The following is a 144,179-nucleotide window of genomic DNA, read 5'->3' as shown; positions in this document are numbered from 1 at the left end:
AGAGAGAGAGTGAGAGTACAAGTAGGGGGAGGGCGGAGGGAAAGGATCTAAAGCAGACTCCATGCTCAGCAGGGCTTGATCCCACAACACTGAGATCATAATCTGAGTCGGATGCTTAACTGACTGTGCCACACAGGCACCCCTAAACTTCACAAGGTTTTACCACATAACAAAGTTACCAATAAGTTACCAATAACCAAAACATAGTTTTTCTGGTGTGGGTGACTGGTTCTGAGATAATTTATTTGGTTAGGTGCTCAAGAATTCCTTCATTCCCTTCCCACCAAGCAAAACAAACACTTTCAGCTTTAAAGTAAATTGATATAATCTCTCCCTTTTATAAGCTGCTAATTCCTCAGTGTATTCAATGAACAATTTGAGGATTTTTACTAAGAGAAAAATGTTCGGAGCACCAATTTCTATTGGTTTCATTCAATTAGTTCTTAAGAGACAAAGAAGATATTGTACTATGTTGACTGGAAAGCTCAACCAGTAAGGAATTTATTTTTACAACTTAGGGCCTCATGATTATCTCAGAAATCCCAAGGAATACATCACAGCCTCAACAACTTGGACAATGTACAGTCAGGGATGCTGAGAAAAATTACTGTGAATGCTTCCTCTTGACTAATTTATCTAAATGATACAAAGAGGTATAAACTTCATTTTTCACTCATAGCCATGGACAGGCACTCTTCTAAATACTGAACTACTTAGGACTCTTACCCTAGCATCTAGGGCCTACATCAGTGGTCCTCAAGACTGGCTTGTCCCAAACCCAGATCTATCCCACATTTTTAAATCAGTGTCTGGGGCAGGTGGAGGGGTAAGACATCAGCATTTGATTCTAATGTGAGGCCAGGTTGAGACCCATAGTGTTAGGCCACCTGAATGTGATATTGTTTTGTGAGTACCACTGAGTATATGCAAAGTATATATGGGTGATGCTAAGACTTTTTTGGTCTTCTTAATGATAGCTTTTCAATAGTCTATTCTCTTACAGTGTTCCTTTCTTTAGAAGAAGGCTTTGTCCTCTTGAATCTGTAGACAGACCTTCACATACTGAGATGCAGTGAGTGTATAAACTGATCTGCAGGTGCTGTAAAGCAGAAGCTCCCTGGCACTGTTGACTGCTGGGTCAACAGAGTATTCTGCCTACATTTTTATGACTGGCTTTGGTGATAAAAGGATGTTCTCCCACAACCTAAGACCTTTCTTTTGGCCAAAACATTGATAAAAGTTACATCATTCATCAACATTTATTATATGTTTAATTATGTCTTGCAAAAAAAGATGTGTTGGAATTCTAACCCCTGGTACCTTAGAATGTGCCCTTATTTGGAAGTAGGGTCTTTAGAGAGGTTATCAAATTAAAATGAGGTCATTAGGGTGGGCCCTAACCCAATAGGACTGGTGTCTTTAGAAAAAGGGAGATATGTGCACAAAGAGATAGACACACTATGAATGCCATGTAAAGATTGGAGTTATGTTGCCACAAGGAAACAAATCACCAGAAGCTAGAAGAGAAGCCTGGAACTGATCCTTCCCTAATGCCTTCAGACACAGAATGGCCTTGCTAGACTAGGGCTTCTAGCTTTTAGAACTGTGAGACAATAAATATCTGTTGTTTAAGTCCTCTGATTGTGGTACTGTGTTAAGACACCCCTTGCAAATGAATACGACTTCCCAGGTTAGAGTATTTGTAAATAATGTTTTGCATTCTTACAGCTATACACTTTTAAATTGTTTACAAAGGGCATAACATACATTATCATATTTCTAGCCCTCAGGAAATGGTATTCTTGAGATTGGTCTTGAAGGATCAATGGGAGTTCAAATTGCAGAGAATTTGGAGTGATGGTGAGACCAAGGAAGGAAGAGAAGCACAGATAAACAGGCAAATGTAGCATGTACTACAGAAATAAAATAATAAAGTTTATTTGGAGTGTACCTGTAAGTGAAGGGGAGCAATGAGGGCAAACACTGTAGACTTATGCTACTGTCACATTGACAAGGACCTTGAATATCAATCAGAGAAGGTTTTGTGCACAAACTGGTACCTACTACGTCACTAGAAGATGAAGGTTCCACACTTGATCTTAGCCAAAAGCCCGAGAAGCGATAGAAGATGATGGTCCTTAAGCAAGAGTGTTACATACCAGAAATGTGTTTGAAGAGGTGCCTCTAACAGCATGTTCTGGAATAGATTAGTCCGGGGGAAAGACTGGAAGCAGAGACTGAGCTGAGAAGGGATTGCGATAGCCCAGGGAAGTGGTAGTGGGGACAGAAAGGATGAGGTTCCAGAAACATTACCACAAGGGAAGAGAGATAAGCAGGAACTTTAGGCATGTGATGGACAATGTAGAAATGTTTTTAGGCCTGTGGGATTTTCTTACCTGTTACATCAGACTTCTGTGTGCCTGGTCATAAAGCTAGCTTGCAGAGGCTCTGCATTTAGAAAGAGAATCACATTCTGACCCACAGGATCTAGGGGAAAGCCCCCCAATGGTATTTATAACCCAAGGCATTCAGGAAATGTGACAAGGGACAAGGGACATGGCACTGTATGACACCAGTCAAGTCAACACCTGTATCACAGGGCATATACACACGAACAAGAGTATCTAGAATTTTTCAATTCTACCCAAAGGCATCTGCTTCATTGACTATCTAGTCAAGAGTCACCAGACACATAGCTGAAATACAACCTAAGTTACTTCCCTTCTGCACAAAACAGCCATTTGTTAGTTTCCACACTTCAGTCATCTTTTTATCATTTTCTCCCCCAGCCAAAATAAACCCCCAGCAAAGCAAGAGAACTCCCTTTGGAAGCACAGAAAAGTCATAGGTCTCACGGATGACTGGAACTTTCCTCATCTACAGTGCATGACAGCTACCTAATCTGCTTAGGCAGCTCAGTGCTCACAGGTATGTTAGATGTGACAGTGCCAACTGGATGGCTTACAGTGTTCAACATCGGGTCACTCTTTCACTCAAAATTCTTTGTGAATATGGACAAGTCTGGAGCCACAGAAGCAATGTAATCCTTCGCCCTGGGCTCCGCAAGCTGCCAGCTCTGTGGCTGCCTGGCTCCTTCCTCCAGGCATTAGATATCACTCATCTGGCTTCTTAGTCCTGTCCTGAGGACATAGTAGCTTTTTGTCTACTGTGTGGGAAGCCCTGTATTAGGGGATGCTGGGGGCTGCTGTTCTGAGGATCTACCATCACTGTCGGGAGGAGAGCAGCTCCCTCAGCTACCCTGCAAGGCGATCTGGAATCCTAAATACTCTCAGAGCTGAAATCTGCCTCTGGTTCATACCTTCCTAACAAATGCATAAGGAAAAGACCTTAGCCTATTCCTGTTGCCACTGTCATAACCTAAAACATGCATAACTGAAGCATTTTTAATAAAAGCAATTTGCATAAAGGATCAAGGATTTGATGATAATGAAGCAAATGATATACACTCCATTGTTTCTCAGGGGTCCAATGGAAGGCAGTCCCAAAATAGAGTTCAGAAAATTATTGAGAATATAAGTGTAGTGAACCAGGCATACATTTACCCTTGCAGCAAACAAAAGATCCTATCTCTGATAGCCTTGGGAGTTGTGAAATTCACAATATACTACTGCTTTGTGAATGTAGTGTGTGTGTGTGTGTGTGTGTGTGTGTGCACATGCACATGTTGAGGGGGGAGACAGAGTGTGTGTCAGAGGGAGAGGGAGGGAAGAATGATACAAGCAGAGGAACGGTGGTTAACAGATGGAGAGAGATTCCTCCTGGCTTTGCAGTTTTTGGCTGAAGAAATTTGTAAATCTTTATTTCATCCCTGCCCTTGTATCCCAAAAGGTACACTTATATCCTTCTAGTAATTTCCCCATTTTGTCTTTCAACTAGCTTGAGTAGATTTCGATTTTTTACAGTCTAAGGGTCTTGAAAAATTCTGGGAGTTTCTCATGGTGGACCAATCTAATTCTCACTAAAACATAATTGCAGCAGTCTTTTTCCCATTCTTAGATAAATGTAAATTAATGAAGGATCTCCTTGATTTTACACTTTTCTCTCACAAATTATTTCTCACACCACTGGCACTTGTGACGTCTTGCCTGGTTGTGAACACTAGCAGATGACAAAATGAACAAGCCGAGATACGTTAATAGGAAAACAGAGAAATAGTTCTCGTGCTTTGTGGACAACTTGTTTTGCCAGGCAGATGGCAATAATCATTTTGCACTGTGTATATGTATTTATATACATGTATATTTATAGGTACACAAAAAATGTATTTCTAATACATAGTCATATTTTCTGCTGGTAAAGCAGACCCTAGCTTTACATGTTACAGTTAAACAGACCAAGAGAGGTTTGGGCATCTGACCAAGTTTGGGAATCACTGCCCTAGATTAACCTAAATTTCCCGTTTCCTTCATTCTCACCTCCCCAAGGCACTGCAGGGTCATATGGAATCCAGTCTGTCTCTCCCACCACTATTTTATCCCCTACCAGTCCAATTTTGAAGCATTCAAAATGGGAGCATCCTCCTAACATAAACAGATCAACACAGGTTATCTGTTGTGTATGGCACAGAGGGCCAGAGCCTAGACCCATGTTTAATTGGGAGAGGAGCTGTTCCTCACAATGACCTTGGGGGTGGGAGGCCAGACTGTGAGAGCTCTAGTGTGGATTTCTTAGAGGTTTGCTCAACCCTGGGTCAGTCCCTACAGAGAACACCTACTCATTAGATTGCTTCTTTGTCTGGCTTAGAGATTTTGTTATTTTTTTGTTAGGTCTGTGGATGACGTTTACAGTGTCTTATTAAATATAATAAAGCTTTTCATATCAGTTAAACATAGAGTTCAATTATTAGATGCTTTTCATAAAATGTCCATTGAACTTCCCATAAATGGTATACTGATAATAAAAGATAATTTTTATGTTTGTGGAATTCAAGACTATGTTGATATTTTTCTTGCTATTCATATGTTTTAATGAAGAGTTAAATGCTAATTATTGAATCTCCCTTTTCATGAAGATCTCTGTTGCTCATGTAGATAACTGGCAAGTTCAATATTAATGAAGCTTAGTTTTCCATAAATAAGGAAATCTGGCAATTATAACTCTATTTGCTAAAATTTCAAAGGAGCCAGTTTTCCCTTGGGAAGGTCATTTATTTATTCATTCTAATTTGACACTCAAAATGCTGTTGTTTATTGGATCTTCCTCATAGTTCTTGTGGTTTAAAAAATCACACTGTTCTAAACAGAGCCCTTTCTTTCATTTGGTATTTTTAGATGGCATTCAGAGAAACAAAATCTTTGTCTTTAAAACTATTTTCCCCCACAGGTTCTCTGCTACATTAATATATTTGAGAATTTTGCTTTTGTAGAGCTAATAATGTGTTAGGATAAGCATGAAATACTTTTATAAAATCTTTCTATTAAATGTTAATTTCCGGACATAAATTTAGTATATGCTATTTTGCCTGGTAGTTTTAATTTTTCCCTCTTTGACTCCCTACTCTTTTACCTCTAGTTCTTCTAGGCCTTTCTTCTAGTGAACCTGCTCTTTTCCCTAGGGGTTCCCTCATGTCTAAAACTTCTCTGTGCTGATGGAAGGATAACAGATAAGCATGGAGTGGACAAGCACCATTCACAACGTCATTTCAAAGGAGTCATGCCTGGACCCAGCCTTGGATATTTGATTCAATTGATCTGGAGTGATACCTACCCAACCTGTGTATTCTTTAAAAACTCCCCGAGTAGTTCTTACATACTCCCCTTGGAAGCATTGCTCTCGTGGCTCCTTCTGTCCTTGGTGTAGCCATCCAGTATCTTTTTCTCTTTAATTTCTACAATTACAACTTACAGAACTATTTATATAGAGAGCTTATATAAGGTCTATCCAATATTTCCTAATTTCAATTCACTTTATTTTAGTTTTATTTAAATTGTGTTAAGCTACCATACAGTGTCAATTTACTTTATACACTGCATTCATGTTAATTTTTAAAAAATTTCACCTTATTCTTTTTTTTTTTTAATTTTTTATTTATTTTCAGCGTAACAGTATTCATTGTTTTTTCACCACACCCAGTGCTCCATGCAATCTGTGCCCTCCCTAATACCCACCACCTGGTTCCCCCACCCTCCCACCCCGCCCCTTCAAAACCCTCAGGTTGTTTTTCAGAGTCCATAGTCTCTCATGGTTCACCTCCCCTTCCAATTTCCCTCAACTCCCTTCTCCTCTCCATCTACCCTTGTCCTCTATATTATTTGTTATGCTCCACCAATTCACTTATTGGTGGAGCATAACAAATAATTTCACCTTATTCTTACTGCAAAGTAATACATAAAATTTCCAAAACTCTGAAGTATAAATATGATACATAAAGCAGAAGTTACTTATAATCATATCCCTAGATCTAACCATATCCAATCAGGAAAACAAACCACTATGGCTATATTAAAATAGAAAAGGGGTGATTGGCTGGCTTAGTCAGTGGAGCATGTGACTCTTGATCTCGGGATTGTGAATTTGAACCCCACATTGTGTGTAGAGACTACTTTAAAAAAGTAAAATCTTAGAAAAAGTAAAATAGAAGGAACTTAATGCAGGTACTTCATTATAGCAGCAATGGAAGAAGATGAGAAGTTTACTAAGGCTCAGTGAAGTAACTCAGTAAATGGTGGTATCAGGAAGCTACTAAGGTCCCAAACTGAGAGAAAAAGGGAGGCAGTGCTATTACAACTCAGAGGCCAGGTCACCTAGGGGGAGGTAAGAAGAGATGCCAAGGAAGTGATCCAGCTGTTGTGGAAGAAGTCTAAGAAAAAGAGAAAGGGAAAAAAATTCTGGCTTTCTTTTACACCCATTCTCCAATCTTACATATCAAATCCAGCCTGTGGGATTAGCCCACTATAATAGAGAGCAGGGAAACGGCAAAAAAAGAAAAAAGAAAAAAGAAAAAGGGGTATGTGTGTGTGAGGGCAAATAGGCATCGCCAATATTCAGTGTTTTCTGTAACAGTGATTTTTTCAAAGAATGGTCATGATTATATGGCTATCACATTAATAATTGGTCTTTAGCTTTGTATTAATGCCTATGTAAAACCAAATTCCTAGATTCTCCAGAATATGACATTTTCCAAACTTTATAATCTTCTCTCCTCTTCCTAAATATGCACCATGTTTTGTCTACGGTATCCTCTCTCTCAAAATGGTCTCCCTGACCCTGCCTCAATTACCCTTTATTTTCTTTTAGATCGATTTAAAGTCCTATTTCCCACATGAAGTCTCCTCTAATCACTAGAGCTCTTTGTGAATATTTCTTTCACAGAGATACATTTATTGCTGGTCTCATCATTAGGCATATTGAAAAATCTATTTTTACCACATTATCTGAGCTTTTAGGTATCTGGCCTATTTCTACAACTAAATTTTAATGCCCTTTAAGGCAAAGAATGTCCATATAGCTTTTTGCATTTCCAGAACATAATTCAATGTCTATAACATGGTACATAGTCTATATATACACATATATATATAGAATTTTTCAGCTGAAGAATTTGTGTGTGTGTGTGCGTGCATGCATGTGTGTATATAAAATAAAGAAATTCACTGAGTATGTTAACAGAAGCTTGGATATTATCTAAGAAAGAATTAATAAACTTCAAGATAGGTCAACAGAAAATTTTCAAGCTGAAACAGAGTAAGATTTAAAAAAAGAACTAACCATCAATAATCTGTGAGAAAATATCAAGAGGTCTAATATACATATAATTGGAGTCCTGAACGTGGGGAAAGACAGAATTATAGTTGAATAAATATTTGCTTATATTTTTCTAAATAACAAAATACCATAGACTGGGTGACATAAACTACAGAAATGTATTTGCTACAGTTTGGGAGGCTGGGAAGTCCAAAATCAAGGTTCTGACCAATTAAGTCCTAGCTTATAAACAGCTGTGTTCTCACTTTATCCTCACATGGCCTTTCGTTGGTGCTTGCACTCAGAAAGAGAGACAGAAAGAGAGCAATCTCTTTCTTCCTCTTCTTATAAGGACACCAGTCCCATTAGATGAGAACTCTACCCTTATGACCTCACTTAACCTGAATTACTTCCTAACAACCCTATCTCCAAATATTATCACATTGGGTATTAGCATTTCAACATTGAGAGACACAATTCAGTCCATAGGAGGTATAGTCATCCAACAGAATACTACTAACAATAAAAAGGAAAGAATTACTGATTTTCAAAGACATTATGAATGAAAAAAAAAAGCCATATATTAAGGAATATATACATTTAATTCCATTTACATGGTGACAGAAATCAAAGAGTGTTTGACTGTGAGTGTTGGGGGTGGGATGGGGTAGTTTACTGGGAAGGAGACAGAAGGGAAATTTCCGGGGTAATGGTGATGCTATGTCTGGACTGGACTGATAATTATATGGGTGCATGTATTTGTTAAAATATACTGACTGAACATAAATTCTGTGTATTTTATTGTATGTAAGGTCTGTCTTAAAGAAAAGGTAACTTAAAACAAAGAGCTGTGTTAATTTATACCTTAACAAAGAAAGACAATCTTCCCTGGTGATTCTGATGTATTCCCAGGTTAGAGAGCACTATCTGTAGAGATTTTTCCATTTTAAATGTTTTTGTAATAACAAAGGAGTTAGGGGATTTCATATCAACACATTTATTGTGTGACTTCATATAACAGATTCTCCAATTCACAGATACAAATGAGAAGAAGGGACTTGTTCCAGGTCACATTACTAACCAATTAATTATGGGATGGGAACCATATTTCTAGCTTCCAAGTATAGACTATTTGGTATTAAAGAAAAAAAAATAGTATAGCACACTAAGTAGGTATAAAGGGATTCAGGGTGCTAGAACTTGCTGTCTCTCAGGATATGATCCTAAACTGACATTTGAGTTGTGAGGAGCAAGTTAGAAATAGGCAGATTTTCTGGGGCACTGAAAAAGGCTTGCGCTGACCACACAGAGGCAAGGAATGTGATCTCAGCAGAAAGTGTCTCCAACCTTTAGCACCCCTTTCAGTCCTGTAATTCTACCCCACTACTTCTCAGACTTTCAAGTCTTTCCTTCTAGGGAAGGGCTTTTTCAAGCTTAACCTCTGAAGCACCAGGTCTACCATTAGCATATTCCTTTCTAAGGTATTTTCAACGGATGTTTCACCACACATCTTTGAATTCTTTTGGGGCAGGGATCACAGCTCACACATCTAACACAACAGTGGGGGCGGAATGTTTGTGGCATCACTGTAGGTATTTAACAACAAAGAAGAACCCGCCCTCATTTCCATCAGTGGCAGCTTGCACTGTTACGCAAGCACTTTGACGCAGCTTCATGAACTGCAGAATTAAATCTGCAACCACAAAAGAAAGAAGCTGATTTCTCATGGCCCTTTTGTAACTTCAGGAAGGTTTTGGGAAGTCTCTAAATTAAATTTAACTGTTGAGCACAGGCTGAGCTTAAAACCCTCATCTGTTTTAAGTCATTCCCTCTCTCCCATATGCTGTACACTCATACAGGGTCTGAATCCTAAGTGCTTTGGCTGAATGCATATGCTCTGTGTGAAAGGCCAAGGAACCCGAGGGGCTGAAATTACTTTACTGCCTGCATCACCACATTCCTTTTCTTTGAATTCACTCCGATGAAAACCACTGAGTAGATGTAGAATGTCCTACACAGAGCAGTGGGGTCCCATCAGGCCACAGAGGTAGGCGGAAAGAGCACAGCCCCACAAGGAATGTTTGGCATTATTATTCAAGAAGAAAAACAGGAAGATGGTAAGAAAAACATATTTCTCAAAAACAATATGCTAAAAAATCTACTTCAAATTGAGGGTGTAATTGCCATCTACCTTGAAGCCAAACAAATCCCATGGTGATTAATTTTTTAAATTTGTGCTCTGGCATTGACTGCACCAATTATCTCATTGGTACTAACTAAACCTTCCTGAACACAAGGGAAGTACATTTGTTAAACAGGATAACTATTGTAACAACCCACTGATATCTGGGGGGATGTCGGAGATAAAGAGAGTTCATTTCTTGCTCATATCACAGTCCAATGAGGGAAAGGGGTGGTATACCCAGGAGGTTTAGGGGCTAGGTCTAGCAGTTACCTTACCTCATTTCTGCTCACATTCTACTGGCCATAACTCAGTCATATGGCTTCAACCAACCTCAGAGGAGGCTGGAAAATGTGGTTTAGTTTTAGGCCTAGAAGAAAAAAGAAAAGAGTTTCATGGATATATAGCACTGTTTCCACCATATTATACAATAGGTAGGTGGAAACAATATAAATAATACCCTTACTAAGATACTTTAATATCTACTAACAAGTAGGAAAGAAAATGTTTCACTCTAATCTTCTAAAGTGGTAGTGGTGTGGATTCTGAGGGTATTAATTACAGACAGTGGCCCAGTCACTCTTATACCACTTCATGACCAGTGCCTATTCCCAAACCTACAATCTGACAACTGGCATTGATTATATAATGGTTGCACAGAACAGACATCTCCTGCAGTACTAAAGTTATACATATTTTATAATTGCTATGCAAAGCCTTTAGCTGATCAGGAGAAAGGAGAGAGGACTCCATTACAGGATTTCTAAACTACTGTTGTATTTTTCTACTTTCTAATGTTATACCACTAAGCAGAATTATTAGTCAATTTATACCATTGTAATTAAAATAGAAGATAGCAAAGGGAACCTGGGTGGCTCAGTGGGTTAAGGCCTCTGCTTTCGGCTCGGGTCGTGATCCCAGGGTCCTGGGATTGAGTCCCGCATCGGGCTCTCTGCTCAGCAGGGAGCCTGCTTCCTCCTCTCTCTCTGCCTGCCTCTCTGCCTACTTGTGATCTCTGTCTGTCAAATAAATAAATAAAATCTTTAAAAAATAAAAAAATAAAAAAAATAAAATAGAAGATAGCAAAGATCAGTAAGAAAATAATCAAATTTCTGTTTCACTAGTTAATTAGTAGCAGTTCCAAAACTAAGCCAGAAGTACATGTTAGGAATGAAGTCCTCAACAGATGCAGGTGGTAGGAGACAGAGAGGAAAGTAGGTCCAGATCTGGAACTCTTGGCAGGGAAGAAAGACATGGCTAGGAGCCCTTAGCAACATGGGAAGAGCCTGAGGGGTCAGGGGGCCTCTTGAAAAGTTTGAAGCAGGGAGAAAGTTCTAGAAGCATAGTTCTTAGGTGCTATTTTAGATGTTTTGAGGCAGGTACCATAGACAATTCTAATTTGACCTACCTCCCTTGATCTCAATGCAATGTCTCGGTTAAGGACTAATGAATTCCTTATATTCATTTCTCAACTGGATTCTCATGGCTGATCAGGCATCCAAAATACACAGGCACTGTTTTACACCATGCTTCAGTCAAACCATATTGAAGTTTCCTTGAAGGTTCTTTATCAAAGACCTAAACATAGAGCTGCAGGATTATAGTAGTTAACTGGTGATAACTAGAAATCTGGGCCATCATCTCTTCCTGTGAGAACTGTCACTCCCAGGAAAGTTGCAATTTCATTTCCTAATGAGATGTAGCATTCTGTTCCAAGGGCATTTTTAGTTCTCACTGCTCTGTATGTTGTACTATAGCACTGATTGAAAAATTGTGAGGGGTCCTGGCCTGCACATTCCCATGTGGTTAATTGCATCAGCATGTGGCAGAAGTCCTTACTGAATATGTAATCTGATGCCACTAATGTGATGGTGTCAGGTGCATAAAATGCTCCAGATAGTTGGATTTTTTTTTTCCTTGTGAAATACATTACTTCATTGGGAGTTTGGAAACTTGCCCAATAGTTTCTGAGAGCAAGAAAAAGTCCTTTCTTTGCCATTAAAGCCCTTAGGATTTCTTGCAAATAAAAGCCCCTCTAGGGGCACCTGGCTGGCTCAATGGGTAGAGCACGCAACTCTTGATCTTGAGGTCATGAGTTTGAATCCCACATTGGGGGTAGAGTTTACTTAAAAAAAAATTCAATGAAATTGAAAACAGAGAAAAATAGAGAAAATCAATAAAAGCCACTCTAATATGGGCCTATATGAGAGAGGGCTCCACTGCACCCACGTCATGTGTTCTCCACTTTGTATAAGCAGGAAGAAGAGAAGCATAGAAGAAAGATGTCTAAAAACCTCACACGGGGCGATGAGGATAAAATGATTGAGAGAAGAGAGCAAGAGGAGAGGAAAGGTTAGTAGGCCTTAAAAACAGGGAGGAGAAAGTAACATAGAGGAAGACACTTTGAGAGAAAGGGCTAAGGCCATTTCATTCACTTGAAATGAATATAAGAAATGTAAAAATCATCCCACAAATATGAAGCCCCAAGTCAAAAAAGGAATCCTTTATCAGATGCCATTCATTAGACCAAAAAAACAGATACCATCACTACTGGTGAGCAAGGCACATAGCCTCCCTCAGTTTCAGTTTCCTCATATACAAGATGGGGATGCTAACAGTATCTACCTACGAGAGTTACTGTGAGATTTCTAAGAGATGATATATGTAAAGTACTTAGCACAGAACTCATCATAGAGGGAGAACTCAATCCAGGTTAGTGATAATAATTGGTGATGATGATGAAGATGATAGAAGACACTGAAGAAGATGTCAAAAGAATCAAGCCAATGAATTCTACTTCCAACCAGTAAAATGCATTTAAATGAAGCATGAATTAATCGGATTTAATAATTACTGGGACATTTCCAGCCCCCCCAAAAGTTATATAGTAGCTATAGTTTATTTGCAGATTTTCCACCCTCCTTGCAATCCCATGATCCCAAACACATGGACAAAGAAGGAAGTAAAAGGAGAGATGTCAGCACCTGTAAGTCTGGAATATATAGTTACATTGTTGGAGGAAACATCAAGAAATTATCTTTTATGGAGAATTGTATTTAAACATCCAAGACAGATGAATGTCTATGTTGTTCTTAAGGACTTCTAAAGGTGTCTTTTCTTTTTAATAGATGGGTTCAGGGTCTAATTATCTAGATGTTCAACATAAACACTATTTAAATCTGGTTCTGATCTCCCTAGCAATATACAACAGCTGGAGTTCTAGAAAATAATCCATGACCCATAGGGTTAGAAGATAGGAATAACATCCATACTATAACCTAGCTGTACTAAACCAGGCTTAGCACAGTTTCCTAAAGGTGAGCTTAAGGTCAGGTGTCATCTGCCTTCAATCACGGATGTTTGTGGGGGAAATGAGAAGTGTGTCATGCCACAATGCAGTCCAGATGTCTGAAGAACCTCCAGGGAAGAGAATCAAGAAGCAATAATGCAAAGCAGGTGGAGTTTAAGGTGACTCATGTGGGCAGCTCTGGATTGGTCCACAATGACATCAAAATAGCCAGAAAAGAGTAGAAGTCCCATAGTGGATGCTCAGTATGGACCATCCCTTTGGGACTCTTTTTAGGAACACTCTTTGATCCATGGTAGAGCTGAACATGAATTCAGCTATGAGGGGCCTATTTTTGCTTCCATGACTCCAGAGTTCTCTTACAGGCCTCTGACACCTCTGTGGACCTCCACTAGATCCTCCTTAGGGTCTCCACCCACCTCGGAAAACGAGAAGGACAAATCTGAACTCTGGGCTATAATTAGTCTGACTCATGGTGCATGGACTCCAAAGATGTCTCTTCAGATGTTACATGCCAAATATTCTGATAATCTACCAGGTAATCCTCCCCCAAAACAAACAAACAAACAAACAAACAAACAAGAGCATTTCCCTGACACCTGTGCATTATGCTCTCCAACATGTGGATCTTTCCTAATTACTTGAATCTCTCATTGTTTACGTTTTAGTTGTATAGTTTTCTGGGGGTTTTTAGGCATATAATTTGCATCTGACTAGGGAAACAAAAGCCACATATCTTTTATTTTTATTTCTCTTTATTACGGTATTTCTGAACCATACTAACACCGTAAGTGAACGGCAAATGCTTGTTGAGCCCATGAATGAACAAGGCATTAAAAAAAAAGCTTCCACCTTTTTGCTTACACTGATTTTTATTTCAGATCCTAGACCAGGGGCTTTAATTCACCAATATACTTTCACACAGCTGGATGCAATACCCTTGGTTTCCTGGTACCATCTGCTGGCTAAGTTGTACCCTAAAGGCCAAAAAACACAAAACAAAGGAGCATTGGAAAAAGGGGGAAGGAGGTGTGGAAAGTGGACAGGAAGAGGTGTTTAAGGGAAATGGTGTACATTAGCAGATGTCACAGAGATTTATTTCTTTTTCTATGGGGGTTTACTCTAGTAACCAAACTCTGCTTTCAGGATTTTTTCAAAAAAGCGGCAGGAGCATTTATCATTTGCTATGGTGACTGCTTAACTTGCAAAACTTTCCTTCTTCTGAGATTTAGATTCAGATTTTAGACTTGAAATTAAGAGAAACAACACCTGACATTGCACGGAGAGTGAATTATAAAGCTTAGGGTGGAGGAGGGAGTTGTCAAAGTAATCTGTCTGGATACCTTTCTCAAAAGCATTGTTTTTCCCACTTCTCACCCCTGGAGCAACCACATCAAGGACGTGTAAGAAGTGAAGGACTCAGACCCTCTGTGTGGTGGGTAAATGCAAGAGATCTGAGCTCTTGGCATGTGTTTTAGGCCACATTTTGGGACCAGTGCCCAGACAACAGGTCCTGTGTGTTCCTGAGGGACTATCCTCAGTATTAAGGCTCTGCGGGTTGCCAACCAGTAGGGAAGCCCTTGTGTGAGCTATACTCTTAGGAGACAATAAATCGTCTCTGATTAATTCCAGACCACCACTCCTTTCCCAGTCAGAGATGTAAATTTTTCTCAAAAATATTTTTGAAGATGGAGAGTGCCTCGAAGAGTTTAAAAGAGGGAAGTCATTAAAAAATTTTTTGCTAGGTATCTATTTATTCTGCAAATAAGTATACCATAAAAGTGATTTTATGATACTTTTGTTTGGATACCATCAATAAAAATACAGGATAGTACTTATCATAACCTTACAGTAGAGGAAAATCAAGGGACACAAAGGAGGTTACTGGGAAATGTAGCAAAATACAAGTTTGTGAGTTAGTGAGCAAGTATTTATAGAGATTTCACAGGGAATAACAGAAATCTGAATTCTATTCTCTAATAAAAAAAAATTCATTTTAGTTATGGGACTGGTAGCTACTGTAACAGAAGAACCCCACAACTTCACTGGCTTTCGTAAAAAGCACTTTTTTTGCTCAGGTAATAGTCCAATAAGGTGGATATTACCAGTTAACAGAGCAGAGGGTGGAAGGGACAGTTGTTATTCAGGGACCCAGGCTCAGCAGCTCTGTTATCTTTACATGTGCCTTTCAAGGATGTCCTAGATACCAACATAAGCCAGTGCATGGGGAAAGAGAGATCACAGAAGGTGCCTCTGACACATAACATTTCTGCTCTGATTCCACTGATGAGTTCTCATCACAGGCCCCCACCCAAATGGGTGTGGGGCTGAGAATGCAGTCCCTGGCCAGGCAGCCACCACTTTGCCAAAACTGTCTACTCTAAAAGCAGGAGCCTGAACCCACTGGGAGTCAGGCAACTCTTCCTTGAGAAGAATGAGGAAATGTGTTGAAATGGAAGAAGCAAGGAAGTCAAGCTCATAAAGCCACTTTAGAGTTCTGGTTGTACCATATTGCCCCAACCCCACCACTGGGTGATTTAGTCTCTTTGGTTAATGGTTTCCTCATTTACAAATTCAAGATCACAGTAACAGCTCACAGTGGAGCCGAAATATAAGACTAAATGTAAAGGTCTTCGTAAACAAGAAAGAGCTACCTGGTGCTCCTGCAGCTGCGGATAAGCAGAGCTGATTTTTAAAAATTAGATTTACGATGTATTCTTGAAGGGTTCCTACTCAAGTCACTGGCTAATTGATGACTGAAGAAAAATATGTTCCTGCAGCTTATATGATATTTCTTAATTATTACATGAGAAAAGACATTACGTTTTAAAAAGTACAATATGGAAATCTGGGGTTGGGATAATGGAAAGAAAGTCTGGTTTCTAATTGCAGCCCTGACACTGGCCAGCTGACTGACTGCAAGCTGGCCACTTCATCTGTCTGGACTCGAATTTCCTGAGCGGCAAAAAAGAGTGGTTAGCTAAATGGTCCTTTCCCGATCATGAATGAGATATTCTGAGGAGGAAACTCATCTAAATGACTCATTCACATTATCAGATTACAATCATGAGGAGGTCAGTGGAGAAAAAACAACTAACTTACATAAATTCAGGGGTAGTACTTTCACAATTTGAGGGAAAAAAACCAATTCATTTTCTAACCTCTTAATTTTCTTAGTGTTAAGAAAAGAACATTCACACATGTTTAATTTCTTCTCTAGACACTGATGCAAAGCCTTCAGTTCAGAGGTTAAGTAACACTCAAGGCAGCACCATGATCCTAGTAGACACTGAACAGTTGATGATGATACAGAAATACATCAGCAATTAACAACTACTAGTGATATTTTATTTTAGCTCTTGCTTTTCTAAACTGTTTATCATGGCCATCTAATTACTTAAGACATTTTATTCATTATATGTATAATCATTCTTATTAAACTAGCAGTATAGCCTTGACTTAAGTCTCATAGCCTCTCCAAACTTCAATTTCTTGATCTGTAAAATGGGGACTTTTTTTTCTTTTGGAGCTATTGTACAACTGTATGAATTAGAGACAGTCTATTAAAATGCCTGGTACAGGGTCTGATACATGGAAGAGGATCAGCTAATGGCAATTATTAACTGCTTTTATTAAATAAATAATCAATGATCAGCCACCTTGCACTCACTGTACTGTGCTAAGTAATAAAAATTAAAGGAGAACTAAGAAATGGTTCATATTTGGAAGGGTGTACAGACCAGATGGAGAGACAAGGCAGGCTAATAAACATATAAGCAGGCATTTTCCAAGTGTCAAACCACTGTTAGTAATGATGCCCTTGTTACGGAGACAGCTAGTGTGACTGGCAGGTATTTCATTATGTAGACATCAAGTAACAGTCATTACCCAAATTTGTATTTCTGAATGGTCCTTTTATTTGCAAAAAGTTTTATTGGTGCTTTGTAATATGCACTATGGTAACAATGGGGGACCAGTCAATTTTATTCCATTTTACACAGTGAGAACTGAGATGAAAAAAAATCCCAACATTTTTGTAAGGTTATGCATGAGGGGCTTTGCAGATGGAGGATTAGAAATCAAATGTGTTGATACCTATGCTTGTATTCATCTCTTTATGTCCCACTGGAGTTCAGAGTAGTAAGATTCACTTAAGAACTAAGTCTTATTTTTCGGCTCTTAAAATTCATTCTGTTTATTCTAAAAACACTGATGGTTCAAATGAACACTGGAAACTGCCTGTACGTTTTATCTCCTTGAAATCATGCCAGAGAAAGCCTCCAGCATGCTCAACTCTAGTTTACATTTTCTAAAGTTTCTTCCTCCCTGGATGATGATAGTGAGAATCATCACTTGTTAACACACAGATGACTCCAGAAATTTCTGCACTTCAAAGTGAATCCTTTATTCACCTGAGTGTTTAACTGTGTCAATGTGCTCTCATTATCAGATTTAATTGAATAATTCAACAAGGAAATGTGCCCAGTGCACATATTATACAGATATGTTTGCCAAAGTTATCTTGGCTTGTGGGAGAGAACAACCCTCTGATGCCCTGAGTTATTTAGTAAGGCCATCACAGATGTCAACTTATGATGGAGGAGATAGATACTCATGGCAATATATGAATATCAGAATCATCCCTAGTTTATTTTCCCATCACATTGATGGGATGTTGTCTCATATTGGAGTTATATAAGTGAATAGCTGGTCATGAGGAAGTTGTACTTATCCTCCCACTGGATGGTATGTTATTCTTGGTCAACATAAAGCCTGTCAAGAGTAGCTATACACTAACATGTACACTAAGTCTTGAGTGTGTAAAAACATTGCTAGGTTCCTGACTTGCGAGCAGAAACCAACTGAAACATTTCTAACCTAATGGGAAGATGCAGATATATTTCCACCACCTTTACCCAAGTGTGGATATAAACACTATACAGCGCAAACTGTTCTTCTTTGTTAATTCATATGGAGTCTTCATTAAACTGGATAACGAGATAAATAAGTTGAACTAAATTTACTATGTACCACATAAAATATGGAACATGCAAAAATAATTTACTATAAGTCCATTGTATTAGTCAGCTTATTAACTGCAATAATGCTATGTAACAAAGAAATCTCCCCTCCAAATTTCAGTTGACTTATAACAACAAACATTGATTTCTTGCTCATAGGTCTGTGGATAGGGTGTGACTCAGTTGGACTTGGTTGGGTGGGGTTTGAATGGATTTGGTACTAGGATATGGGCTGGACTTAGGTCTATTCCATACATCTTCTCATTCTGGAACTCTGAAGAAACTGGCTCCCTGAGACAACACGTTTTCATCATGGATGGCAAGAACACAAGAGGGAAAACCAAACAACATATACACACTGGAAGTATGGTTGAATATAGTTGCCATTAGGTCCTCTTACATTTTGTTGGCCAAAACAAGTCACCTGGCCAAACTCCAAGCTAGTGACATTGGGAAGTGTCTCTGCTAAAAATATGTCTGGGCTGAGGAGGGAATAAAGAATGGTGAAGAAATAATGTAATTTACCACAGCTGGTTACTGTAAGCTGCTGAATGAAGTTTAGGCCAACTGAACCACAAGGAAATTCAACCAATCAGAATCAATTGTGTATTTTTAAAAATATTAAGTAAAAGAATTTTTAATTCCCTTTAAATCATTATGGCACATGATTTCCCTTTTATTGACTCAACAGGGTGATTCAGGGTTTTGGAGCCAGAATATATGCATTCTAGGACAATAAAGTCACTGCTCAGCCTCAAATTAGGCTTTTTTGAGATTCTCATAAAAACAGTAATTTTAAAGGTCAGAATTTTGTGGAAGAGAAAACAGATTTCCAAATTCCAAAATCCTCTTTCACATATCAAAATCAGAGTTTGGAAATCTGAATGTCAATTTTTATTATAAGATATAGGTAGAAAGAGCTTATGATAAAACAAAAAGATAGTTCCTAACTGCCTTGGAGGAAGTGGCCACTTCAGAGTCTTAGAGATGGGAGATCGAAGAAGGGCAAGCCATCATACAGGTAGGGCCTAGCAACGTCTCCTGGATTAGAGGCAGAGTTAGTATTTTCAGGTCGATGGGGAAATTTTGAAAATAGCGAAGTTTATCCCTGGGTGCACAACAGTATTATTTCAAGCCCTTCTTGAGAAGTTTCATGTTCAGTCTAATGCTAAAGCAACTTGTTTCAGGAAACAGGTCAGTGAGTCAGTCAAGGTTTTCCAGAGAAACAAACCAGTAAGACGTGTGTGTGTTTGTGTGTATGTGTATGTGTGTGTAAAGAGATTTATTTCAAGGAATTGGGTTCTGATTTTGGGGCCTGGGAAGTTCAACTGAAAGGCAGACTGGAATGCTGAATATTTCTCAGGTAGGAGCTGATGTTGCAGTTCTTGAGGCAGAATTTCTTCTTCCTCAATGAAACCTTAATATTGCTTTAAAGGCCCTTCAATTTATTGGATGAGGCCCATTCACATTATTGAAGATAATTTCCTTTACTTAAAGTCAACAGATTGTTTGGGCGCCTGGGTGGCTCAATGGGTTAAAGCCTCTGCCTTCAGCTCAGGTCATGATCTCAGGGTCCTGGGATCAAGCCCCACATCGAGCTCTCTGCTCAGCGGGGAGCCTGCTTGCTCCTCTCTCTCTGCCTGCCTCTCTGCCTACTTGTGATCTCTGTCTGTCAAATAAATAAATAAAATCTTAAAAAAAAAAGTCAACAGATTGTAGTTGTGGTTAAAATAGCGACAAGAATAGTGTTTGAGGTGCATAAACAATGAATTCCGGTACACTGAAAAGAAATTTAAAAAATAAAAAATAAAAAAAAATGAGGCCATTTGGGAACGTCAATAACTAACACCCCTTGAAAGAATTCTTAAGCAACTTTTTTCATGTGCTAAAGTAGCAAAATAAAAGTCATAAACACACACACATACACACACACACACAAAATAGTGTTTGAATAACAGGGTACAACTGCTTAGTCAAGCTGACATATAGAACTAACCATCACAGCAATAGCTGAGGGAAATCTTTGATGTCTCAGCAAGAATTCCAAGCACTCCTGCTTTGACGTGGTCTGTATTTGGTATATAAGGAATCCAGAAATCCCCAACTAAACTGTTCTAAGAGATAAAAGATGAAGGTATAATGTCCCATTTAAATTCTCTGAGCATTGTTTCTAAGGCTTTACTCATATTTCTTAGGGCTAGTGTGGATAACAGGAGGAGAGAGCCTTGAGTTTCCCTAGAGGTTCAAGTGTGTGATCAAGACCACACTAATTCCATCTCTAAACTATCAGGTTTCTGCAGGATCAGACTGTTATAGATAAGTTTTGTTGGCTGATGAATCTATTTTTTATGCAGCATTTAGAATTGAAATGTCAATTTTGGACTTCTCTGTTTAAGAGTAGTTGAAAAATCATATGCTTTAATATAGAGTGTGTTTTTTGGTACTTGGACTTTATAGTTAATGAGATGCAATTAATAAGGAATGCTGTCTATAATTTTATTTATTAGCACTGATAAGTACAGATACCATAATTACATAAGTTTTGTATCTGACACATTTTGAAGTAACTACACCATTTGATATTAGCATAGATGATATTTAATTATGATCATACAAGTTTGTGAGTATAATTTTAAAATAAATGGGTACTATTTCCATCAGCCTTCATTGATGGAACTGTCATCAGTATCTTTTTTAATGTGAAAATGTACATATATACAGAGTCAAATATCACTATACATAGAATTAATGAAAATAGGCTTCTAAAGGATAAAAATGAACATTTCAAGTTGATTTTTAAAGAGCAAATGATTAATAAAATATAACAGCCATGGGCATTTTTTGCTTAATAAAATTTTTCAAATATAAAGCAAAAATTAGTAGAACTATGAATTTTGGAACACTGAAAAAATAAAATTATATAGAATTTTAAAAAAAATAGTAGAACTAAGTAGACTGGACCTTATCAAAATAAAAAAAAAAATGTGTTTTAAAGGACACTATCAAGAAAGTGAAAAGATAACTTACAGAATGGGAGAAAATATTTGTAAATCATATACCTGATAAGGGATTGGTATTTAGAATGTACAAATACTTCTAAAAACTCAACAATAAAAACACAAATCATTTAGAATTAAGCAAATATTTAAATAGCCATTTACCCAAAGACAAACAAATGGCCAACAAGCACATTAAAAGATGATCAATATTATTAGTCATTAGAGAAATGTAAATTAAAACCACAATGAGGTACCAGTACATACCCACTAGAATGGCTATAATAAGGAAGACAGAAAATAACAAGTATTAGTGAAGATGTAGAGAAATCAGAACCCTCATTTACTGATGATGGGAATGTGAAATGGTGTAGTCACTTTGGAACAGTTTGGCATTTACTCAAAATGTTACACGTATAACTGCCATGCGGCCAAGCAATTCCCCTCCTACATATATATCCAAGAGAAATGAAAACATATGTTCATAGAGTTATCAAAGCCTATTCATTACAGCTAAAAAGTAGAAACAACACAAGTATCCATCAACTGATGAATATGGTATATCCATACAATGAAATATTATCTGGGAATAAAAAGAATGAAGTACGGATATATGCTACAACACAGATGGCCCTTGGAAACATGAAGCTAAGTGAAAGAAGCCAGACACAACAGTCCAAATACAGGGGCTCCTGGATGGCTCAGTCAGTTAAGTGTCCAACTCTTGATTTCGGCTCAGGTCGTGATCTCAGGGTCCTCAGATCAAGCCCTGAGTGGGGCTCTGTGCTCAGTGAGGAGTCTGCTTGTCTCTCTCTCTCCCTCAGTCCCTCCCCTTGCTTGTTATATCTCAAAAAAAAAAAAGATCTTTTTAAAAATCCTATAAAAAATACCCTATTCTCCATTTATAGAAACAGAGTAACTAAACTGCACCAAAAACATTTTACATCAAATCTTAGGGGGTGTATCCAAAGAGATAATTAAGAAAAACTTTAAAGTCCTAATTATAACTTTATTTTAGGATACAAGAAGTTATGAAAAGAAATTGACTAAGTTTTAAACTTAAAGAAAGGGAAGGAAGGAATTATTAAAGATAAGAGAAGATGTTAAGAAAACCAAAAATAATGGGCAAATAGATAATCACAAAATTAAATCTCATTATTTGAAAATACTCATAGTCAAGCAACAAAAGCCAGACATTGACAGGACTCAAAGAAAAAAGAGATACCCAAATAACAAGATTAGGAATAAAAATGGAATGCACACAGAGTAATAAAATATCATAGGAAGGAATACCAAAAATGGGAATATCAATGAAAGAGACATTTTAAGAAATTATAGTAGAATACTTGAATAGACCAAGACCCTAAGAGAAATCAAAATGATAGTTATTGATACATCTTTACAAAAGGCACTAGGGTGACTTCTGTCCACTCTTCAAACAATGCATACAGTCAATTATTATTTGGGTAGTTATGCTCTATCAAGTTACTACTAACTGAATTAGTGAATTGTGAATCACTGCTCCAAGGGGAAATACAGGACTAGGTTTCTGTGAGTCTCTGGCCACAACATTTTCATCAACTGATCAATATATAATTTTATTTCGTGTATTTTTCTTTTAAAGACACTTTATTTACTACTTATCATTAATTCATTAACATTGAACTCATGGCCAACAGCACAAAAACTTAGACCTGAACAAAACTTATTTAACACACAGATTTCCCTCAGAGGCACACCACAACAGTCTTATGCTAAGAACACTAGACAGCATGCCATCATTATGATTGGGGGCCATTTTAAACTGTAAAATCACCAACATGAAAAAGCACAAAAATGCAAAAAACATGGCACTAAGTAGGCTACAAAAAAGATACTTGATCTCATTATTAGAACTAAAACAAGAAGGTAGAACATTGCCTTGTTCAACTTCTGCTACAAACATGCATATTGGGTGACTCAAATTCTTCACCTCTCTTTCTGTTTACAAATGACTATTAAAACACTGCAAGTATTTTGGGGTTACAGATCAATTTTAGTCTGCAAGTAAATTCACAAATACAGAATACACAAGTAATGAGGATCAACTGTAAATGCTAATGTATCAAATTGCTCCGAGAACTAGAAAAATATGAAGAATTATGCCACTCAACTTAATTCTGATGTCAAATTAAGCTGAGAACCATACAAGAAAGGAAAATTATAGGCCCATTCTGTTATAAACAAAGAATCCAAAATGTTACATAAAATATTAGCAAATTGAATTCAGTAGAAGATTGGAACAACAAAATATAAATTAAATGTTTTGCTGAAGAATTCAAGGATGGCTCAAAACCAAAAAATACTTTGGTATATTAATCAACACTTTAAAGAAATAAAACAGTATTAACTCAATAGGTGTAGAAAAAGCATTTGGTAATATTTAACATTCAATCATGATGAAAAATTTTCTACAAATTTCTTAGCAAACCAGGACTTGCTGTAATACCTGGGCGTCAGCTTGAGGAAAAAGTCAACAGAGGAGGGTAATTAAAGCAAAGGGACTTTCATAAAAGCAGAGCTGGAACTTGACATGCTGTACCTGCTCCTACTCTATCTTGGAATTTCTTGGCATGTAAAATAATATAGTCTTATATTATTCAAGCTAATTTTAGTCATGTGTTTTGATTACATCCTGACTAATATGAAAGGCAAGACCTAAAACATTTAATAATTTCAGATGATATGATTATCTACCTACCTAAAAAAAAAAAAAAAAAAAAGACTCTCATAACTATTGGGACCAATAAGAAGGTCTAATAGAGTGGCCAGATATAGGAATGGCATCTAATAATCAGTAGCTTGAGCATCATCATAAACTTGGAGTACACAAAGTTTTCTTTTTAATTTATCAAAAAAAGCAATAACCATAAAGAAAAATGATAAATTAGACTATATCAAAAGATATCATTAAGAGAGTCCTCAGTGAGAGAAAATATTAGCAATACATATATCTGACAAAGGACTCATATCCAAGGTATATAAATAAGTCCTATAAAGATATAAAAGTAAAATAATATAAATAATATAATATAATATAATATAATACATAATATTAAATAATATATTATATAATATATTATATATTATATAAATAATATAATAACATAAAAAATATAAAAGTAAGAAAAATATAGACAACAAAGAAGAAAAATGAGCAAGAGGCTTCCACAGATACTTTACAAATGATATCCAAATGGTCAATACACAACTTGGAAACATGTCTGGCTTTGTTAGTCATCGGAGAAGAGCAGAATTAAAGCCATGGTGTGGTAGTACTATACACTAGTACACTAAATGGCTAAAATGAACAGAATACCAAGTAGTGGCAGGGATGCAGAACAACTGGAACTCTGGAATGTTGATGGGTTATGTACTAAATTAAACTGGAACTCTCATACACTGATGGTAGAAGTATAATTTGGTTTAACTACTATAAACGTCTGTTGGGCAGTACCTATTAAATTTATGACTAAGCCATTCTAGTCCTAGGTACGTAACCAACAAAAATGCATAAGCAACTTCAAATGTATGAGACATGTTTATAGAATGTTTATATAAGTACTATTTGTAATAGCCCCGAACTACCCAGTGATCATAAAAATAGGGTAGATAGATAAATGGTGGTATGTTAGCAAAAAAAAAAATTACTCAGCAATAAGAATGTACAAATGTCAACAATACATAATAAGGATGAATCTTGCAAACATAATGTGGGATGAAAAAAGCCAGACATGAAAGAGTTAATAATGTCTGAGTCTGTTTAAATGAAATTCAAAAACATGTAAAATTATTCCATGGTATTAGAAGTTAGGATATTGGTTACCTTTGGGTAGAGGCAGTGGTGGGAAGGGAGCAGAAAGGAAGCATCTTTTCTTTACCTAGGTGCTGTACTGAATTTGTGAAACTACAATAAACTATATACTTTCCTGTAAATAAACTTTTCTTCAATAAATCATCCCCCAAAGACTACTGCAATAAAACAAAATAAAAACCAAGAAATTTCCTATTCATAATCAATAACCAATTATTAAATGTTTTAGAAGAAAATATCTCTCTTGAAATAGGAATAAAAATTATATTTTTTATTTGCCCACTAAGTAGCATCTTACATTACAGAAAATAATGAAAAGAGTGATGTCAGTTCCCCTGTTCTCTGTTCTGTGACAGGACAGTCATAAGCTTAATTCTTTCATAAGATGATTCATATTTGGTACAAAGGTCGGAAATAAAAAGACAAAAGAAGCCTCTTCTTTCTTTTCCATTGCTAGTTAAGTTCGTATTTTAGGGTTTGATTTACATTTCATGACTTGAGTTCTTCCTTACCACATTTACAGATGACTTTGTGATAATAAAAGTTTCCTTATATTAAAATAAAGACAAGCCTCCAGAAAGAAAATGTATTTGGATCTTTCATTCCCATAACACTTCTATCCTTGAAATTAATCTAATGCAAAACTGGATTTCCAACAATGTAAAACAAAGCAAGCGCTGCCGAGAGCCCTAAAGAGCACCAGATTGTCAGAGAGGAAATTCCTTTCTTTTCCACAGGGGATCAATCATTCTGAAATGCCTGCTCCAAATACTAGTAGCAGTGAAATAATCACTCACCTGATACAGTGTTTCTTAATACTAGGGTATGTTTACTTTTTTCTTGAAGTCTAAGTTATCCAACTATAAATCACATCAAAGAGAAATCAAGACAGTAGTTAAATGTTCTGATTGAAAATTCTTGGGGTGCCTGGGTGGCTTAGTGGTTAAAGCCTCTGCCTTTGGCTCAGGTCATGATCTTGGGGTCCTGGGATCAAGCCCTGCATCAGGCTTTCTGCTCAGCAGGGAGCCTGCTTCCCCCTCTCTTTCTCTGCCTGCCTCTCTGCCTACTTGTGATCTTTGTCTGTCAAATAATAAATAAAATCTTTAAAAAAAATAAAATTCTTCAAAAGTCTGTATTATATAGCAATTTTGTTGAAGTTGGCCTATTATACATACAATATTTGGCAAGTTTTAAATAATCCCTATTTCCCTTTCTCCATCTGTTTTGATGACTTCAGATTTTAAAAAGTAGTAACAGAAGAAATAATTCTATCCAAAACCATATGTCCAAATATTTTCTCATGACAGCACTTATTTTTCATTAAATTTCACTTAAAATTCAATCAAGTAATATATATTCATCAGGGAAAATTAGAAAACACATATAAACAGAAAGAAAAACATAGTATCAAAAGTAATCACCTAAAGATAATTGATGTTTTGCTATGATGGTCAGATGCTTTTCTATTTGTGTGAATGTGTGTTTATGGGGTATTTTAATGGGCTTCCTCTGTACACAGCTACATTTTTTCAGCTGGCCTTTTTCTTTTTAAACTGGATAAAATATAAACATTTTTCCATGTCAATACATACACTTTTGCATCAGTTTTAATGGCTTTATTTAATCCTTCAGAGTCCTTGAATTCATTTTTATTGAACTAAGTATTTTATTTTATTTCCATGTAGTTTTTTCTTTGACCCATTGGTTGTTTAAGACTGTACTGTTTAATTTCCAGAATGCCTGGGTTGCTTAGTCAGTAAGTGATCTACTCTTGATTTTGGCTCAACTCATGATCTTAGGGTCATGAGTTTGAGCCCCAGACCAGGGGCTCTGCACTGGGCATGGAGCCTGCTTGGGATTCTCTCTCTCCCTCTCCCTCTGCTCCTCCTCCTACTTGCTTGCACATGTATGTGCTCTCTCAAAAAAAATGTGTTGTTTAATTTCCATTTATTTGTAAATTACAGTTTTCCTTAAGTTATTATTTCTACTTTCATTCCATTGTCATTTGAGAAGATACTTTGTATCATTTCAGTCATTTAAATTTGTTGAAGTTCATTTTGTGGACTAATATATATTCAATTTGGAGAATGTTCCAAGTGCACCTGAGAAGAATATTATGTTCTACTGTTGTTGAATGCAATGTTCTGTATATGTATGTTAGCTCTAGTTGATCTATAATATTGTCCCAGTCTTCTATTTCCTTATTAATCATCAGTCTATTTGTTTTATCCACTACTGTAAGAGGCATATGTAAGTCTCCAAATATTAATATAGAACTGATTATTTCTCTTTTCAGTTCTGTCAATTTTTGCTTCATCTATGTTAGGGTTCTATTAGGTTTGTGTATAATTGTTATGTCTTCTTGATGTATTGGTCTTTTGTCAATATATAATGTCCTTGTAACAATTTTTGACCTAAATATAATAATTTTTGACCTAAAATCTATTTTATCTGATACTAGTATAGCAATCCTAGCTTTCTTTTGCTTATTATTCCCATGGAGTATATTTTTCCATCCCTTTACTTCCAATCTACTTGTGGCTTTGTATCTAAAGTATGTCTCTTGCAGACAGCATATAGTTGGATCACTTTTAGCCCATAATCCATTTACATACAAAGTGACTTAGACTCTGGGAATAAAGTTCTCTGTTTTTATCAGCACCAGGCATCCACACCAGGGAGGTGACTGTTGTTCTCAAGACTGCTGTGCCAGGGAAGGTGGGGTGGGGTCAAAGTAAGTTAAAAACACCACAAAACTTTCCCACTGGGTTTCAGTTGCCCCCTTATTGATTAAGCATTTAATTGGCTGCTGTAAATCTTTGATTATCTTCCATAGTTCTGACAAAGTTGATTCTGACAGTTTTAGCCAGGCTTTTCAAGGTTTCTGTTGAGGGATAGGCCCTTGGAATTTCCCATTCTGCCATTTTCACTGGCATTCTTTTCATTCTTTTAAAATATTCTTTCCTGGGGTACCTGGATGGCTCAGTTGGTTAAGCATTGGCCTTTGGCTCAGGTCATGATCTCAGGGTCCCGGGATCAACCCCCGAGCCAGGCTCCCTGCTCAGTGAGGAGTCTGCTTCCCCCTCTCCCTCTGCACCTCCCTACCCCTATCTTGCGTACTCTCTCTCTTTCTCAAATACATAAATAAATTTTTAAAAATAAAATATTCTTTCCCATTACATATTATTCTAACCTTAATTTATTTAACAAATATCATGTTTGTGGATATTTATGATGACTTAAAATTGGAGCTATTCAAAATAACATTATGGTGAACACTTTTATAGCCTGAATTTATATAGATCATTTCCTCATGATAATTCCTACATAGTAAGGAATGCTGCATTTTAGGAATAGAAAGATATAAATTTAGAGTTTTATTAGATAGAGGATAATCAACAAACATTAGTAGAGAGGAAAAAAATCTCAGAGCCCTGCTAACATATCGGGAGTCAAATCTTACACCTGTTAGGGTTTTATGATAAGGCATTTGAATAAATTAATATTTACTCAATTGAAACTTGTTTAACTGTTTCACTAAAATAACCAATTATCAAATGTGAGTTGTGTATGAGTCAGACCTCTAGTGCTCTAGTGTAGGCTGAAATTATACACTAACCACCAAAGGCCCTGCAGTACATTAAAGACAAGACAGGGAAGAGAACCCAATTCCTATGACCTGGGGGTCATTTTATTAATTCCTGACAATTTCTAATCTAATGATTACCAACCATTCAGAGAAAGTAGCCTGAATGACTAGATTACTTCATCTACAGAGCCACCAACATGATGATCCATTCAAAATACCACTTAAAAAACCAAAAGTGTACAAAGCTTAAGGTGAACTGTCTATAAACAATTATACCTCTGAATAAGTTGTGTTTAACCTACTGATACAGTACCTGTAGAAGACTTTTAGTAGGAATTCAGTATATCCTACTATCTCTCATGTTACCTCTCTGCTGAGTCTCTCCAACCTCTCCTTCCTACCAGCAATGACAAGTTCCATATCTAATTCTATCCGTAAAGCAAAATCACCTTGTCACTCACATGTTATTCTATAATGAGTAACTCTAGTCATATAGTTATCATATTGCAACTATTTATATTTATTCCTCTTTCTTTGTCCTTACTTGACAAAAACCAACCACAAACACAATTTGGATTGGAAGACTTATTCCTATGGCTGACCATGCTTGAGTTTTGACACTCAAGATTCATTAGATTCTTCTATTTTCTTACTTTAACATTAACATAATTTGTCTTTTGATTGCTTTTAACAACATAGAGAATATCTGTGAATAGGAAATTGAAGTGAAAGAAAAGCATATTCCTTTCTTCTATGTGTTGAGTGGGATCCGGATATTTACATCTAACTTTTGGTAAAAATCTCCTCAAAACCAATGGGATTCTGCATATGGGGAGAGTCAGATATGCTGGGCAAATATTACCTAAGATAGACCTTTGTTGGTGATGTAGAAATCTTTTACAAACCTACAAAAACCGTTCTACTTTTAGATGCAGCACAGTGCTGCTTCAACTCCTAAGTGCTATGGTCCAAAGTATTTCAAGACCAATTTTCAAATTCCAGAGATGGGTTACAGTGTAGGTTTTATGAACATGAGGTTAAAGCACTTGCCTTTTCTATTAATGTCCTGTTATTTTTTTTCCTTAATAATAGAGACAAATTCTGAAGTAGGAATAGGAAATGACCTCCAGTTTAATTAAATTCTGTCTAGCACTTGTTTGCATTCCTCACCTATTGCTTCAAACTTGCATTTGACCATTAGCATCAATATCAAATTATTTTTTCAAGAGTGCTCTGTATCAGAACGAATGGTCATGTCTCCAAAGAGAAGAAAGGTGTCATTTAACAAACAATCAAAACTCTATTCCTATTTATTCATCCATTCATTATTTATGAATTGTCCTGTATACATTAGGAACTGAGCAACATGGTGATGGAAGAGGTGTGTTCCATTTTCAAAGAATGAATGTACCAGAATTTCAGGGTCAGCAAGCTATTTCTGCCAGATATCATGGAAATATCTAAGGCTATGTTTAGCTTTTCAAACCATTACAATTAAATTCAATGAAAATAAAAATGTACAAATCTAAATTAATTCAGACTGTGCCCTGAATAACTGTTAAAACTTGTTTTGATATTCACTTTTTTTAAAAAAAGATCTTATTTATTTATTTGACAGAGATCACAAGTAGGCAGAGAGGCAGGCAGAAAGGCAGGGGAGGGGAAGCAGATTCCCTGCTGAGCAGAGAGCCAGATGCGGGGCTCGATCCCAGGACCCTGGGATCATGACCTGAGCGGAAGGCAGAGGCTTAACCCACTGAGCCACCCAGGTGCCCCAATATTCACTTTTAATTCAGTTATTTCAGGAACAGTTTTCCCTCAGCTTTAGACTGAAAAGTGGAAGCAAAGTGGCTCAGATGTACTGACTGAGAGTGGAAGATCTTATTCATGTTTAAAAATCTCTCTTTTATTGGGTCAGGTGTTACGACAAGTAATTGCTCAATGAAATATGTACTTACTGATAATTTTTATGGATAATAATTAAGAAAGGTTGATAGTCTCTTTCTCTTATTTCCCAACTTCTGGTAAAGATACCAAAATGTTCAAGGAGGGAAAATAAAAAACACAACTCAACCAGAAAAAGGAAGTACTGTGAGTCCTCCCAGCAAATGGGTATTCCTGCTGATCCAGGAAATTTCAAAATTTGGCTCTTCGAATTTGTACCACAACATTATAGAAGTTTTTAGAATCAAGTAGTTAAAACCTTGGGTGGCTCAGTCATCTTCAATAATAACATTAAAATTTACTGAATGAGCTAGCCAGAAGCAGTAGGAAGAAGTTGCCCACAGTTCTACAAATTTCTTTAATAGACAAAATGTCAAGTTAAAAAAATTGTTAGTTGAAGTTCCAGCATACTTTTCCTCCACCAATAAAGCCCAGAGTGACATTTTACATAAGTTGCATTTCAGAAATTAAGAAAATGACATCCTTTATCTCTAAGTAGGTTCCTTTTTTACTTGCATCAATATATTTGCCCTCCAATGGCATATGTTTCATCAGGGCAACCTTGTGAAAAACTCATGTACAAAGAAGTATTTGTCTCTTTCAAGACCAGTATGAACATGGCATTAATGTGATTTTGATGACAGATAAAGTACTTTGTTATAGCAGAGAGCATAATAATGAAGAGACTTATAGAGAACCTGAGTTTATTGGTCTTTGGATTTCTTCCATGGTAGAGTAGTAAAGCTGGCTCAACCATTTCAAATAGCTGAGTATGATACGAAAATTTCTTATTATTTCCCCTCTCTGAATGGATCAGCTTATAGAAATTTTAGAAAGTTTTAAAGATTTTATAAGGGATTTTGCCATGCAGACTTAGCCCAATAGGGTAACAATAATGATATGCAATTGTTTGTATCTTCAATGGTTTTTAAGTGTGGGAGAGATATCCTCCATAATGAACTTTATCAGCCTTTGGGACATAGAATAAATGTGCTGAATAATTTATAGCAACACTAAAGAAAAAATGATACCTAGAAATGGGGATTTATGTGGTGATTCAGTTCTCATGGAGATAATACAAGAAAATAAAGATGAAGATACTGAAAATATTTTAAGAGAAATTAATTAGGTTATAAGGGCTAATCCATACATGTTTCAGAGTTATAAGAAAGTAAAAGTGGCAGAGAGAGGCTCAGTAGATGAAAAATCAGAAGGCTGGGTTCCAATTCCAATTTAGCAGCTGAGCCACCTAGCGCAACTGACCAATAGTGGGGAAAATAATGCCTGTCCAAGTTAATGCATATGGCACTTATGAGATGAGCCATGTGTTAAGTAATAATAAAGTTCTTTGAAAATTAGAAATTACCTGTCAGTTGTTATTTCAAAGCAAGGTTAACAACCAGAGAGAGACAGATGAACAGACCTTGCCTTATGTAAAAACAAAGCAAAACAAAACCAAAAAAAGTGTATACCTTCAATAATACAAAAATCTAGCACTCCACCAAAATCTAAATTTTACCACCTATTTAAATCTAGATCTGTTTCCTGTGGTATCTTCAGTTTCCATTTTAAACTTCAGCTTTAATGTATCCTTTTACATGACGTATGACATCAAAACTTCAGTGGAGGTCCCTGGCAAGGATGATTGAGAATTATTGACAGGAGGCTCAAGATGTATACTAAAGGAAAATCTGCATCTTCTACTGTACTCTCTTTGTAAACTCAGCTTTAGGGAAATGTCAGGATATTTTAGTAAGATCTTTCCTATCAAGTGGGTTTCTCAGCTGACTGGCTGTGTGCTGGGTGGAATCAGACCCCTGGCTAACATAGTCCTAAATGGAAAGACATATAAATAGAATGAGTCAAATAGAATGATTTTCTAATACAGTATTATTACTTTCTGAGAAGATACTTCAATTCAAAACCTTTATGGGTTAAGACAGAATAATTATTAATCAACCAAAAATGGATTAATCAAAATGTTGCTAAGTCGAGACCCTGGTGGGTCTTTATTAGGAAATGATTAATTTATAATCAGCTTATTAATTTTCATTTCTTTGTGTTCAAAGAGAGTTTATGTCAGTTAAATATAATATCATGAAATCTTAGATTCATTATGAATTTTCTTAAACTTCTACGTAGCTTCTGCTGACTTATCCTAAGTCCAAATAGTGGAATTCAAAGCTCTTTTCATAAGCTATGAAAACTCAGAGTTTAGGAAATTTGACATATCACTGTTTTTTATTCCTCCAAAATTTGATTCCATGATTTTCTTTTCCCTTTCAATTTAGAAAGAGAATTACTTAAGAACCAAGGGAAAGATTGTTTTGACAGTAATTTAATCCAACAAGAAGCTCTGTAAATATCCAAAGAAACCTCACTCCTCAAATAATGCCAAGTTTTTTTGCAGACCCAAGATACTTTGATAGTCATAATCAGCTCAATTCCCCCTCTTTTGGCATTAGAGTTCCTACTGTCAAAAATAAAATTAAAGATTAAAAATAATTTTAAAAGGCAGGGAAAGAGCAATAATGAGCCATCAACTGGGGCTGGAAAAATCTTAGTTGTTTATCCTGCTGAAATCTCTGTAATTTTTTGTTTTCCTTGAATAGTTAGGTGGGGACAATAGATTGAAAGACAATTATGAGTCAAGATTCTGGGTTCTACTTTTATTTCTGTGTTCTTCCATCTAGTTGAATTCCCTATCAACCAAATACTGAGATTTTGAGTGTATTGCTGGGCAAATGTTTATATAGGCTTAAGATTCTTAGATTGAAGATGCTATAAAGGAAAAGAATATTATTGTTATTACTCATGAGAAATAGTTTTAGTGCTGATTTTGGCAGAGTCTGGCAGCCTTCATGTTGGCTAGCAAAGAAAAGTCAACACAAATTCTCCAAGCACATTTCTCTACACTAGGTACTAACAGCATAAGAGCTATAAGGCTGGGAATTAAGAATACTTCGGTTAGCAATGGATAACTGAAAAGAGCAGTCTTTCTCATGAAAATAACAGAAGTAATTTACCTACTCTTGATTAAATCCCTGGTAGAATGTTGGGCACTAGTAGATACCCAATAAAGACTTGTTGATTGAGTCCCACTCCCCCATAACTGGTTATTTTTATCCTTTATCCAACCCACCTGAAACAAACAGATTATCTAGGAAGAGTCTTTTACGACTATGGAGGACTTTTAGTAATAATAATTATTATTATTTCTCTGCTCTGAGATCCATATTGCCTTCCAGAGAAATTTACAAGGAATGGCTATGTATCAGCAAAACTACAGGTTTTGAAGCATTTTCACAGAGATGAAAGTGTAAGGATGGGCTAGCAATTATTATTTTTTTTAAGATTTATTTATCATGTTAGAGAGAGTAAGAGCATAAGCAGGAGGGGCACAGGGAAAGGGAGAGAGAATCTCAAGCAGGCTCTCTACTGAGTGTGGAGCTGACACAGGGCTCAACCTCATGATCCTAAGATCACAATCTGAGTTGAAACTAAGACTCTGATGCACAACTGACAACACCACCCAGGGGCCCCTGAGGGTGGGTTATCAATTATTAAGTTAAGAGTTTTTGTCATTCAAACTTTCATTTAGGATGTGTTCAGCTACAGGTTAAAGGGAAACCTCTGTTAAGCAGGTTTCTCAGGGCTTTAACTTCACCTCTCTGACACCTCCCCTGCAATGCTTGCATGTAAATTCTTTCTCAGATAGACATCAGGATGGCTGCAGTAGTTCTGGGCATCACATCTACACATAACTGTTCACAGAAAGAAAAGAAGCCATATCTTCTCTGTGAAATTTTGGGAGCAAGGAAATCCTTCCCAGAAACTCCAGTTCCTCCTAGCAGACATTTCCCCAGCAACCATTGGCTAGAATCAGGTCACTTGCCTTTCCTAAACTCTACTCTGGCAAGGTGAATGGGATTAGCATGATTGGTAGACTAACTGGATAGGGAAGAATTAATGCTTGGAGACTGCCACCATTATACTTTACCTGAGAAGTATTTAGTTCCAATTTCTAGAACATAAGTCTTCTTAAGTACATATTCCATAACTTATCAATCCAGAATACACTCTAATTTGAGTATGTTTGAGTATTTTGAAGTTGCCAATGTTTTTTAATAATCAAGGTATTAACATCATTTAGTATTGAGAGTTTCTCTTCATAGAATGTGTTTTTTCTATACTCTACAATGAAAAAACTGAAGCACAGAACCAAAAAGATGCCAGGTCCCTAGCTTTAATTATCTTCACTACAGGCTCTGGAACTTCTTAACAGATGTCACTTCTCAAATACCAAGGCAAAGAAGCATCTGGAAAGGACAGGGGAAAATGATTATCCCTACTTTAAGGGCCTTAAACCATTCTATGTCAAAAGCATTTTTACTGGTCAAATCAATTACACTAGAATAATAAAAACAGTACTGGACAGGGATCTGGGGGAACACCTAGCATTGCTATATGCAGATGTGTTCTCTTATAACCAAGGAACTTTTCTCTACTTGACCTTATGCTTAAGAATAACAGGAGGTGGGCGCCTGGGTGGCTTAGTGGGTTAGGCCACTGCCTTCAGCTCAGGTCATGATCTCAGTGTCCTGGGATCGAGTCCCACGTCGGGCTCTCTGCTCGGCAGGGAGCCTGCTTCCCTCTCTCTCTCTCTGCCTGCCTCTCTGTCTGCTTGTGATCTCTCTCTGTCAAATAAATAAATAAAATCTTAAAAAAAAAAAAAGAATAACAGGAGGTTCTGGACTGATGTCTCTAATGCCCTTTTCAACTCTAAGAAAACATGACACTGGGTCCTTTAATTTCTGCTCTCTCTCCTCGGAAGGAGCTGCTAACAAAGACAGAAATTGCTTCAAAGAAGATAACCCTAGAAAGGACAACCTCAAATAACAGGACTTGGCTTGATCATTTCTGAAGTAATTGAGTACAACTTCTCTAAATGACCCCATTACTGAAAACATTGTTATTCTTAAGGTCCAGAAGAAACACAGTGTCTGGATCTAATACATTTATCAGTATGTATATGGTAGAGGACAGAGGAAAATGAACCATCTTTTGTGGGAAAACAGAAATAAGATAATATGGAGAACACTGCATTTTTCAACTCCCTTTAGTTTATGAAGCATTGCTATTTGCTCATTTGATCTTCACCACAATCTGGTGATGTAGAAAGAAAATATGTTATGGTCCTCATGCTACCATTGAAGAAAGACATTCAGAGAGTCCGGCGGTATAAAGTTATACTGGTAGAGCAACAGAGTTGGATCTTTTCAATAGAGAACTATATTTAGAGGATTTTACCTGTTTTTTAAACCAATAAGGTGCTCATATTTGTAAGATACTTTTAAACTATAGGAACTGTTATACAAACAACTTCTGCGAAGTTTTGATTGGTTGGAATTCTCACTTATTCATTCAATAAATACTTATTGACTACTTACAATGTGTCACACAGGCTTATTTATATCTCCATACTGAAGTGTATTTATTCCTCTCTCCTGGATCTTCCCTCTAGTTTGAAGAGTCTTCTGCTTCTGAGATATTTTGATCTTGAATTTAAACCTCTTCTTTGGATTTGAGTTAAATGATTATTCTAATCTTTCTAATTCTATGCCTTTAAAACAGGAAACAGAATAACCTAAGAGCTAAGAGCAAGGCATTTGCCCCATTCTGTACTGTACTTCTTGGCAGGACAGCTAGTGGAGTTTTCACAAAACTACCTGCATAGTCAAAGACAGAAGTAATTTATGTTACTCCAATGACTTTCAAGTTGCTATACCTATTTAGCTATTAAATCTCCAGGACAGATGAATGCTTTTTAAAGGTACCTTAAATACCACTATTCTTAATCTTTTAACATGTTATCAAATTGGCTAAGTAAATTCACCAATTCGAATTATAATGAATCCATGCTTATGCCAGACACTTACGGAGCAAAGGAACTTTTAAAACGGCAATTTAACTTGTGTGTGTGGGGGGTGTGTGTGTGTGTGTGAGATATTTAACCCCTCTTGGTCCAAGAAAAAAAAAACGTCCTGATGGAAGATGGAAACGAGTCCTGGCAGGTAACAGTAAAACCAATGTTTTCTCTACAGACCATGATGATACTTGTAATTACTGTCACCTAAATCAAAATGATTAAAGTAAAAGCATGTCCTTCCAGATGCTCAGCATACACTTCCTCACAGTAAATTAAAGTCACCATTAAGGATCTGAAATGCCTATAATTTGAACCACAGCTGCAAGAAAAGTCACTCAATTGTGAATTTGGTAGACCATATGTTGTTGTACCAATGTGGGTTTTTTTCCCCAAGACCCTGATTGCCCCCACTGGGATAATTTTTAAAAAGAATGACATTGACTTGTACTCACAGCTACTCCATGACTAAGAGGTAGCAAATTAAATTTTAAAACACCTACTTTGGCAAATAACAGTTTTTAAAAATAAAATTAGTCCCATGTTTCAGGTTAGAACTGTTGAGTCTATTATTTATCATAAACATCTCTCTCCCCTCCCCCACCCCAACACACACACACATACACACACACACACACACACACACACACATCAATAGCATCAAGATATGGAGAGCTTCATAAATGATTTTAGGGTAATTCTAGAACTACTATTTAAAAAACCAGTTCCATTTCTTCCAACAAATGGAGCTATTTGCCAAGTAAACAGATTTGTTTAACTATGACCTGGTTTCCCTCAAGAGTCCATGCCTGTCTTCCAATGGAGAAATAGACAAACAGTAGTCAATCAAAAAATAAGGGAAACAGGGCATCTGGACAATCCACAAAGAGAATGATCACTCTCTGAATTACCAAATTGGATTACCTTTTGACTAGCTTCAAAATGTCAGAGAAACTCACGAGTCTTCTTGGGTGATTCACTGATAACTAGCACAGAAGATTCTTCTGTAGATGCCTCAATCATTTTAAGAGCCCAGAAATTAAAGAAAATTGTTTCCTGAACAGGCCATCAAGAAAGAGCTTCCTAACTAGTTAGGTCTATAAAATGGTATGTAAAAATGGAAATTTGAACTAGTACAAATTCAAAACTTGAAAATTCAAGTATATTCTGATTATTTTAATCTTTGAAGGTGCTTTTTTTTTTTAAAGATTTTATTTATTTATTTGGCAGACAGATCACAAGTAGGCAGAGAGGCAGGCAGAGAGAGAAGGGAAGAAGCAGGCTCCCTGCTGAGCAGAGAGCCCGATGTGGGGCTCGATCCCAGGACGCTGGGATCATGACCTGAGCCGAAGGCAGTGGCTTTAACCCACTGAGCCACCCAGGCGCCCCGAAGGTGCTTTTTATAAACCAGATAATATATCTTCTGTATCCATTTTTTCTGGGATAATGGTGGAGAAAGCTGGGATTGCTTACTGAATATTTGTTCTTCATAGAAAATGACTCTCCATCTGGTATTTTGGCAAAATATAAGTCATATATTATCTTTTTAGGCATCTTTTCCAACATTTTCACAATTTCTAAGCCATAGTCTAATAATCAATGATGTATTCTTAGAGAATGGAGGCCAATTTCCATGGAAACAAAATTGCTGACTTCTTCTGTAAACTTTCTACAGCTCTGATTCTCACACCAATGCATGTTAGAATCAGTTAAGAAGTTTCTGGAAAAAAAAATGCTAGTGCTCAAGCCCAACATCAAGGACAATTAAAATGACAATCTTGGGCATGTAACCCAATTATCAGCACTTTTAAAAAGTTTTCCAGGTGACACTAATGTGCAGTCAGGTTGAGAACCTCTGATTTGTTCAATACGTTACTTTACTGATGAGATTGTAGGAGTTCAGGGAAGTTAAGTGTTTTGTTCTAAGTAACATAGATTAATGTCAGAGTTAAGATAACACCTCTCTCTTTCTGCCTACGTGCAGCTAAGTTTTTATGTCAAGTACAATGTCATCTAGCATGTTTCACTTTATTATCAACTCTCTGTATAATTTATACACAATAAAACATACACATTTTAATATGCAGTTTGATGAGTTTTGTTTTACTGTACATAACCATGTAACTTACGGATATGGAACATTTCCAACACCCCCACAAAGTTTCCTCATGCCCCTCTATAGCAATTCTACTCCACCTCCTGCCCTAGGAATTCTAATTTCTATTGCTACAGATTAGTTTCATTTGTTCTGTATCTTTACATGAATGGGGTGAGGTGGGGAGAACGAGCATGTGTTCTTGTGTCTGGCTTCTTTTGCTCAGCTAAGTATTTTTGAGATTCATCCATGTTGTTGCTTATATTAGTAGTTCTCTCTTTTTATTGTTAAGTAATACTCCTTTGAATGAGTATACCAAAATGTATAAATAACCATTTATCTGTTGATGGATATTTAAGGTGTTCTTAGTTTGAGGTTATTATGAATAAAACTGCTATGAATATTCATACAAAAAACTTTCTGTGGACATGTTTTCTCTTCTGGGTAAATGCCTAAGAGCTGATTTTCTGAGTCACATGGTAAGTTTATATTTAACTATATAAAAAATTGTCACACTGTTTTCCAAAGTAGTTGTACCATTTTATACTCCTACTAGAATCTATGACACTTCTAGTTGTTACATATTCTTTCCAACATTTGGTATTAGTTTTCTATTGCTGCCATAACAAATTACCCCAAGTTTGGAGACTAAAGTAATGCAGATTTATTATCTTCTGATTCTGTAAGCCAGAACTCTGACACAGATCTCAATTAGCTAAAACCAAAGTGTTGGCAAGGCTCTGTTCCTTTCTGAAGGCTCTGGTGGCAATCCATTACCTACTCATTCAGGTTGTTGGCAGAATTCAGTAATGTTGTAGGATCAAGATTCTCATTTTCTCACTCACTGTAAACTGAGGATTGTTCTGTTCTAGAGGCTATTACATTGGCTTGTAGCCATCTTCCTCTATTTTCAAGGCCAGCAACCACCAATGAGTTGAGAACTTTCCCCATGACATCTCTCTGACCCATTCTGTCTCATTCTTCTACTTTTAAGAGTTTATATGATTAGATTGAGTCTATTCAAATAATCCAGGATGATCTCCCTATTTCAATCCCATCTGTGACCTTAATTCTTTTTTGTCATGCAATGTAACCTATTCACAAGTCCCAGAGATGAGGATATAGACATCTTTGTGGGACCATATTGAAGCTGCCGTACCCCCACACTAGATCTTTATGCTACTATTATCATTCCTTTAACTTCTTCATCTGTTATAAACTCCACTTCACAATGTTATTTATTTTCCTTTAAAATCAGCTGTCTTTCATAAAAGGCCACAAATTGCATAATTTTATTTGTATGAGATGTTAGAATAGGCAAAATGAAAGATAGAGAAAATAGTTTAATGCTTTCCAAGGGTCAGGTGGGCGAGTGGAGGATGGGGAGGACTCCTAGTGGGTACAGTGCTGCTTTTTGAGGTGATGAAATGTTCTGGGATTAGACAGTGGTGAATATATTTAAAACTATTTTACACTTTAAAAGGATGAAACTTATGGTATGCAAATTATATCTCAACTAGAAAAATAGAGGGAAAAAGCAGTTGTCTTAGTAGGAAATTAGGAGGAAAAAAAAATCAGATTTTTTTACCAATCTCTCTCTGTAAGGAATCAGCCCAGCTGCCCTGTTTCTGGCACTACCACATACTGTAGTACTGGAGGCTATAGTGAATAATCCTAAAAATAGGAAGTATTAATGCTTGACTGGACATTGAACAATAGATACAAGCTCAGTTCAAAAAGAATGATGAAGTTAACATTTGAAGATAACTCCATTGCCTCTGTTTAGTTTAGGGTTGTGTGTGTGTGTGTGTGTGTGTGTGTGTGTGTGTGTGTGAATATACACATATATATTTGATTTATATATTTGATAAAAATATATGTAGTGCATAAAGTACACCAATCTCCAACATATAGCTTAATGTATTTTTATATATATTATGATTACTTTTTCTTTCTCTGCTGCACTGAATAGGTCTCCAGTAAAATATTGAAGAGCAATGGTAATAGTCTACATCCTTGTCTTACTTCTTTTTTTTAAAAGATTTTATTTATTTATTTGACAGACAGAGATCACAAGTAGGCAGAGAGGCAGGCAGAGAGAGGGCGAAGCAGGCTCCCGAGAGCCTGATGTGGGGCTCGAGCCCAAGACCCTGAGATCATGACCTGAGCCGAGGGCAGAGGCTTTAACCCACTGAGCCACCCAGGTGCCCCCATCCTTGTCTTATTCTTGACCTCAGGGGGAAAGCCCTCACTATTTCACCAGTAAGCATAATGTTAGTTATAGACTTTTTTAGCTTTTAATCTATCAGGTTAAGAAAGCATCTTTCTATTCCTAGCTTGCTCTTTGTTTAGTTTTTAACTATCTTAATAACTTATTATCATGTATAAACAAGTCCATGGCGTCTCAGATATAGTAACAAATTTAATCACTCAATAAGTAGTAAATAACATCTACGTAGTGGTACTATTTTTACATACAAGGATCCAAAAATAAATAATAAGATATAGTGCTTGTCCTGTGCCACCTCACAGTCAAAATGCTATGGGATTACTGAGGAGACAGAAACTGACTTCAGTAGAGAGGCATCAAGGAAGGATTCAGAGAAAGTAATATCTGAGTCAAAACTTGGAGGCAGACAAGGTGAGCAAAGAACATTCTGGGTAGAAATCACAGCTTGGAGATGTGAAAGAACATGAAGTGTGAAATAACAGTGTTATCTCAAAAGGAGCACTGAGGAAAAGTGATGGGACATGGGGCCAGAAGGGAAGTAGTATAGTGCAGGCTATAAATTATGAAACTTGTTAATAAGTTTAGACTGGATCCTGTGGACAAAAAGGAGCCACTGAAATATTTTAGAAAGATCATTCTGCTGACACTGTAGGTGTAAAATGGACAATGAAGATTATAGTTGAGAAACTAGTTAGGAAGCCAGTGGTGAGGATGTAAAATAGGGGAATTGCTCAAGAGAAAAGGGTATTAGAAAGTGAGCTTTTGGGAGTAGTAACAACTGAACTAATGGCCTAGTTAGAGATGGAGAGTGAGGGAGAGAAGGAATCAGTGTTTCTTTCCTGGTTACCTAGGTGACTGATAACCTAAACAAAGCTGCAAGGGATTTGAAAGGGTTCAGTTCTGGATATGCTGAGTCTGAAAAAGGTCACCAAGTAGGACGTCTAAAAGGAAGGTGGAAATGTTGGCCTCACACTCCTGATTATGATTTAGGATCAGGCCTGGTGAAGTCTGATCCAGAAGATGGATTAGTGGAATAAATCTAGGATTGGTGCTAAAAATTTAAGGGATTTACAGCAAACTGTGGGTCTAGAAGGTCTGTTAGGCACCATACCTTCCACCATTTAGTAGTTAGAATCTTTGATTCACACGTGGTCTGGCCATTGGAGGGTTCCAAGCCCCCTTAAAATCACTCTTTTCTGGGCTTTGGTCCTGAATTATTTTCATCATTGTCCTTTGGCCCTTTATTATCTTGACCTCTGACCCAGCTACCCTGGCCTATACCTAACTTTAACACAAATATGGAATAACCCCCTTGAGATCTCATTCTACCATAATACAACCAGATAAAAACTCAAATACAATTTTAGGAGACTTAGAAGAGTTATGTGGATGACTTCTGAAGGTATTCTTTAATGAGTGGCATGGGGTTTAAAGAGTGTATCACACAGCAAAATAACTTCAAATTTCTCTTTATCCATCCATCACTTCAAAGACTCTGTATCAATGATAAATCACTTCTCTCTTACCTTCACTCCCATGTTCTTAATACTTACTACTGTAGTCCACTCCCTGCTACTTTGGTCTCTATTTTGACACGGATTGTGTGTATGTGTGTGTGTGTGTGTGTGTGTGTGTGCGTGTGCGCATGCCAGGGTACACACACATACAATTATTGATCCCCAAATCTCTCCCCAGGGGAAGGATGAGAAGAAACAGGAATATAATTCGTATGTGTGTATTTAGTTGAAATGTAATAACTAAATGCAGATTTATACTTGGCTAACAAGAAATGGAAAGGCAGGGATGTTGCATGGGAATGAGAAGAGTCACCAAGGTTTGGGATTAAAGAGGACAGGCTTCTGGAACTGTAAAGTAAAGGTAGGCAGGAGGAGGATAGCCATGCCAAACAGCATAGCTGGAATGTTATACTTTGTCAGAAAGAAAGGTTCACAAAACACATCAAGGGAGAACTCTCAATATGAAATCCTGGACTTGATAGAGCCCCATTATTTTCTCTCTCATGGTGGGTTGTGGAAGAAAATAGGGAAATTCTATCTTGCTTGGTGAAGTAGTCTCAGCCACAAGGGGCTCATCATCCCTCTGTGGAGAGCAACAACATGTGGGAACATGGATGTTTGGTAGGGTGGCCAGGAAACCCCTTCCAGGGTGATTGGGAAATAATGACCTTTCCTGTCTCAAAGATTCCTCAGCCAGCTAGTCTTCCTCAGACCAAACACAAACACCAAAATTCAAAGAAAGAACACACATTCCTTTTAGAAAAGGTCAGAAAAGTTCTCGCTGAGTAATATCACCTGGGAACACCAGATTTTGTTTCCCTGCTACCGTAAAAGGGTATGATGGGCACTTACAGATTCAGACCTTCAGAAGGAAGGTATACATGAAGTATCCCTCTTTTCTAACCCCTTTTCACTCTCCCCAACTTCTTCTCCTGTCATTTAATAGCTCCTTCTAGACACCCCCAGTCTGGTGTTCACATCCATCCTTCCGGAATCTCTACTGCTCTTCACTGGAGTTTCCTCCTCCATGTTCTTTCTGGTGTCATGAACTCAAGCTTTCCAGGCTTTGCAGACTCCAAAGGGGAATAAGCATGCTCTAAATTTACATACTGAAGAGAAAGAAAGTGCCTTGATTCAATTTCTCTACTAGCAAGAATTGTGGCGAACTTCCTCTGGCCCCAAGAAGCAAGCATATCCATCAAAGCAAGCATTCATTTTCACTCACTGCATGCTCCCTCCAGCCCCACTCCACAACCTCACCAACTAGTCTCATATGAAGAAAGCATATTTCATGGGAAACCATAATGCTGACATCATCATGCTAAGGAGCATTTGGCCCCCTCTATTATGAGAGTCACAACTTGAGTCTGAATGACTCCATTTATTATGAATGGCTCCATCTGCAGGTGGCTCTCACTCCAATTAGGCTCCTCTCTCATAAAGGAAATAGACCAGCATGCATTTGTTAGGTCTCAGTCCATTTTGCAACAATAGCTGTCATTTATTGATATGTAATTCACTTTGCACACTTAATCTTATGTGATCCTCACAGTGACCCAGCAAGGTTCACATTGTTAAATATTTCATGAAGAAACTGAGGCTCAGAGAATTAGAAAACTGTCCAAGGTCTCACAGAGGCTGAACAATGGAGCTAGTATTTGAGCCCAGATTTATCTGTCTCCAAAATCCATGATCATATCACTGTATTGTGCTACCTCTTAGCATGAGGTGAGCAGAGATGAAACCAAAGGAAATATCACAGGATTCTGGACTTTTAAACTGGATGCCTATGTGCTTGTTAGCTTTTTAGGGGGGAAAGTGAAGCAGAATCCTTTACTCTGCTCCCCTTCATTTCTTCTTTTCTCTCTTCCTTTCATTTTAAAACACCAATAATAAACACAGAAGAATCAGAAATGATAGTGTAAAACTGCCTCAAACCAATGTCTGGGTAAATAGCTATGAAAATATTCAATTGTTTTATGATCCCATTTAGAGTGAACATTATATTTATCGCTTTTCCCCTGAATACACATTAAGGTAATACTGAACTTTTGGTAAAAAATTATACCATACATCTGTGCTGACAGCTTGTTTCCTGAACACAAATCTTTATCTACTACTTTCAGCTTTCAATATTTTCTCCAAAGAAGTAAGTTAGGACATTAAAAGGTCCAGAAAGAAACGTAAAACAGATGGGATTAGATTTCTGTGGAGGAATGACAGCAATATTAAATTTAATGGAAACCTAGCTAGAAAGAAGTCTGAAAGGAAAACCCATGAAGCATGCATAGGAAGGGCCCTGGCTTGGGATGGAATCTCAAGAGTATACATCTGACTTATAACTTTAGGTTGTCCTTGAAGTTGGGTGTTCTTTAAGATGGAGTAAGCAATTGATAATGGGCCCTCACTGTGAAATAGGGCAAATATTTTCAGCCATTGAACTGATGAACAGACAAGCACTGATATTTTGTGAGTTTAGTATTTATTCCTTTCACTTCCCATCCTGAGCAAGTGAAAAGCCTAGAGCTGTAACACAGGAAGAGCTCCCAGAATATGTGGCTAAAGCCACTGGTTGTGGCTTTGGTCATGGAGCAAAAGAGAAGTAAATCTGGAGTGCTGGACTGAACTAAGCTCAGGGAACAAGAGCTCACTAAAGTTTGAAGGATCAGCAAGAGGCTTGGCCTTGCTAGTTCAGGAGGCTGAACTTGGAGGTGATGCTTTGCAGATAGAGGGACTCTTTTCTGTAGTCTTAGCCAATAGCCAAGAAGAAAGGTATAGGGGGAGTCTACAATTAGCTCAGGATGGTACCAGCAGCAGCATACGTCTTTAGACAATATAACAAGTGAATCCTTTTCTTTCCTGTTTATTCAATCCTTCCCTCTTAACTGTACTATTGTCACCAATATTTAAATACCGTCTGGCCTCTCCCGTTTAATAATAAGAAATCCTATTTAATGTTTTTCCTTTTATCCACCATTTCTCCCTTTCTCTGCACAATGAAATTTGTCAACACTCTATATCCTCACATTTCCTCACATTCCGTTAAGGACCCATTTCATTTTGGCCCTTGTTCCTCCAACAAAATGGCTCTTTCTAGAGTTACCTGTGACCATGATACTGCTAAATTCAGCAGAAAATTTTCAGTTCTCTCCTTATTTTGTGCTCAGCAGCATTAACACCCACCCCTTTGCCATTGATTACTCTTTCTTTCTTGAATCACCCTCTTTCTTTGCCTTCTATGTCCCTCCTCCCCTTCCCCACTCTTCAGGTTTTCCTTGTACCTCTCTGTCTGCTCTTTTTTTTTTTTAAAGATTTTATTTATTTATTTGACAGACAGAGATCACAAGTAGGCAGAGAGGGAGGCAGAGAGAGAGGAGGAAGCAGGCTCCCTGCTGAGCAGAGAGCCCGCGCCTCAATCCCAGGACCCTGGGATCATGACCTGAGCTGAAGGCAGAGGCTTTAACCCACTGAGCCACCCAGGCACCCCTCTCTGTCAGCTCTTAATCAGCCTCTTTGCCAGTTCTCCTCCTCCAACCACTACATGTTAGAGTTGGTTAGAGATCAGTGTCAAGACCTCTTTTTTCATTTTATGCTCTTTTACCAGGCCATCTCATCCTTCCCCATGACTTGAATTCCAGTGCTGATGACAGACATCTCCTCTGAGCCCTAAGTGGATATCTAACTCTTATGCAACATGTTCTCTTGGATCTAAGGGTCTCAAACTCATTATGTGTAAGCCTAAATTCATTATCTTTTCTTTCACATGTAGTTCTCTCCAGTGTGATATCTCTTGGTGAATGGTATTAATATTCACCTAGTTGCTGAAAAGCTCTGTGGAAGTCATTCTTGATACTTCCTCCTTCCTTGTACCTCATACCCAATTCATTAACAAATAATACAGATGTTTATTTCTTAAATGTATCCTCAATCCTTTCATACCCATTCTCCTTTATCTACATAGTCAATATCCTAATCCAGACATGATTTCTTACCATGGCACTGCAGTAGCATCTCAACTTCACTTTTACTAATCCCTCACATCCAATCTATGTATCTTGCCAAAAAACAAATCTGATCATATTCCTACCTTCCTTCCTTCATATGTGGTTAAAGCCATTCAAAAGTCCTTCCTTTGCTTTGCGGTTGAAGAGCCACATGCTTAACATACTCTATAAAGCCAAGCATAACCTGGCCTCTACCTACATTGGCCTTTTTCTAACTCCACTCTTCCCTCATATTCTTCAGCATGTGGTATTCTTTTTATTTCTTGATTCCTCCATGTTTTTTCTTCCTCAAGGCCTTGACACACATATTTTCCCCTTGTCCTAGAACATTCTCCAATCACCCTTCACATGTCCATAACAGACTCTTATGGAAGATCACTATGCCCTTGCAATTCATCCTTTGAAGAACTAAAATGCTGGCCTACTCTCTGAGCTAAGCCTGTTATGCTGAGTGAACCTCAAGTAGATCCATATGGTTTTAATAACACTCAGGCCATTTTCATTCCTCAGATAAATTACCAAACTTAAAAAAAAAAAAAAGGAACACTGGAGCATTTGGGTGGCTCAGTCAGTTAAGAAACTGACTCTTTTTTTTTTTTTTTAATTTATTTGACAGAGATTACAAGTAGGCAGAGAGGCAGGCAGAGAGAGAGAGGAGGAAGCAGGCTCCCTGCTGAGCAGAAAGCCCGATGTGGGGCTCGATCCCAGGACCCTGGGATCATGACCTGAGCCGAAGGCAGAGGCCTTAACCCACTGAGCCACCCAGGCGCCCCAAGCAACTGACTCTTGATCTGGGCTCAGGTCATGATTTCAGGGTCTTGGGATCAAGCCCCACTTCAGGCTCACTCACTGCAGGGCTCTGCTTGTCCCTACCCCTCTACCCTTCACCCCCCAAAATAAATAAATAAACCCTTTTTTTAAAAAGCCAAAATAAAACAATATGACTTCCTTGGAGTTTTACTAATTTCTTCATATTTTACACACTATTACAGATTAGCCAAGATTTTAACTGTCATTCTTAACTAGATTAAGTAGGAAGTTTTAAACAAAAATTAGTTACTCAGAGATATGAAACAATTCTGTATTTTATAGCAACATTTTCAATAAATGTTATTTACTTAGCATACACTTTAAAATGATATTGACCAGAAGCAGGTAAAACAAAACTCTTTTCTCTGGCCCTCTTGATACCAAGCAAGTTGAAATAATAGGTCTTGATCCTAAAGAAAAGGCTTGAAGCAGGCAAGGAGAACGAGTTAATGAGATCCTATAATCTGAACCCCAACAGTCATGGACAGCTGTTCTCAGAGCCTTAATGAACCCTACACCTTTATAGATCATGGACTGACAGAATCTGACTCCCGATAGAAGCAGGCAAGTCCTGACGCCGTGGAAATGGCTTTGCTGGTGTAAATAACAGAGATCTGTTATCATAAGATTACCTGTCTGTAAAATGCCCATTTATCTTCATTATGTTGTTTTTTGGAGGAGAAAGATGGTGGTGAGTGTTGGTGTGTAAGATGACAGAGTTAGGAAAGGAGAATGGCATCTCTGACCTTGAACGGAACCTACTTTAACTCAGTGGGTTTATTCAACAGCCAAATGGAGGCCATAATGCTGATTGCCAGTGTTTTGCTCTCTTTAATGCTATAAGCAAGTATTCAGCAAAGTAATACAAGAATGAATTCATACCTGGATTTAAAATATCACAGTTTGTCCAATAGAATAAGATGGTAGTTTTCATCTGGTAGTTTCAATCTGATAATTTTCATTGAGTCATTCATTCATCTATTCAACCATTCACCAAATACCCGAGTAGGCATTGGCTATAAAGCAGTGAATAAAATAGACTCTGTAGGGGTGCCTGGGTCGCTCAGGGGGTTAAAGCCTCTGCCTTCGGCTCAGGTCATGATCCCAGGGTCCTGGGATCGAGCCCCACATCGGGCTCTCTGCTCAGCGGGGAGCCTGCCTCCTCCTCTCTCTCTGCCTGCCTCTCTGCTTACTTGTGATCTCTGTCTGTCAAATAAATAAATAAAATCTTAAAAAAAAAAAGACTCTGTAGCTACTGTGACAGGGATTTGAGTCAATGGGGCAGACAACAAGGTAAACATTAAAATAAATATGATTAAGAATGTAATAAATGCTACACAATGGAAGAAAAAGTTACCACAAGGAAAATAATGGGAAGAACCTGTTTCAGAGACAAAGAGATAGCTTTTAAACTGACCCATGAAGACTACAATGGAGCCAGCCCTGCAAAGGAGGAGGTGCAATGGGGATAGCTTATCAATTTCATTTTTTAAATCTTGATTTTCATATGAAATTTAAATATGAAGGGAAATATAATTATGAAATACTCTTTTAATCAAAATCAAGTAATTCCAAAATATATAAGAAAAAAGTGACTGCTTTTTCCCTGTCTCCATACAAAAACTTCATTTTCTGTAAGGAAGTATGATTAATGGGTTGGGTGTGTTTGAAAAATTCTTACCTGATCATTTCCCATGTGGAAGGATACAAACCATAAGGCTCTTTCTTTGGAAAGAATGAGCAGACTGACCCTAAAGTAACAAAGGCAGCATATTACTAATATCAGAACATCTTTGCAATATATACCAGTATGCTTCCAACTGCATGATAATTTGCATCTGTGAATAATCAGGGGACATAAAGTTCTGTACAATCTGCATTTTGATAATCATGTTTCCAGATCTTCCAGAAACTTACTTGAAATAAAGTTTATAACTGTTATCTTTCTGAAAATTACTAAAGCTAGTAAAAATTTTTACTGCTTGTTTTGGCAGCTCAAATCTTGGTTTTGGGTCATTCAAGTTGCCTTTGCTTTTGCTCACATTTGATTGATTTTGCAATGGTGGTGAATACAGAAATTTTTTTAAAAGCCCCAAAGTGGACATACTAGGCATATCACATTACTAAATGATAACAAACAGATGACACTCAGAATATCTAAATGATATTACTCTGTATTTCACTAGATCAAAAATATACTTCAAAACATCCTGGATTCATTTTAGAAGTATAGTAAGGGAAAAAAAGTCAATTACAGACTCATGCTATATCCCATGAGGAGAAATAAATCCAAATTTCTAAAATAGAGAATGCTGAGTTAGCTCAGCTTCAAGTGAACTGGGAAGTATTCAGGACCAAGAGTTATTTATTTCCTAACAGGGAGTGCTATACGCAGTGAGCCTGAATTATGAGGAGTTCTGAGCCTCAGGGGAAGCATAGCCACAGGGAAAGAAAAGTCGTGGTCCAGAGACTTGTGCCCTTGACCCCCCAAGAAAAAGCACCCAAAATGTGTGACTTATTTTTTAACTATTTACAGAATTGTTAAATATCACACACATGTAGAAAAGTGATAAAATCTAAAATGTGTTTAATGTCACCAGTGTGACTATAAACCAGAGCAAGAGACCATGACCAATATCCCTATAGAGAACAAACTGGTGGTTACCAGAAGGGATAGGGGTGAGAGATGGGTAAAATGGGTGAAGGGGAGATACAAGCTTCCAGTTATAGGATGAATAAATCATGGGAATAAAAAGCACAGCATAAGGAAAATAATCAATGGTATTGTAAGAGTGTGTATGGGGACAGAGGATAGCTATACTTGTGATCAACTAAGCATAATGTATAAACTTGTACAGTCACTATGTTGTATACCCGGAACTAATGTAACATTGTATGTCAACTATGAAGGGAAGGGAAGGAAGGGGAAGGAAAGGGAAAGGAATGGGAAAGGGAAGGGAAGGGAAGGGAAAAAGGAAAAGGAAGAGAAGAAGGAAGGAGGAAGGGAAGGGGAAAGGAAAGGGGAAAACGAAGGAAAGGAAAGGATAAGAAAGGAAAGGAGAAACCATTATCAATTTCCCAGAAGCTCCCATGTATTCCTTCCCAATTCCAATCTCCTTCCTTTCCTCAAAGGTTACCCCTTTTCTGAATTTTCTGATTATCACCACTTCTCTTTTCTTAATACTTTTGCTACCTAATTATCTACCCCTAGAGTGTAGAGATAATGCCTGTTTTTGAGTTTCATATAAATAGATTCATACTGTAAGTGTTCTTTTGTGTCTAGCTTCTATCGCTTGATATCATGCAGCTGCATGTAGCTGAGAGTCATTTATTTTTATTGCTGTAAAATATTCCATTGTATGCTATAGAGTAATATTTTTATCCCTTCTGCTGTTGATGGGAATGAAAGTAGTTTGTATATTTTGGAAATAATGTTGCTGTAGACATTCTTCTACATTTTTCCTGGTACACCTATACACCTATTCCCACATTAGGGGTGGGACTGCCGGGTCATGGGTTATGCATATATTTAATGTAACTAGAAAATGTCAAAGTAATTGCATCAATTTACCCTTCCACAGGGAATGTAAGAAAGTTGTCATTGTTTCATATAATCACCTATATTTGCTGTTATCAGACTTGATTTTTGCCAGTGTCACAAGATAAATTTCTATCTTTCTTAGAAATCCTATGCACTATTAGTTAAATCTAATTTTTATAAATAAAAAATAGAAAAAAGTTGAATATAGAGAAAAGAAAAAATACATTTTTTTATTGATACCAGAGTGAATATTAAATAAGGCAGGGTGGCAATCAGTGTATTTCTCTTTCAACTGAACCCATTATTCTAACCCTATAATTTGGGGACGAAGCAAGAAGAGAAATAGAATGCCTGACACCTCATAATTTGTGCCTATCTTAGTAAATATACTTAGATTGATGATAAAATAAATAAATGAATGTTCTGCCAAGTGTTACATGTGATCTCATTTACATAGACATGTTTAACTCTATTGTTTTCCACTGATTTGTCTATTCTAGTGATGATTCCACACTGTTTTAACCACTAGAGTTTTATGATTGTTTTGCTATCTAGTAGGGCATGGCATGTGTCTTAGATTCTGCTAAAGTTAGAGCCATTTTTCCTCTTGGACAATACTGCACTTTGATTCTTTTTAAAAACATAACAAGCTAAAATTTTAAACATTAAGACACAGACGTTGATCAGGGAATTTTACTTTCCCTTTATGTCTCATCACGCAGAAAGCCAGGTAATAACCATATTTTACATTCTGCCTCTAATTCTTTTGAATGTGAGATTCTTCTGTAGTCTGAGTCTGACCTACTCTGAACCCTAGAGCTAGCGTTGCTCTCCCATGATGGGGTGGACCACAGATGGCTGGTTCACGCTTGCAGCCAAGTTTCTGCAGACATGACTGAGCTACTGAACTACAGAGAGTTTTCTATGAACATTGTATATAACTTCATTTACTTAAAAATTCTTGTTTTCACATATGTCTTGAAAATTTCTTATGGGTATGTTCTTAGGCTTTTGAACTATTTTAATATTATAAGCAAGATCTTTTCTTCTATTACCTATTATTTCTGCTGTTACTGATTTTTCTTCTGTCAATCTTTTGGGAGTGTGTTCATTGAAGAAAAACATACTGCTGCTATAGACTGAATGTTTGTATCCTCTCCAAACTCATATATTGAAACCTAATCCCCAATGTGATGATATTCGGAGGCAGGACCTTTGGGAGGTGATTAGCTCATGAGGGCAGAGCCCTCATGAATGGGATTTGTGACCTTATAAAAGAGACCCTAATGATAGAAAATGGTGCACATTACAAACACCTGTTCCTGTTAGTCTAGTTTGGGAGCAATGATGGGAACACTAACAGAGAACAGCTGGGGTTTCAGTGGTATTTTCCTCCTCTCATATCCCAGGAAGTTGGACAGCTCTCTGCTCACCTTCGAAGACACCAACATTTCCCTTAGTGATATATGTGGGGGAAAAGTAGTCAGTGACCCCTGGGGAACCATTCTGCTGTCAAAGTTTTTAAAAAACCGCCTGTCCTAATCATGTCTTTCTCCTGCATACTCCCCTTAAGCCTGTTTCAGTGCTTTGAACAAAAGATGGTCTGAATCCAAACACTATTATGGAAATCTTTACAAATCTAGCATAATTCAAGCAGGAATTCTTCCAAATCTCTAGCAATCACAGTAAGGCAACATGCCTATGATTCTTCAATTGATTTTCAGTCTTCTCTGTATCTTTCAAGTTAGTATTTAAAAGTCTTTCATTTAAAAAGTTAGTCTTTTTAAAGTAACAATATCTTTGTTAAGGAAAGCTTTCATTAAAGATACCAGAGAGAAAAAAAGAGATAGAGAGAGAAAAGGTACGAGAGTTATTAAAAACTTCTTAGGGAATAATGACTGACTGACTGAAGCTACCCATAAAAACCCTATAAATCATTTTATCTAAAGGATTTCTCTCTTCAGTTTCTAAACTAAGCAATCTACATTGTCTTTATGAAGAACTACCATTAAGTTGGTCTCTACCCGCAGTACCACCGAAAATAAACTGTTTTAGTGTTTCTACAGTGAAATCATTGGATTCCTACTCATTTCTAAGCCTTACATGATTTGTCACCTTTCCAAGCTACCAGACAGATACTCAAAATCCATTTTATGTGCACACACTCTATTACTCTCATCTTGTCATGAATATTTATTCCTTACTGTGAAGTTTCTTTTTCCTCTAAGGGAAACTCCGTGCAGAGAGCCCAAACATGTATGTCCTATTATAAACCACACTACCCAATTGCAACCATGATGCTTTTCTTTTCTTTTCTCTTATCTTTTCTTTTCTGTAAACTAAAAGAAAACAAAGCTAGCCATTTGTACCAAGAGATTTAAATATCTGTTCTATCATCTTGTGACCATGGATTTCCTCTTGACCAAGTTTCCAGGAAAAAGGCAGATAAGCCAATCAAACACAGAGTGAATATTAGAATCCAGAAGCTAAATGGTGATAAAGAGATGAGTTGCCCTGTTGGGCTCATATAGGGATGTCTCATGAATCAGGCAGATCCTAGAATAATAACTAGAAGTAATTACACAGAGAGATCATGGAATTGGACATTGTTCTGACATCATACTTTCTGGCCAAGGTTTACATGTAACATTTTTTATTTTTTAAATTAAAAAAAAAACCAAACTTCTTTAAATTCAACTTAATTAACATATCCTGTATTATTAGCTTCAGAGGTAGAATTCAATGATTGATCAGTTGCATTACTTCAAGTGCTCTCTTTAATGCCCATTACCCAGTTACCCCACCCCCCCACCAACTTCCCCTCCAGTAGCCCTCAGTCTGTTCCCTGTGGAATAGTTTGCTTCCTAGGGTTTGCATCCCTCTATGTTTTCATCTTATTTTATTTTCCTTCCCTTCCCCTATGTTCATCTGTTTTGTTTCTTAAATTAAACATGAGTGAAATAATATGATATTTGTCTTTCTCTGACTTACTTTGCTTATCATAATACACACTAACTCCATCCACATTGTTGCAAATGGCAAGATTTCATTTTTTATGGCTGTGTAATATTCGTGTGTGTGTGTGTGTGTGTGTGTGTGTGTGAGTATAAATATGGAAATATATATAGATATAAAAAGTCTTCTTTATCCATTCATCTGGTGATGGACATCTGGGCACTTTCCATAGTTTAGCTATAGAGAACACTGCTGCTATAAACACTAGGGTGCATGTGTCCCTTCAAATCACTACATTTGTACCCTTTGGGTAAATACCTAGGAGTCCAATTGCTGAGTTTTAGGGTAGCTCTATTTTTAACTTTTTGAGGAACCCCCATACTGTCTTCCAGAGTGGCTGCACCAGCTTGCATTCCCACCAACACTGTAAGAGGGTTCCCTTTTCTCTGCATCCTCACCAACATCCATTGTTTCCTGAGTTGCTCATTTTAGCCATTCTGACCAGCGTGAGGTGGTATCTCAGTGTGGTTTTGATTTGTATTTCCCTGATGCCGAGTGATGCTGGACATTTTTTCATGTGTCTGTTGGCCATTTGTATGTCTTCTTTAGAGAAATGTCTGTTCATGTCTTCTGCCCATTTCTTGACCAGATATTTGTTTTTGGGGTATTGAGTTTGATAAGTTCTTTATAGATTTTAGATACTAGCCCTTTATCTGATAAGACATTTGCAAATATATTCTCCCATTCTGTAGGTTGCCTTTTAGTTTTCTTGACTGTTTCCTTAGCTGTGCAAAAGCTCTTTTTCTTGGGGTTCCTGGGTGGCTCAGTGGGTTAAAGCCTCTGCCTTCAGCTCAGGTCATGATCTCAGGGTCCTGGGATTAAGCCCTGCATCAGGCTCTCTGCTCAGCGGGGAGCCTGCTTTCCCCTCTTTGTCTGCCTCTCTGCCTACTTGTGATCTCTCTCTCTGTGTCAAATAAATAACTAAAATCTTAAAAAACAAAACAAAACTCCTTTTCTTGGTAAAGTCCTAATAGCTCATTTTTGCTTGTTTCTCTTGTCTTTGGAGATGTGTCTAGCAAGAAGTTGCTGCGGCCAAGGTCAAAGAGATTGCTGCCTGTGTTCTCCTCTAGGATTTTGATGAATTCCTGTCTCACATTTAGGTCTTTCATTCTTTGAGTTTATTTTAGTGTATGGTGTAAGAAAGTGGTCCAGTTTCATTCTTCTGCATGTGGCTGTCCAATTTTCCCAACACCATTTATTGAAGAGACTGTTCTTTTTCCACTGGATATTCTTTCCTGCTTTGCGGAAAATTAGTTGACCTTAGAGTTGACAGTCCATTTCTGGGTTCTCTATTCTGTTCCATTGATCTATGTGTCTTTTTGTGTCAGTACCATACTGTCTTGATGATTACAGCTGTGTAATATATGTAACATTTTTTATAAGCAGTCTGTTGTTGTGAACTTTCTAAGCAACATACCGTTGGCATCTAGGTCATGACAATAATTAGGCACTTTGTTGGTGGGCCAAATAAAATTGCAACATTCCACAGTGATTTTATTCAAAGTCTGTCCATATGGGATAAGCATTTGGCATAAACTCTTGAGCAGCACAAACACATAGAACCTACCAGCAATTTAAGTCTAGTACAATGCCTGGCACACAGTGGGAACAACAAATGTTTACTGAACAAATGACTGCCTGAATGATACAGTGAGTTTAGTTCTCCCCCAAAGATCTTCTAGTCTTCAGTTTGCTTTTATAGGACTGACCTCTTGTGTGAGGAAGGGAAGTTGAAGTCAGTTCTCTGAGAGGTTTCCATTCTATTTCCCTAACTGTTCAGTATAGGCCAGAAAATCCCAATTCCCTTTCTAGCCAAATGGGATCAGAGCCAATAGGACCCCACAGGGCTGGTCTAATGGAGAGAGCTCTGTTCAGAACTGTGAGAATTCCAAAGTCAGGGGAGTTGATCAAGCTCAGAGTTGGTGGGGGGAGCCTTTGGATTGCTTTCTAATAATCCAGAAAGAGGAATCAGAATAGATGCTCCAAACCCAGAGTCAGGAGAGGATGTGGGAGACCAGGGAAAAGATCATGAAAAAACGGGGATTAGGAACCAAAGAGTCAAGAAAAGGGCAGACCTTGCTGGAGGTCATATACAGTTACCTAGGTTCTTTGTAGGTCTGTGTAGTGTGCTGTGGCAAGGGCTCCCAGGCCTAGTAGGCCAAGGACAGGTGACGGGGCAGATATGTCCTAGGACCTTATATACTCAGCACTGGTTTTTAGTAACTTGAGTGGTGATTCTGGACTCTGTCTATAGCTCAGTAGACATGGCCTTAGTGGGCCTTTAGGTCTAGGACCAAAACATGGAAAACAACCTGTTTCTCATTTCTTCACAAAGCCTTAGGGAAAAGGACATGGGTGAATGTTAGTGGAGAAAAGAACAGAGTGAACTACTGGTGCCTAAGATGACTTAGTAATAACAAAGCCAGACTTGCAGCCCCAGATTTTGCTCATTAAGCTTCAGAAATCAGTATTTTTTATTTCTCAAGAGGAAAAGACAATGAAAATGACCTATCTGTTAGTTTTCCTAAATTAATTCACTACTTGGACACTAGTAACTCTGTGATTAATTTTTCTGACTAAATCTCAATGGGCAAATCTGCCCATTAATTTACTATGATTCCCAACCAGTATATAATATGATATGATATGATATGGAATAATATTAGAATAATATTAGAATGGGGGTTCCAATTACAATTTAGTAGTATTCATTACTCAGAAAATAATCTTGATGCTCACAGACATCACCTTGTGGAAAAAGAAAAATACCTCAAGCATTAGCAATAAATAAGTTGTTCTTTCACCTTTTTGTGGGAAATCCTGGCTTGGGACATTCAAAGACTCAAATGAGGTGTCCCTCCCTCTTCTGTGCTTTGGACCCTCTTCCCTCCAGTCATTGGGGGCAGCACACCCAGCAATGACAATATCTCTCGAACTTCCGCATGGCATCCTCTTCTAGGACTCTGAGATTCTGTAAGCCAGATGGCACTAACTTAGCATTTGTCTACCAGATCTCTCTAGGGAAGGGTAGCTTCCAATTTCCAACCTCTTTTGCCTTGCTTCTTAGGGCACCAGAGCCCAGGAAGAAAATGAAACTTCCTTACTATCTTAGACTCTGAAATTCTCTAGATTTATTCAAATGTGTGAATAGAATGAGAAACTCCATTTGTTTAAGTGATTAATATCCCCAACTGCATTGTGCCTTCTTAATTTCCATGTTGATAAAGCTACATTTGGCAGACACATCTTTATTTATTTCCTTTTTCCTTAGACCTGTTCTTTTTCTTCTTTTCTTTGTGTAAAGGGTATGTACTGGCTTTGTGAAATCCCTGTAGCAAGTTGTGAATGATGTATGAAGTGAAAAGTCTTTACTCGGGGCACAGTAGGAAGACAGAAAGTGCTATGGATTCCACTGTTGGGCTGAGTTTTCGACTATGTGCTGGAGTCAGAAGATACCCCACATTCATCCTATACTGTCTCAAAATCCCAGGAGTTCTCAACCGGGTGGCAAGGGGCACAGTCCCACAGAAAGGCAGAGAGGTGAATTTATTGACCTCCAAAGGTCCTTCTTAGCACTGTGATTCTGCAGACACTACAGGTAGAGGTTTTTCCCAATATTTTTAACAAAAGAACAAGAATAGGAATCCATAGTCTGAGTCCAGAGTGCAGAAAAATTAACCCATTCCCTGGCCTGAGATACAGGAAGATGGAGGAAGGAGGTTGGTAATTATCAGCACTTTATAAGATAATATCACTTGGAGAGGATATGTTTCTGTACCCTGGCATGAGATAGAATATTTTTATGCCTTGAGGGGCCAAAAAGAGAGCTAGCCTTGTGTGCATGCAATATTTTCCTTCCAAGAACCAGAACTCTTTGAGAATTATCACAGTTTTCTTGTGAGCTGAGTGTCACATTAGTGCATGATCTAAAATTATCCCATGTTTCCAAACTAGATGGTTAATTATCCAACAAACATCTTATACAATTTGGCATTATCCACTATTGGTTTATGGATTCACGGATTAACTATGGTTTAGGTGTAGCAGGGATGTGGGGGCATATGGCCATGGGGGAGGGGAGGTGAATAATTAGGCACTGGCTAATTACTGCTAATTCTAACTTCCTTGAAGACAGACGGGGTGGATTGGAGATCAGCTCTGGCTGCAAGGAATGGAAGCCTAAGGGACAGAGTCCTCCCACTCAGTCTCTAACTCATTTCTTTCTCCCAACAGGAAGCCCAGAAATTTTAAACCTTGAGTCCTCTCTTTTGGGTGGGGGTAGGAGAAGAACTAAGCAACTCTTCTTTCAGTGTTAAGCAATTTTTGAAAGTAAACAAGTCGTAGATCACGCTGTTCTTTAACAACACTTATGACAATACTGAATAACTAAGCAATAACTCTAGTTTTGTTTCTATGCTTGATTTTTTGTTTTACATGACTACCCTTCCACTTCTCTACCAATCTCACTTACCTTGTCCGATGAGAGCTGACTACTTTACCTCTCTCAGCTCAGAAGATGGGCAATTACTATCCAAGCTGACAGAATCACTGACTTTCCAAATTTCACTTTTCCCAAACTCCTCAGGCATTAATGATTAGGTTTTAGACATTCCATTCAAAGTCAGACTATCTTTAGACCTATGACTGAGGAAAGAATAAATTGATGGTTTGCCATAGCCTCAACCTTGCACTTGAATGACCACATCCTATACCCTCATTCACAATGAATGTCGTGAACCTAGGAGAGACCCACAAAGAAGTGAGAGGCCTTAAATGAAGTGTGGTTAAAGAAACTATGGGTCCTTTAATCCTGAAAAGAAGAAAGCAGAGACATAGCAATAGTTTTCAAGGATAAGAAAAGAGATTCCAGAGAATATGGGAGAAATGGTGTTGAAATTATTCTGGAAAGAAGGAATGAGCTCAATGAACACTGGGAGATTTGTATAAGAGTCATTATAAATCATTTGCCTAACTCTTTTTTTTTTTAAAGATTTATTTATTTATTTGACAGACAGAGATCCCAAGTAGGCAGAGAGGCAGGCAGAGAGAGAGGAGGAAGCAGGCTCCCCACTGAGCAGAGAGCCTGATGCAGGGCTTGATCCCAGGACCCTGAGATCATGACCTGAGCCGAAGGCAGAGGCTTTAACCCACTGAGCCACCCAGGCGCCCCAATCATTTGCCTAACTCTTACCAGTTCTTCCCTTTAATATGAAGAAGTTTCATTTTAATTCTTTAGATCAGTTATTTCCAGGTACTTAAAATAACAGAAAATTCTTAAAAGGGGAATACTATGTAGAATAGTTGGGAGAAGAATATTCTGAGGACTTTGAGGTCAGAACAGGAAGCAGATATTACTTATAGCTCCAAACAGTTTATTGAGTCTGTTTTGGGAAAATGGATAGCCTGTATATATGTGTGATTTTCTTTGTTGTGGTAAAATTATCGGGGCATTTCAAGTTCCCATTTCCTAATTTTTCTTGTTCCATGTCATTTGTTCTTACTTCCTTTCCAAATGAAACTTGATGCCTACAAGCCTCTTCCACATGCCTCTGGAACTCTATTTCATATTTTCTCCTTCTATCCCTCTTGATGACTATTAGGTTTTCATTTATCCATCAATTGCCTGTCAACATTCTAGCCATCAAATGCATAAACCAAAATGGCAAAAAGGAAAAAGAGGTGTTAGTAGAGGGGACTGCCATTTAAGTTAAAACAATCCATTTTATCTCTAAGAGGAGATCTAATTTTAGGGCTCCCTGTGTGGCTAGAAATATATTTTCTTACTGAGACTTTTCCCTCATTTTAAGTAGCATGAAAATAACTGGTCCGAAGAATAAAATTAAATCTCTCTGTATCAAAAGCAAGTGCCTTAAGCAAAGGTGGTAACAAACCTTGAGACACTTAGGTTTGTCTGCACTCAAAATTCACAGGGTTCTATCACTCAGCACATCATGAAAACATGAATTAAATTTTACAAAAATGGGCTCTGGGTCCATTAGAAGCATATTAAACTGCTGAGATATAAAACACTTTTCTCTCTAGTAGTAAAGATCAAACAGAATCCTGAATGCAAATTTACCCTCTCTCTTCAGCAACAGATCATTTCCAACAACAGGACAAATGCATGAGGAAGCAGTTGAAAGTCTTGCAGCCTTAGGAAGAGTCATGTCTGGATGGCAGGGATAGGCCTGTCATAATGCCACTGCTCTGGTTCATCAATGGCAGCACAGGCAATGAATTTCACTGAATTTATTTCTAGCATCATTCTTAAAACATTTAACACAGACATCACATCCTCCAAACAGCGCTACTTGATGGAAGCACAACCTATTCACACCCTCAGCAGTGACAGATTGCACCAGTCCATGACTTGGGAGACTGTAGAGAGTTCCTCCAAGCTTTGCACCAGCGCTCCGTGATTTCTTACAGATATTTACTTTTGCACATGGCATATAGAACATTAAAAGGGTTTTGAAAAATCCCTCAGTTTTTTAACTTCTGAAGGATTATTAACTTCAAAGTCTGAAGAAATGTCGCCCTTCTATCTTTGGAAATGCCAGGAGCCTTTGCATATCCCTACCACAGGACCAAGCAACCCCCAGCAGAGAAGAACGATTACTGCCTCGGTGGCGAGAGGATGGCTTTTGATCTCTTAACATATTGGAAATTACTTAAAGGTAAGCCATCTGCTAGCTGAGGAACAAAAACAGATTACATCACACCCTGCTAGAAAGATTGTGTTAAATCCTGTATATCAAGGCTTTTAATAATTCTATATTAAGTCAGCTAATAGGATTAGGTACACATTTTCTTTAGGCTTATTTCCTCAACTATTAAAAAAAAACTTTTTGTGTGTGTTTGACGATCTGCAAAATTCAAGAGTATTCCACTGTGAATAAAAAGGGTTCTTTGAAGAGGAAGCATTTCTTCAGATCACCAGTGCTCTCCAAAGAGATGTACAGCAGAAGTGCCTTTCCAGAGCAGTTGAAGGTGTGGGAGGGTGGAGAAATCACTGCACTTCTGTTAATACTAATATAATTTATAGTCTGTGCATTAAAACCTTCATACCTCCATTGTTCTTCAACCGGTCAGGCGTAAGATCCAGGCTGGTGGGCAGGGTAAGAGTGCCTGGTCCCCTCAACACAAGCAGTTAATGGTAACCATGGTTGACAGTTCACAATAAATGAATTAATGCAGCACACACACACTGAGGGTGATAAAGCAATAAGCCTTGATTAATCAGAGCTTAAAGCATCTGCAAGCTGGACAGTTCCAGCTTTAAGAAAGCTTTCACTCTAAAATTATGCAATACAAGAAAGTTTGCGTTCTAAAATTATGCCATGCCCAAACCAAACACACCGTTCTCCCTGTCTGTGGTAAACTCCAGGTCATGGGACTATTAGAATATATTCACTTGACAATATGTGGAGAATAAAAAGAAAGGGCCTTCTTCATTCTTTGCCCCTTCTTTCACTAATTTGGCTAGTGTTACTGTACAGTTGCAGAGCAATAAATATGCACATGATATAAATTAACCTCCATTCATTCCTAAATCTTTTATATGAAGTTCATTTACTCCCACTGTGATACTGAGAATTGCATAAAGTTTTAGCAGTGACAGCAACAAATACCCTTCTCTCTCAATGGTTCTTAAAGTAGTTCTTTTTTTTTTTCCCTAGGCCACAATAAAATAATGTATTTTATTTACAAAAGATGATTACACTTTTTTTCCTGTTTTTCCTTTTCATTATGTACCTCAACTTTAAGAATCAAGAAACACCTTGATTTTTTTTCCCCCTCTGAGACAGAGTGTTTTGGTATATTTCTTAAGTTAGGTTTTATTGTAAAGCTATCAAAAATTTTTTTATTGAATTTTTTTATTGAATTACATTTTCAAATTTTTACTAGAAATAATTGTCAGGATTTTGTCTTAATTATTGAATGATACAGAATAAGATGAACATAATGAGAAAGGAAATAATAAAATCCAATAGCCCAAACATTAGTTGTTGTGTATTATATCTTGATGAAAATGGTCTAAACTTTTTTTGTGTGCTTTTAACAAACATGATAAACACAATTAATAATAAATCTAATACTATTATATACTGAAGTATTCTGTTTGTTAGCACATTGAAAACATTGCCTCTAAACTTTACAGTGTTTTTCAGAAGTGGGTGTTATAACTCTGTTTACTCATGAGAAAACTGAAATTCAAAGTGGTTTAAAAGCACCATAGCAAGTAAGAAGGAATCAAGCCAGGGTTTGATACCAAAATCCATGTCTTTTCTGTCAACACCTAGCTGCTCCTAACTGAGAGGGACCAAGAGGTCATGCATAGTCTTTTTTTTTTTTTTTTAAGATTTTATATATTTATTTGACAGAGAGAGAGATCACAAGTAGGCAGAGAGGCAGGCAGAGAGAGAAGGGGAAGCAGGCTCCCCACTGAGCAGAGAGCCCAATGTGGGGCTCAATCCCAGAACCCTGAGATCATGACCCGAGCCGAAGGCAGAGGCTAATAAACCCACTGAGCCACCCAGGCACCCTGGTGTCATGCATAGTTTTGCTTCTCACACGGTGATGTGGTTCAGCTTAGGGTCCAATATCTGAATGAATGGACAGAATGAAGCCATTTCCTTTGAGATGCTCAGGATTCAGTCAGGGGATCTCACATTATGCTCCTATAGGCCAGTCTCCACTATGTTTCTCCAGGATACTGATGTTCTTTTCATCAGTCTGAAGTAGTCAAATGAAATACTGCAACTTTCTTTTCAGGCCACAGAATTTCTCTGTCATTAGCTATCGACTTAGCATTTCTCTCTGGCATTAAAAGAAAACAACAACAACAAAAACCCAACTTTTGGGACACCTGGGTGGCTCGGCCAGTTAAGTGGCTGCCAATGGCTCAGGTCATAATCCAAAGGTCCCGGGATCAAGTCCTGTATCATCACATCATCAGGCTCTTTGCTCAGTGGGGAGCCTGCTTCTCCCTCTGCCTGCTACTCCCCCTGCTTGTGATCACCCTCTCTCTCTCTCTCTGATTAAAAAATTAAAAAACTTTCATCACCCTGTTTGCCAGCAAATCCTAGTGGAGGACAAAACAAATGTCCAAACAAAAGCTCAAAATAAAAGAAAAAGTTAGGAATATGATAAAAACAGATCTCATACATTACTGATTACTGAAATTGAGAAACATATATGTAATAATACAATCATATTATCTGCAAGTTGGAATATTCCTAGGTAAGAGGGAATTAAATATGTAATAGTACTCAAATATCTGTTGAATACATGTTAGCATTCATATTAGAGTAGTACTAACTGTAATAAACTCTCAAATTTTAGTGTTTTAACTTTATTTCTTGCTCATATACAAGTGCAATGTAGGATTCCTGAGAGGGTGGCCTTCCATGTATTCACCCAGGATTACAGGTTCTTTCTATGTTATGGCTCTGCTATCTTTAATACATGGCCTTACAGTCACTAGATCCATCTGCATTAAGATGGGAAAAAAGGAAGAAGCATGAAGAAAAGCTGTGGCTATGTCTTTGGGCCAGGAGGGGAATTGGTGTCCATCCCTCCACTCACTTTCCATTGGCTAAAACTCAGTCATATGGTCATATCCAACTGCAAGGGATGCTGGGAAATCTCGTCTAACTATGTAGTAACTAAGTACTCAGGAAGAAGAGAAAATAGGTTTGGTGATAAACTGTCTGTCTCTTCCATGGTCTTCTGAACTAAGAATTACCTTTAGAATCAAAATGTAGATCTACAAATTTCATTCAGTTGAAATTAGAGAAGTTACTACAAGCATAATGCCATTCTGATTTGATGAATACTACTAAGGCATGAGAACTCCTTCTAAAAATACCATTTATACTTTATAATTTTTTTCTTCTTTTTCACAACTCTAGCATCTAGTACAATTCAAGCACCTAGAACTCACTCAACACATGTGTTCAATGAATGAATGGCTTTCTAGGATTGACTGTGCATATTTCACATTACTTGATAAAGATTATGGACCAAATATAGTGAGTGAACTCTATTTCTGTTGCTGCTGTTATTGATTCATCCACGGCTGTATTTACTCATCACTCCAAAACTGCTTTAATTCTACTCTATAACACATCCTCTGGGAACATGAAGGATTTTATTAAAGTCCACCCTTGCTTATTTAGACTCCTGGAAATAAATCAGCAGCCATGTTGTATAATGGAAAAAGCAGAGAAGAGCCTCAGTTGATTTACAATCTCAGCCTTCATTTTAGGCAATTTACTTATTCCCTCTGAGCTTCAGTTTCCTCATGTAGAAAGTGAGAACAATAGCATCTATGTTCCAGGGCTCTAAGTAACAGCGATTTATTTTAAAAAGAACCAGAATGCGTGCAACCACTCTGGAAAACAGTGTGGAGGTTCCTCAAAAAACTGAAAATAGAGCTACCCTACGACCCAGCAATTGCACTCCTGGGTATATATCCTAAAGATACAAACGTGGTGCTCCGAAGGGGCACGTGCACCCAAATGTTTATAGAAGCAATGTCCACAATAGCCAAACTGTGGAAAGAGCCTAGATGTCCATCAACAGATGAATGGATAAAGAAGATGTGGTATATATACACAATGGAATACTATGCAGCCATCAAAAGACATGAAATCTTGCCATTTGCGACGACGTGGATGGAACTAGAGGGTATCATGCTTAGCGAAATAAGTCAATCGGAGAAAGACAACTATCATATGATCTCTTTGATATGAGGAAGTGGAGATGCAAGGCGGGGGGGGTTGGGGGGAGGTAGGAAAAGAAAAAATGAAAAAATGGGATTGGGAGGGAGACAAACCATAAAAGACTCAATCTCAAGAAACAGACTGAGGGTTGCTGGGGGGAGGGGGGACGGGAGAGGGTGGTGGGGAAATGGACATTGGGGAGGGTATGGGCTATGATGAGTGCTGTGAAATGTGTAAACCAGATGATTCACAGACCTGTACCCCTGGGGATAAAAATACATTATATGTTTATTAAAATAAAAAAATTAAAAAAAAAAAGAACCAGAATGCAGTAGGCACTGAATAAAGGGCAGTCACTGTCATCATCTCTAATAATAATGACTGACGGTTTATGATGTTAGCATTCATAATAAAAATTATAAACATCATGCAGTTTTGTTTCCTATTAGAAACAAAGCTATAAGAAAGCTTAACATTGAGTGGCAACATCAGAACAGAATCTAAGTAGAGCACAAATTTCTCCAGCCTCCTGCTGTTATCTAAGTCCCTATTGAACAGATATAACCCTGGGGATAGATGACCATCCATTAGAGGCCACGTCAGCTAAAAGCTCGAGCTGCCACTTTCACCTCTATCTGCACTGGATTAAGTCAATGTGCTTTTGGCTACCACAAGCATGAACAGCCAGCAAACCAATGAAACCAATGAAGCTCTTATAACTCAAAGTCCCACACAGCCTTATTAAAGTATCTTATCTATTTCAATACCTTCCAGCAGGTGTGGAATATTAGAATGTGTCAATCCACTGCTGTCTTGAATTAGTGACCTTGGCTCAGAAATGACATATTTTTATATCAAAATAGACTGGTGTATAACACTCTAAAAGACAGGAATGGCCTTCAGCTAATACAGATCAATTTCCATTCAGCTTCAGTCACTATTTAATTACTGCTGACTTCTTTAACCTTTCTCACTTCCTTTATGGATTTTATTTCTTTCCATTCTACCACCATTTACTTTATTTGGTGACATATCAAACTTAAAATTATATGATAAGGTTTCACATTTTTCTTTTTCATTCATGTTTTTTATTGTGCTGAATTTATTTAGAAACTAATTATTTCCTCAAGGAAAAGAAATTTTAATGAACTGACTTTTTACTTTATCTCTGTACTCACTTCCTATATGTTGTTTAAAAAGAGCGTTCTGGGGGCACCTGGGTGGCTCAGTGGGTTAAAGCCTCTGCCTTCAGCTCAGGTCATGATCCCAGGGTCCTGGGATCAAGCCCCACATCAGGCTCTCTGCTCAGCGGGGAGCCTGCTTCTCCCTCCCTCTCTGCCTGCCTCTCTGCCTACTTGTGATCTCTGTCTGTCAAATAAATAAATAAAATCTTAAAAAAAAAAAAAGCGTTCTGATTTCCTCCACCATATGTTTCAGAATGATGGAATCCTACCATTTTCTTTAACATTCCTATAATATTTGATTGTATAGAAGTACACTGTATAATAAATTGCATATTAAAAGGAAAAACTTTAAAGTGAAAACAAACCACTAATAGTGCAAAGGTGGTTAAAAAGGTGATAGAAAAATTGTCTTCTTTTTGAGTCCTCACTTTTATCATCACTGATCTAGGCACAAGATGTAGAGGAAAGAACTTGAACTTCAGAATTAGATACTTCCCTGGGGCCAATACCTGGCTCTGCTACTCATAAGCTGTATGTTCTTTGGCAAAATACTTAACTGATCTGAAACTGTCTCTTTACCTGGTAAACAGAAATAATTATCCAACTCTCAAGATCATCATGATGATTAAATAGAATGAACTATGTAACGTGCCTGGCATAAACATTCTTTCCCAGCAAGTGAGTACATTTGAACCTACCAGTGGGACAATGGCCTGAGCCTGGGTTCTCCTGAAAGTGGAGCCTGAGGCAAAGGCTTCTGTATTACTTATTTCCCCAGTTTGCTGGGAGCTGGAGTGGGGGCAAGAGGAGTGAGGCAGGGAATGAGTTATACATAATCAAGAAAGTTGCCACTAAGGCAGTTTCCCTGATAATGGACATATTCCTCTGTGGCCATATTCTGTGGCTATAGCTGTAACTCAGCATTGTCATCAGTGTTGACTACAATTGCCTATATGATAACTCCCTTCTTCGTTGCTCGCTCAGTTGCATGAAGAGTCCATAGTGGGCAGTTCAAGTTCAGTGGAAACTTTTCTGTGTACCTGATAGAAGTATCCCACTTCTCCACCACACAGTGGAAACCAGGACCTTAAGATTGCAGGGACAGAAAGTATAAATTTCACAAAGGAGTTGCTGTCCCTACAGTGTGACTGTAAGCGGCCTTTGATCTTTTTTCTTTATGGGCATTGAGAACAACACATTCACCAGATTCACTGTGTCCTACCTAGTACCAGAGACCCTTTTAATCTACTTGCAAGAAAAGATACAGGAGTGACCAGCTGGTTAAATTTATGATAGTTCTGTATCATTCATCATGATTCCTCAGGATTATTCAGGGCCAGACAGGTAAATTGAACCAGGGATATGACAGTGGTCCATCACATTTGTATCCTTCAAGTCTGATAATGCCATCAACCTCTGTAATTCTATCCAGGATGCAGTGTTGCTTTTGATTTACAATCTTGGGCAGGGATAGAGGCAGTTCCTACCATACTAAACCTTATACCACTGAGCCGGGATCTAGTGTGAGGGTTCAGTCAGCTGATAAATATATTTATGCCAATGATACAGTCAGAATAGGAGATAACCTCAAGATTGGTATGTGACTACTTTGTACCCACCGTGAATAACCTTAGACCAAAACTCCATTGTGATAGTGTAGCTCAGATGAGCTCTAACTGGACATCTAACTGGACATCCTTGACAGCACTTGAGGTCCCTTGGTATCATTTCAGCCATGATTCTTCATCTAATATGCTCTAAAGAGCCTGAGAATTACTCTTTCAACAGTATAAGAGTTACTCTAACAAATGACTGTAGGCCATTTGGAAGAAGAAATCAGAGAAGTATCCTGCATATGCTTATGGTTATACTGAAGAGTCCTTTCTCAAGGGATACTGAGCTTCCCACTACTTATTGAATTCTGGGTCCATGAATGGATTTAGATCTGGAAACTGGGTGGCGGGCTATGATTTTCTACCACATTGGTTGATATTAATATTCTCTTCAACCAAGCTTCACGACACATTTCAACAGACTACTAGGACTGCTTCCAGGGTTCTCTGTTGGATATTAAATCCCAATCATGGATGCATATCCCCTATCAGTAAATTCTCCTCTATCCTTAAATTCTGATCTCCTCACTCCAGTTGAAGACCCTCAAGCTACATTCCTACATGTGTAGTCTTTATTCTTACCAGATCATATTAGCAAATTTTTGCAACTGTTTTGGTATGTAAGCTATTCCCTCCAGGGGTAGAGGTTGGGCTAGGTTGAGACTTCAACTTGGCCAACACTTTAGAGGCTATGAAGGATGTTGGGGGCATATAGTTAGGAAAAAATTATCATTTTATGAGACACTTGCTTTATGGGAGGTCCTTGTACAGTCTCTAGGCAGACAGTCACTTCTGTCCTCTTGTAAGGGTCTCTGAGGGTTCAGTGGGAGCTCAAAATTCTCAGGTTGATTCATCTAAATATTTCCTTCCTCTCTTTTCCTGCCAGCGTCCTGACTTTGATACTGGAGATTTCTTGAGGCTGCATATTCACTCTCCTTTGTGGTTTTACCATCCTTACAGTTAGATCCTGGGCTTGATTTTCAGCATGGTCTTCTCTATGTTTCTGGGAGATGACCATTTCCCCTGAAGGTGCTATAGAGGATTTATGGCTTTCACAGCTTAGTTTGAGTTGACAGTTGGTTTCCCTGAGTTTATCTTTTATTTTCTAAGTCTTCCAGATCAGTTTACAGCAGGCATGTCTATTTCATTATCTCTATCATTATCATTTTACCCATGCTTTTAACTACTATGGTTCCCACATTTACCAACTGCATCTCAGACCAATTACCCAAAAGTGAAAATCTTAGTTATTATAATGCCACAACATGCCAGGAGTTACCTATCACTACATCTCCTGATGGCATTAGGGTCTTTCTAACCCAGATCCAAAATATCTTCCTAAAGGGCTGCTTTCTGGAGCTGCTCTGATATCAATTCTCTTAGCCCTGGCTCCCGAGAAAGCAAGCTTGAACAAAAGTCTTATACCACACAACTTTATTAAGGAGTATAATCCAGAATAAGGAATACGGAGTATGAAGCAGAGAAGGATGGAGGAAAATGCAAGAATGCTGATCAAACTGGCTACTGCTATGTTCAACTTAGAGCTTGATGTTGCAAGGCCATCCTCTAAGAAGCCATGTAAGTGCTTCTCAGGACAATCTCTAGGGGGAGAAAAGGGAAATAAATCAATTAATGGGATCCTGTTACCACTGGTCAAATTTTCATCCCATAGTGAGTGCTACCTCAATAGCATTTCCAGGTTGTATTTGCCTGGGTGCTGGCAGGGTCATGTGGCATTCTGAACTTCTGCATTAACCTTTGGAGGGATGCAAAAAGTAAGGGTATAGAACATATATCCCCATCAAGTTGAGCCTGAAACCAGGTAGAACCAGTCACACAGTAGTGGCTGGAGTTATAGACAGGAAAGACAGAAAGAACTGGAAGTAGTGCAGGCCAGGTGTCTGATACAAGAATGTTTCCAGCTTCCTTGGGTAAGAAATCATTTAGCATTACAGAAGCATACTCTCTATTTCCGTGCCATCTCAAACAAATAAATAAATAAAATCTAATTAAAGTAATTAAAGGTTAAAGGTTAAAGGTCTATGAGTTCAGTCAGTTCCCCCACCGCACAAAAAATCTGGCTATAGAGTATATTATAGCTATGTCTCCTTTTATTCCCCCATCAGGCCAGGTACTGTTAGTCCCATATAAAGAAAACTGAAGCTCAGAGATGCTGTGCTTCATAGAGGTAATGTAGCAAGTAACTGGGAGATATGGACACATAATCTAACTTATTTACCTAGAAAGTATTTGTTTGCTGGGGTTTTGAGCCAATTCATCTTTTCTCTCCTTTCTAGAAATTCTTTCTCATGACTTCTACCTTTGTAACCATGCTCCTGTACAACATGTTCATATATCAAAATGAGTATTGAAGCTAGGTCTCTGAAATAAGTTGGTCTTTAAAACTTTTTCTGTGGTGTTCTATCTTCAATTTTACCTTCCTCAGTTTGCTTGTTTGTTTTCAGCACGGAAGAGACCTGAGTGGAGGTAACAAATGAGGATGGGCCAGACAAACTGGTAGCCACACATCAACCATGTTTATACGACAGCAAGTCTTGTTCCACTATTTGTATATAGCTCATCACTTCTGATCACCGCACATATTACTCCAAAGTCTTTTTTCAAGAAAAGGACCATGCCATCTATCCCTGTATTTCCCTCAGCCTTTAGGTAGTTACCCAGACATAGCAGCTGCTCCATGTAACTTTGTTGAAAGAATACATAAAAAGTCTCTCCCCAAACATATGAGGGAGCATCCTCCCTTTCCCCCTTGGGGTAAGGCTAGCTTTGCAGGCCATATATTTTATAAAATGTCCTTCGCTAAATGAAGTAATTTCTGAATGAGTAGAGTAACCTCAGACATTAGGAAGACAATTAGGGAGGACTTTGTACAAAAGGATTATTGTATAATCCTCCCGGGGGTTTCATGACATCTCAAGCCTCTTTTCAAAATATCTAGTACACATATGATGGTACAAGGCAGCTAAGAAAATACAAAGATTCAACTGTCTTTTTTCTAACAGCCCTAATAGTTCTGTAGCAGCACTAAAAGAATCCTCTGAAGGGAACGTGTAAGTTACCTCTGGGCTTGGGAATGTGAGACTAGTGTCATTAGCCAGTTCTTCCCTGGGTGACTCGTAACCATTTCTGTGAAGTCTGCCTCCTTTGTGGTTAATGAGCCCCAGGAGTAGGAGCTGTTAAACACACTTACCCAAGAGTTAACCTCCACTGTGCCTCCTGCCTCTACTGTGGTAGTCAGTGCCAAGCAAGGGAAAACAGGAGTCTTGACTTGTTCCTAAGGATTGAGTCACATTGAGACACTGGTTTCACCAGAACCATTGATGCTATTGCTGTTTTCATTTTCTCCATCAATATTTTTCAAGACTTCCCATCAGCAACAGAGAATACTCAAAATCAGTGGGAATCAACTGACTTTTCCTAATTATTCTGAGTTTTTGAAACCTTCATCAGCCTCCATCAGAAAGGACGAATACCCAACTTTTGTAGCATTCCCAAACCAATGCAAGGTGTACTGGGATTAAAGTGATGGGATCTGGAGTCTGGCTGCCTGTGTTCAAATCTGCTTCTGCCACTTACTGGTTGTGTGACAGTGGACTTGTTACTTACCCTTTCCATACCTAGTTTCCTTATCTATAAAATATAGATAGAAATAGCATGCATCTAATAGGGTTATTGTAAGGAATAAATAGATAAATACAAGTAAAACACATAGCTCAGCACCTGGCACATAGTAAATGCTCAGTTAACAGGAGCTATTCTTATTCAACACTGAAAGCTGGAATCACTTCCCAATGTCTTCTGTGAGTGCTTCTGAGAAATAGTCCACAAGGAACAGATTCTCTGAAAAGATTTAGTTTTAAGAAGAGCACATTCCTAGAACTGCTTTGAATTTTTCAGGTCTCATATCTTTTCCCCTTGTGAAAAGGGAGGTCAGTATTCCTTTAAGAGTGGCAGGTGCTGTTCATCACAAATCACAGAGAGAACTTAAGTGAATATTCCTTTTCTCCTATTTCCTCAAAGAATCAGTTCTTCCTTTGGATAAGTACTAGACTCCAGCTCAGAAACCTTATTTACATGGGACCCCCCTCTCTCCACCTTGAATTGTCACTATGTGCAATACAGTCACTCTAGGCTCTCACTGCAGTTGTGAATTATTTTCTCAAAGAGGAAAGCAACAAGGGATAGGGTCAACTTTGCTCGGCAGAGTAGTCTTTAGTGATAGTCCTTACTAATAATGTTATTAAAGGGAATTCACCTCTTGAGCCAACCAAACCATTTCTTTCTCTGGGCAGCATCTCTCTTGCAGTCCAGGTATATTACCAATGAATCAAACCCAGCACAAGCTGGTGTATCTAAAAATATGCAAAAATAGTTTTATACATAAACACTCATATAAAATACTTCTAGATATGTAGGTACATGTATGACACATATGCATATGTTACACATCTTTTTATACAGAAAGAGGTTTGGTCTTTTATTTTGCTTGCAGCAAGTTCTTATCTACCCTTTGGTCTAATAATTAAACAATTAAGGGTCATTTATGATAATTAAACATTACAACAAAGTGGTAAGTAGGCATTAACTCACTTGAGAAATATGTTCTATTTTAGAGCCAGCACAACAATGCAGCAGCCAAAGTCAGGAAAGCATTCAAACTTGGCCATGGCTAAGTGTTAGCATCCTTGCAGACAGACGAGTCTCCATTTACTGCCCCAGAAATGGGAAAGGCAGCCCCACAATCAGTCTGAACCAGTAGGAATGTTATCACTACTCTGTTTAGCTTCACTTTTAAGTGGTTCAGGAGATGCCAATTCTTATGCAGGTCTTGAGGATTAGGGAAAGAGTATGCATTTGCCCAGCTCTTCTATAGCATTAAAAAGGATTCATTTATCTTAAACCCTGTTGGGTGGAATATTAAGACTGCTGGGCTTAATTTAGAGGAAGGAAAATCCTTGTCTTCTTATCTGCTCATCCTGCACTAAGCTCAAACATACGTTATGAATCTCAGCTTTGGAACCTGAGAAGTTCAGGGTTGCACTGCTCCTATGGCTCCTGAGAGGAGAGGAAGTAAGATACTCAAAAAGTGGCCATCTCTAACTCAAACTACCTGGCCAGTTATTTATTTCCTGTGTGCTGCCCCAGCCCTGCCTGCAACTATGACTGATCAGGGCTGGGTACTTTCAGTGCAGGACAGCAGAAGGATTAGGAGGTTTGATAATACTCAGCAAAAACATGTTCCCCCTCCTTGGCCAGCTAGATGACAAAGAAAATTTCACGTTCCTCATTTTATTGGGTAAACTCATTGAAGTCCTGTAGAAAAACTGTAATACCTGGGGACAGTGATGATCTTATCAATTATAAGCCATGGCTGCTGTTGATGATAATAACAATACAATACTAATAGTTTTGCTTGATTAAGCCATAATTATTTACAACATAATGTTTCGGGCATGAAATGTTTATACAGTTTGACTTTAAAGTACATACTCTAAAGGGCTGTACTAAATTGCCTAAGTAACCTTATCATTTTCTGATATATTATATCTCTTACTGGTTATCAATAAGATCTTAATAAGAAAAGGAACACAGAATATTAAGTTTTGCTCAGACAGATGATCTGGCAAGATCCAGAGTTTTACTGATGGAGGTAGGGTGATGTTAGTGAGAGGAACTGTTTATAGAGTTCACACAGTGATCAGAAGCTACCATGAGGGTTTTATTAGCCATTCAGAGACAAAAATGAGAAGGGGGTGCCTGAAAAATAAGCTATAAAAGGTGAAAGATCTCCATAGCCAGAAATCACCTGGGTTGTAGCTTCGCCTACAGGTACTGGGGCTCAATTTGAAGCCCTAGTCTGAGCTTGACTGGGAAGAAGATACTATTTTTCTATTAATTCTAATAGTTTTGGTAATAGTAGATAGGATTGTTTTATACAACAACTTCATATATAAATCAGGGCAAATATTCTAAGGGTATATAGTCATCGTCAGAGCCATACTAGAGAACTCATGTTACATCTCTTTGTTGTATTTAGGGTATGAGAAGGACTTATGGAAAGCTTGAGAGATATATATTGGAAATGCAGAATTCTCAAACATGGGTTTTGTTCTCTAAAAATCATCATGTTTTCTACACCATGATTCCTACTCAATACCAAAGAAGTTGTGGGTAATCACATTCCCATAACCCAAACTTTGTCAATGACTACCACCAACACCAGCTGACAGAAATTGGCGAAGAGTCAAATATGGCAGGCCACAGACTAGTTCCAATTAAATACTGCAAAACTCATAGTCTTTGCCCAGGTTCCCTATTGACAATAATAGAACCCAGAGCAGGAAGATGTCTTTCTCTAGACTGGAACTCTGGAGGAAGGATTTTTCTCATCTGCCTCCTCTAGGAAAAGATCTCAGAAATGGGGCTGTGGTGAAAAAAGTAAACAAAGTAGAGGTACTGGGGTTTACAGAATGCATGAAAGTTACTACATGACCTTTTGTCTGCAGACTGAGGCAATTTGGTTTGAGATAATCAGGATTTTTTAAATGCCTTTCTGAAGCCAAAACATACCACGTATCAAATGTGAAATCATAAGATTGGAACACACATGCACACTCTCTATTTAAAGCTTGCACCATATAATGAATATAGCTGGACCTTTTGTTCTTTAACAAATAATGCTCACCAACATTCAGATAGAATTTAAAGCTGACCAGTTGTAGAAGGGAAAAGGAGAAGGGGAAATGGATGGTTGTATAGAGAAGTGTGAAGGGAAACAAGCCCTGCTGTAAGCTCACAGTCGACAGCCTCAGGTTAATAGACCCTCCAGTGTTAAGAGAAGGTCCCACGTTTTTTAAATCGAGTCAGACCAAGAGACGACTCAGTCACTCTACTCTCGGTTCGAGGTCTTTGAAAATCCTTTTTTTTTTTTAAGCTCTGATTTTTAATGTCCAACTTACATTTTTATTGTATTTAACATTCCATTCTTCAAAATGTTTTCAGGAAATTAATGTTTGGCCTACTTGTTAGATTGCCAATTTGGGGCAGGTTTGAAAGGATGGTGGCCACTGGGTTTCCCTTTAATTCTATCCAACACCAAAGATGTCATGTGGAGACAGTTATTTAACATGATTCTAGTCCCAACCACAGTGTGAGATTTCTCTCAGCAGAATCAAGTGAGAGGCTATGGGGTAATTCTCCAGGAGCCTGGGCTCATAGCTTTTTTCCAGAGAGGCCTCTATTTCCTCATTTGTAAAAGGACAGGAATAGCTTCCTGTGATCCCTTTCCAACTCTGATTTTTATCCCAGTTAACATTTTAAAACCATGAAGTATTTAAAAAGGATTATAGTATATTTCCCTGAATGTCTATAGTACCTTACTTCTTTTATTTTTTTAAAGATTGTTATTTGGGTGCCTGGGTGGCTCAGTGGGTTGAGGCCTCCGACTTTGGCTCAGGTCATGATCTCAGGGTCTTGGGATCGAGCCCCACATCAGGCTCTCTGCTCAGCAGGGAGCCTGCTTCCTCCTCTCTTTGCCTGCCTGTCTGCCTACTTGTGATCTCTGTCAAATAAATAAATAAAATCTTTTTAAAAAAATAAAGATTGTTATTTATTTATTAGAGAGAGAGAGAGGGGAGAGAGGTAGAGAGAAGGGGAGAGAGGTAGAGGGACAGTGAGAAGCAGACTCCCCAGTGAGCAGGAAGCCCCGATGCAGGACTCGATCCCAGGACCATGAGACCATGACCCGAGCCGAAGGCAGCTGCTTAACTGACTGAGCCACCCAGGGGTCCCAGTACCTTACTTCTTGAGGTGCTCAAAACATAGTTTCTCATTCATTTCTGCCAGGGAAGACTAACCACATAACCTTAGTTCAAAGAGTTGAAAGTGACAGCCAGAATTTTTTTTTTTTTCACGTGACAATAAAAACTCAGTGTTAGTCCTAAGCAAAAGTGAATTCAGGAAAGTCCATCTTTGGCCTATACTCAAATCCCACTTCTAATTATTCCTTGTTCCCTATAGAAATGTTATTATTCTCTGTTATATTAGTGATTTTTGAAAATCCCTCTAAAGGACACTGTATTTGAATAGTCTAGAAAGTGAAAAAATCATTATGATCCAAGGTGGAATCTTAGGAAAGAAAGGTACTAAGAGCAGAGTCTGACCTAACAAATGCATAGGCTACCACACTCTACCTTCCTGTCTCCACTTGTCTTCATGAATAAAATTCAAATACAGTGATCGGAAATAAACAAAATATAAAACTCTTTCCTTCCTTTCCCTTCTATAGCAGCCACCCCAGGTTGGCAACTCCTTTTTCTCGGAAATCATCATGATAAAGATATCAGTGCCATAACTCATACCTTTCTATCTCCTCAGATGCTCTTTGCCTCTGTCCATCAAAATTCTTTCAAGGTTGGGGTACCTGAGTGGCTCAGTTGGTTAAGTATCCAATTCTTTTTTTTTTTTTAAAGATTTTATTTATTTCTTTGACAGACAGAGATCACAAGTAGGCAGAGAAGCAGGCAGACAGAGAGGAGGAAGCAGGCTCCCTGCTGAGCAGAGAGCCCGACGTGGGGCTCGATCCCAGGACCCCGGGATCATGACCCAAGCCGAAGGCAGAGGCTTTAACCCACTGAGCCACCCAGGTGCCCAAGCATCCAATTCTTGATATCAGTTCAGATCTTAGTCTTGGGGTCATAAACTCAAGCCCTGTGTTGGGTTCCATGCTGGGTATAGAGCCTACTTTAAAAAAAAAAAAAAAAATCTCTCAAGGTTTTCTGATTGTCTCTACTTGCTGCTTCTCCTAGGAGAAGTTATCCCAAAGAAACCTAAGATATATCTGATCAGTGCAAATGTTATTAATTTCATTAATCTACTTCTAACTGCCTTTTCTATTTATGAAAGGAAAATCAAAGCTCTGGGAAATAAACTACAAATAGCCCCACAATAGTAGCAGGATAGCATTTCAAAAGAAGGCATGAAAGAAAGCTCACCAACAGTGATACTTTTTCCTAATGGTTCTGGAAGGATAATTAAGTTGTTTATCACCTTTGATGCTTATAACCCTAACACAGGTGTTCCCTAGAAACCAATTAAAAATACTTACAGCTGATAAAGAGTGCCTCTTAGCTCAACAAATTTACTAATAATTCCAATCCCATTTGGAAAAAAAGTCTTGTCAGGTCTTCTGACACCAAAAGGCAACTTTCACACTCATTTACACTTCAGTGCCCATAGTGATAAGCACACATAGGGTATTTACTCAGCCTCCCTTGATCTCAATACTGAAGTCCTCCAGAAAGCTTCCCTTGGCTATTGAATGACAACTTTAGATTCAAAGTATGAATTGTGCTCAGTAGCTTGCAACTTCCTTTGAAAGGAAATAGACTAGGGATCTCCCAGATGATACCTGTGCATAACTGTCAGGAAATAGTGGTGCCTTGAATCTATTGCTCTCACTTGGTAACTTTTGTGGACACCAAATTGACTATTCTTCGTTTCTTTAAGGACTCACGGAAGAGGGAAAGGGTTCCTTGTGAAAATCCCAGGTGGTAACAGATGGCTTCTGTGGTCAACTCATAAAAGGTGGCTCTCAGTGGGTAGTATGGCCAGGATGTATGTGTTTCTTTATATTATGAGCAGTTGGTCTGCCAATCCCCCAACCCTGGTGTCATCTACATCCATTGACTATTATGCTGGAAACTATCTATAGTAGGCCTTTTATTTTTTTAATTTTTATTATTATTTTTTAGGCCTTTTAGACATAGTTGAAAAGTTCATTGAGAAAGTTCCTGATTCTTGTGTCTGAAAGCTCACTAGTTCTCATGTGGGCAGTTTGCTGGTTGACTGGTGGTCTAGTTTTAGCTCCCTTCATCTGCCTCAGTCTTTTTTTTTTTTTTTTAAGATTTATTTGAGAGAGAGAGAGAGAGCATGAGCAGAAGGGCAGAGGAAAGGAAAGAGAGAATCCCAAGCGGATTCCACATTAAGTGCGGAGACCGATGCAGGGCTCAATCCTACACCCTGAGATCACAACCTGAGCTGAAACCAAGGGCTGGATGCCCAAACAACTCTATCACCCAGGTGCCCCTGCCTCAGCCTCATTCCGACTGGCTCCTCCATCCTTTTGGAATTATGGTAATTCTCAGGTCACTTTCTTTCTCAGTTATTCTCTCTCCAGCTTAGCAAGAAGTGTGATTCTGGATGCAGGGACTCCTACCTCTGCCATTAAATAGCTGTGTGACTCTGGTAATTTCCTTCTTCTCTATGAACCCTCATTTTCTCATTCAGAGGGAGAGAATTAGACCAGATGATGTGTGAAGGACCTTTTAGCCCTATATTTTATGATGTTTTTCGCAGATGGCTGATTTCATATGAAACACTATTAATAATTCACATTTTAAACTTGTTATTTTGTAATCAGTTTCTCATCTAGCCCTCCTGAATACAGAGTCACACCTAAGAATCTCATTCCTGGCCAGCATTGCTGCAGTTGAGAGAATGAGGAAGACAGCAGCATGAGATAAGACTGGAAAGAGAGAAAAAGAGAGAGAGAAACCAAGAAACAGACTCTTAACTATAGAGAACAAACTGAGGGTTCACAGAGGTAGGGGGGTGAAGGATGGGTGGAATAGGTGATGTGGATTAAGGAGTACACTTGTAGTGATGAGCATTGGTGATGTACAGAACTGCTGAATCACTATATTGCATACCTGAAACTAATACAACACTATATGTTAACTACTGGAATTAAATTAAAAAAAAAAAAAAAAAGACTGGACAGAGAGGCTGTAACCTCCTATGAAGCTAATGAAGAATTTTCAACAGGCAGAAAAGTAACTTTATTTTTTTTAAGATTTTATTTATTTCTTTGACAGAGAGAGATCACAAGTAGGCAGAGAAGTAGGCAGAGAGAAGGGGAAGCAGGCTCCCTGCTGAGGGGAGAGCCAGATGCGGGGCTCAATCCCAGGACCCTGAGACCATGACCTGAGCTGAAAGCAGAGGTTTAACCCACTGAGCCACCCAGGTGCCCCAGAAAAGTAACTTTAGATGTAAATGTGGAGAGCGGATTAGAAGGAGGTCTGAGTCAGTAAATGTAGTTCCTTTCATTAAGAAGCCACTGCAGTAAAAAAAAAAAAAAAAAAAAAAAGAAGAAGCCACTGCAGTGCTCTAGCAAGAGGTAATACTCCTTTGTACTAGGTGACTATGGGAATAAAAAGGCATGCATGGATTCAAGAACTATGTGGCAGGTGAGATTTATAGGAGTCAAGGATAGCAGCTAGTTATCAGGCTTGTGCCATTAGATGCACAGAGGTGTCATTTGCCCATTATGTGGAATAACAGAAGAGGACAGGGGTAGGATAAGCAGAGGATATCTTAAATTCAGTCTTAGACGACTGACTTTGACATAATTTGAGACATCCTGTGAAGATGCCAACTAGGCAACTGGATATATATGTCTGGAACTAAGAGGAGTTTTAGGCTGGATGTACAAATTTAGGAATCGTTAGCAAATAAATGGTCATTCAAACCCTGGGCATAGATGAAGTTACCTGGGGGAGGAAACAAAGAATGAGAACAGAAGAGGTCCCAGACTAACTCCAAATTTTAATGGCCAGGCAGGGAAGGATCAACTGGCAACGGACACTAAGAGGTAGTGATTACAGAGATAGGGGGAAGGTACAGGGCCAGTGAAATAGGGGCTTATTTCAGGAAGCAGGGAGTGTCAATAGTATCAAATCTTGTTGAGAGATTAGATGGGGGTAAAAAATGTTATTGTGGGGCGCCTGGGTGGCTCAGTCGTTAAGCGTCTGCCTTCGGCTCAGGTCATGATCCCAGGGTCCTGGGATCGAGCCCCGCATCGGGCTCCCTGCTTGACGGGAAGCCTGCTTTCCCTCTCACAGTTACTCTGCTCGTGTTCCTACTCTCGCTATAGCTCTCTCTGTCAAATAAATAAATAAATAAAATCTTAAGGAAAAAAAATGTTATTGTGATTTAATAACATGGAAGTAACTGGTGACCTTAGCCAAAGCTATTTTGGTGGAGTAAGAGTGGAGTCAGACTGGAGTGGGAAGAGGAGGAACTGAGAGATAAAGTCACAGGTACAGTGAATTTTAAGACCTCTCATAAAATCTGGTTCTGAAGTCAAGGAGAGAAATGAAGGAGTAGATCGAGGGTGATTGTGGGGTTGTGTGACAATTATTTTAAAAAGAGAACTCAAGCATGTATTTATTCAATAAACATTTATTGGACACGCCTTGTATTAACCCCTGTTTTAGGCAATAGGGATGCAGCAAAGTATCTGAAAATCCCTGTAGCTATGGAAGCTACATTTTAGAGAGGAGAGAGTGGAGCACAAAAACAAGCATATAAGTATCTAATACACTCAGTGGTGATAATGTATGCAGACAAAAAAAGTAAAAAAAAAAGGTGATAGAAACTATCTGAAGGGGGGGGGGGCATACTATTTAATACTGTGGATGGTCAAGAAAGAACTTGACCATCCACAGTATTAAATAGTATGCCCCCCCCCCCTTGACATACTCTGGAGTATGGTTGCCAGATTTAGCAAATAAAGATACAGGATGCCTAGTTACATTCGAATTTCAGATAAACCACAAATACTTTTTTTAGTATAAGTATACTCCACACAATATTTGGAACATGCTTATACTAAAATATTACTTGTTAATCCTGTATTTAATATGACAAGCCCACTCTGGTGAGATGACATTTTCAATGTTAAATGTCAGTGTGGGGACTCTCTGGTTAAAGGCTCAATTGACTATAAAGGAGAGAAGGGAGCCCATACTCAAAAGTGGTATAAAGGCCCTGAGGATCATTAAGGGATGGACCCAAAGCCCAGATAGAAGGGGTTACCCTAGACATGAGAAAGAAGAGGGAGTGTATGTGCATGGGCAATGGTTTATGAGCATGGTAGAGGGAAGGGGGATGCTTCCTGGGTGATATCTTTGATGTTTCTAGGTGAACACATTAGAAAGACAGGGGCTGAGAGGAAGAGGTGAGTGGGCAAGGGAATGGGTGGGAAGTTGAAAAGAACAGAGATACATGAGTTGGCTTAATAGGTTGAGAGCTCTAAAGACATGAATGAAGTTGACTATTCAGTCTCCATCAATACAAAGCACCCTGAAGGTGGGAGTGGTCCTGACTCTGCTCAATCTACTTCCCCCACCCCTACCACCACCTCTGACCAGCACCCCCACCCCCAGTGACTGTACTCGCTAAAAACTTACTCCCAGCATCTTTGCCTCAGGGGTTCTAGAGAGAATTGGTCCCATTAAGCATTTAAGCTATTTTCCTTTAGTTGGAAAGGCTGCTGCCACTGTAGAAGCTACTTTAATAGCCCTACTTAGGAAAGGCGATGAATTTGAAGATAACATCAAAAGAGTCATTTATGAAGCATTTAATTTTGACACCAACTTCATCTACAGAGCCTGAAGTAAACTGGAGATTTGGCAATTAACCCACTAATTTGAACAATATTGACAGCTAGTCTGCACAGATAACACAGGGAACTTGACTTTTGGGTTTTTGGCTTTGTCTCTGTTGTGTTTAGGTTTCTGCCTTTTACAGGGTCCTTCAATGTGGCATCTTTTCCTTGTTTTCATTACACACGTTGCATTTAAGAAAGAGGCAAGTCATTTTGAACAAGTTAAAACATATTTTATTCATTATTAACACTTTACATTTCAAAATCATATTGTTGCATTCTTAACAAGCGTAATAATTGCTTTGCATTATTTCATTTATATGCAGAACATTTTTACGACATGTGCTTTCATGTTTCATGAATGCGAGACTGAATACAGAACTCCTTTCCAGAGTGAAAGTACCGTTGAGTGTAACCTTTTGTGTCAAGATTGGCTTCCATGGACCATTACAGTGCTCCCATCCGTGCAAATCAAGAGCTCAGCAGGCAGCAGCATTTAGTGACATTTCCCTCCCACCTACAAACACTTGAGGGCATGTGAAATCAGTTGTTCAACAGGAAAGGTGTAAAAGTTCACCAATCATGAAAAGATATATTTAGGGTGGAGGGGATTCAGTGCAAAGGGCTTCACTCTTCCCTTCTTTCAGGGTGAGCACAGCACTGGGAACTTTCGGAGCCACATGTTAGCACTGTGTCTGGATGAGTTTAAATAGAAGAGACTATCTGTCAAAAACGTTTAATCAGTGACCCTGAACCAAAAAAAGGGGGTAAGTGTGAGCAGGATGAGGAAATTTGATATTCAAATATTTGATATTTGGCCTTGTTAGCTTCCTTGGATCCTACTCTCTGTGGAACTTTCCCTGGACTCACTTTTATATGATGTAGACCTGGGTTTCCACATTGTTTGTAACCATCTCATACAAATGCCACTTTAAGCGAGAGGAAGTCTTCCAAAGTTTGTGGAAGAAACTGGGGAGCAGAGGAAAATTTTCTCCAAGCCACATGTTAGGAAATGTTGTCTTGTAAGTGTGGGAGAGAAGGCCTGGTTCTGAGCCAGCCTTCTGACTGTTTCTATACAAAACCACTGTGGTTGATCAAAATCTTACGAGGAATTGCTGCCTGGTTATTGCTGGGATCTTTGTGTCTTCCACTGAGTTGAGAATTTAGATATGAAAGAGACCTGACTAGTTAACCTTAGCCACTGGTCCTGAGCTGTCACACTGGGCCACATTTGTGGGTCATAACCACTTGGGAACAAAATGCCAAAGTTTTGTATGTCTAAAGAAATAAAAAAATGATCCCTATGTTAATGTCACTTTCCCTCATTTGCATCCTCATGTGTTTTCTTGACAGGGACAAAGTGAAGTTGCCACTTCCCATAGCTTTTGTATGTCTCCTACCATGAGCTACGTGTGTGAACAATACTCATCAGGAATGATATAGAGGAATAAAGGTTGAGAATCACCATCACCATTAGCAGAAGGCTGCCTCATGTCCAGAGCCCTGCTGGTGGGGTTCCATTTGGGGACATGACCTCAGAGATCTAACAGCCTATGATTTTATACTTCCCTCAGAATTGTGGGTAGTAGCAGAGGCCACACCTACCTTTGAACCTCTGCCTTTGAGCCCTTGGGTAAGAAAAAGGATTTCATTGTTTTGTTTTTTGGTTGTGGGGGTTTTGTTTTGTTTTGTTTTGTTTGTTTGTTTGTTTTGGAGATTGCAAACTAGATATCCCAACTCTGTCTTTAGGAGAGGGTCCTATTAAGCATCAATGCTTTCCCTAAGTCGTAGGAATAAGGCAAATTCTGTTTTTGCCCAGGAAAAATGAGGTGGAAAATGGTCTGATTAATCAATGTTAATTAGGTCATATGAGGAATTTTGAAAATTAAGGCCATGACACAAATATTCCCTTTATAAGCAGACTTGCTGGCCCTAATACATAAGTAAGAACTTCATTAATCCATTTAATTTAAATTTGTAGATAGTGTATCAGAGATAGAAAATTCAGCTTCCATTTTCTTAGTAAAAATTCCAAATTTTTACTCCACTTCTAGTATAGAAACAATTTAAAACCAAATAAAACAAACATAATACAGACACATATACAAATAAAAAGTTCATCTTTATTCTATGTATCAGACGATACCATCTTCTTTCACATACTTCATAGTTTTCAACTTTCAATTCATTTATAAGCACAAGGTATGGGATTTAAAAAGCTTATCTTAGAATATAAGTTATCAGCTAAATAAACAGAGGTGACTCGTTAGATAAAAATAGATTTCCCCCTTTGAGAGAACCCATTAGATGTTGCATCGCACATTCAATTACAAACAGAGAAGAGACACTAACCCTTCTTTTTGTATATACTTCAAAAAGTACAGTTAAATTATGGGTGGTTTAACTATTTTGTGTTTTCTATATTTTTCAAATGAAAAACTTTCAAGAATATTGTCTTTATTTTGAGGGTGAAAAAGCAAGGTTTGGAGATTTAAAATGGCTTTTGCAAAGTCATGCAGCTTACTCCTAGAATCCAGGCCTCCTAAATCTCCAGCTACTATTATATCCCCAGAACAGAGCAGCTGACCTGTAAAATAGATTGGGGAATAATGGGAAGCTTCAAACTCCTCCTTGCTGTGCTATCGGTTTAAGATTTCCTGGTATACACCAGCGGTATTCTAGCCTAGTTAACATATAAAAATATAAAATAAAAATTGCTAAATGCTAATTTTTTTCTTTCTGGGAAGAAGGTAGCCTAGTCAACATGTCTAGATGGAAATTCAGAAGTTTGTGTTCCTACCCAAGTTGTATGTATTGGGTAACCCAATCAAACATTGTATCTCTGTTTCCTCACTTGTGAAAATATTGTACTGACCTATTTTCTAGGGATAGCTGGGTGAGCTACTTCATGATTCTAAACTGCTTTGAAAATACAAAGTTCCATTGAACTTGTTTGTCAAGAGCTCCTCTTGGCTTACACCTTCCTTCTCACGCCCTTCTCTGGCACATAAGCCACATAGACTTGGTATTTTTCTATGTCTGAACTAAAAAATCTACCAAGTTAACCAATAATTTTCAAATTGGAACTATGTCCCTTGATATTTGGTTCAAATAAGAATGGAGTTATTATTTTTCCCAAACCTGAGTGCAAAATATGTGTATATGTGTCTGTGTGTATGCATATGTTTAACACAATCAGGTAGAAGCCCATTGGGCCAGGAAGCAGCATCATGTGGGTACTTCCCCTGGCTTCATTTGACACTGTGAAGTGTAATTACCATCACCTGGACAATAAGAATTAGTGGTACAGCCTAAAGTGGGGAGATAGAGATTGTTTTCTCTTCTTCTCATTCACTCATTTTCTCATTCACTCCCACTGCTTCTCTGCCAGTGGGAGGGGAAGTAGAGACAAAATATCAACAAAGCAAGAGAAATAAGAAAAAGAGATCAGGGAAGGTAGGCCAGGAGTTTGTATGAACTGTTTTCACCAACTAGAATATTGTTAAGTGAAAGGAAAAGCCTCCACCAGGAACAGAGTTCCTCCTTCTTCCACCCCACCTCAAACCCTGACGGAGCTGGCTGACAGACGATGAAAAGGCGATGTGGGTGGTCACATTACAGGCCCACATTATGGAACACTAAAACAAGGGTATGGCATGGATTGGAGGGATCCCAGCCTTCTAAATTACAGCTGGAATCCTCTTCAATTGCTCTTTCTTCTTTCATATTTGAATATTTTCAAAATTTTCTCCATGCTGATTTTGAGTTTTTGGTTAGTAAAAATGTTTTCCTCCATATATTTCACTTTCCTTGGGCCATAAACATTTTATAACTCTCCCAATACTTATAACAGTATTCTGTGTATAGCAAGCAATTGTGAATGACTAATAAAAATAATTCTAGATGTTATCCAGTAGAGAGGTCTAATGTTCTGTGATTCTGGGAGTTTATCTCCAGGCTCTTGCCAGTTTACTCTGGCAATGTGTATACTTTTTGTTTAGGGGGCTTTCTTTGGTTAATGACCATCCCTAGCATACTTATGAAGACCCCACAAAACCTGTCTTAACCAAAAGAGAATAATCCTTTGCTTTTTTTGATACGTTTTAAAATTCTTTTAAAGTTGTTCTCTCATATTGAGGAAGAAAGGAATCCCTACAGCTGTTGAGTCTAGTTACCCACCAGGTTTCTGTAGTCTCTCCTTAACTTCTCCCTGAAATGGGCTCCCAGTCTCTGGTGAAGCCCTCAAGGACAGGGACCACAATCCCTCCTGAGACCTTCTCCTATTTGAACAGCTGTCTTATAGATAGGTCTCTAATACATTAAGTTGAAATGTGTCCACTCTGGTTTTCTCTCTCAAGTAATCAGTGAGAAGAAGCCTAATGAGTCTTATTTGTCTTCCCCATCTCATAAATCACCGCCAAGTCTCCTCTCCTCCTAGCTAAACAATATTGCTTCCTTCTAGCAAATAGCTGCTTGGCTGCTGAAGGTGTCATGCCTTGTGGGACAGAGATAAAATCCTGTAATTCCTAGAACTCTGGAACAAAGCTGTTTATGGAAGAAATGTGAGAATTCCACATCTCTTCTCCTTTGCACTTGATGAGCCCAGGCCCAGTACTTCTGCTGAAGGCAGGCACTCTTGAGTGTGTCCCCAGGCAAGGAGCCCTTTCTTACTACCACTGTCCTGCATGCTTCACACCTGATCCCTCTCTGAGGCATGGGCAAGAGTGAGGGTTGGCATGATGTCTGAGGATAACAACACTGATGCCCAACTTCTTATGACATTACAGCCTCTACCTTAGGAGCTCATAATTCAAAGAATAAGGAGCACCACATTTTCTTTCTTAGATCTTGTAAGATCTAAGTTTAATTTAATTAGTATGAGTAAATATAAGTCACCTAAATGTTTCTGGTTATAGTGCACAACAAGGTCAGAGACCATCAATGCTCTTCATCACTGGAGATGCCCATAATGACAGCCAGAGGAAACAAACGAGGGCTGAATAAGGCCAGGCTAGTGGGGGTGGGGGGTGGGGGGGTTTCTTGTTTTGCTTTCAAGTTAGTCATAGAATTATAGCCTATGGAGATTAAAGCACTTAACATGTTACCAATTCCATTCTTTAACTAATGAAGGAGAAATAATTAGGTAGTATGTTCTGTTGTCTTTGGGCTTGTGCAATAAATATCTTGATTTAGGACAGTTTGTGTAAGACTACACTAGGCATATTTAAGTGCAGTTTATGTGAACTATCCTATAATCTTTGATCCTGGGGAAACACGTTGAGAATCATCTAGGGCTAGAGCAGGAAATGAAAGTATTGGTCTATAATATTCAGTTAATCTGATCCCCCAATATCTTCTCATCAGCCTCTCCAGTTAGATCACTCTCTGGGTCCCACCTGGTCCTTTGTCAACAAAGCCAGGAAAACTAATATGTTGTTAAAAGTTTTCTTACCTACCCCATTTTGACACATTTGCTTAAACTGGATCTCTAGCCATAAGAACAAATCACCTCCAACATACACATGCACAACAAATAAAACTCAGAAGTACAGTATAGGGTCTTCTGCCTTTGGTATATTTCCCTCCCTCCTCTCTCTGCCAGGCATTGGGCTAGGCACTGGGGATACAGAGTTAACAAGCTCTGGTCTCTGCCTTGACCTCACAGTGGAGATGAGGTGAAGAATCAGCTATGAAAACCCAGTGTGCAGACTCGCTGGAACAGAGGGTGCTGAGGCATATAGGGGAGGATGAGGGGCTACAGTGATAGAGGGTGGGATGGAAGGCTTTGAAATATACCTGATTCTTAAACTGTATCTTGAAAGATGAGTAGGAGTCAGCCTGACAGTTGACGAAGGGCAGAGGGATACCCTCTGATTCTGTGTACCTGAACTTCAGGATGTGGCTTTTCGATAGTTGATGGGCCCACAGCATCTGATGAGTCACAATAGCTACCTACCATTTATTCAACACCTATTATGTGTCAGACTCTAGGACAGTATCAGGGGGTTCATATGTATTTTCTTAATTAATCCTTCCAGCAACCCTTCTTAAGGTAGGTGTACAGGTACAGTTCTTTGTTTCTATAAACCAGAGAAACTGATTGAAATAACTTACACAAAAACATAATCTACTGGAAGAACATATAGGTACAACAGGAGAAGTAGGAGGAAAATCAGGATGGAAGGGTGGCACAAAAAAGCTAGGAAGAAGAGAATGTCACATGACACAGGGTAAAGTAAGAATAAGACTGAAATGTGTTCACTGATTACTGTGTTCTCGGATTACCACAGAAACTGATTCAGCTAACTTATACAAAAACACAATCTATCGGAAAAACATAGGGTAGCTCTCAGAATTCAAGAAGATGAACAATCATGCCCTCAAAAGGGCAGAAACCTGGTGGCTCCAGAAATGTGGGCAGCAGGAACTGATGGACAGTCCTTTCATAATACCATCTGCAGAAAAAATCAGCTGTAAACATTTTCCACCCTTGGGTTACCCCACTCAAGATTAAAATTCCAGGGACCAAAACTTGACTGCCCAAGGGATAGGTCAGGCCACGCTGATTAACACCAGAACTCTACTTGACTTGGGAGAAATCAAGGTGCTTTTAATAGAACAGGGAGAGGGAAATCTGAGTAGACATAAATGATAGTTGTCCATTAGTACAGGTGATATTTTTTCTTTATACAGATCAGGAAGTGGCAACTCTGAGAAGCCAGGCAACTCTCCTAAGATTACAGACAATAATGACAGACAATAAATGACATGGCCAGGATTTCAACTGAAGGCCTTCCAGACTCCAAAGTCCAGATGTCTACCATTCTTCCTGGCTGCCTATTTGCCTGAACTGCATTTGGAGTCAAGCCATGCCTGGTAAGCTAAACTTTGCTGTCAGTCCTAGAGCTGGGTCTATCTCATCAGTTCCCATAACAGTTCCTAGGGGATGGCTCCAGAAACACCTTGCTGTCCCCTCACATAAGCCTATCTTGCTTTGAGGAAACTGCCATGCTCTGCTGCCCTCGAGGGAGACAAGAGAATATTAAACCACAACCTGTCTTTCCAATGTCTACCCATTGACCGTTTTGCCCTTGGAACAATACATAATAACCCCTCCTCCACATGCTGACCTTTCAAGTATTTGAAAAGAGCTATCTGTCCCACCCAGATCTTCTGTTCACAAAGCTAAATATTCCTGTTCCTTTAATGATTCCTCATACTGCTATCCCATATAACCACATGGGGATAATTTCCATATGTTGGCTAATTCTCCAAGACTTACATCAGATGAGAATCTGGCCCTGTATGAAAAGAAACCATTTCCTCTTGCTTTCTCTTTCTGATTCATTAGATTTCATATAAACCTTTCTGATGAGTACCTGCTGTTTTTAGATTCAGCTGCAACCCAATATGACTCACTAGGCAAAATTCTCATTCTTCAGTCTTCGTTTATCTTTTCCCACCAACCCTAGGCCCCAAAAAGCACCCTTCAGAACCCACAGCCAAAGGGCAATATATGTCCATGAAAAACACCAAGTTTGACTCCTTCCCATTTTTTAGTTTATATGTAGTCATATGACTTTTTAAAATCAAGGTTATTATTCAATGTAAATAATTTTAAGTTTGAACAGCTGTAACCACATCCTCCAAAGAAAATACCCTGAAAGGTTGTTCAAGGTATTGTATGCCAGATCCATCCCCCTAAATCTCTTTAATTGTTCCTTCCACTCAAAAAAAAAAAAAAAAAAAAAAAAGTAGAGATTTGAAAAGTGTTGAGCATTTGTAGGGCATTTCCTCATGAAGACATTAGTTCTGCTGTTTCTGAAACAAAATGTCTCATGATATAAACAGTCATGGAACCTCAAAGCTTGAGTTGGAAGAAAGAGAAAAGAAGGAGAATTGCAAATATAGGGAAAGAAGTTTAGGATTTTTCTGGTCAGAACATTATAGCCAGGCAACTCAGAAGACTGGAGCTGGCTCAGTATAGGATTAAATGAATATTAGAAGAACTGGACTGAATGTAACCACGTCCTAGCATGTAATCAGCCACAGTCAAATGGTTCCCATCATTTCACTCTTCAGAAGGTGATTAAAAATCTACCATTTAGGGGCGCCTGGGTGGCTCAGTGGGTTAAAGTCTCCGCCTTCGGCTCAGGTCATGATCCCAGGGTCCTGGGATCGAGCCCCACATCGGGCTCTCTGCTCCGTGGGGAGCCTGCTTCCTCCTCTGTCTCTTCCTGCCTCTTTGCCTACTTGTGATCTCTGTTTATCAAGTAAATAAGTGAAATCTTTAAAAAAAAATCTACCATTTATGATTTGCACATCATGGAAAATAAACTCAGTGATACTTTTGTCGTGTGGACTCCGTTGATGACAAATTACTACATGATTTTGGAGGTCCCTTCCACAAAATCACAAAATCATTGATTAGTGACCATTTCTCTAGGGACATGATCTTTAAGAATGAGCTTGGCAAGAGGACAGAGCAGTTTCCATTTCTATATTGTGTTGTTCCATCTAGAACAAAGGGACAGAGAGTTTCTCCCAGTTTTCTGTTTGACTGGGCTTAATATGTGCAGGCTAAAGAATGAATTGCTAAATGGACCTGATTGCTTCTGTAGTCATAGGACCTTAGGTTTTTGAAATGATGAATCTCAGAAGACTCATTAAAAGTCATCTGGTGCAAACCCTTGTCTGATGCAAAAATGCCTCCAGAAGACCACTGATCAGTGGTGTTTAATATGGTGGCTACTTCAGCACATGCCGGTAGGACTCCTGCCACCTTCCAAAGCAGCTAATTTTATTCTGAGGTGTTTCTAAATGTTACATCCTTTCTCTGTTCAACAGAAATCTACCATCCGTTGGTCTAGAGCCAAGGAGAATGCCCCTAAACATTCTAGTATCTTTCATTTGCTCTTCCTTCATTTCACATAATTCCCAGACTCTTTACTTCCTTGTTCACCCTTTTAGTGCAGACCTTATTTCGTTCCAAATCCTAATTATGCATATAATTAGAATTTAGTCCTTCTACTGGGTGAGCATCCCGGATTTGTAGAGGTCTAGAGTTCAAGCTTTATGATGGTGAGAGTTGTATTTGTTTCACCAGCAACTAGTAATGCCTAAAATGTTGTAGGTACTCAAAAAGTATTTTCTGAATGAATGACTTTGGCCTTTTCTTTAGATGCTTTGGGTAGTTACCAGGAATGTCAAACAACCACTTTCCTTCTAATGGACAGGAAATCATGCTCTTTGTGTTTTAATTTGAATAAAGGAACGGCTCTGGTAGGCAGAACCATGTTAGACTTGCTGGAAGGCTGATAACTTATGATTTAAAATGTTAAACTACATGGAAACATCACTACTAGAGAATAATTCAAACATTGGGCAACTCTGCCTCAACATGTGTTGTACTGATGTTTTCAAGTACCTTTGTGATTCATATAACTTTCTAGGATCTTTTGATTAACAAGAGAAAAATTCATATATCAGCAAGAGGAAAAACTTTGGAATTTTGCTTTACTCATTTATGTTATCGCCTGGATTTAGAGAAGACCACTTCTGGCACCTGGCTACACAGCTAAACTGGATAATTCACTATTTGCATTGCTGTGTATCCCTCTAAGTGACTTTTGAGATGGGTGTGGATGTGAGCGATTCCAGTGGAGTGAAATATAGCTGTCAAATATTTTACGTTCACTTGAAAAGTACAGAACACAAAAGTCCTGTGACAGCATCTCAACATTTCCAGCCTCCATGAACAGACTTTGGCTTGTCTTTGATCAACAGGAGATCCATCCAGGTCTTGTGTCCACTATAACCAAATGCAGTACAGGACTTCTCTGGGAAGTGCTGTAGATCAGCAGGCACCACCCACTGAGGACAAGAAAACAATCTACTAATGGGCTTTATTATCCCTGCTACCACTACCAGTTCTAGTAAAATTAAGTTACTATAAACATATTTTTCTATAGTGCCCTCATACTGGGCTCACTCTTACGTGTTCTCTCTCTCATTCTATTTGAGTCTGTGTGTGTACATATGCACTTAGTTTCATTTTACACTTCCACGAATAGCAAGAAGACTGCAGAAGGCACAGCCAATCAGTCCTCCAGTTCTGGCAAGAATTACAAACCAAAGGAAATCAGCTTTAAAAGCTTTTTTGGCCCCTCATATTATTATTAAGCTAAGCCTAATGAGGATATGAAGGGGGGAAAGGAGGCAGTATACTTTCTACAGAAACTATTTAGAGACATGGTATATATACAGTTTCTGTTTAAAAAAAAGGAAGGGGGGGTTCTTAATACCTTCTTCTCTTCCTAAGGTTTGAAATAATCCTTAAAGCCAATATAATTACAGCATTTATTTCTACTCAACATCTCTTTTGTTAGCTTCCTCCAACCTCAACCTTGCATATCCTCCAACACTAGAAACCACCTCATTTAAACTAAAAAAAAGAAAAAAAAATACTGTAAAACAAAAAGACCCTTAATCATATATGGTTTTAATTTTTAGGAAAGACCAACAGCTTATTACAGAAAAACAGAAATTAAGTAACTAACAACAAAATCTGTTCTTGGTGATCCTAGACTGACCTTTTCCTAAGATGACTTCTATTGTTGTAACTGGGAAACAATACCTATTCTGTCTGTAAACAAGTAATTATAATTCACAGTGAAGATTAAATGTTCACTAACAAACTTTTTTCATTTTTCCTAAACCTCCTAGACCAAAACCTCACTAGACTATTTCTGCAATTTCCACAGAAGGATTTCACTAAGAGTTTTGGCTATCTTTCTTCTAGTTCCTATTGCTGTTGGTTGGAATTCTCCACAGCAGTCTGACTCACTCTAGGGACTTAGAATAGGAGCCTTCACATTATGAAGTTCAAGGCTTCTATAAAAGAGGGCCAGACAGTGTAACCACAACTGGTTAAATAAAGGCCCAGGGAAAAAGGCAAAATAATTATGGGGAAAACTCCCACGTCTTATGGAGGACTTGCTGATTTGAGTTTTCTTTTTTGCTTTTATTCAAATAAAAGGTTTAGAATAAGGTGTTTATATGTGCCTTCTTGACCTTCCAAGTGATAACCAAAATGTATGCAGTGGGAAGACTTTAATTCCAAACTACTCTACTGTGTCAGATCATTACAATTTTTGGTGCATGGAGGACAAGCAGGGAGCAGAACACCCCACTGTAATGGTATTTACTTGTTTATAGGTCTGTCTCTCCTACCAGCTGGAAACTTTATCCAAGAACTGTGCCCTTTGTTTCTTTTATCCCTAAAGCCTTGTTGAATGCCTGGTACATAGCCAATAAATATTTGTCGAATTAATCCATGAAGGTAAATTGAAAGTATGCCATTAGCGTTAATTGTTATTACTGGCAAGACCTTCTGTAGGCAAGAAAACGGGCCCACTATGGCTCTGGTAACCACTGTGTCTTCTGAGGCCCAACATTAAGCCCTTTTTCATTCTCCCTGCCAAGCATGGAGACTAAGAAGGCCTCAGTTTGATTTCCATATTTGGATCACGCTGAGTGCAGACCCCAATTCTATAATCCACTTCCTTCTGAGGCTGTTGGCATCTCTGGAGTCAGGAAGTAACATCTGCTTCAGTGAGCTGATTACCAATGAGAAAAAAGAGGTAAAGGCCAGCGTTAGGTGGGGTCTGGCTTAGCTTCAAAGCAGGCATATGGCTTGTATCTTAATGAGAGAGTTTACATATTCAGGAAAGATACATCTGAAGGGCAAATTAACTGGTTCAAGAATAAGTGCATAAATAAAATGCTGCTGATTAGATTTCTCTAAGTCAGTGGCAAACTGTCTTGTAAAAGCCCTCATATCTCTGCTTCCCTCTCAGTTCCTACTCTAACACTTTAGTTGGGGCCCTGGTTGCCTCAAGCCTGGATTACTATAGGGGTTCCTTGTGATCTGCCTTTGCTGGATGTCTCTTTACACCAAATCTGCTCCACAAACCATAATGTTAATCTCCCCAAAACACCATTTTCATTTACTCAAAAACCATCAAGGTTTTCCCTCTGGGGGAAACAGAGTACCAATCTAGCTCTCTAACCCACCAGCCTGGTTGGGACACTAATTCATATAGTCTCCCGATTCCTTTCTGCCATCTTTGCTTGTCACAGTTGTTTACAAAGTCCTATTTACATTGCTTTACTTCTCTAAGTTCTGCCCACCCTTCCAGATTCGGTTCAAACCCCATCTATTCCACAAGACCTTCTGTCATCATTCCAGTCCTTAACAACACTTCCTTCTCTGAACAATTAAAGAACTACAGAACACTGGGAAGGGAATAATGTGATTCTGTATTTTAAATATCCCTTTTCAAATATTCTTTATTGAAACATAATTCAGTGGGATAAATGCAGAGGTTTTTTTAGAAATCTCAATATAAGCCTACAGACTGTCCAATGGGGTGCAGAGAACAGAGACTCAGTCTAATGAGATAAAACCAGTGTGGCAGGATGGGATGCTCTACCCACCTCATCCTCTTTGTCCCTTCCCATTGTTGTCACTTTTAATTATACCATCTCATTAAAGGAATGAATAGTATCAGATAAGAGAAAGGTTTTAGTTTCAAGAGAACTCTGAAGAATGGGAGGATCCAAGTGAAAAGAATCTGCTAATTTGGATCTGAATGGTCACAGCATGATATGGGACTAGCTGGCTTGGGTATGAAGAGGGCTGGAATGAAGATGAGCATCCCAAGGAGAAACTGGTAGGAAAGATGGAGGAGAGAATCCCAAGAGAGAGGGTGTTTCCAGGCATCCATTCAAGGCTGAGATAACACAGTAGAAGGTAGCTTGAGGAGTACAACAGCAATGATAACAAAAAAAATGTCCTACACTTTGGGCTCTATATTGATTTCTGGGCAGCTATGAGTGATACTGGATTATTCCTGGTAGTGTACTGATCACATACCCATTTTCATAAGATGTAGAGTATAACAGCAGGGATATTCCAGCTGGTAAGGGACTAGATCTGGCCACTCTGTCAAAGAGATTCTTTTATGAAAAGAGGAGGGGGGAGGTGGTCTGGTGGTGGCAGAAATGAAGATGACATCAGGGGAAAATTCAACTGAATGGTTCATGCAGCCATAACAGAAAGGAAGAACATTTATCTAAAGGCAGTTACATATATTTTAGTGGAAATGCCTAGAAGTGCTGGACTTAAGTGCCTCAAAGTGCTAGACTTAAACCCAAGTCTAAACCTTGTCACCTATTCTTGAGCATTCTTGGCACTTATGCAAGGTCTTGTTTTTTTTTAGAACACATTTTTAAAACATTTTTGATGGCCACCAGCACTAGAAAATATCTTACACAAGCTAATGTTTAATGGAAAAAAATACTAAGGATAAATATGATGCATTTTGATATTTTGTAATCTGGTAAGGTCTTTTTAATTTGAAAAATGCTGATCAATACCTACTAAATTGGCTTCATCATCCACTAAGGAGAAAACTATGTTAGAGCAATTAGGCATGGCTGACTTTGGAGACCATAAGAGCTAAGAGACACCCAGACCTGGTTCCAAGCATGTTTTAAGGGATTGCCAAGGATACCACTGGTAGATGGGTATAAAGTTTTCTTATCACTTTTAAGCTATATCCTTCATTGCTTTGGCCCTATAGGTGCAAGCAAACTCCTTAAGAAACCACACAAGAGTGGAGGGACTACTTGGGGAGTCTGCATCTCATGTCACAGTGGCCCTTGGAGGAAGAATAGATGTTCACAACAGACCAAAGCTCACTCTCTGAAGCAGGACCATGTCTTTATATCCTCTTTAGCACCCAACATGGTGCCCCCTTCATGAAGAAAGTACATAGTAAAATGTCTCACTACACATTCTGAGGTAATACATTCTAGAATAGTGACTTTCAATTTTTTTTTATTTTTTTAAAGTTTTTTGTTTTTTGTTTTTTTTAAGATTTTATTTATTTATTTGACAGAGATCACAAGTAGGCAGAGAGGCAGGCAGAGAGAGAGGAGGAAGCAGGCTCCCTGCTGAGCAGAGAGCCCAATGCGGGGCTCGATCCCAAGACCCCGAGACCATGACCAGAGCTGAAGGCAGAGGCCTCAACCCACTGAGCCACCCAGGTGCCCCGTGACTTTCAATTTTTAAATGATATTCTTCCTTTTGATAAACATGTGCTCACATTTCTGATCATACACCGAAGATCTGACCCTAGACTTTCTTTGATCTACCACTTCATTGGTGATTACCTGATCTAGAATATTAACAGAAGAGGAAATGAGCATTTGTTAAAAACCATTAAGCTTTAAGTATAAAGTACAATTGATCTCATTTATATTTTCAGCAATTTTATCAGCTAATTACTATTTTCCCCATTTTAGATGAAAAACTGGAATTCCATGAGGTTAAAAAACTTGCTTAAGGACCCAGAGCTGGGATATTCCAGAGCCAGGATGTAAACACACATCTGCATGATTCTAAAGTTTACATTCTTTCTATGCCTTCAGAACAAGTCCCACAAGGAAACCAGGATTTTATGGCCTTGGTGAGATAAATATTGATCTGGGTACAGGTAATCAGCTCTCTCAAAGTTTTCCTTGTAACCTTGGCATATTGGTCAACATTTCTGAATCTTGGCTTTTCCATTTCTGAAATGGGGATCATGCCTTCCTCACAAGAAGACCACTGGGAAGATTAAATGAGATGATTTACATGAAATATAAACTGTGGGCTATTTTATAAATGTAAGATGCCATTTATAAATGTAAGATGTCATGTCTTCCTGTAAAGGGCAATGATAAATGTGATAATTTTTAAAAATTATCTAGCATCCTGCCTAAAAAATGATATACACTCAATAAACTGTCCTTTCCTTTTCTTCTTTCTTAAGATGTTATGTGAGAAATCCACACTGAGCAACCCAATAAAACCCTGTAGGTTAATTTGGCAAGATCCAGGGTAAACATGCCAAGTGATACCCATTTGGAGCAGGGAGGGGCAGAGCTTGAGAGCCCTTAAGAAGACACATGCTCACTGATATAATTCTAATTTGCTGTCCTGTCTAAATATTACATGAATGGCACCCGATGGTGAAGGTATAAGTTCAAGTTGTCAAGCAGCAATTTCGGAAAGGACTTTTTTGCCTTTGGAAAATAAATGGGATCCTAGCTCAATCAGCAATTCCATTTCTGTCCATCTTGGAGAAACCTAGCAGTATGCATTAACCTGGGGAAAGATCAAGGGAACAGGAGATAGCTTTGTTCCCATTCAAATTAAGGGTCATTAATGATATTTAACTGCTTTCCAGTATCATAAGCTATCATCTTCTTCTTCAAATGATCTCCCAGTTCTCCAGATGCCTCAACTCCTCCTCACTACCAGAGTATACTATAGTTTATTACAGATTTCACAACTAGACTCTCTCTTTTTTTTTCTTTTCAGCTTAACAGAATTCATTGTTTTTGCACCACACCCAGTGCTCCATGCAATATGTGCCCTCCTTAATACCCACCACCTGGCTTCCCCAACCTCCCACCACCCGCCCCTTCAAAACCCTCAGATTGTTTTTCAGAGTTCATAGTCTCTCATGGTTCAACTCCCCTTCCAATTTCCCTCAACGCCCTTCTCCTCTCCATCTCCCTATGTCCTCCATCTTATTTGTTATGCTCCACAAATAAGTGAAACCATATGATAATTGACTTTCTCTGCTTGACTTATTTCACTCAGCATAATCTCTTCCAGTCCCGTCCATGTTGCTACAAAAGCTGGGTATTCATCCTTTCTGATGGAGGCATAATACTCCATGGTGTACATGGACCACATCTTCCTTATCCATTCATCCTACAGATTTCACAACTAGACTCTCTTGACAGAAGTCAGAGGACCAAGAGAATGAAGGCTCATTTTTTAAAATTCTCTTTCTTAACAAACAAACAAACAAACAAACAAAACCCTCTTTCTTCTCCAGCATTTCTGCCATAGCTGCATTTCCAAGCTAACCACTTACAAGTCACAATCATTTTATCCATCACTTCCTCTCAAGTTCATTTCATAGGCATCTTCCTCTGTTTATACACTTTGTCCCCCAGTTCATAGGGAGTCTCTGCTTGAAAGTGTTGCCGAAGAGAATTCCTAGCCCTGGCTCACAGGAAACAGAATAGAAGAAATTTTGTTCAACTCACTGCTGAAGGCCAATTTCAAGATGGAGTATAGAGAACATTTGTTTTACAATGTTGGAAGACCTCATCCCCTGCCACTGAAAAGATCATGGGCAAGGTTGGGAAGACCTAATGTATCTCTCAGGGTTGTGAGAATTAAGTGAGCTACCAGAAGTAAACACGCCTCATAAATTCCAAAATATTTTACAAATGCAAGAGAGGTTTTGTGTCAGAGACTAGAGAGCCCAAGACTAATTAGTCTCCTTTTACATGCTCTGACGGAAAGAGAACAGATATAATAATAATAAACCAGAGAACCAAGTGAAGATCTTGAAATGGACAGGAAACACATTCAACATGCCTCAAAATGCAGGGGTTGGTAATGTCTGGATTAGAAAACACAATGTGGACCTGATGCCAACATGGAATTGCTCTAATACTCTCTTGACTCCAGGCCATCAGATTTAACTGACTGGTGACTCAGCAGGCTCCAAATCCATTTACCCAATCAGCCATGGACCTGACAGCAGAAAGGAGCTCCTGAGCTAAAGTGGGAAGAGACTTTGCCGACCACAAAAACTACAGCCCATAAATGATATGCTCACTCTTCTTCTATAAGGAAGAGGGAATTAGGTGAGTAAAGAAAGGTCCTTGACAGTACCCAGGGAAGAGAGGGCAGAAGCCAATGAAATACAGGGTATGGAGTGGAGAATAAATGTTACCCTTTGTTTACATTCCTTGCAGGGGACAATGCATCATAATTCATATTTCTCAATACATAGCAAAGAGATTCATAATTAATTTGGGTAACTGACTTTTCTGTTGCATTCTAGCCTTTCAATTATTCTCTGTAGATTTGGTTCACTATGATTAGTTTGTAACTGTATTATAAATAAAAGTACAAATTCAGGATCAAAGGTGATAAAGATCAAGAAACCAATGAGTGAGTTAAAGAGAGGTGAAAAAGCATTTAGGTTGCTTTAGTAAGTTATGTTTACCCAATATATTATACCCACTTGTGGTAACAAAATATACTTAAAGTTATTAAAAAGTCTTATTCTTAAAATTCTTATAGGAAAAATAATTTTGTTATGATCTTAAATTTGATGTTCATAACTTCCTTTTACCATTGAATCAATTGTTTCTGTAACACATGTTTCCTCAGAGAGACAATAATGATATTATAGCAGACTATATTTTGTGCATCAAATATCTGCTATGCATCTGCCATGTGTTAGACACCATGAGGGATTCAGAATTGAACAAGACATGGTTTATGCTCTAAACAGCCAACAGGAGAGAAAATAGAAAGCCGATAATAATGTGAACTAGATGTATACAGCTATAACACAGATTGGAATGGGTAAGTGCTCAGGTAGGGTCCATATGTATATTAAGTAATAGGGTTATTACTAATTTGGGTAGGACTTTGGGAAGAACAGAGAGACCCAGGAAGGATCTCAGGGAGAAGACAGCATTTGAGCTGACTTTGGAAGGTGGGTATTATTTAGACATACAAAGAGAATAGGTAAGACATGATGGGGAAAGGAGTAGTGAGAAAGGCACTGAATGGCATGTCAATTCTAAAGAGAGAGTAGCTCTTGTTGACTAGATTGGGGCTCACCAAGGGAAACATGATATAGAAAGCTAAGTAGAGGCCACAAAGAGGAGAACCCTTCTTGCCAAGCCAGGGATTTTGGACTCTACTCTCCACTGGCAGGAGGGATTTATAACAAACCCAGGAACAAATTGCAGGATTCCTTGCCTCTTTGGTATATATAAACCTTGGCTTTTCCCCAAAGGATAAGAGGTGGAGGGAGGGTGTCATAATTGTCCAGGCAGGAGTTATGTTTGCCTGAGCTAGGGTGGCAGCTGGGAGAATCGCAAGTGGGGAATGAATGGGAAATGTACTGCTCAGAAAGAATGGATGGGATCTGATTCCCTTGATGTCAACCCAGAAATGCCAAGACCCATTTACTTTAACAGAGATTCCCCTCAGAGATGTAATTTATAAATCAGTTTTTATCAAGAATAAAAATAAAATTATTTTAGTAAGTACAAGTTGGCTTCAACCCATTGATTTTCACGCACTGCTGCTCCATTTTCAGAGACAGGCAACACTGCAGACAGAAACTTGCCTGGAGTTTTGAAACCCACTCTCCAATTCAGCTTTCCCCCAAGCTGTTCCTGTTTCATCCTTTCACATATAGGGCTGCCTGTACAATTTCTTTTGCACAAAGGGTTTTCATGGCTATAAAACAGTTTGAAAATCACTAACTAATCCCAACTTCATAGATGAAGAAACTCGGAGGACATCACAATTTCTGAACTCTAGGTAAGGTCACAAAAGAGATAATAAATCCCTTATCAATATCCTGAATTCTCAATTTCTCTTTCAATGTTGTAATCCCTGCTGTGTCATTATTATTCTGTTTTTCATCTTGGCACAATATTAACATAAGAACTGGTTATAGATTTATCAGTACTCAGATGTAGAAAAATCAATCATTTACAAAAAGAATGCCAGCATCTAGATAGACAGCCACAGAGCCACTACTGTGGAAAAGAAGTAGAGATTCTTGCCTGGGTATTCTCTATCTTATTTAATTATTTGTGTGCAGTACCTTTTTACTCAAATAGCTAATATTCCAGTAACAGCTCACATTACTGAGTCAGGTAATTAAGAATTTCTGTTTGTGGCTGGGAAGGTTTTTTTTTTTTAAACAAAATAATTACAACCCACTAATACTCATGGGAGGTTGTTGGCATAATCAAGAGATAATTTAAAAAGCCAAAAATGGGTCTGAATGGTCATAGAGAAAAATGTAAGTAAAATGTATTACCCTTTTAACAAACTCATGCTCCCTGAAGAAATCTGAAAATGCTAATAATATCACACAAATTTTTAAATTTCTACAGAGGATTAATGGAATGCAGCTTTGGCAAAATTTAGTTGAGCTCTTTTGGTATGCCTCGCATTTTGTGTTGACACTAATGTGTGTTTGATTCCCCCCTCCTCACACCATACCTGTGTTTTTCAAACTCTAATCTACACACAGATCTGCAAGGTCTCTTGTCAAAATGCAGCCTGTGATTTAGTAGGTGTGGATGGGGCCTGGGATCAGATGATGCAGCAGGTCCAGGGACTACACGTTAAGTAACAAGTCTATACATTCTTCTCTGTTCAGACCTTATGGAGTCTGGCCATTTACATAGGATTTCCTACATCCAAACTACAGACAATTTTTTCTCAGAAAGTCCTCCTGAAGTTCTGGGTAATAGTGGATACTGCTGAGGGGATATGGTAGGGTCCAGAAATAACTCAAGAAATGGCGAGGACACTGGATCACACTGCTAGAGCGGTTTCATTTTTATGGGTTTGACATACAGGCTATTGTTAGAAGAAAGAGCTTTAATGCTTAAAAGGGAAAAAAAATCTGGAAATGATAGTTCTAGATTTTTCCATAGTCTCCTCTCTTCAAAGAAAGCTAACATTTGCTGAGAAGCCACAGTGTACCAGGCTTATGCCAAGTGACTGCCCAAGATCACATATTTGAGAAGCAGTGTAGAAAACAGGATGGGCTCCTTGAGCTGTCTCATTTTACCTAAGCCTATGGTATTCCACATGTACTATGCTTGCCTTCTGTTCTGCGTCTATGCTGTGTCTTAGCCTCAAGGGGTCCACTGCTCTGCTCTCTCATTTGAAGGCTAAATATTGTGAGAAACTATTCAATATTTACCAATGGATTCTGTAAACAAACAGTGGGGATGAAATTCAACTCACAAATATCAACAGTATTTCTATATATAAATAATGAAGATTGGAAACTAAAATTTAAAAAATATATAATTTATAATAGCTCCAAAAATGGAAATATTTAATTATAAATCTAACCATAACTATGTAACAACTATAACTAAGATGCAGCAAGTGCTGCATGTTCAGCTATACAATGCTGACACAAGAAATCAAGGAAGATCTGAATAAATGAAAAGACATATGTTATCATGGTTTGGAAGATTCAATATAGCAAAGATGTCAAGTTTCCCACAATGCACTACAGATTTAAGCAATATGAATAAAAATCCCAGCAGAGGCACCTGGATGGCCCAGTCAGTTAAGCATCTGGTTTTTGGGTTTTGGCTCAGGTCACAATCTCAGGGTCATGAGATGGAGCCCTGAGTCTGGCTTCATGCTCAGGCAGCGTCTGCTTGAGATTCGCTCTTTCCCTTTCCCTCTGCCCCACCCCACCCCGCACGTGAGCACTGTCTAACTTTCTCTCTTAAATAATAAAATATATTTTTTAATCTCAGCAGAATTATCTTGTAGATATAGACAAGTAGATTCTAAAATTTATAAAGGAGAGAGAAGGAATTAGAAGAACTAAAATAATTTTGAAAAAGAAGAATAAAGTTGTAGCTCTTTGGTGTCAGATTTTTAGAACTTTACTATTATTATAAAGCTATAGTAATCAAGACAGTTTGGGACTGGCAAGGAGATAGATACAAACAGATCAATGGAACAAAACAGGGTTCCAAAACAGACATATACAAATATGGCTATTTGATTTCGGACAAAAGCAATTCAATGGATAAATGATAATCTTTTCAATAAATGTGTTTGGGACAACTGGACTTTCATATGTAAAAACACAAACTTGACCCAAACTTCATACCTCATGCAAAATGGATCACAGATTTAAATGGGAAACATAAAACTACTACACTTTGAGAAGAAAATATAAAAGAAAGTCTTCATGACCATGATAGGTCTTAGAAATGACACCAAAAATACCACCCATATAATAAAAATGTGATAAATTAGTCTTCACCAAAATTTGGAACTTATTCTGTGTCAAAGATACTACCAAGAGAATAAAAAGACAAGCTGCAGGCTGGGAGAAAATAACTGCAAAACACATATCTGACTAAGGATATGCATCCAGCGTATATAAAGAACTCTGAAAACTCAATAAAAAGACAATAGAAACAAATTTAAAATGGGTGAAGGAGGGGCGCCTGGGTGGCTCAGTGGGTTAAAGCCTCTGCCTTAGGCTCGGGTCGTGATCTCGGGGTCCTGGGATCGAGCCCCGCATCGGGCTTTCTGCTCTGCGGGGAGCCTGCTTCCTCCTCTCTCTCTCTCTGCCTACTTGTGATCTCTGTCTGTTGAATAAAAAAATAAAAAAATAAATAAAAAAAATAAATAAAATGGGTGAAGGAGTTCAATAAACACATCACTAAAAGATATAAGAATGACAAATAAGCACATGAAAAGATGTTAAACATTATTATCCATTAATGAAATGCAAATTCAGACCATGACTCAACACTGCTACACACTTGTTAGAATGGCTAAAACAAATACTTGGATTAGCACGTGCTGACAAAGATACAAAGCAAATGAGACTTTCATATACTGCTGGTGGGTTTGCAAATAATGTGACCACTCCCAAAGGTGCCTTGGCAGTTTTTTATAAAGTTAACCTATCACTCAGCTCTTTTATTCCAGGGTACTGAGAGAAATGAAAACTTAAATCCACACAAAGACCCTCATATAAAAGCTCATATCTGCTTTACTAATAACAGCCAAGGCCTAAAAATCACCCAAATGTTCTATCTTTCAACAGATAAACACCTAAACAAATTGTTGTAAATCTGTATAAAGGAATACTACTCAGCAATAAAAAAGAATAGACTATTGATATGCACAGGTCAGATGAACCTCAAAGACAGCACACTGAGTAAAAGAAACTATTTCAAAAAGGTTATATACTGTATGACTCCATTTATATGACATTTTTGAAAAGACAAAACTAGGATGGAGAATAGATCAGTGGTTAAGGGTGGGAGAAATTATGACTATAAAGCAACAGCAGGAAGAGCTTTGGAGGATGATGGAACTGTTCTATATGCGGTCTATGGCAGTGGCTACATAATCTATATATGTGTTAAAATTCACAAAACTGCACACCAAAGGAAAGAAACTCAAATCCAAGGAATGATAATTTTAAAAATGATACTAATTTTAAAAGAAGGAAACTATATTTTAAAAACTTTCCTATTCTGGTAACAATATTTGCAGAGGTCAAACTAGATCTGCTCAAAGTATTTTTTTCAAATATGAAATCATAGTGGAAAGTGTAAATTTTATGTTCTGTAGGATTTTTTCCTTCTAATTATGTGAGAAATGGATTTAAAGAAGAGAGTCTCTCCTAAAAAACACAATAGACAGAGAAATTAGAAGACCAAGAGATCTCAGAAGACACTCAACTTTCTTTAGTTGGTTTGTGAGTACAGGCAAGTCTTAAAACATTCAGATTCACAAGTGTAAAAGGGCTGAAAGAATAGAGTGCATTAGTGGCTGGCCCACTAGACCAACAGAGAACAAAATGTGTTACTCTTTGATGACTGGAAATTTCATAGATGAGCAAAAAGGTGAAGGCATTCTGGGATGCCTGTGTGGTTCAGTTGATTGGGCATCTGACTCTTGATTTTAGCTCAGGTGTTGATCTCAGGGTCATGAGATCAAGCCCCGCGTCAATCTCTGCACTCAGCGGGGAATCTGCTTGAAATTCTTTCTCTCTCCTCTCCCTCCACCCCTCCCTTGCCCTGCACTTTCTCTCTTGCTCTCTAAAATATCTTTTTTTTGAAGTTGAATAAAGGGGCACCTGGGTGGCTCAGTCATTAAGCTTCTGCCTTCGGCTCAGGTCATGATCCTGCGGTCCTGGGATCGAGTCCCACATCAGGCTCCCCACTAAGTGGGAAGCCTGTTTCTCCCTCTCCCACTTCCCCTCTCTCTGTCAAATAAATTAATAAATAAAATCTTTTTAAAAAGTTGAAAAAAAGGTGAAGGTATTCTAATTTTTAATTAGTTTATAGTATTCATGTCTTTTCTCATTAAAAATATCTCTCAGTACTATTAAGTCAACATAGCCTATCAGCAAGGTCCACAATAGCCAAACTGTGGAAGGAACAAAGATGCCCTTCAACAGATGAATGGATAAAGAAGATGTGGTCCATATATACAATGGAGTATTACTCAGCCATCAGAAAGGATGAATACCCACCATTCACAGTGACATGGATGGAACTGAAAGGGATTATACTAAGTGAAATATGTCAAGCAAAGAAAGACAATTATCATATGGTTTCACTCATATGTGGAACATAAAGACTAACACAGAGTACCATAGGGGAAGGGAGGGAAAACTGAAGGGAGTAAATCAGAGAAAGAGACAAACCATGAGAGACTATGGACTCTGGGAAACAAAATGAGGGTTTCAGAGGGGAGGGAGATGGGAGAATGGGGTAGCTGGGTGACGGGTATTAAGGAGGGCACGTGTGGTGATAAGCACAGGGTGTTATTAGCAACTAATGAATCACTGACACTACATCAAAAATTAGTGATGTACTATGTGGTGGCTAACTGAGAATAAATAAGTAAGTAAATAAATAAATAAATAAAAAGTCAACATAGGCAAATAGAGATTACTGTCTCTTTACGGGAATATTTTAATGAAAAATAATGAATTTAAAGACTAAGATTAGGTTATCAATTCATTCCATTTCTCTGGTACCCCAAAACTAGGGATGTGGAGGCCTAGCAAGTTGATATCACTTCCCCCTACTGTGAGTTGTGAGAATCAGAGGCATAACAAACTTGAACGTCAGGGATCAGCAAACCATGGTTTACGGCCCAGAAGCTAAAAAAAATTTTTTTTTAATATTTTTAAAGGGTTATACAAAAACCAAAAGAAAAAAATTAAATAAATGAAGAATATATGACAGAGATAATATATGTCCCAGAAAGCCTAAAATATTGTTTATCCCTTTAGAAAAAAATGTTGATTCCTACTCCATTCCTGATTTGAAACCAAGCCATACCAACTCACCAAGCAGGACTAGATGGGCACTTTCTCAACCATATAAAGTACGTCTACAAAAAAATCTGTAAGTTACACGGTGGAAGTCTGAATTGTTTTCCCCTTAAGATTGGAACAAGGGCATGACTGTCCATTCTCCCTCCTTCTATTTGGTATTGTACCAGAAGTTCCAGTAATTCCTGTCAGTTAAATAAAGAAGGGGAAAGAAAATTAAAGGCACCCAGATTGTAAAGGAAGAAATAAAGCTGTCTTTATTCACAGGCAACATTATAACCTAAATAGACCTATAGAATCTACCAACAAACTATAATAAGCAAGTTTAGAACATTTTATAAGATATGATATATAAAAGTCAATTGCATGTCAGTGTATTAGCAGAAAACAATTTGAACTTTAATTTTAAAATTTTCAATTGCATCAAAATGTGAATACTTAGAGGTCAACATCACAAAATATGAAACATGGCAGGAGACTGAAAAAGACTTATAATTGGAAATAATCAGATATAATGTACTCACGAACTGGAGGACTCGATATTATTAAAATGTCAATTTTATCTGAATTGATTTCTAGATTTGATGCAAACAAAACTGAAATTCCATCAGGCTCTTTTGGACAACCTGAGAAGCTGATTATGCATTTATATGAAAATGTAAAGGTCCCAGAACAGCCAAGGCATCTTTTTAAAAAGACAAAGTTGGCTGAATTATACTACCTTTAAAGATTTTTAAAAACAAACAAACAAACAAAACCTATGAAAGTAAGCCAGCAAAGGTAATGACCCTCATAGCACTTTGTAATTATGAATGTAAATTGAAATACATTCTTCAGCTCTGATATTACATTTTAAGACACAAGCTACAAACATCAAGATGGGTGATACATCTAATTATCACACCATTTTAGAAATTGTTAAAGTACGTGATAATATATAACATGAAAAAGAAAAGATCTATCAAGGAGACCCAATAACTATATTAAAAGACAGGAAGGGGGGCGCCTGGGTGGCTCAGTGGGTTAAGCCTCTGCCTTCGGCTCAGGTCATGATCTCAGGGTCCTGGGATCGACTCCCGCATCAAGCTCTGTTCAGCGGGGAGCCTGCTTCCCCACCCCCCTGCCTGCCTCTCTGCCTACTTGTGATCTCTGTCAAATAAATAAATAAAATCTTAAAAAAAAAAAAAGACATGAAGGGTCATCATAATAGGAGAAATATTTCATTTATTTATTTATTTAAATTTATTTTCAGTGTACCAGAATTCATTGTTTATGTACCACACCCAGTGTTCCATATAATACGTGCCCTCTGTAATACCCACCACCAGGCTCACCCAACCTCCCACCCCCTGCCCCTTCAAAACCCTCAGATTGTTTTTCAGAGTCCACAGTCTCTCATGGTCCCCCTCCAATTTCCCCCAACTCCCTTCTTCTCTCCATCTGCCCATGTCCTCCATGTTATTTCTTATGCTCCACAAATAAGTGAAACCATATGATAATTGACTCTCTCTGCTTGACTTAGAAATATTTCATTTATCCTGCGTAGCTCCAGAGGAAAGAGCCTGAAGATACAGGAGGCAGAGGTAGACTTAGGCTCAGAATAAGGATAACTTGCCAAAATGGAATGGGCTATTTTGTGAGGTACTGAGCTCACCATGGCTGGAGTTCAAGCAGATGCTGGAAGACATCTCTCATGTATGATCTGTTGAAACTAGATCAGTATTTCTCAAAGTATAGCGTGAGGTCTACTTCACAGAGAATCTGTTAAAAGTTTAGATTCTTGGGTCCCCTTCCAGACCATCAATTTGAATCTCTGGGAAAAGGACCTAGAATCTGCACTTCAACAATCTCTGCTGGTAATTTTTTTTTTTTAAAGATTTAATTTAATTTGACAGACAGAGATCACAGGTAGGCAGAGAGGCAGGCAGAGAGAGAGGAAGGGAAGCAGGCTCGCCGCTGAGCAGAGAGCCCGACATGGGACTCGATCCGACAACCCTGGCATCATGACCCAAGCTGAAGGCAGAGGCTTTAACCCACTGAGCCACCCAGGCGCCCCTCTGCTGGTAATTTTTATGTTCATTAAATTTGGAAATTGCTGGTTGAGATGATAGACAGGGATCTTTTTGAATTCCACAAAGCTGATTCTCTCTTTCCTAAAGGTCTATTGTTCATTTTGTTGGGTCAAGATGAAAGTCTTCCTATAAGTTGAAATTAATTCCGCATCACAAAAAGGTCCATGGCAGATGAAACTTTGATAAATGTTGAATAGTGGGACAACTCAATGTGTTGTCATGAGTGTGGTTGTTATTACAATAGAGCATCATGACTGCATACTGACCGCTATCTCCACTTTTATGCCAGGAATTCAGCAATCTGTGGAACCATTGGTAGCCTAACATCCAGAAAGAAACACTGGTGGAATGGCTTCACCACAGGGTACATTATGACTGTGACACACTACCCAGCCCATTTTCAGTCACAACTCCTGCCTAGAGAACTTTAAAAGGAGATTCCTAAATATAGCTCATGAACTTGGGGTTACATCCATAAAAAACAGTAGTATTTTTCATTTTCAAGTTAAAAAAGAACAAACAATTACCACCTGAAATCCAAATATAGTTTCACAGCAGAAAGAAACATACTATTTAGCTACATTGCATGTACAATTATACTCCTTGTAAACACTATTTAAAATATCTCTATCCTCACATCATTCCTGGGTATACGACAGCTACAGAAAGGAAAGGATAGGAGCTCTCCCACAAAAAAATAGGGGACAACTTTGCTATTCAATTTTATATGTAGTTTAATTAGTAGATGGTTACATATTTACCATCGTTGGGTCAATATGAATTGGTTATTTTTATCATTATGAAATGACCTTTACCTCTAGTAATACTCTAAGTCAACTTTATCTGATATTAATATGGCTACCAACTTTATTATATTTAGTATGCACATGGTGTATCTTTTTCCATCCTTTAACTTTCAACCTGTATCTGTGTATTTAAAGTATCTCTCCTCTGAACAGCATATATTTGGGTCTTGGTTGCTGTATTGTTTTGTTTTTCCAGTCTGAAAATCTCTGCCTTTCAATTGTACTATTTAATCCATTGACAGCTCATCTAATTATTGATATTGTTGGGTTTAAGTCTACCATCTTTATTTGCCCCCCCTTCTTTTGTTTTTCCATTCCTGTGTTTTGTGGTAGTCAAGTAATTTTTAGTATTTCATCCCATATTCTCCTCTGTTGACTTTCTTTTATCCATGCCTCTTTATATCTTTTCCCAGAAATTATAATATACATGTTAAACCTATCACTCTATGTTGAATTAATATTGTACTACTTCATGGATAATGTAAAGACTTTGCAAGAGTACAATTCCATTTACACACTGGCCCTTTTTTTGTGCTAGCCTTTCATATATTTTATGGTTACATATGTTATAACCTTCTGTAATAAATTATTCGCTTTAATTATCAGTTGGCTTATATTTTTTAAAAAGAAAAAGTAGTATTTTATAATTCCCCACATATTTACCATTACTTGTACTCTTTCTTCCTGTACATGTGAATTTCAGACTTACATCATTTACCCTTTGGAGAACTTTTAGCATTTTTAGATTAAAAAAAAAAAAACTTTTAAAATTTTAGACAATGAGAACCATTAGCATTTTTTGTAGTAAATTTTGCTGGTACAAATGTTTTCAGCTTTGATCTATCTAAAAATATCTCTATTTCGCTTTAATTTTTAAAGATATTTCACTAAATGTAAAATTCCAAATGGTAAGATTTAAAAAGATGTCATTCCATTGTCTTCTGGCTTCTGTTGTTTTTGAAGTTGGCAGTTATTGTAACCATTGTCTTCCATATTTAATGTGTCTTTTTCCCTCTGTTAAGAATTTTTTTCTTGGGATGCCTGAATGGCTCAATCATTAGGTGTCTGCTTTCAGCTCAGGTCACGATCCCATGGTCCTGGGGTGAAGCCTGACATCAGGCTCCCTGCTCAGTGGGGAATCTGCTTTTCCCTCTCCCACTCCCACTCCTGCTTGTGTTTCTTCTCCAGCTGTCTCTCTATCAAATAAATAAAATTTTTATTTTTTCCTTATCATTGGTTTTCAGCAGCTTGTTTATGATGTTTCTAGATGCAGTTCTTTGTATTTATTCTTCTGGGTTCTTAATATTAATCTACTAGGGTTCATTCGACATCTTTGATCCATGGGATGCCGGGCTTATTTTTAATCAACTCTAAAAATACTGAACCATTATTTCTTTAACTATTTTTTTCTCTCTCTATTCTTTCTCTCATCTCCTTCTGGAAATCAATTTAAACCTACATGAGATCACCTAATACTGACCCACGTGTCATTAAGACTCTGTTGATTTTTTTCCCAATCTTATTTCTCTCTGCATTTCATTTGGGATAATTTCTACTGGTCTGCCTTCAAGTTCCCTGATATTTTTTTCTGTTTTCCTTATATATTGTTGTTTCCAATTAATGACTTTTTAAAATGTCTGATAATGTATTTTTCAGTTTTAAGATTTTAATGTGGCTCCTTTTCAATCTTTAAACCTCTCCTGAAATTCCTATCTCTTAATTCCAATTCCAATTGGATCCAAATCCAATATTTGGATCACTTGCCCATCTAGTTGATTTTTTCTCTTGACTATAGATTACAATAAAAAAATTTGCATGTCTAGTAATTTTTAAATTATTGAAATGATAAATTATACACGCTCTTATTCTGTAATCTTCCTCTGAAGAGTATCCATCAATTTTGTTCAAATAAGCAGTCAAATTACTAACAGGTCACCATTAACTTCTGGAGGCCTGGTTTTATTCTTTATTATATCTATTTTTCATTTTCCCTTAGTTCTGGAGTGAACCCAATAGTTCTGTTACATGTTCTTTACTCTGAAGGTCTCACTGGTATTTCAACGAAAAGTCCAAAGAGTTTTTCACGTGCTTTTAGCTTTTCAAGACTCAAACTCCAAACTGTTTCCCCCTGTGGTTCCAGCTGCTACAATCTTCCCTCAGTTCTTTCAGCTACCTAGATGTCATTTTCTCACTGGGATATTTGGAATCCCACCTGTGCTTGAACTGCTCAGAAGTCAGTTAAGGATTTAAATGGAGTTTATTTGCAGAATTTAGGTTCTTCCTCACCACAGCTTCATCCTTTCTGGGATTCCCACCCTCAATTTCCAGCCATTCTGTCTACCCGACACTCTGTCCTTCAGGCCAAAAAACAAAAACAAAAACAGACAAACAACTGTGGTGTTTTTGGCTTAAGTTCTAGGACTCCGTGTAGCATGCATCCTGAGAATCTCTTCAGGGGACAAACTCCCTTTTGTCATGGGTCAATTTTTCTGCCTACTTCTGGTCACTGTCCAGTGCTTTCAAACATTTCTTTTTCCATACTGTATCTGCAGGAACACTAGTCTCAGTAAAAGCTATTTTTCCCTTGCAGGAATTGGGACCCCAATATACAATTTTGATCTCAATTATCCCAATTACTTCAGTCTCTTTTCCCAGTGACCATTTCCTACCCCTGGTTTACAGATTACCACATAATGATGTATGAAACTACACCCCTTGTAACTTTCAAACAATTATTCTGTGCTATAAACAACCATCCAATTAAAGTTTTATCACTTTAGTAATTTTCTGTTTTTACTTTAAAGGAATATGTTATATAACAAAACTCAGAGGGCATACCTAAAACAAAGTTCCAACAAACCAGTGTAACTATCTTTAGGCACAATAGCTCCTTCTTTGTATAATTTACCACTGAATATTTTTCATGAATGTTTTCCTCTACTTCTTATTTCCTATATTACAAGTCTCATATCAGATATTGCTCCTTTAGAAACTTTCTCTGATCCTCTTCTCCTACACAATAGTCTTGTCTAGTTCTATCATCATAGTTACCACAAAGTTTTAATAAGTGCAAATTTAAGGGCACGCTGGCATCCCACAAGTTTTTCTAGGTAGTGTTTTGTGGTCATTCAGGTCTAAATATTTCATAAGTTCCATCATTATTTCTTCTCTAACTCATGAATATTTATAAGATCATTTTCCTTTCCAAATATATGGGTTTGGGAGGCTCTTTTGTTGTTGTTGATGTTTAATATTATTGCATTGTAGAAAGAGATGTGCTCTGTGTTACTGACTCTTTGGTCTTCCTTAGGACTTCTTTTGTGGTGTTTTAATGTATACTTGAAAAGAATGTGAATTCTTTATATGAGAAATACAGGCTTCTATATATATATATATCTCCATTAAGTTGGTCTGTTACTTGTACTGTTCAAAACATCTGTATCTTTACCAATTTTTACCTTTTCATCAGTTCATCAAAGAACCATGCAAAAATATTTCCCTTTAAGATAGATTTGTCAAATTTACTTTGTAAGTTTGGAGGCTGTCATGTTTAGAACATACAGATTCAGCATCGCCCTTGCTTCCTTGTGAATTGCTCTTCAGTCATTAAATTCCAACCTTCTTTATTCTAAATGATGCTTTTTTTGCCTTAATATTACTTCTCTAGCAGTATTAGTATTTACCTGTTTTATCTTTTTCCATCCCTTTCAATCTATAAGCATCCTATGTTTTAGACATTTCTTTAAAGAGCACATACATGGGTTCTGTTTCTTAAACATAATCTGACTAACTTAATTTGTCTACATTTAGTGAGATTACAGAAACATCTAAACTTTTTCTAATATGTTTTGTTTTTTCTATTTATTATGTCCTTTCTTCGCTTATTTTTTTCTCCTCCCTGGTTATTAGATTACTCTAGTGTTTCTTAATCTTTTCTTTTTTATGTATTTGTTTTCTTTTCCTATTCTTTGTTACTCTTAAATTTTAAAAGACATACCTGCTCAAAGTCTAGAATAAATCTATCTCTATCTTCCTTCCAAATAATACGATGAATATGAAGTTTATAATTTTAGTGTCTTCCACCCTCTTTGTACATATTATTGTCACCTAGCATTTTAGTTTTTTATTATTTGAACAAGTCCCTAATTGACCTTTAAAAAAAAAACAAAAACAGTGCTTCTTTAGATTTATACACATGTTTACAAATTTCTTTGCTCATCATTCCTTCTTGCTTTTTTACTTAAGACTTAAAATTCCTATTTCCTGAAGGATATTCATTAATAGTGATTTTGGCAAGGGTCTAAAGTTAGTTAACTCTATCTTTGTTTCTTTGAAAATGCTTTTTGTTTTTGTTTCACTCAACGCTTGAATAATAATCAAGCTTAGTATATTATTCTAAGATAATATATATTTCCCCTCAACCTTTTGAAAGCATTATTCTGTTATTCTGTGGTACCTATTGTTGCTACTGGGAAGCCTGTAATTTACAGTTCCATTATAGATAATCACATATTATTTCATAAAGTTTCATATTCCCTTAATACACACATCCCTAAAACAGTGCTTCTTAACCTTTTTTTTTTTTTTTTTTTTGGAGAGGGGGGTTAAGAGAGTTCTGTAAGAATTTGATCTCAGAGGGGTGCCTGCGTGGCTCTGGGGGTTAAGTCTCTGCCTTCGGGTCAGGTCACAGTCTCAGGGTCCTGGGATGGAGCCCCGCATCAGGCTCTCTGCTCAGCAGGGAGGCTGCTTCCCCCTCTCTCTCTGCCTACTTGTGATCTCTCTCTCTCTCTCTGTCAAATAAATAAATAAAATCTTTTTAAAAATTTAAAAAAAAAGAAGAAAAATTTAAAAATTTTTTTAAAAATTAAAAAAAAAAAAAAGAATCTGATCTCAGAAGTCACTACCACGTTCCCTTCCGTACAAAAGCAAGAGATTCAGAGACCGAAGTCTATCTTTGAATACTGTTATGAATCTCTGCCTAGGACTGTCCTAAAATAAAAGAGTCCTCAATAAATATAAGTTTTTAAACTAATTAATTCATGGATGTGAGTCTGGATGGAGGCCTGGATGAGTGAAGCAATGAATCCTGGGTAATCCTAGGAAATGCAATTATTTCCAACACTCTTGTCAGTTATTCCTGTTAACATTGCTGAGAGGGATTATTTCTTTGCCCATTATTGTGAATGTTATAGTTTGAATAGAAAAGTGGAACAAAAAGCATTTCTTAGAGATATATTTCTACTTTAAAGTAACATTTTGATTATTAATAATAATAGCCTATAAAAAAGATATCCAGGGTTTGCTTTTTAAAGTTTCCAAAGCATTTCTACATACATTATTTTAATTCACCTGATCAACAACTAAATCTAGTGAATTAAGAACTGTTGTCTTCATTTTTTGAAGCTGAGGCAACCAAAGCTGTGAAATAATTTGAGCTACTTGCTTAAAGTTATACAACCAGATGGCTGGACTCAAGTCAGATTTCCATTCTGTTCTCTGATTTCTTTTTCCTGCTCTTCACTTCTCATCCCTCCTTCTCTTTGCTTCAGAGGGGCCAGGTACCACTAGTAAGTATATGTATATCCCAGCAAAGGTAGCTATATTAGGAGGTAGGGCATCCCTAAGCCTCCAGAATGGGGCTTCAGACCTGAGAGGCCCTTGAGCATGTACCACATGGACCAAAGAGAAAAGGGAGAAAGGTCTGGGGTGATTCTCCAGGAACATGTTGTGTACTACAGGAGGGGACTGGATGATAAACATCCACAGAGACTTTTCCCAGCTACGAGATGACCCTGAATATGAACACTTCCTCCATCCCTATCCTTTCCTCCTCAGGACACACTGCCAGAGTCCTTTCCATTAGAACTATTGTTCTCTCTTCCTTACTCTGCACTACCCTTTAGAATTTAGTATGCACCAATTAGAATTCTTCAAAACATTCATCTGTAGTGCTTTCCTCTAGTGCTGGTGGGAGTGCAAATAGGTTCAAGGAAACTGTTTGGCAATATCTACTAATATTACAGATACACACACTACAACCCAGAAATTCCCCCACATACATACTATAGACCTAAATGAAATGTGTGCATTTATATACCAAGATATATGCATAATGTTTAACAACAGCTTTATTCAGATGATATCCCCAAACTAGAAACTATCAAAGCATTTCTCAACAGTAGAATTATAAATAGATTATAGTGTATTCACCCAATGGGATACCATACCACAATGAGAATGGATAAATTGCAACAGTACAGATGAATTTTATAAACATGGTATTACATGAAAGTTGCCAGGCACAAAAGGGCATACACTGTATGATTCATTCAAATTTAGTATAAAACAGGTACAATTAATCTCTGCTGATAGAAGTCAAGATAGTAATTACCCTTGGAAGGAGTAGGAATTGGAAGAGGGTTACAAAGGAAGATTCTGGGGTCCCAAAGATATTCTTTTTTTTTTTTCTTTGAATACTGGGTTACATAAGATCGCTCATTTGTAAACCATATAATTATGATGCATATGCTTCTCTATATGTATATTAAATATCCAATAAGTTAAAATATTAATCTTTACCCCACTAGACAATTTAAATATACATGTCCAAGACATGTACACTACACAATACACACTACACAAATGTACATACTGCTTATATGCTTGTCCAGAATAGATGAATTTGAAGGCCCTAATCCATTCCCTTAAAAAAAAAAAAATCAAAGTAATTCACTAGCTGAGACCAGAGCTATTACTTTAACTTGTTCATTTCATGAGATATTATGTTAGTGGCCTCCTACCAAACCACACTGAGATCAGTGAAGGAATTATGTAAATACAATAGCCAGCCCTGATGAAACAGCAATTATATACCTCAGGAGCTGTGTGCTTCTGTTCATGTTAGATAATTAGCCAGAAAATTGTTTGCATAATTATTTTATGGAGCATTTGGTGATTTAACCATTTAACTCTGAAGACTTATCCAGAAGTCATTAAACCATTTAAAGTGGTAGAGATCACAGTTGGTGCTACTGCAGCACACAAAACAAAACCCAAATGGCTTCAGAATCCATGGGTCTCTTCTGTGTAACCAATCATTGCAGCTGGCAGGTCCAAGCTGGCTTTTGCTTCTTAAATTTTATTATTTTCTCTCTAAAGGACATGTGTGTCAACTCTTTTAAAATGATACACAACCAAAATCAATTCTTGGGCCTACTACTGCTTTCTGGCTAGATGAAAGTGTACATGAATCACTGCCTTGATTATTAAATCCATGTGCCTCATTCCCTTCTTGTGAATAGGAAACACTGACAAAGAGAAATTGAGAGAGGTTGCAATGAGAGGCAAATGTAGCAAAGGGAAAACTGATCCTGCAGATTGATTTTAAAAATACTTCTGGTCCACCAAAAGTGTAGACAACCTTATAATATTTTGGTAATTGTTCTGCACACTAATAATGTCACAATGACAATATATCTAATGATATGAAGCTTCAATAGGGAATATTTTCTGTCCCCCACCCTTTTTTTTTTACTGAGGTAAGTGTGGTGATTAAATGAATAACTTGATTCTGTATATCGGGCAAGATATTGAATTAAGTCATTGATGGAGGCATGGCTCATAGGGCTTGAGGTCGAAATAATTGTATTCAAGTCCTAACTAGTTCCTCTCATAATGGATAACTTCTCAAAGCTTCAGTGCTTGCTTCTGAAATGGGAATACTGAAGGCAATTAAAGTGGTACTTAGAGTTCAGATGGGAATCAAACTGCATATCCTGGCATCTGAGCCCTGTGAACTTGGGCTTGTCATCATTTAACCTCTCTGCATTTCTGGCTAATTTTAACAGAGCCCCGTCTCATCTGGTGGTTGAGGATTAGATAAGTTAATTCATGTATGTGAACCACTTAGAACTGCCAGATACAGAAGAAGCATTTTATAAATGAATTCTATTGTTATTTTTACTTCTAATTGTTGTTTGGGAAAATGAAATAATATTGTGTATATGAAAGTGCTACTAAAACCATAAATCCCAGAAAAGATGATTCCCATAATCATGTTGTTTCCTAAGAATAACCCACTCACTATTCTCCAGGGAACAAATCAGAAGACATTCACTAATCACAATTTCAGTTTACTACTCCCTAGGGAAGGAAACCTAACTACATGGCTGCCATCAATTAATTAACTCTTCTCAGCTCACTTCAGGCACAGCTCATCTGGAAGACAGTTACTGATAGGTAAGCCCAAGAAAGAATAAATGATGGCCACTATTGCTCAAGAGACAGAGTCTGGTATTTTTAAGAAAACTACCCCTAGAGAGTTATTGCTAGCAGGTATGGAGTTTCTTCTTTGGAATATAAATATAATTAATAATAAATATAAATTAATATATAAATATATAACTATAAATACAAATATAAATAAATATAATAATATATTATGTGTAATATATTATATAAGTTATATAAATATAAATATTCTAAAGTTGATAGTAGTGATGGTTGCACAACTCTGTGAACATACTAATATCACTAAATCGTATACTTTGCTCACTGGCAAACTGTATGGTATGTGGACTGTATCTCAATAAGTCTGTTATATGGGGGGGAGAACCCAACTTCTCCTTGTATTTCAATTCATATCATAGATTTGTTAAAAAAAAAAAAAGAGAGAGAGAGAAGAGAAAAAAGAAAAGAGAATGCATTTGGCTTCCACTGGGGTGGAGTGTGGCTGCCAGCACCAACACTGAACTCAGCCTTTCCAGCCCAGGCCATCTAAATGACTACGGCAGGTACTGTAGACTGTGGCAGCGGCAAATCACCACCAGATCCTGGGCAGACAGAAAAGAATGCCAATATCTTTCTTTTTAAAATTTCCCCCATTTGTTTCTGAATAAGCATGCAGGATTTGAAAGGAAAAGGCTTACCCCACATATGTGTTCTGTCAGACGAAACGGTGGGCTCTCCCAGGGGATATGAATCAGAGAGAGAGAGAGAGAGAGAGAGAGAGAGGAGAAGATTGAGCACCCATGGGGCTGTGGTGGGAAGACATGCAATCAGGACAGGAAGTCCTCCTGGACAGGTTTCTGCAGAGCTTAAGGGACACTCACAGGCTGTGTGTATTTTCACACGGTCTTCTGAGGAGCAGAAAGACTGAGCTCTCACATGGTGGCTTCTTGCCCTTCTGACGACCTCCCAACTGGTCACCACTCTAGTCTACCAGTTCAGGTATGGGGTTCAGAGGCAAAAGTTAACAATTTCCAAAGTAAGCAAGAAGCCATCATGAAGAGATTCACAGACATGAAAAAACAAAAGCTCCACAAAAAGCTCTCAGAACAAACCACCAGAACTGCAGTCTCAGAGATGGGAGGAAGATGGTACAGGAGGTTTTCTGGAAACTGGCAGAAGGCCAGCTCATCCCAATGCCAGCTTGGGGGGGTATTAAAGATTTCTCTCCCAGTTGGATTGGAAGGAATTGTTAAAAACAAAGTGAGCTTCAGAGACACCCAGAGAGATCAAGTCTGGTCTTCAGGAATCTGGGCCCTGTCATGGAGATGCCTCATTGCCTTAAAGTGCACCCTTCTTACACATGGCTTTCTGGGGAGAAGAACTTTAATAGTAAACCTTTGTTATTTTTAGCCAAAAGTTTCAAAAAAGGGCCAAGTTTTAAACTATTTTTAAAGATAAAACTAGTGGGTAGAGGTTTAAGGAGAAACACAATATTTAAATACTCTCAATGTATCTTTCTGCAAGATTTGTATTAATGACAAAGAGAACAATAGCATTCCAGTTAGGATGGTAATAATAGGACAAGTTGACATCAGGTGCTTCCTGGTATCATACATTGAGAAAGAGCTAACATATCTTTTATAATATTCTTGCCAATCATGCACAACCTGAAAATAGTTATGAGGAAACATTAGACAAATCCAAATTAAGGGTCAATTCTACAAAATCAATGGCCCATACTCTTAAAAAAATGTCAAGTCCTAAAAGACCAGAAAGGACAGAGGAAAAGTTCGAGATTAAAAAGAAAAAAAGAAAAACTAAAGAGACCAAAAACAATGCTTACTTCTGGACTGGATCCTATTGTCAGAAAGTTGATCACTGGGGCAATGATAACATTTGAGTAAGGTCTGAGGTTTAAATAATAGTGTTATAGCAGTGTTAATTTCAAGATTATAATAATTTTACTGTGTTTATGTAAGAAAATGCCCTTGTTTTTAGAAAGAACACTGAGGTATTTAGGTGTAGAGAGGCATCATATTTGCAACTTGTTCTCAAATGGTTTTAGAAAATAGTAACGATAATAATTACATATAATTAGAGAGATAATAAAGCAACTGCACTAAAATGTTAACATTTAAGGAATTTGTGTGAAAGGTATATAAGATCCTTTGTACTATTATTGTACTCCTTGTAAGTTTGAAATATTTCAAAATGAACAGTTTTTAAAATACATTGAATTTCCCAGGAGAAAAAAAATGAAATAAATTCTACATGGCCCCACTGAACTGAGTTTTATCTGAGGTCTCTAGGAGGAGGATGCATATTTGGATAAACTGCTTCTCGGGGAGGCTCCACATGCTGCACTGTATTCCTGTTGGAGCTCTGGAATTCCAGAGAAGTCTCTTCCTGGAGGCTGCTCTGTGGATTACTAAATTCATCCCTTCCCCAAAGGGAGCCAAATGGTTTAATGGTTAGGAGAATGTGAAACTCTCCCTTGACACTTAACATTTGGAAATAATATCTAATGTGATAGAGAGGCCAGGCACCCTGTCCAAGGAAATTATTTCCCATCTTCCCTCTGTGTGAGGCACTGAAGGGTTGTTGTTTTGGATTATTAAGATAATGAGATGCAGATGAGAACTTAAATTACAAAGCTACAGACTCTTGAAATGTTTCCTTACTGTATCTTTGCTACCTCCTTCTTGTCCAATTTTCATTTTGTCTGTTTTATGTTTATGAGTTCATTAACTGCTATCCCCAAGACACTGCAGAAAGAACCTAAGGACTATGTAATTCATCATTTGCCAAATGCTTTTAGGAACTTCAATATAACATTCCCCTTCCACCTAGTTGCCCTTGACCCCTGCAAGTTGTATTTTTAACTGGTGAAAGGAATACAAGGGAAAGGAAGGGAAGAGATTTAACAAGTGATTTACACCAATATCTCATTTAAGCCTCACACAGTCTTGGAAGGAAGGTGAAAACATCCATCGACCCACAGAGACAGGAGGTTCAGAGAAGTTAAGAAGAAGCTAACACTACACAAATCATAAGGAACAGAGCAGGGATTCAATAGCCAGGTTTGTTTAACTGAGACCAATGCTATTTCTACTTCACTATTTAATACCAATAAAATTTGATTTGATCATTTCTCTTTTTTTTTTTTTTAGTTTTTTTTTTTAACTTATTTGACAGAGATCACAAGTAGACAGAGAGGCAGGCAGAGAGAGAGGAGGAAGCAGGCTCCCCGCAGAGCAGGGTTTGATCCCAGGACCCTGGGATCATGACCCGAGCCGAAGGCAGAGGCTTTAACCCTCTGAGCCACCCAGGCGCCCCTGATCATTTCTCTTTAAATATAGCATTCCTTTTCTAATTGTGGGACAATTATATATTTTAAAAAATGGAAAACTTAGAAAACACAGAAAAACAAAGTTTTTTTAAAAATCCATTAATCCTACTACCCACAGTTAATCTGCATGGTTTAGAAGTCAAGTCTAATTAAAAATAGCACCACATTTATCAGTGTTAACAATCCTAATCTGATATTGGGTATCTTTACTCTTTAAAATAAATCAAATTTCAGGAAAAAATGCATTTTAGATAATGCAGGGCTAACACTTTTCTTTTTAGTTATGATACCTCCTCCATTTGGCAGGGACATGAAAACATCAACTTTCTGAACTAACTAAGAAGTTGGACTACATGACCTAAAAGGACCCCTTTACCTCAAGGGGGTTTAATGAGGGCTGTGTTTTTGTATATTTGCTTCACCAGTGCTGCTAACCTGGTGTCCTCACTGGATACTCAAGAGTTTTTCTATAACCAAGAAGGCAGTATTAGAAACGTCCATCCAATGATGAAAGGAAATTTTAAATATGACACCAATCCTGCTGTCCTTTCCAAATCTCTTGTCTGAGTAGCATACATAGTGGTTAAGAAAATGGGCTGCAGAGTTGACTCCTAGGATCCCGATTGAGTTCTACTACTTTCTAACTGTAAAATGGTGGGCAAGGTATTAAATCTCTCTAGGCCTCCTTCTCTCTACCATAAAATGGAGGTAATCATAAAGAACAATTGATGATAGTTCAATGAGACAATGTATGTATAGGGCTTGATGCACAGTAAATGCCTGACAAATAGTTCCTACTATCAATAAATGCTGGGATTAATATGGGCAGATAGCATCCCAAAATGAAATGTGTCGATTCTGGAGTAAGATAGGAACAGATCAAATTCTGACAGGGTTTTTCTATTTACAAGTTATGTGATCTCAGCCAATAACAGTCCCATATGCTTCAGTTTCCTCCTGGGTAAAATATGACAAAGCGACTCAAATCCAGGTCTGTTTGACTCACAAGTTCATGCTCTCAACAACCACACTAGAGTGGTAAAAACAACACCTGCAGGGTTGATGTTTGTATAGCACTCTGTAGTGAAAGTGACACCTAGATGAATACAATATCAGCAGATACAGTGCTGATAGAAGTAGTAACTGTTATTGCTGTAGTCATAATCTTATGTGCCATTACCATGACTCAGTGGTCTAGGATAGTATTGAAAAATGAGTGACTGGGGGCTGAACAAATCAATATGATCCAGCCAGTCACAACCACTCCAACTCAGATTCTCCATCCATTTATGGAGATAACAGTGGGGGAGAGTAGGATCATAGGTTTGTTTCTGTGTAGCCTCTCCCAAAGGAGACGTGACTGTGAAAACCATCTGAAATCCAGCCTTCAAATTCTCAAATTGATTATCTAGTGAAATCCTTTAGGATACCCTGGTTCTGAGCCATTTAATTTCTCTGACCTTGCTTTGCCAATGGTGATGGTGATAATACAATCTGTATCTCCAACTCTTGGCAGGGACCACTTTCTCCTACACATCCTGAATCCCTAGGACACTCTCTGACCCTAGGATGACGATGTAAGTCCGTGTTTGTTGAATATTGAAAAAGGGAGAGGGAACTAGATCCCCACCAATGCATCTACCCTCTTGCTGTTAATAAAAACCACTGACCAGAGGTCACTCACCAGCTCTATTCTTGAGCTCCTCACAAAGGAAGGCTCCTTGAGTGTCGAGAATATCAAGGTTGTCCCCACGTTCTTAGCTATAGAGGAAACTGGCCTGTAAAGTTTGAAAATGATGCAAAAACAAAGAACTTCTGAATTCCCCATGGGAGAGCTCAGCTTCTTTCCTGTGCTCACCAGACTGGAAAGTGAAATCCAGGAGGGAGCTTTCAGCTTAACCATGTAGGCAAAACCCAGCCCCCTTCACTGTTTCTCCATGCTGTCCACCACACACCCACTGGGGATTTTTTTTTTTTTTTTACCATCAATGGTTTCATAGCAGCTTTTGGTTTTGTGCCTCTACATTCTATTTTCCCTTCTTCCCTTCTCCATATCATCATCATCATCTTCATCCTTTGCCTGTACTAAGGATCCATCTTCAGGCATTTGGCTGTCTATCCAACAGTGGATCAGTCCTACTCCTGCTCTAACATAATAAGAAACTGCTCCCCACGCATCTCAGTCCCCAAGTGTCTTCACCATTGGTTAAACACACACACACACACACACACACACACACACATACACGCCCCACTCATTCACAACTCCCTATTTTCAGTTAAGGGGTAAGAGAGCTAGTTAATACACAAATGTCACTACAGATTGGGAGCCCATTAAAGCCATTTCAGTCCAGATTCTCCTGTAAATTCTTGGGGATTGAAGGATTCAGAAGCAGATATTTAGAATATGTTTATTCCTGGGAGCTCGGTTGTAAGGGGGAAAGCTGAGACAAAGGTCTAGAATAAAGAGGAGGTCTGAAATACACCACTGTGGGAAGATCGGAAGAAGGCAAGTGTTTTCAGTCACATTTCTTTTAACCAGACTTAGCCTGCTGCTGCCTTCAAGATATTTACAATAGGATCCAGAGAGTCATCCTCAAAATTGGACTCAAACAGAAAAGACACTGAAAATAGTGTCAATGTGAATGACAGCATTTTCCCCAAACCAGATGAGACAATGTGTGTCCCTGTTAGCAGAAGCCAAAATTTCTCGGGGCTACATGGAATCAAGGCTTGGGTATGGCTGTGGATGGGCAGTTCTCAAGGTCTGAACATTTAGGTCTGTCCACATTTCCCAATGTACTTAGAGACAGCCCCAAAGGAAGAAGAGTCTAATAGGGCGGCCCCCGCTGGCTGAACTTCATACTCCCAACATCTTGCAGTAGCACCAGGACTGGAAAGGTAGAGAAAGGCAAAACTGGTGAGCAGAAAATATCTTTCCTCTTGTAGGAACAAAGATTTTCTGTTGAAATGCTCTACGGTATCAGAAATCTTGTTATTAGTTCCCTGTGGCAAAGCCTTTGCTCACAATGCTATTGTTTCTAATGCAGCCTCATGTCCTCTCAGACCACCTTCATCTGGGCAGATGGTACTCCACCTTAGCCCTGATTTCCTGATGGCATATTTCCTGTTCTTGCTCTTGTATAAAATGACAGTTTTCTTTTTGGCTGGGTTTCCAAGGAGCCGGAAATGCTGCAGTCCGACTTCTTGAACTAATGAGTTCACTATTGGAACAGCAAAACTAAGAACTGGTGCTTGGGACATCTTGGCTTACTTTCGAAGTGTGTTGTTTATGAGAGCGCCTTAAACAGTGATCAGAGGAAGACCACAGAGAGTTATAAAAAGAACTAGGTATTGTCGTTGGGGTGGAGGGATGGAAAAAGCTTGAATAATCTTACTGAGGAGTCCCTAAACAACATTACTAAGATTCAAAAGCACAAAGACACTTAAATAAGTTGATGTCTTAAAGTCAAAGGAAAACCAAACAGAAACTAATATGGGAAAGTGTTTGAATGAAGACGTGCTGTACCTGACTTGCAGGAATGACTTTCAAGGTCCCAAAGAAGGGAAGAGTAGGAATTGCTCTTTTTAAGATTTTAGAAATTTTCATCTTGCTGTTCTTGTAAAGGGAAAGCAAGTTTGTCCTTGAGAGAACTTGTAAGACAGCCTTCTCTTTAAAAAAAAAAAAAAAAAAAAAAAAAAAAAAAAGCTCTGGAAATAGTTAAGTGCCACAAAACTTTGAAAGAAGTGAGATCAACTTGGTGTTTGACAAAGCTAATGTAGAATGGTAATCAATCCCTTGGCAATGGAAATTTTAAATTTAAAATAAGCCTCAACAAAGCCTTTGAACCTTCAAACATTTTATCCTTAAGAAATTAATGGGTCCCTGAAGAAGTCACATTTCCTTTTCTGTTTCTGTAATATATACTTCAATTACATTAATCAACAATGCAGCAAAATAACTGACACCAACCAACTTCCAAGTCACATTTCCAAATGCTCCTTTTCTTCAACAGAGACTTAGCATTTGAAGATAGCTAATTGAGGTTTATATAAGCATGAATAAATATTTGGTGAAGCTGGATTTTCCCATCCTTTTGTCACCCTTTGCTCACCCTAAAATGGTTTCCCATCCTTTTTTCCTTTTGCTGTCATTTCTGTTGAGTGTGATAAACTATCTTGCTGAAAGAGATATTATGTTAAAATCTTCCTTCTGCAGTTATCTGTGAAACACCCATCAGATATGTCTCCTTTTAAAGCAAACTAGAATTTATAAGGGTGCCTGGATGGCTCAGTCAGGTAAACAACTCTTGACTTTGGCTCAGGTCATGATCTTAGGCTCCCGTGCTAAGTGTGGAGCATGCTTAAGATTCTCTCTCTCCCTCTGCCTCCCCCAATCAATAAATAAAATAAAATAAAATAAAATAAAGCAAACTAGGATTTGTGAGACATTTTGTTTTGCCCCCCTTGAAAAATCAGCTGAGATTTCCCTGGTTTCCTGTGCTCTTCTCTGCTCTGGACAAAACAAAAAACCAAGTTTCATGACATTCATCTTTTTAGATGTGATATTCCTTGAAAACAGCCTTTTTTATTTTATTTATTTATTTATTTATTTATTTATTTATTTATTTATTTATTTTGTATCTACCCTCAAATCTATCCCTAGTAGAGTTTTGGTTTCATTTAACTTTCCTCAAAGAAAATAACTCTAAAGGCCCTGCTTTCCCATCTTAAATAAAAGCTCCAAATGTTAATTTTACTAGTGTAGTGTTATACACATATACACACACAGAAGAACTTTACTTTTCTATGTGGGTATTTGCCTCTCTGTTTGGGAATAATCAGCATCTATCCAGTGGGAGGCCACTTCTCCTTTTTTGCTAATGGCCATTAAGAAAACAGCTCCTGACGCTAGTGTGCACACCACAAAGATGGCCAAGTTTGTTTTGGAACTCTTTCAGCCCCTGTTGGACATTTCCACATTTACTATCTTCTCCCTCAAGTCATGAATACTGAGTTCATTTTGGCCTTACCCGTCATCTTAGAAAACAATCTGATAAATTGGCCCTTCCTAAGGTGAATTACCTCTTCCAGTGACCTTTAAATTTTAATTGGGGAACCTCCTGAGAAAAAAACAAATTTGTTTCTAAGGTGGAATTAGCTGCAGAGGGCAGTATGAGATTCTTTAATAGGTCATGGAATAAGTTAGACCTTTGAATTACATCAACTAAGCAGTTTAAACCCATATATTCACAGGGCTTCCCTTATAAAAGTAATTATGGATTATCAACTATTTCAGAAGTTCCATTATTCATAGTTCAATATAGTATGAGTGAATTCCGTCTAACAAGAGATCTGACATCTTATGCATGCTTGATACTTCAAAGGTTACTCACTTTGTTTTCAAATCTAGTCACTGAGGGAGAAATCAGGGCATTCAGAACAACACTATCAAATCATCTGTACAAGTGGTTGGATTTTTCACTTTCCCCGTGGGTGTTTTTGTCAAACAGCTAAAGACATGGAAATTTGCAATTTAGCTGTCAATGCTGAGAGACCTCTCCACAGTCTTATCTTGCTATTCTTTGCTTCACTGGAATCAAGAGACTTAAATCTCTTCCCTCTTGCTCCTAGGGAGGCAGAAGGACTTCTCACGTGATCTTTTATTTCAAGCCTAGAATATCACTTTTGTTGTTGCATACCTGTGTTTTGGATACTTTCTTCTATTTAATAAGAATGACAATACAGGTAAACAGACAAAGTTGGGTAAGACTATCTGCCTACACAATTACACACAAAGAGAAACTGTTTTGGTCCCGATCTGCACTAGAATTGGAAACTGGAATTCAGTAAAAGTCCTCAGATAGGATTCAGATCACCCCCAGCATTTGCCTATCAAAGAAGGAAACGTTGCACATTCAGCTACCCAACTTGGCCACAAGCAAAGCTCAACACTTCCACAATCTCTGGGAAAATGAGATGGTACATGTTCTTAGCAGGGGCTGACAATTAAGCAGAGTGAACAATCATGCAAGGCAGGGGAGAGGGTGTTCATGCTGCTTAGCCACATGCCTCAGGTGCCAGGAGTGTGAGGCCAAGGGCCAGATGCTTTCAACCACCCAAGAAGCTGGGGGATCCTGAAATCTATAATCCCATGGCATGTTACTCTGTTTATTATCATGGAGACTGCCCTATTCCTTCCAACTATTTCCTCTGGCATGATAAGGATTTTGTGAGGTGCCAGGGGAGATATAATTCATTAGAATCAAGTAATGATTTGTAATATTTAAACTATTCCATTAAACCAGGAAGCAGGTCAGAAATTAACCTTTAAATACAGCCAAGGGAGAAAGTCAGCCCCGCAGCTTAAAATATATATCTTTTGCAGGAAGCGTAGAGCTTATAATTAGCTGTAATTTCTGCAACTGCAGTCAGGAAGCTTTATTTTTTGGCTGATAGGCAATGTTATCTCCTGATGGCCTGGAAAACCAAATCCTAGGGTTACATTCCTGGCTCCCACATGGAAACTCGTGGGTGGCTTTTGGGGGGAAACTGGGCAAAAGAGCAAAGGAAAGGAATGGGCAGGGTGGGGTCAGGAGCTGGAGAAGTTACAGCAAAGGATCTGGGTGATAGCCACTTTGATTCTTCTGTAAGGAGACTCGGAATTTTGTGAATTATATTTAAACATATTCTGATTTTCAGCGTGATCATTACCCTAAGATATTTCTAAGGCATAATATATTGGGCAAAAGCTATAGTCTTTAGTTCCTGCTGATAGTTATGAAGAAGTTAAATGTGCTACTGTTAGAGGATCACTTTTATTTTTGCCTGTTTCCATGACCATAGATTTTTTTTCCAGTGGGCAAGTCTCAGTCTGGTAGAGGCATTAAAAATTAGTAAAGGTGGAAATGCTTTGAAACATCTGATCTTGTCTCAAGGAAGCTGAGCAGAGGGGAGGGGGGTCCCTCAGGAAGCCTTGCTGTTTGGAAGCATATAAACAACAATGAGATTTCCTTCAATACCTCTCATGGCCTCGTTTCTCCCCTCTAAGTGGAGGGAAAACTTCCAGCTCTCCTCTCTGACATTTGATGTAAATCTGGTCTCAGGGGACAACATGGAAGCTCGGATGGGAGGCCAACAGAGCAAAAGCAGCAACAGGACAGTAAATAAATCTGACTTTTGTCCATTCTGTCCAAGCCTAGTTTGATTTGCTAGGAAATGAGTACTCTTGCTTTTGTTTTTCTGTAAATTGTCAAATCCTGCCTCACTTTGCCCTCTGAACCATATCAACCAATGAACTATCTGACACACTTGAACTAATAGTAATCTACTCTGTCTTTAATCAATGACAGTAATTAGCATTAAAAAAATACACACACACACACACACACACACACACACACACGAGTTATTTACCAGGAATCTGCAGTGTATCAAATCTCTTTTCTAATATTTATTTTTATTTTTTTTAAGATTTTATTTATTTATTGGACAGAGATCATAAGTAGGCAGAGAGGCAGGCAGGGAGAGAGGAGGAAGCAGGCTCCGTGCTGAGCAGAGAGCCTGATGCAGGGCTTGATCCCAGGACCCTGGGATCATGACCTGAGCCGAAGGCAGAGGCTTCAACCCACTGAGCCACCCAGGTGCCCCTTTAATATTTATTTTTTTAAAAACTCTGCAGTCCATTTGGGAAAGAAGAAATATAATTTTTAAAGATTTGATCTTTAAAAATAGTGTATGATTAGGCTAGCACCAGAAAAGCCTAAATACCATTTCTCTCTCCAGCTTCCTGGGATGAGCTCCCTTTGATGGAGATCATGTTCAGATGTGTATTATACTGATATTCCCCAGATAATACATCTCAAATTACAACTCAGGCATCTTCCAGGTACCGAGAAAGAGAGGATAAAGCAAGAAGGTGAACAAACACTCATTAGATGAGAAATGGAAAAGCAAGGGGACATCTTTCCAGAAACCTCCATTACCACCATTTATCCTACAACACTCACAGTATACAAATAATTGCTTCTGAGCTCTGATGTGGTCAGAACAATCTGCTCACAGCCCCACAAAAAGAGCCCAAGACCATTTCTCAGATGGCTCATATCTCTTCCACAGCAGTTGCTTGTCTAGAATGTAACAGTTCTGTGCTGTCCTCCAGAGCGGAGCGGCATTGTCTCTGCTATGAATAAATCATTAACCTTATTTTATTAATAAGGCAAAGCTAACAATACTTCCAACATGGCCCTGCTCTTCCTTTCCAGCAGTGCCTCAGAAATAAATAAGTGCCACACTGCTCTTCCCCTGCATGTGGGGAAGGGCTGGAAGCTTTAAGGATACAGCTTACAGGATCTGGGGGAAAAGCATAAGCCAGCTGCCCACAGATGAGAACAAACTCTGAAGTCTCAGAGGTTTGCAACTAAAGAGAGAGTTAAGAGAGGCAGTTGCCCTGGGACCACCACTGCTTCCCTGGGATTCTTGGAGGGGAAGGAGCTGTGCAGTGTCCTGGGGACAGAGTTTGGGGAAGGAGGCAGTCTTGTTTTTATGAAGTAACTGAGTATTTAAAAAAATTTTTTTGCTTAATAATATTTTAATGTCATATCCTTTCTTCTATAAATTCAAATTGTCTCCCCTCCCCTGCAACAGGTGAAAATAGATTCTAGGCTTTGTTTAAAGAAACTTTATCAATTTATAAAGGACCTTGCTATGTCATCAGTTCTGATACAACATCTGCTGAGTTATAGTTCTTTCATATACAGGCCTCTTTTGGAGACAAATGATGGAAACCTCACTTAATAAATTTAAGCAATAAAAAAGAAGAGAAGTTGTTGTAATGAAAACTTAAAGAGGTGGCACAGACTTCAAGCATGGGCTAATTAAATCCAAGAATTCAAAGCATGTCATCAGATTGTTCTCTGGCTCTCTATAGACTTCATTTTCAGGCAGACTCTCTCCCATTTTGACTCTCATTGGGAGGCTTTTGAGGTTTTTGGACACCCAACTGCCCTCCAGACTAGCTGAGGAAAGGACTTCACTACTTGACATTTCAATGTGAGCTCTAAATAGGAACTCGATCTTGGGAACCTCTCAGAATCTGCTCTTCTCTAAGTCTCCTTACAACCCACATCCACCCAGGGCTCCACCAGGATCCTTGGAGCCATTCTTGGCTCCTCTCTTTCCTTCACCCTGTTTCAATCTCCTAGCAAGTCCTATCACCTCTATCTCTAAAATGTATTTGGGTCCAACTACTTGTCACCATTTCTGTCACAACCACCCTCTTCTGAGTCACCAATTATCTCTTGTCTGAACCAGTGAAGAAACATGGGAGTGACCTGTCTCCTTACTGGCACTCTTGACCCCCTAAAATTCATTTTTCATGCTTAGCTATAATGATAATTGTCAAATATCATAAGTGGGACTGTGTTTAAAATCTTCTAGGTTTGTTTTCTCACTGTTCTGAAGGCTACAGTTCTGAAATCAAGGTGTTGATAAGGTTGCTTCCTTCTGGAAATTCTGTTTCACATCTCTCTCCTTGCTTTTCAAGTCCTTGGTGCTCCTTAGTTTGGAGTGTACCACTCCAATCTCTGTCTCACTCTATCATCCCACAGACTTCTCCCTTTGTGTGTGTGTGTGTGTGTGTGTGTGTGTGTGTGTGTCCAACCTCCCTCCTACAAGAACAACGTTCATTAGATTAGGGTCCACTGAAAGCCAGTATGACCTCACCTTAACCTGATCACATCTGCAAAGACCTTAATTGCCAAATAAGGTCACATTCACAGGTTCCCAGGGCTAAAACTGGAGTAGATCTTTTGGGGAGACGCAATTCAACTTATAAGGTACAATATACCCTCTAGCCTCCTCAAAACTTAAATCCATTCCATGAGCAAAATACATTCACTTCCTCCCCAAATCCTTAAAAGTCTTAAGGTATTCCAGCATCAACTCTAAGTCTAAAATCTCATCTAAATGTAATTGACTCAAAAAGTCCCAATCTCACCTCCTAAATCAACTCAATCAGGTATGGGTGAGACTTGGCATGGTCCATACTGAAGCCTAATTACTCCATCTGTGCACCTAGGAAACTTAGATAACAAGTTATCTGCTTCCAAAACACAATGGTGGAACAGACATATATTAGGCATTCCCATTCCAAGGGATAGCAACTGGGAGGGAAAAAGGAATCACAGTTTCCAAATAAGCCCAAAACCTAGCAGGGCAAATCCCAGTAGGTTTCAAGGGCCAGGTTTCCTTGGAGACGAGGCTAAAGGAAAGTTAGCATGTACTTAAAGGAGAAAATGGAAAATATCTGAAAGCAAACCACTCATTTTTTTTTAAAGATTTTATTTATTTATTTGACAGAGAGAGATCACAAGTAGGCAGAGAGGCAGGCAGAGAGAGAGGGGGAAGCAGGCTCTCGCTGAGCAGAAAGCCCGATGCGGGACTCGATCCCAGGACCCTGAGACCATGACCTGAGCCGAAGGCAGAGGCTTAACCCACTGAGCCACCCAGGTGCCCCAAACCACTCATTTTTAACATGTTGCTGAGGATGAAACCTGAGGAGGGTCCCCTGGACTGGCTTTAGCTACATCTGCAGCTGCAAATACTCTGGCAGCCCCAAAGCTGCCCTTGAGGCTAGGAGAAGGGAAGAAAGGAGAAATTCCTACAGCAGTAAATTGTTTATGCTTGAAATTAGGGGATAAGCGGGGCTGACTTCATGAACATGGAACCTATATCATTCATAAGGCCCCAAAGTTAGAAGGGCCCCACAATTGGTTGAATGCTCTTTTGTGAGCATCTTGAAATTCTTAATATTTGAATGAGAAGACCCACATTTTAGTTTTACACTGGGCCCCCAAAATTATTAGCTGGTCTTGAATATAATCACTGCCCTACACTTTCTTATGACACTTCTGTATATATATAAGGGAAAAAAATGGAAATTTTTCATTGACACAATTATTGACACAATTATTTTTGAGATGTGAAATTAAGGTAATTTTAAGTTTCCTTCTTTATGCTCATCTATATTTTATAACTTTATATAATGATCATGAATTATTTATATAAGAAAAATTTTTTAATTTTGTAATTATTGATATGAAAATGCTACAGAAATAAATTTTCTTCTAAAGTATCTTTTCCATCTTGAACTCAACTACAATGAGTCCAACGTGCCTTGTTTTGCATGCTGAGTTTATTGGAAAGAAGTCTCCCTTGGGGAGGAAGCTGTGCCAGGCACGAAGACGCCCCTTGGAGACAACAGATGCCTGGAAGGTCCTGAAAAGCAATGCCTACGAGATCCTCAAGCTATCTCCACATAGTTCTCCCTGAAGAAAGGAAAGAGGAACATACCTCCAACATTCACAACCTGCTTCTTTATGAAGACCTAAGTACTCAATTGTCTCTGTCCCAGACTGTAAATGTGCTGTAGAAGAAAACCACATGCCTCTGCCAATGAGCCTTGCTACATGCTTCTAAGTCCAGTATCAGCTGAGGCCGGTGCTTCTCAGCATACCAGATCCCTTTATTTGGAAACATTTTCCATTTTCCACAGCACATGCCAAACTCTGCTGTTCTCAACCCTAAGTAAATAATCATTCTTCTAACTACCCCAAGAAAATGAAGAGCATTCAGTATGAATTCCACAGCTTCTCCTTCAAATTTTACTTTACTTTAAAATGTCTCCCTCTCCTTTGGCTTCTACTTCTTAACATCCAAATGAATAAGGCTTTATTTCTCTTTTCATGTAATAACATAATGCCACCCTCACCTGAAGTACATTTTCAGCATGAGAAACCCAAAGTCACCTTCATCCAATTCTTTGCCACATAATATGTCTTTTGGGATTAAAAAAAAAAATCCCTATTTAGCCATGGATATTACTTTCTGTAATTTGGGAGTAACTGATGTTTCTATATATGCTAATTAACATGCTTTAATCTACTTGTGAATCAGCTCTTTTTGTCTGAGTTCAAAACTCACTTTCCCTATCTTTCCCTATCCCTAATATCTGATATTACCCTGGCTATCTGTGACAGCCAGTCTCCAGGATGACCCCCAATGAACCACATCCCAGTACTAATAACGTCATGTAGTATGTCTTTTGAATCTGGGTTGACCCTATGATTTGCTTTAACCAATAGCGAATGATGACAGTGACACTGTGCATGTCTGGGTCTAAGCCTTCACAAGACCTAGCAGCTTCTGCTTTTGACCTCTTGAGATTGAGGTTTCAGAAGCCCACTTAAAGAAGCCCAAGTTAGCAGCACAGTGAAACAAACATGGAGACAGAAAGATGTCTCAGTCTTACAGCCAATCCTGCCAATGTCTGAGATGAGTGGAGTCATCTTGCATGACCAGTTCGAGCCACCTTCTCTTACCTTGTAAGAGACACTGAAGGAAGAACTGACCAGATGAGCCCAGTCAATTCACAGAATTATAAGAGAGAATAAAATTATTGTCTTAAGTTTTGCCAAGCAGTAGTAAATAACTGACACATGAGTTCTCTTTACTAATCTCCTCCAGGTAGCTCCAGAGCATTCCTATCACCTATTATCCAGTTTATGCCAGGGAGCCATAGGTAGTCAACACAGTGAATAAATGAATTCCTAGTGGATAGGATTCCAAAACGTATCTTTGCTTTTACAGCTTGAATTGCTTTTGAGAAGCTCCTTCTCAACATTTAAGGCCCAGCCCTGGGCTGCCATTCAAACATTTGCCAATGATCTTATAATTTTGGCAGTTGTATTTTGCCTGACATTTCTATGGGCCTCATTTATATTTAAACTACTTCAATATGGATATAGTAGTTGTCTAAAACATAGAACATCATTTAAAATTAATGTGTTTTGATTACTGTGAATGCCTCGTCTGATACTGAGGTAATTCATAAATGACATGATGGGACCATTCTCCTATGGTTCAGGCTGTTCTATAAGAATATTATTTCTAGCAATGTGTTGCAGACTTTTGAAAGTAATAATCTATAATGTATGCTAGGACAAAATGCCAATTTGAAGGACTGAAAGAAAAGTGTAACAAACCACCATATTTGTTAGCTTTTTGAGGTACCAAAATCTTAGTGAAATTTCAGATACCATCCATTTCCTCTGGCCTCTATATACCAATAGACTAACATTACAAATCCGAATTCACAGGCTTTTGCCTGCAGAAACATTAGGAATATCTACTGGGTCTGCAGTAAGGGTCTTATGTCCACGCTAACAGGCATTCCTACTTCTCCACCATCCTTCCTCAGGCATCTAATGGCACTCTGCCACAATCGCCCAGAACAGATGTTTCCCCTCTGCCAATGCATCAGAAACTCCTACATGTCAAACCATTTAGTGTTTTCATTTCACATTTTGTTAGGTAGGCACATAGTTATGCTCTTTGGGCACAAAATTTTATAAAATTTTCCTAAAACAAATCTTGAAAATTTCCTCACTGCTTCCTTGCTTACCACAGAACTCCCATTTAAACTCACTGGGTCTCACAGAAGATTCATCTTCATGGACACAAAGTGACAGATACCATTCTGTTCTCGGGACTCTTCCCTATCCCCATAACCCTGAAGTTTCATTACAAGGTCACACTTTTCAAGCTTCCTATTTTCTTCAGAATAGGCTTTCCCTCTTCTGTTAGGATTTTCTGGTATGCCTACTCTACCAGCTCAGAAATGCCCAGTGGGCCTGAATCAAAATCATGTACCAACTTAGGTTCAGAGTGAGCCTCCCACCACAGAAACATAGTAAATAGCTACACGAGACTCTGAAGATCAAAAATTTAGCCATAGTTCACTAACATTCCCTTAGAGGGAATCCAGAAACATGGAAGAGGGAGACTAGAGGCTAGATGTATCCCTAACTCACTCACTCACTTGCTGGATAAGTTAGTGAAAACTTCTCTGTCTCAGTCTGTCTCAGTTCCAAGATGATGCCAGTGATATCAGCCCATAATTCTACCTGAGGATTAAGCAGACATAGTTTTCCTTCTCTGTGTGCTGAGAACACCTATTCTAGAGAGCAATGTAGACTTGGATAAACCACAGAAGGCTCCCTTTCAGTGAAGCACATGGTGTAATGATGTAGCGGGATCAGGTGGACAGACCAGGCCTTAGAAGGTAGACATGGAAACAGAGAAGCAACAAAATGCAAGTGCAGGACAGAGAACTGTGGTTTTCTTTTGTAAAAACAACAACAAGCAAAAAAAAAAAAAAAAAAAAGACACATTCCATGGAAGAAATCAAAGATAACTTTTCTTGACCTTCCTAAGGTCAAGGGGGGCTAAAATAGGAATTATTTTAGGATTGAGATGGAAAAAAAAAAGACAGGAATTTTTTTAGGATTGAGATGAAAAAAAAAAAAGCTATTCCCTTGGATGGTATGAACTGAAGGTATCCTCTCAAGACTAAGAAGAAGCCTAAGACCAGAAGGGCTCTATCTAATAAAAACAGTAACTACTATACGAAGCATCTATTATGTACCAGATGCTGAGCTAAGCATTTTACATGTATTAATGATTAAATGTAATACATTTAATCAGGACATCAACCCCATAACATCATATTACTATTGTCATTCCCATTTTAAAGATGAGAAAGCTGAGGCCTCAATAGGATAACCTACTTGCCCAAGATCCACAGCTAGTAAGGTGCAGAAGCAGGACTGGAATTTATTTAATCTGCCAAAAGTACTTAAATCATGTGGCTCCAAAATTTCTCAAGCTCTGAATTCATGACATTTTAGGCTGGGTAACTCTTTGTTATAGGGGGTTGGCCTGTGCATTATAGGATGTTTAGCCATATCCCTTGCCTCTACCCACTAAATGCCAGCAGCACCCCCCAGTTGAGACGATCAAAAACATTTCCAGGCATGTCAAAATCTGCCCATGTTGACAGCAACTGTTTGGTTTTGAAGTCCCCAAAGTCTGACAGTGGCACCTATCATACCTCTGAGGTTCCTGTCCCTCGATTCCTTGAGATTATAAAATTTGCTGTGTGGAGACATTAAACTAGTTAATTAAACACAGATATAATGCTTAGGAAAGCTTCATGCACAAAGCAAGCACAGATGTAATTTTTAATTATAATTAGTGCTGTTATTGTTGCTGACATCATGACAGGAAAGGCAGCAAAGCAGGGTGGAAGGGAGGCAGTCACAGACAACTGTGACTGACAACCTGATCTTAGATAATCAAAACCGGGACTCCACTATAGAAGGTCCAGTCATGAGTGACCAACTCCAGTAGCCGTAACCATCAGTAGGAGCTGTGTAAACACAGCCAAAACATGTGTCTTGTCCAGGCAATAAATAAAATCATCAGGAAAAAATTAATTGTTTTTAGCAAGTTTTTATTAAAAAGCCAATCTGAGGATGTGGTAACTGTCGTATTCTTGCAATCAACCCTTTTCACTGGAGTCTTGGGTGTCTCCTGCCTTGATGTAATCAAGCCACTGGGCTTACTAAAGAACACATCTCATGTCAAACAGGTCATGGCTTGAGAAAGAAAAAGGAGATCTGCACAGAAGCAGGAAAAGAAGACTAGGCTAAACTGGGGCAAAACTGTAAAGAGAATCATCTGTTTTGCTGCCCGATTTCTCACAATTGAGTCAACAAGTAGGCAACCATCTTTTCTGACAACCGAGTGAAAAGTGGTAAGTCACAGAAACTGAAGCGCTAACATACCTGTGTGAGGTAAGCACTGGGACTCATTCCAGAAACAACCACAAAGGGCTTTCAGGTGACATGAAGATGCTGAGATGCTAAGGCATCCCCAGAGACAGACTGTGAACTGCTAGGTAAAATCCATCCTAAGCCTTTACTTCTAAAACAAAGACTGACATACAATCAGGGTTCAATGCCATCAGCTACTTTAAAGCAAGAAATGTTCAACACTTAGGGAACATGAGAACACAGAGCACACAAAAAGATTTTGCCAACCTCATTAAAAGTGGCATGTCAGCTTGGTAATGCTTACAGATTCAGGAAGGCCAGACTGGGGTTTCATAGGTCAGAGCTGTGAAGAAATCCACTCACTGCAGTGAAAGGACTACCTTTCTATATGCCCACTTAACTTGCTTGTGTCTCAGTTTCTGAAATCAGAACCTTTTTTTACCTTTTTCTCATATAATAGTCAATTTCATTTAGAGAGGTGAGTATTGTCCTTAATTAACAGGTAAAGTTGAGGCTCTGAGAGGCTAAGTTACTTATCTCAAGTCCAATAAACAGTCATAGGGACAATAGGCTATTTCAAGTCCTGTATTCTTTCTAGAATCCTGCTGAAAACTGGAGACTGGCTTTCTGAGGCCTCTTTCAGCTCCAAAATTCCATGACTTTATGAATTCTTTATTTTTCTTAAAGATTTTATTTATTTATTTGACAGAGGGAGAGATCACAAGTAGGCAGAGAGGCAGGTAGAGAGAAAGGGAGAAGCAGGCTCCCTGCTTAGCAGAGAGCCCAATGCGGTGCTCAATTCCAGAACCCTGAGATCATGACCTGAGCCAAAGGCAGAGGCTTAACCCACTGAGCCACTCAAGCACCCCAAGTTCTCTATTTTTGAAAGCATATCTAGTCTTTAACATTTTCCTTCTTTCATTCTGGAAGGGGTTTAAATCATCAGAGGCAGAGAAGCCTTCCAGGGGCTTGTTTCTCTCCTTACCACTGCTTGTTCCTTTTTGTTCCACCTCATTTAGAAGACCTAGAGAGGAGCCCAAATGCCTGTTCCAGATAAAAGTTTAGATCGAGAAGCTTGCCTCAGAAAAGAACCACAGAGGGTAAGTTAGCTGTGGGAAAGGATAATCCAAACTGACGCTAAAAGAGGCGAGAGCTGACTAGAGACGGTCTAGACCTTGTGGCCTTTTATGGGTGAATGGGGAGCAGAGCAATCTGAGTTTGCAAGTTCAATGAGATGATACTCTCTTCAGAACAGCTGGAAGGGGCCACCCCAATATCTTCCAGATCTAGGCCAATCTTTTACACAGAAGGCAGATGAGATCTGAAAAAAACAAACCATGTCACTTCCTGGCCAAAACATCTCCATGGGGTTTTGGCAACTTTTAGGAAAATCCAAAATCTCTAGCACAACATCTGAGCTCCTCCAGAAACTTGTTCTTTGTTCTTTCTCCAGGCCTGTCTCCTCTCATGTGCCTTATACTCACATTGTACTGGAATTCTTGCTCTTCTTCCAAAAAGATGATTGTTGGCTCCTTTGTCGTGTGAATGCACCCAGCCAGCAAGATCAAACCAAAGTCATCTCCTGTATGAGCACCTCAAGTACTTAGATCCTACTTATACAGGAAGATCAGCTACTCTGGATTGTCATTCTATTTCCTTTTCTCCACTGAGACAGTATCTTATTTGTGTTCTTATCATGGTGCTGAGCTTGAACTAGGTGCTCAATAAGTGTTTGAGTGGATGCAAAAGTGTCAGAAAGAGTTGGTCAAATGAAGTAAGAAGAAATCAATGCATGCATTTTGATTGTGCTTGTCTTTTTTGCCTGTGCTCAAAACCCTTTATTTTTTTTAATTGGTTGATTTGCATAAGAATGAATTAATAATACAGGTTGACTTATACTATAATTTATTAATTGCTTTAGGTTCCCTATGAATCAGGAACTGCCAAGTCTATCTATATAGCCCTACAAAGCCCTTCCCCACAGCAAGTACTCAAGAAATTTATTTTTACTTGAAAACTCTAAACAAAGCTTTTAGAATCACAATAATTGTATGTTCTGGAACCCATCTCATGCCCTTCCACGTGTCCATCAACAAAGTGCTGCCTTCTGCAATCTAACAAACTCTCCTCCTTTTACTTTCTCTTCCTAAAGTGAACATTCAGGGATGGTTTCTTAAACTGAGCAGCTCACCTACTTGATAGCCAATATCTTGAGTTCAACTTCTAAATGATTTCCAAAGGGATCACTAGTCATGGGGATAAGACATAAATGATAGAAATTAAAGAAGACCCCTCCTTAACCCCAACCATGCCTAGAACCGTTTCCTCTCTTATACATTGCATTTTCCCATAGTAGCTTTCTAGAATTAATTCCTTGATTTCTACTTTTACTTTTCTGCCCCGATACAGGATTAAGCAATGCATACTTAGAGCCAGACTAGCTGAGGAAGAACACAAATGGTGAGATTTATGCATTAAATAAGAAGCAGAGAATATCCTGACAGGCCTGAAAAGAACCATGGAGAGTGACAGGTCCAATGAGGACAGACACAACTCAGCAGGAGCCCTTACACTGCATGCAGCCTGTGTGCATAGCTAAGTCCATTACCAGGCAGACATGAAAACCAAAAGTCACTGTTAGCACAATTTGCTTCTTTTGTTTAAAAAGAAAAAGTATATATGGAGTAATCAAACAGACCTGTATTGAGTTGAGGCTTCACAGTTTTCTGTCTGAGACTGCAAGAGAATCACCCAACTTTTCCAGGTCTCAGTTTCCTCATATGTAAAATGGGTACATATCTCATAGGATGGTTATGAAGACCAAATGAGATAATACAAGCAAAGTGTTAGCATAGAGCTTAGAGTGAGTGCTCAATAAATTTAGTCATCACTATCATTATCATCAACATTATTAGGATGCTTAAATTTTAAATTAAGGCACATAACTTCACAAGAAAATTTTTAACTAGGAAAATATCCTCTGCTCAATTTTTTCTCCAGGTTACTGAAACCATAAAATTTCTCTTGAAATAGGTCGAATTACTTGAACATATATTTGGACTATTTTACATTTTGGGGACCCTATTCACTAAACTGTGGCTACCATGAAGAACTGGTATCCCAATTCTGCTTGCCATTGTTCTGTGGGAAGGCAGCTAATATTTACACAGAATCCTCTTTTGTGTCATCTCATCTGGTCTGGCTATGAATGTATATTGCCTACTGTTGTATTTGGGGGCCACTAATTGATGCAATTTGGACTAGAAGCTCTAGAAGCTCTCCTAGGGCTAAAACCAAGACATCTTACTTTTCTTGCACCCCTTATGATGCAGAGCACAAAATGAGACACAAATAGGTGAATAAAAAATGTGTTTTACAATGTGTGAATTACGTGCATACTGTTCAAAAGACTCTGGGGCTTCTTTTTTTTTTTTTTTTAGAATTATTTATTTTAGAGAAAGAGTGAGCAAAGCAGGGGGAGGGGCAGAGGAAGAGGGAGAGAGAGACTCTCCAGTAGACTCCCTGCTGAGCACAGAGCCCCACTCGAAGCTCAGTCTCATGGCCCTGAGATCATGACCTGAGCCAAAATCAAGAGTTGCATGCTTAACTGAAGAAGCCACCCAGGCACCCCCCCCTTTTTTTTAAGTATGCTCCATGTTCAGCGTGGAGCTCAATGTGGGGCATGAACCCATAACCCCAAGATCAAAACCTAAGCTTACACGTAAAGTCAGACACCCAAACGACTGAGCCACCCAGGTGTCCCTGGGCCATGTTTCTATAATAATGACTGCTATGATGCCAAGAATAAACAAGGGATCCCAAAAACTCTGCTACTTTCTCCATGTAGCTCAGGGAAAAATTACATAGCTTTGGTGTCATGCTAATCTGAATATGAATCTTTTCCACCAAAATTAGTACAACTTCAGACAACTTAGCCATTCTCAAGCTGGATGATACAATCTATCTTATAAGGCTATAGCACTGAATGAGTTGACCTATATAAAGTAATTAGTATAGTGCCTGGCACATATTAGGTGCTCAGCTTATTATAGGGCTTTTTTTTAAACCCCTTCTTCCCTTTTGCATAAGAAAACAAGACAGAATGAGAGACAAAGAAAAATATCCCTATGGAATGTAGCTCAAAAAGGACCATTCGCGGGGGGCCTGAATGGTGCAGTTCGTTGAGCATCTGAATCTTGGTTACCGCTAAGATTGTGGTCTTGGGGTCATGAGATCAAGCCCTGTGTGGAGCTCCATGCTTATCATAGAGTCTCCTTGTATTCTCTCTCTCTGCTCCTCCTGCTCATGTGCGCATGCACACTCTCTCTCAAATGAATACATAAATCTTTTTCTTTTTTTAAAGGACCATTCAGGGGGCGCCTGGGTGGCTCAATGGGTTAAAGCCTCTGCCTTCGGCTAAAGTCATGATCCCAGCATCCTGGGATTGAGTCACACATCAGGCTCTCAGCTTGGTGGGGAGCCTGCTTCTCCCTCTCTCTCTCTCTCTCTCTCTCTGTCTCTCTGCTTACTTGTGATCTCAGTCTGTCAAAAAAAAAAAAAAAAAAAAAAAGGACCATTCAGAAGGGAGAGGTGCCAAAATCACCTGCAGGATTATTTTAGAATAGGGCATGGGTTCTCAATTCAGGAAAAAAATGAACTTTTTAAAGCCATGTAGCCTATCTTAAGGCTTCTTTTTTTTTTTTTTGGATTTGCAAACATTTAAAATTTTTTGCTTTCACATTAAAAGCCAAGATTAAACTTTTTTTTTTTAAAAAGATTTTATTTAGCTATTTGACAAGAGATCACAAGGAGGCAGAGAGGAAGGCAGAGAGAGAGAGGAGGAAGCAGGTTCCCTGCTAAGCAGAGAGCCCAATGCGGAGTCCATAATCCCAGGGTCCTGGGATTATGACTTGAGCCAAAGGCAGAGGCTTTAACCCACTGAGCCACCCAGGTGCCCCTAGATTAAATTATTTTGAGTGGGGACGCCTGGGTGGCTCAGTTGGTTGAGCAGCTGCCTTCGGCTCAGGTCATGATCCCAGCGTCCTGGGATCGGGTCCCACATCGGGCTCCTTGCTCGGCGGGGAGCCTGCTTCTCCCTCTGCCTGCCACTCTGTCTGCTTGTGCTCACTCTCGCTCCTCTCTCTCTCTGACAAATAAATAAATAAATCTTTAAAAAAAAAAAAAAAATTATTTTGAGTGCATGGTGGGGTTATGGACATTGGGGAGGGTATGTGCTATGGTGAGTGCTGTGAAGTGTGTAAACCTCGCGATTCACAGACCTGTACCCCTGGGGCTAAAAATACATTATATGTTTATTAAAAAATTCAAAAATTTCAAAAAAAATTATTTGGGGTGCAGAATTGGTTCCCTGAGTTATGGAGGAGACTATGCTTAGTCTATGGCTCCATAAATATTAATGAAGGGCCCAGATACCAGATGATAATGGCAGTGGTGCTGGGCTAGTTCTCATGCCTATGTTTGCACCCATAGGGCCAGAGGGCCTATAGCTGTGATTTCATATTTAAAGAACTGAGCTTCACAATATACTGTATCAGGCTGTGTGATGTATGTCCTTCCCACTACTGAACAATGAACTCTATGCAAACTCACAGCCATACACATACACATACACATGCACTGAAATCATTAAAAATCAACTGGCTGAATTTATAAACTGTTTATTCTGTGCCTAAGTTTCAGTTTTGCCAAAGAAATTACATTTTTTTACCTTAATCTGATTATTTTGCTGATGTCTAAAAAGCCTAGATAAGGTGGTTCCTGTCCCTAATTTTCCCCACCCTACTCCAATGTGTCCCATACTTTTCTGTTACAATAACTCTTTCTCCATCCCTTCCCCCATCCACACGTGACACACTCAGTTCACCTATCTTCTGTTTATTCATAAGACTATGGACATGTTTCCTTAGCAACAGGCTAAGAACCTTTGAACCTTTATCTGCATGTGTCTTCATGGCATATGCCTTCACTTGTGCATGGCCTGCTGCCTGCTGCCTGCTGCTGGTCAGTTTTCAGATTGAATGGGGATGAGATACCCAGGGCCTCTGTCTTGCATTCACATTACACTGTCCACAGGAATTATCTAACTGTTTTGCAATTTAAACCCAAAGCAAATCTAACATATATGCTTCCCTACAAACTACCCAAATATCGCCATGCCCACAAGGAATGATTAGCTTGAAATCACAAAATTACAACTGAAAATCACAAAGAAACTTGAAGAAATGACCATTTATAATATTACTTTTTAATAGCAAATAATAACTAAAACCCAGGAACCATAAAAGGACAATTAATTTGACAAAATAGTCGTCTGACTATAGTATGACTTTTCCTTCTAGAAGAGTAATTAGATATTTTTTCTATACTGTAGAAAGGCAGGAAATAAATACATAAGTACTATTAAAAAAAAAACAACTACCATAGATGCATCCATGATACCTACCACTGATATGACCTTTTAGAAGACAATATGAGGGCGCCTAGGTGGCTCAGTTGGTTAAGCAACTGCCTTCGGCTCAGGTCATGATCCCGGAGTTCCGGGATCGAGTCCACATCAGGCTCCCAGCTCTAAGGGGAGTCTGCTTTGCCCTCTGACCTCCTCTCTCATGCTTTCTCTCACTGTCTTCCTCTCAAATAAATAAATAAAATCTTAAAAAAAAAAAAAAGAAGACAATATGAGAACATTTAGCCAAATTTCAAACACTCACAATCTTCTAATCAGCAGGTCCACTTCTAGAAATTTATCCTAAAGATGTCATAAAATATGTGAAGATGTATCCACAAGTACTTTATAATAATGAAAAAGAAACCAAAGAATTAACACCAAGAAGTCAACTGGAGAGCATGGTATAAAACATAGCTCTGGGCACAGGAATTTGGCCATGACATATTTCTAAATGAAAAAATATTTTGAAAGAACATATACATCTTTATTTATGTTTGTATCTATATATATATACATGCAAAGAAAAAATATCTAGAAAGACACTTATGAAAGTATTACATGGGTTATCACTGGGTGGTAAGATTAGAGGTTATTTTCACTTACTCTTTTATACCTTTTGCATCTTACTTATTTTTAAAAATATTTATTTATTTATTTGAGAGACAGAGAGAGAGCACAATCAGGGGGAAGGGCAGAGGAAAAGGATGTCCAAATGGACTCTTGCTGAGTGGGAAGCCTGACTCAGGGCTCAATCCCTAGAGCCATGTGATCAGGACCTGATCTGAATCCAAGAGTCAGACACAACCAACTGAGCCATCCAGCCATCCATGCATTTTATAAACTGCTTGGAGAGAGAATAAAACTGTAAGTTTGGGGGGAAACATGTAACAATAGGGAATATGCAAATATTGATGCCTGACTGAAATATGTTAAGTCAACCATCAAAATCTATACCACAGAATCTCGAGGGTCTAGTGTAGAGATTAAAATCCCCTGGGGCACTTGGGTGGCTTAGTGGGTTAAAGCCTCTACCTTTGGCTCAGGTCATGATCCCAGGTTCCTGGGATGGAGCCCCACGTCAGGGTCTCTGCTCAGCAGGGAGCCTGTTTCCTCCTCTCTCTCTGCTTGCCTCTGCCTACTTGTGATCTCTGTCCAATAAGCAAATAAAATCTTTGAAAAAAATAAAATAAAATAAAATAAAATCCCCTATGTGTTCATCCATGCCCAGTGACATGGTGAGGAGTTGAGGAAATCATGACTGTAGAAAAGACCTGGAGTTTTCCCATTTGTGTCACTCCACATACAGCCTTATCTCCCTTGTAACTTCATATCTGCCACCTCCCTCTATCTTCCCCAATACTTATGGGCAGGCTGCTGGTAACTGATGGTCTCTCTATTACCAGAAAGATAAGCTGAGCTGTCAGGGGAGTGGAGGTAAAAAGGAAGAGCTCCACAAGGCAGACAACATCCAGGGAAGCATGCCCACATACCATATGCGTACCTCATCCAGAAATGCACTACTATAAAAAACAAAACAGGCATAGAAACTAAATACAACCTTTGGTTTTTTTCTCTTTCTTCCCTTGGTCCTTTCTTTTCCCCACCCCACACCCCTTTCCCTCTCTCTCTCAATCTCTGTGTCTCTCTTTCTGGCAAATTTCAAACACCCTGTATAACCCAGGATATGGGCCAAGCCATCCCTGGAGAGGGATGCTGAGTCTTTCTGATGTCAAGTTGTCATATTTATATATAAAAGTTCTTTTTCCCCCTGCATTCTGGTCCTGGAAATGGACTATGTCCATTTTGCACACTCCTGGCCAGAGGCATCACCAGCATCCAATCTGTGCCTCCCAACCCCTCTACAAGCACCTCCAATCTAATGAGCTCCCTTATTTCCAACCTGCTTTGGGCTCACACACTGCAAGGCATATGATGGGCCAGTTAAAGCTGAACCCCCAGCAGAGACCAAGCATGCAGATTTTATTTAAAAGTAATGGTTACCCATTCAGGAGGTAATGTTGTCATCCTAGTCAGGCCTGGATCCAATCTGTGTTGGAGAACATGAAAGAACCCCCTGGCTACAACAAGGAATTACCACACACTAATATAACCCAGTCAGGTACACTGCTATTTCTTGCCATTTTCTTTTTTCTCGTATGAAAGTTGCCACCATTTCACACACATTTTGCAATGATGAAGGTAGTTCCATTACTACCCATCTTGTAGGGACGGAGTAACGTTTTATAGCTCAGTTTAGACAACTCTGAAGTTATTTCTGCAAATCTCTCTCCACCCTAACTCTATCCATTTTACATGACTTTTTTTCTTTAAAAAGAAGTATTATGGGGCACCTGGGTGGCTCAGTGGGTTAAGCCTCTGCCTTTGGCTCAGGTCATGATCTCAGGGTCCTGGGATTGAGCCCCGCATCAGGCTCTCTGCTCAGCGGAGAGCCTGCGCCCCCCGCCCCACCTGCCTCTCTGCCTATCTGTGATCTCTCTCTGTCAAATAAATGAATACAATCTTTAAAAAAATAAAATAAAAAGACGTATTGTGTCTTTTTCTGTGTCATGCAAACACACAAAGTCTGGACAAACAGCCAGGGGGTTGGGGACTCTGCTCCATTTTTAATTTTGAAAATGGAATTAGGAAATTCAAACCATGACTCTTTCAAAGCAATCTGGAGGCAAGCTGTCACTAGATTAATGGGATGCAGTAAAGCAACAACTCACTCAAAATAGTAGAAACCAGAGTTGGGTAGAGACCCTGCAGTCCCAAGTTCTGGAATTTCCACCACTCATGGACTCTGAGAAGCGCAGCTCTCTCACTTTCAGACC

Source organism: Martes martes, assembly GCF_963455335.1.
Source record: "Martes martes genome assembly, chromosome: 11".
NCBI lineage: Eukaryota > Metazoa > Chordata > Mammalia > Carnivora > Mustelidae > Martes > Martes martes.
The sequence above is the reverse complement of the archived record's forward strand: the minus strand, read 5'-3'. Positions refer to the sequence as shown.